Source organism: Achroia grisella, unplaced genomic scaffold, assembly GCF_030625045.1.
Source record: "Achroia grisella isolate CSIRO2021 unplaced genomic scaffold, CSIRO_AGI_Agris_v1 utg1387, whole genome shotgun sequence".
NCBI lineage: Eukaryota > Metazoa > Arthropoda > Insecta > Lepidoptera > Pyralidae > Achroia > Achroia grisella.
Genome location: NW_026712628.1, coordinates 1078174 through 1213375, shown reverse-complemented (window position 1 = coordinate 1213375; position 135202 = coordinate 1078174). Strand labels below are relative to the sequence as shown.

At 38.7% G+C, this 135202-nt stretch overlaps 3 protein-coding genes across 3 annotated transcripts; 1 reads left to right on the top strand and 2 right to left on the bottom strand.

The window, feature by feature from the left end:
• Positions 1–20762: 20762 nt before the first annotated feature.
• On the bottom strand, positions 20763–38548 carry LOC131855412 (poly(U)-binding-splicing factor half pint). The gene is made up of 10 exons (XM_059206685.1): positions 38255–38548; positions 31699–31867; positions 31022–31078; positions 29378–29502; positions 28521–28615; positions 27773–27976; positions 26836–26976; positions 26023–26293; positions 21544–22032; positions 20763–21065 (listed from the first exon to the last, which is right to left on the bottom strand). The coding sequence occupies exons 1-10, from the start codon at positions 38261–38263 to the stop codon at positions 20835–20837; spliced, it is 1791 nt and encodes a 596-aa protein (XP_059062668.1). The 5' UTR covers positions 38264–38548; the 3' UTR covers positions 20763–20834.
• Positions 38549–42250: 3702 nt separating this feature from the next.
• On the top strand, positions 42251–63614 carry LOC131855417 (hemicentin-2-like). The gene is made up of 7 exons (XM_059206691.1): positions 42251–42345; positions 50456–50608; positions 60091–60233; positions 62020–62236; positions 62794–62969; positions 63110–63272; positions 63472–63614. Exons 2-7 carry the CDS (start codon positions 50557–50559, stop codon positions 63612–63614), a joined length of 894 nt encoding a protein of 297 aa, XP_059062674.1. The 5' UTR covers positions 42251–42345; positions 50456–50556.
• A 35879-nt stretch (positions 63615–99493) lies between these two features.
• Positions 99494–101520, bottom strand: LOC131855410 (cytochrome P450 6B5-like). Its single transcript, XM_059206683.1, has 2 exons — positions 100127–101520; positions 99494–99893 (listed from the first exon to the last, which is right to left on the bottom strand). The coding sequence occupies exons 1-2, from the start codon at positions 101487–101489 to the stop codon at positions 99718–99720; spliced, it is 1539 nt and encodes a 512-aa protein (XP_059062666.1). The 5' UTR covers positions 101490–101520; the 3' UTR covers positions 99494–99717.
• Between the last annotated feature and the right edge of the window lie 33682 nt (positions 101521–135202).

The window sequence follows — 135202 nt, the reverse complement described above, 5'->3', positions numbered from 1 at the left end:
AATATACACATCTGGATCTTACTATACCTGTTACGATATAATTCATCAATTACAATAAAAACCTAAAATTAATATAAAATATAAAATTAAAACATAGTCGTAAAATATAGAAGAAACACTAACAAATATTCTAAGTAATAAAATAAAACATCCCTATAGTTAATATACAAAACAAAACTAAATACTATTTCGAAAATCAAAAAATCAGACAACCGGCCTAGGCAAATCATCGAAATTAATATAAAATATAAGAGTTTGTCTACTTGTATTTGATTAATATAGACTACATAGCTCCCTATCCTATTATTTCATTATCTAAAATCATAAAAATATTAAAATAAAAACAAAAATATACACCCTAATACTAAGATAAAAATAATCGGAAATAATATACATAATATATATAATAAGCCCACTTTATATACTATATATAAAAACAAAATAAACAAACATATTTAAAACTCATAGTAGTAATATACAAAATTATCGAATAAAAATAAGTAAACCTTTATTAAACTTACCAAGGAACCCTAAAAGTGTACGGAGTAGAGTGAGTGGAGTGAGATCGGGCGACTCCCGCCCCGCGACCCGCCGCAGTCCGTATACCCGCTACAGACATTCCTTGTGTTCAATAGACCGTAGCAAAAAACGAGTCAAGACCGAACCGTTTTCTAAGAAAATATTAATATTTAAAATAAAAATTTCATATAGAGATTAAATATTGTAAAACAAGTAGAAAATTAAAATCATAAATAATACCTATATATACACACCTAGCTCTTCATATACCAGTTAAAATAATAATCACTAACCGTAATAAAACTCTAAAAACTAGTACAAAATAAAAATTAAAAATCGTAAAATATAGAAGAAAAACACCAACAAATATCTTAAATAATAAATAAATCATCCCTACACTAATATATAAACAAAAATAAAATACTTAATATACAGAAATAGAAAATAGACAACGGGCCTAGGCAAATCATTGAAATCAATACAAAACACAAGAAATTATCTACCCAGATTTAGTTTATATAGACGAAAAAGCCCCTTATTTCATTATTTTATTACTCAAAAAATTTCAAAATATCAAAAATAAAAACAAAAATATACACCCTATACCATATATAAAACAAAAATATCTGGAAAATAAAAACAGAATAATTACTATCTACATATAAAAATAAAATTAAAATTAAAAAATACATCTAAAACTTATAGTAACATTATAAACAAAATATCAAATAAAAATAAATAAACCTTTACTAAACTTACTAAGGAACCCTAATAAACAAACGGAGAGAGTGAGTGGTGTGAGAGTGGGCGTTCCCGCCGCGCGACCCGCCTCGATCCGTATACCTGCGATAGACATTCCATTGAGCAAGAGACCGGAGCAAAAACGAGTCAAGACCGAACCGTTTCTATAAGAAAATATTAATATTTTAAAATAAAATTTTGATATAGAAATTAAATATTGGAAAACAACATAATACAAAACAAATATTAAAATCATAAGTGATATCTATATATGTACATCTAGCCTTTCATATACCTGTCAAAATAACAACTACCAACTAAAATAAAACCCTAAAATTAATATAAAATAAAAAATTGAAACATCGTAAAACATAGAAGAAAACACTAACAAATATATTGAATAGTAAATAAATCATCCCTATAGTTAACATATAAATAAAGAATTAAATACTTAATATACTGAAATATAAATTAGACAACAGGACTAGGCAGATCACAGAACATAGGATTATTATACTTGGATTTCATTGATATAGATTATATAGCTCCCTTATTCCAAAATTCCATTATTCAAAAATCTTAAAAATATTAAAACAAAAACAAAAATATATACCCAAATACTATTTACAAAATATAAAATAAAAATACCCGGAAAGCAAATACTAAAATAAACCCTCACTACATATTATAAACAAAACTACAATAAATATAGTAGCATACAAACATCATAGGCGAATAAATAAAATACTAAGTAAAATAAATAAACATTTACCACACTCACTAAGGAACCCTAACAAGCGAACAGAGTCGAGTGAGTAGAGAGAGACTGAGCGTCCCCCGCCCCGCGACCCACCTCGGCCCGCATAGCCGCGGCAGACATTCCTTGCGACCAACAGACCGTAACAAAACACAGTCAAGACCGAACCGTTCCTCAAATAAAATAATAATATTCAAATAAAAATTTTTATATAGGAAAACAAATATTGAAAACTGCTTTATACAAATTAAAGTATTGGCATCATAAATAGATAAAGTAAATATCCTCCCTTACAATTAAGTCTGAGTAAGCTATTGGCCTAGGCGGACAGTTTAACTCAGATATAAAAACAGAAATAGAGTAGAAATTCATTATAGTTTGATTAAAATAAATTAAATAGTGAATAAACTTTGTACAATATATCTTATAATCCATTAAAAAGCATAAAAATAGCATAGAAAAAATATATACATAAAAGTAAAATAAAACCCCGGAAGTTAAAAATAAAAATAAATCTCCTTAATACATAATATATACAGACTTAAAATCACAATATAGATAAAATCAAATAAGTAAATATATAAATACCCGAAGACCCAATTAATAATTTCATTGAGGAACCCTAACAAGTAAATATTGAATAGTTGAAGACCGAGTGCTTCCCCCCGCGGCCCCACCTCACTCCTTGCACTCCCTCGCAGACAGTCCACTAGACTTGTGGCGAAACATTCCGTAGCCGGCACACAAAAACCCCTCCCGCACACCGGGCGGCATTACCTCACCTCTCGGACTCCATAGTATAAACTTATACCGCGGACTGCGCGGCCAGTTTAAATATTACGCGAAAATATTGAAGTTAAAATTGCATAATAGGAAATTATCATAGTATATAGTAATAGACTACAAAGTTAAATTGAAATATATTAAATAAGTAAAGTAAAAGTAGTATTCATTAGTGTATTCAAGTAGTAAAAACATAATATTGTCCCTTATATAAGATTAATTAAGCTGTTCACATCGTAAATATACAAATAAATAAATACATATAAAAATTAGAATAACAATACTAAGAAATCAAAATTAATAGATCAGTGAAAAATAAATATTGTATAAACATATAAAATTATAAACTCAAATCATATACAATCAATACATATCCGAGACTTACATAGAAAATATAGAATAAAATTTTTACGCGCAGACAGACACTGCGTGTGGGTTTATTATTATATATATACGGCGACTAGACCGAGCGACCGGCCGGTGTGCCGTGACGTCACAGCGCGCAGGTGTCTCTTTCGCGCGCACTCAAACTCAGGCGGCCGACCGACCGCGGCTACAGCCCTCCCTCCCCGCTAGCCCCGCCCCTCTGACGCCTTACAGAATAGCAGGAAACAACTCCTTATAGAGTAACGCGTGATATAAGGGAATAAATAAAAGGGCTAAGTGTATAAAAAGATTGTGGTAAAGTTGCATTTAAAATCATATACGCGGAATAGATAAAAATAAAAATCTTCTATGCTAAAGCTATACTTACATATATTAAATAAAGTTATAAACCAGTATTAATAAAATTCATATACGCTATATATACATACATAACATTAAAAACTCATCAAAATCAGACATCGAAAAATCCTAACTTAAATTCATAACACAATATATGTACTATAATAATAATTAAAAACCAATTACATTAAATAAACCATATAATTCATTAGGATCGTAAAATAACATTATAAAAAGCAAAAATTTAGTCAATAAATAAAATTAAAAATTATATAAAATTCATTTTCACATTACATTAAAGGATTCAATCTTAATCGCGACTCATACATACAGACGCGGCGCGCGGCACGCGGCCGCAGCGACTACCGGAATAGCCGAACGACCGCGGGGAGGACCGACCCCACGCGGAGTACACTTAGTACAGTAGCATTAAAAGACCCGCTTACTGAATACTGGGATAAACGTTAGGACTTCGAGAATTATATATTACTATACTAAACACTTACACAAAAAACTTACACAGACAGGCACGGTGACACTCTAACTATAGTTGAATTATAGTAAGAACTGTCAGTACATATATTATTTCAAGAGTAAATATTATATGTTCCCAAAAAATACGTAAATATATACATAGAAGTCGATCCCAAAAATAAATAAAAGTAAATATACGTGAAATTAGTTAGGACAAAACAGAGTAAACATATTCGAGACAGAAATTGTATAAGTTAGTAGTACGAACACAGAAATAAACAAACAGTTAAATAAAAATTTTTCTTTCTTTTAAATATAAATTCTTAAAGTACATATAAAGTTAATTATAAACAGGAGTATAGTATAAAAATAGAAGGCAAAAGAAACATAGAAGTAACTTGGGAATTAATATAGGCTTGAACAAATAATAAAGAAAACATACACCCATACTTGGAAAACGGAAACAGGAAAACAAAATAAAATAGGAAATACAAATAAATCAAAAATAACTAACTATATACTATATAATAGTCGAAATATATTGGAAACAGACCCTTCCCCCTACACCCCCCATACTAAACCCCAACCATACCGCGATATCCCCTTGTGTAAAAATAGTTATATAGTCGCGTGCACGTATTGGTTTGACCCTTCACCCGTGGCGCGAGGACCCCACCCCCCCTAAATCTATTTCAGCCCCAGGACATCGTAGGACATCGTGCGAGGACTCGTAGGTTTTGTCACAACGAGCACTATAAAACTACTCTAGTGGAAACTAGGAAGTACTTAATTTAATACAAATATAAATACAGGAATACGACATTAAATACTTCGTCGAGTGCCCACACCACAATAATAGTACAAAGACTTCTATTCAAATATAAATATAAAAAACATATTAAAACAAAATACTGGAATAGTTCCCCTCCCTCCTAAACCCCCTACACCCCAACTACACCCAGCCAAGTATATAGTATAAAAGTTCATATAAAGTAATACATCTAAATATTGAGAAATTACAAATTAAAAGTTAAAGTAATAATATAGAATATATACAAAATACATTTTATAATAGTTAGAATAAATAGAAAATTAACCATCTCCCATATCCCATACCCAAACTATAACCATATCCTGTTACTCATTATTATAACAATAACATAAGGACACGCGGATACACATTGAGTAGCTACTCTATACCGCGCTCGCACACCAGAGTGAAACCCCCCTCACCCGTGACATTAGGGCCCTACCCCCCTAAAGCTAACTTGGCCCCTGGAGGCCCTACAGACTTGTATGACGGCTTGTTTGATTCGTCTCAGCAAGACCAAAAAGACCACCCTGATAGATTTTAGAAAATCGCTGCCCTTTCTAGAATAAATATAGGGAATCTTCTAAAAATAAATTATACAATATATTGTATGTGCACACCGTATAGGATAAGTATATTCATTAATATACTGTAAAATATATATAAGTAGTTGTAAGTATCTTTTCAGATTGTCTGTTAGATATAATAAACTGAACTGCAGAAATATAACTGTGTAGAATTAGGAACTAAAAATAGACTATATAGCACTGTACACACGTAATACTTGTTTTAATACATAGATTGCTGTATACATAAGTTAAACTAATAAATTAATATATAAATAAACACATATAGAAACTACAATACATAATATATAAAACTAAAATTGTAAAAGTAAAATAAGTAAAATAGAACTAGTAGATAAGTCTTTCCTTCTTAAAACATTTAAATAGTAGTATACAGTATAAATAAACAAAAAGTGTATAAACACGATATATTAGTAAGATTAGGAAATTGAAATATTGAAAATAAAATTGTATTTTATTTCAGATATTTTAATATAGATAGTATAAAATATAGGATAGATACAAAGTAAAGATTATAGTAGTATAGATAAATAAAGGTAGTCTTAATATAATAAAGTAAAGTTGTCTTATTAAAAACAGTTAAATATTATTACTGGAAAAATCTATTGGTAAAACGAAATATTAAAATAGTAAACAAAAAGTGAAAGAGTATAAAATAGAAATAAGAATATAATATAATACTGAAAACAAAACTGTATACCGCTATACACTGTTATACCACTGCGTTGCTTATTGTAGTGTAGTGTTATTCAAATAAATATATACAAATTGTTAGGAAAGGGACTTAGTACAGACAGACATATACCTAGCGACCCCATTTACAGGCACTAGGTATAGAAGACGAGTACATAAATAAAACTAATAAACAATATAAATAAAATTCATTTTAAAAATTCATTCAACATAATTCATTGTAAAATTATTTTAAAACCATTGTACGGTGCGTATATTTTAAAAATCTATATTGACAAAACATATTGACTCCCAAAGCGAGGTTCACATACTCAGAACCCCCTATACAGGTCCTGAGTATACATAAACACACAGTCCGGGAGGGCACATAACGCTAAACAAGACACACTTTGTCCACCCATCAAAATGTTTGGAATTAGGACTCCGCAAAGACCGACCAGGAGGGCCAGCACAATCACTCCTCCCCAAGAACTTAGCAGTGGAAACACGAGTGTCCGCCGCAGCATAGGAGAAATTGAGGCAAAAACAGCGCCAAAAGTAATAAGACCCAGGACTAGACTGGAAGAAGCTAGGATATGCCACAACAAGGCAAAAAGCAATTTAGCCCTCTTCAAAAATTTGAAGAGGGAATTAAAGGACGATACGGCCGTGCAAGTGGAGAGGTTGTACAGCCTGATAAAGGATGCGGAAGCGGAAATCGAAAAGCTTAGAAATGATGGGAAGATAGAAGGGAAAATAGTGGAAATTAAACAGGTAGAAAGGGAGAATACGGAAAAGGGAAAAATAGACGGGGAAATTGATAGGAAATTAGAAAGCATTTTGGAAGGGATAAAGGACAACAACAAAATTTTAAAGGAGAATAGGGACAGAATGGAAGGGATACGGAAGAGTATGGAAGAAAGGGATGAAAGGGATAAGGAAGAAAGGGTAAGCCACGCCTCCTACGCCGAGGTAGCTGCAGCCACCGGGAAAGGGAAAGGAGTAGTAGAGAGAGGTACGCTGCACTCGGTGGTGATAGCATCGACAGATGAGGAGGATACGGCGGAGGAGGTGTTGGAAAAGCTCAGGAAGACGGTGGATGCGAAAGAGGGTTGGGTTCGTGTGGAGCGGGTGAGGAAAGCCAAGGATAGGAAGGTGATTGTGGGTTGTGTCAAGGAAGCAGATAGGGCAAAAATAAAGGAGAGGATCAGCAAGGCAGGGAAGGGCCTCACCGTCGAGGACATCAAAAACCGAGATCCGCTTCTGATTCTGAGGGACGTCATCAAAGTGCACTCGGATGGAGAGGTACTGATGGCGCTCCGGAATCAGAACCGGGGGGTCTTTGATGGCCTCAACGGAGAGGAGGGCCGCGTGATGATAAAATATAGGAAGAAGGCTAGAAACCCACACACCAACCATATCGTATTGAGCGTCTCCCCCACTGTATGGAGAAGGGCACTCGGGGAGGAGAAACTACACATTGACCTCCAAAGGGTCCGCGTAGAGGATCAATCCCCCTTGGTGCAGTGCACCCGTTGTTTGGGGTACGGTCACAGTAAGCGGTACTGTAAAGATACCGCGGACCTGTGCAGCTACTGCGGGGGCCTGCACCATGCAGCGGAGTGTACCGACCGTATAGTGGGGGCGACGCCCACGTGTATAAACTGCCGTTTGGCAGAAGTAGAGGACCCGCACCACACGGCCTTCAACGATGTATGTCCGGTGAGGAAAAGATGGGACTCGTTAGCCCGGGCATCGGTAGCGTACTGCTGAGGTCACCGAGGGGAATGCCCGAAAACACCTGGTGCTCCAAGCAAACCTGCAAAGGAGTAGAACAGCCACCAGTGAACTGCTGATGGAGGCCGCCAGCCGTAGGGCCTCACTAGCATTGCTCCAGGAGCCCTATGTGGGGGGGAAGGGGAGGGTAGCGGGACGCAGAGGAGCCAGAGTATTTCAGTCTCCCGGGACGGATGGCGAGGGTGGCGTGAAGGCCGCCATCATAGTGTTTGATGGAGGCCTTCAGGTCACCCAACACCCGGAACTCACCACAAACAACATCGTGGTGGTGGGCGTCCGTACTGGGAACTGGAGTATGGCGTTTGTGTCCTTCTACTTCGAACCAAACAAACCCATAGAGCCTTACCTGGAGCAGCTAGGGAGGATCAGGGATAGGCTGGGGACCGACAGGCTGATCATTGGTGGAGATTCTAACGCGAAGAGCATCTGGTGGGGCGGCCTCCTCGAGGACCGAAGGGGCGAGCTGATGCGCGGGCTTATATGCGAGTCAGGAATGAACGTGCTTAATGCAGGATCCTCCCCAACTTTCGACACATGGAGAGGAGGGAAACACTACAGTAGCTACGTCGACGTGACGGCGTGCACTGAGGAGGCACTTAACCTGGTGACTGGTTGGAGAGTAGATGACTCTCTAACCAGCTCCGACCACAACGGTATTACATTTCACGTACACTTAACAAAGCCAAAAGGAACAGAGATAACACGAACCACACGCATTTACAACACAAAGAAAGCAAATTGGAGCCAATTTCATGAGAAATTGGCCCAAATTATGCAAGACACACACATGACACCACAGGAACTCGAAACAGTTACACAACACTCACAACTCGAACACGCCATAGATCAATACACGGAAGCAATAACACAAGCATGCACACAAGCGATACCACACAAAAAACACAAAGACACACTTACCATACCGTGGTGGACGGACGATCTCACGAAGATGAAGCGTGAGGTCGTCACCAGGAGGCGCCGAATCAAAAACGCACAGCCGTCGCAGAGGGCTGCTGTAGTGGATCTCTACCTGAAACAAAATAAAAAATATCATGAGGCCATAAAAACAGCACAAGTCGAGAGTTGGAGGGGATTCTGTGAAAAGCAGGAGCGAGAGGGAATGTGGGAGGGCATATATAGGGTAATAGGTAGGACAGGGGCTAGGGAAGAGGACGTAATGTTGGTTGAGGGAGACAAAGTCTTAGACGCGCAGGGGTCAGCCGATCTACTTGCACGGAGGTTCTACCCTGGAGACAATAAAGAGGCGGACACTGAAATACATAAAGAAATAAGGCAGAAAGCAGAAAAGATAAACTGCAGGGAGGATATTGCTGCTGACCCCCCTTCACGATGTCGGAATTAGAAGCGTCGGTTGAGTCCTTCAACCCAAAGAAAGCCCCAGGTTCGGATGGGTTCACAGCGGACATCTGTGCGAGAGCGATTGGCGGTAACCCTGCATACTTCCTAGCCCTGCTGAATAAGTGCTTGGTGCTGCAGCTTTTTCCTAAAAGATGGAAGGAGGCGACTGTCGTGATCCTCAGGAAGCCAGGCAAGACCTCGTACACAGACCCCAAGTCGTACAGACCAATAGGACTGTTACCGGTTTTGGGGAAGGTGTACGAGAAGATGCTGGTCGCCCGTCTCAGATTTCACCTGTTGCCAAGGATTAGTACTCGCCAGTACGGATTCATGCCCCAGCGCAGTGCCGAGGACGCCCTCTATAATCTAATGAGTCACATCAGAAGCAAACTCCACGAGAAAAAGATGATAGTGCTAATATCCCTGGATATAGAGGGCGCCTTCGACAGCGCTTGGTGGCCGATGATAAGGGTCCGGCTGGCTGAGGAAAAATGCCCGGTAAATCTGAGACGAGTAATCGATAGCTACCTGAGGGACAGGGCAGTCGAAGTAAGGTATGCTGGAGCACGGGCAACGCGTCAAACGGAGATAGGATGTGTGCAGGGTTCGATAGGGGGACCACTATTGTGGAATGTCCTCCTAGACCCCCTATTGAGACAGCTAGAACATCAAGGCGTCTACTGCCAAGCGTTCGCGGACGATGTCGCGCTGGTATTTGATGGGTGGACGGCCCTCGACATTGAAAGTCGTGCAAATGCCGCCCTCGAACATGTTCGGAAGTGGGGTGTCGTTAGCAGGCTGCGATTCGCACCGCACAAAACATGTGCGATGCTAATCACACGCAAGCTGAAATACGACACACCACGTCTGAGCATGGGCGGGGTCGCCATAGGCATGACCGAAAGTGTCAAACTTCTGGGACTTACCATCGACCACCGGTTGACCTTCAACGCCCATATGGCTGCTGTTTGTAAGAAGGCGATAGCCATCTACAAACAGCTGGCCAGGGCGGCAAAGGTGAACTGGGGTCTGCACCCAGAAGTTACGAGGACAATATACACAGCGGTGGTGGAGCCGATAATCATGTATGCGGCAAGCGCGTGGTCGGAATCGGTGACGAAGATAGAGTTCCGGAGGCAGCTGAGCGTGGTGCAGAGGGGCTTCGCCCAAAAAATCTGCAGGGCTTACCGCACGGTTTCCCTGAACTCCGCACTGGTACTGTCAGGAATTCTCCCTCTAGACCTACGTATACGTGAGGCTGCCTCACTGTACGAGGCGAGGAGGGGGAGGGCCGATGGGCTAGTGGGAGACAGGGAAGTCGAACGGATGACGCCAGCGGCAGACAAGCCCCATCCGGCCGAGCAGGGGAGGCTGGAGTTCCGGGACCTGGTAGACGAGGAACAATATAAAACAGCGCAACAAGACTGCGAGATAAGAATATTTACCGATGGGAGCAAGATTGAGGGCCGGGTCGGTGCGGCACTGTCGGTATGGAACAGGGCGACCGAAACAAAGGCCCTCAAGCTTGCTCTCTCGGCACACTGCACCGTCTACCAGGCGGAACTCCTGGCTCTGAGCAGGGCGGTTGGGATAGCATCGGAACATCCTGCCACCACGATCGGCATCCTCAGCGACTCCAGAGCCGCATTGCAAACAGTTGCAAATCCTAAAGCCTCCCACCCCTTAGCGGAAGAATTTAGAACACAGCACACAAAGTGTAAGCAAAAAGGAAAAACAATAAAGATCTACTGGATAAAGGCACATGCGGGGTGGGAAGGAAACGAGAGGGCGGACCATCTCGCCAAGGAAGCGGCCCTGAAGTCGAAGAGGAGGTCAGACTACGACTGGTGTCCGGTCTCATTCGCCAAACGTCTGATCCGGGATCGGACGATTGCCGAATGGGATAGGCGGTACCAGTCTGGCGAGACTGCTTCCGTAACGAAACTCTTCTTCCCGAGCGCGGCCGATGCGTACAGGGTCGTCGGCAAAATCACCGCAGACAAATACATCACCCAGCTGTTCACGGGACACGGCGGATTCCGGGCGTATTTGCACCGATTTCGGTGCCGCGAGAATCCGTCGTGCCCATGTGACCAGCACACACCCGAAACACTATTACACATTATATCACAATGCCCTCGCTTTGGAAGGAAAAGAATGGATCTAGAAATAGAAATAGAAACGGAAATAAAGTCAGAAAATTTCAAGGAAATTATAAAGAAAAAAGAAAATAGAGAAAAATTTTTAAAGTACGCTACAGAAGTGATAACCAAGGTAATAAATATAAACAGTGATAAGTAAAGCTGTATCTAGGTGTATAGTGGATATACAGTCATAGATAAGCAATAGATATAAGTAATAAAAAGAATAATAGTAGTAGTAAGAATGTATTAGATATGTAAGAAACATAAATAGGTTAAAAACAATAGTATGTAAACAAAAATAAAATAGATACCCTTTAGTAATGTAAATCCCTAATTAAGTTCTCTCTAGGTTTAAGTGTAGCAAATAAGAAAGTTATGTGTCCAATAAAAAACAATGTAAAAAACCTGGAATTTCACATCCGGGCTTAAGTGTGTTTCCTTGGCTGTACCCCCTAGCATAAGACCCTAGCTAGACGACGGCCCACCCTGTTGTAAACAGCGGTGGGGAGGTAGGCCAAGTAGGAAAAAAAAAAAAAAAAAAAAAAAAAAAAAAAAAAAAAAAAAAAAAAAAAAAAAAAAAAAAAAAAAAAACCTAACCTAACCTAACCTAACCTTTTTTTTTTTTTTTTTTTTTTTTTTTTTTTTTTTTTTTTTTTTTTTTTTTTTTCGAGGGGAAAGGTTTCAGTACCGAAACGTCCGCCTTTATGAAGGGGAGCGGACGAATACTGTGGGACTGGACGAATCCGACCCACCAAAACCCCCCGGTGTTCCTCCTTTACAACCGCGTGAAAGCGCCGTCATGCGGGTCCGCCGAAGCATTCGTCCGCATGCCGGCCGCGGGTCTCCATTGAAGGAGCCGCTCGGATGCGGGCGCGGGGACCACTCCGCGCCCACCCTCCTCTGATCACTCTCCTCCCTGGAGCTTAGGATGCCCCTACATCCGCCGCCCCGAGTGTCTAGGTTGGGACTTCGGGTGCAAGCACCCTCCGCCCCCCTCCACGCCGGGCGCAAGGCGGTGGAACAGCAACACCGCCTGCCGCCCGGTGCCCCGACACGGGTCGGGGACTCTCTCACAGACACACCAACAGCGACCAGATTCAGCCGTTGGTGGTCTGGCCACCGGGCCGCCTTAGGGAACGGCTCGTGGCTTACTCACTAGGGGTTGTTTAAACACACCCCAACAAACATACATACCCCGGGTCGCCATGCGTTCCCCGGGATCGTACCTTCTCTCACTCCGGACACAGCGGCGTCGCCACCACCGCGCCCGGGGGCTCCCCAAGGGGGGGCAACACACACTCATCGGGCCTCAGCCCGGTGCTCATAAGGAGCCACTACACCGCTCTGCCGATCATCCTTGCGGACGCCAGGCAAGAGCGGAGCACAGGGAGCTCCAGTCGTGCGACGACTAGACAGCCCCTTCGCTGGCAGGCGGACACGTAGTGCCCTTCTCTGCAAGCGTCACATTGTTCCGCACAGTAGCGCGGTCTCTCTTGGCGCGACACTTCGCGTCCCACACGATGTGGTTCGTATGGTTGTAGCCATACTCCACACAATGGAGGCAGCGCGCCGCCGCAACACAGGAAGAGGCTTTATGCCTTCTCCGGCCGCAGCGGAAGCACCGGCCACCATAGTCCACCTTCATCGTGCACACCCGCGCCACGTGGCCAGGCCGCAGGCAGCGGTAGCACTTAACAACACTGTCCCAAATGGGCGGCTTACCTCCATAAGTCCCGGTAACAGCACTATCCCGTATAACGGTAGGCGTTCCTTCACATGGGCCCGGACGTCGAGCGCGACGCCGGGTCACTACCGTCCATTCACTCTCAGCGGGCACCCGAGCACCCGAGTCCTTCGAGGCCGCCGCGGCCGCCGAGGCGGGGGGGGACTCGTCGGCCGGGGAGCGGGCACGCCGCCTAGAAGTCTGCCTCTTCTTACGTGGCGCCCGCGGGGCGGGCTCCGATGGCGTCGCCCCGGCCGCTGCGTTGACCTTGCCCGGTGCCTGGCACGGAGCCTGGCACGGCGCCGTCGCGGCGGGCGCGAGGCCCGCCGCGTCGGTCGCGGTGCCGACCGCCGCGCCCGCCGAGCAGGCTTTCCTCTCTGAAGCGAGTCGCTCGAGCACCGCGAGGCGGGCATCAAGAGCGACCTCGATTCTTCTCGATAACACATCGTCCTCATAGTACGGGGGTCGGGCGATAAGCAGGCCGCAACCCGGTGCGTGACGTCATCCGACGCTCGCTCCGGGGCCGCCATGCTACCACGCGACTCCACCTCACATAAACGCACTTTTATAGCGCGTTTCTTCCTCGCTATTTTCATCCCTATCGAGACTTTCTTTACGCTCGCAAAGAGATCTAAAATCCCTGTCATCAGTTCAGCCATACTTTCCGAAACATGAGTAACGGTTTCTGGCGCCGATGCATTCCTCTCGATGGTACTGGTTTCAGAGTCCATCCTACGCCAGACACTCATCACTTTGTCCTCACACAACTTCACCTCACTTATTACATGGTCTAGTAACGACTTATATGTCCCACTAACCTGTGTTTCCGTCCCTGCAGCTTGAAGCCGCTGCTCAACACTAGACAGGAGTCGCAGTTTATCTAGGAGCTTACCTTCTTCCGATGCATCCATCTTAGTGGTTTTCACCAACACTCACTGTACACACAATAACTCTCGCGCCGTGAAACAGGTTAACCTGTTTACACGGCGTTATCGCAGACGTGACGTCACTATGGCGCCGCTAGCTAGGCGGGCGACGCGGTCCGGGGTCGGCGGTGCGCGCGGTCCCAGCGGCACACGGAGCAACGAAAACACGTCCGCTCGCCACCGCGTCTCGAACGCGACTCAACCTAACCTAACCTAACCTAACCTAACCTAACCTAACCTAACCTAACCTAACCTAACCTAACCTAACCTAACCTAACCTAACCTAACCTAACCTAACCTAACCTAACCTAACCTAACCTAACCTAACCTAACCTAACCTAACCTAACCTAACCTAACCTAACCTAACCTAAACCTAAACCGCAGGTTTTGCTAATGCTTCATGGTTTATGTTGAGCATCCATAACGAAACTTCAGCGCCGTGTTGATTTGCCTTAGTCGCCATCTAGCAAGCAGTTGCAGCAACTTGTTTTAGTTTTCGCGCCATCTATGTTGAGGTAGCAATACTGTATCTTATGGATTATATTGAGCATCCATAACGAAACTTCAGCGCCGTGTTGATTTGCCTTAATCGCCATCTAGCGAGCAGTTGCAGTAACTTGTTTTAGTTTTACGCCATCTATGTTGAGGTAGCAACTGTATCCCTTGACTCCTTAACGATTGTTGTGGGTTTGGGTTTGATTTGAGCGTGCAATAATGGTACTATTGCTGTTCGTTTCACAGCCTTCTAGCATGTTATGTATAACATGCAATTAGTTGCCAGCATGATGCTTTTTAACAAACAAACTTAGTTGGTGTTGAAAACGAAACATCGCGATTTAGAATTGGTGATATTGTTGAATGCAACGTGCGGGAAACTAATGAGTTTCCTTGCACGCAGTATTGTGGTAGTTTTAAAGAAGTAAAAGTAATCTAGTGGAGTTATAACAGTACTTTATTGCACTTGTGTATCTATTAATAATTCAACTACTTGCCGACGGTAAATATTTCTCTTACTTACATCATCTATTAATTACTTATTTTAAAATATTTTATTACTCACACTGAATAACTAGCTGTGTAGTGTTGCTTTGTTTGTGATAGTAATGTAAGATTGCTATTTCAAATGATGGATATTGCCTGGTTGGTGTTTAGTACCTACTCATACATACATTCCACAAAAGATGTCGCTGGGGGGTTCTTGATAACTGAAGGCTTCACTAGAACGAGGAAAATACTTGTATCGATGATTGAACTATTGAAGTGACATTTTCCAATAGTTTTTGATGATATGTATATTATGATCCGTAAATCTCTATGGAGGCTTTAGTAAAGATGTATAATTTCTGTAATAATTGTGGAAGTTTTCATCAGGAGGAGAGAGAGGCTCCGATCGATGAATCTATGATGAAGTCACATGTTCCATCATTTGAGGAGAGATGGGTCAAAGCTCGTAATGAAGGTTTTAGACCACGATCCCTGTGGAGATTTCTACAACCAATAGGGACTTCTGTTTAGTTGATAACTGTGTGGTTATCTAGGTCTAACACCCTGAACTTTACTATATGTGCGTTGTGTGTGTGGTGTATCAATATAGAGATATGTTGCTACCCTGGACATATGGCGTTACGTAGGTAAAGGTTTAGGACGCATGCCACATTTATTATATACCTAACACAAATTATTACACTGCACAAATATGTATATAAAGATGAATTAAACTGTACTGAATGTTAATTATATTAACCAGCAGAAGCAGTAGCAATGCGGTTCAGTATGACTCCCTTATAGATATATAGATATATCTTGCATTTCATAAATAAAGGAATTGCTAAATTATAATATAGAATTATTATATTGAAGTATAAGAATGCATTTATTAGATCACCACATTGAGATTAGTAATATTAAGTGTATATGCACTTAATTTTGTAACCACCTTTATGTTGAATATATTTTATACGAATAGTATAAATTAATAATTAGGGTTGTAATAGATTACGTTAATTAATAGGTAGAGAAATCCTCATTAAGCAGTTAAGTGAATAGATATGTAACTGAATATTGTAGGCATTGGGGGATTTATTACATGAATTCTGGGAGTTTACTAAAAGTAGTGAAGGTGAGTGTTAATGCATTCTAAAAGGTACCTTTAAACCTACACCCGAGTCGCAAGTCTCAGGCACCACTTGTGGTTCTCTCCCTGAGCCATCAGTGGCCGGTATAAAGGCTAAATCGTCATCATAACTAGTGGGTTTAATAAACATGTATATATGAAAGTATAATTGCTAATTAAGCCGATATCATAATAAGACTATATTGTTTTCTTATTTAATAAAACTTCAATGTACTAATACATAAATAACTATAAATAAGACATGGGATCTTAACATCTCCAGTCAATTCTATCATTCACCCATTGGGCAACCGAAATCCCATGTGGGCGATGCATTATCAAAATTAATATATAATTTTTGAATAGATTTAAATACATGACTAACCATATATATATACCGGTAATAATAATATTACATTTTTATCCTTCAATTAATTCTTATGGAACTTCGGTTCTTTATTACTTAATATATTTATTGTTTATTAGTTCTTGTATTAAGTAAATTTATAAACTTTACATGCTATGTTTGTAATATAGCAATTATCAACATTATATATTGGATTGACCAATATTGAGGTGTTGATGGCATTGTGCTATCACACTACTCTATTATTATTATTTATCGTACTGCAATTACCGGTGATTTCCAATGTCACATTATAGGGCCGAAAGGATTATCCATTAGTAAGTTCTGGTGTTTGTGTGACCTCCTAGTTTCTGTTATATATACTGATCTCCAATGTCACATTATATGTAGCCGATATATTCCCCATTAAGTAAGCTACGTGACCGAGTGATGCTGGAATTTAGTTTCGAGATCGGGCAGTCTCTTTGACAGTCTCTCTATCGCCACATAGAACCGAAGGAGTCAATATCCATAAGTAAGCTTCTGTGTCGTGAGTGATCCTGAATTCAGTCTCGATCTGCCTCTGGCAACTATATCTTTATCTACTTACTTTAAGCATCGCAAGCTTGGTAAAACCACTTGTAATGTTGATTTAATAATATAAACTAATCTTGTTTTGGTGCTGAGAATACTCATCCCATCTCACCTTCAAATGGTGTATATTGCAACCCTACTTTGCACATCCCATCTTATTTATTAAAATCATAATGATTCAATGATTCATTTATATACCTTATAATTATTATTCATAACATATACTCTGTATCATAATTTGTATTTTAAAGATATGTATTTATCTCGCAGTTATTACTCCATCATATACCAATAAAAGAATCTATAGTTACTACACATACACAACGGGTCCACGATACTAGACGATCACAAATATTATTTATATGGTCAAATGATAAAGATTAAGTGTTCCTCTGCATGTTGATCTATATATTTAGTTAATTCTATTAATTCTATTATTTAGAGAGACAAGAGTTGTTTTCTCTCTTCTACAAAATTTGTTTAGTAGTAAGGCAATGAGTGTTCCAGTGATAAATAATATATATTATGATAATATTTTCTCCTTAAGTTTTATTGTAATATACCTACACAATATCGTACTAAGTAACGTGTTCCCTCGTTACACATTTCTTTAATAGTAATGAAAAACCTAGACCGACCCTGTTCACTTCATCTAGGATTGAAGTTTTAAGCTATTAAGCTTAATTAATGTTCCTTCTTTTGAAACCGAATTTCATTTTTTTTTTTTTTTTATTATAGATATATGTAAATTAACTGACCCGGCAAACCTTGTTTTGCTTTAAAATTAACTAGCTGTACCCGCGACTTCGTCCGTGTGGAATAGTGACCTTTACCAAATAAATAATAAATATTTAATAATTTAACTCGAAAAATCCAAAGAAAAAAGATTCATCGTACTAGTTTTGAAAAGGACGAATTTCTTCATCATCATCATCTTTCATCTTATATTTCATTTTACCCTCTTAAGGATAACATTTTACAAACTTAGAATGTCATATTTATTTATATTTAGTCAGCAGCCTAAAAAAAAAAATATTATTAATTAAATTATAACATTATAAATTAAAGCTTACAAGATCTGACTTTAAGAATGACAATATTTTCATATAGCCTTTCATTTCCCCTTTCAACACTTTTTCGCATTAAAAAAAAAGTATTGGCTCTACATTATCTGTGTACCAAATTTCAATTAAATAAGTTCAGTAGTTTTGGCGTGAAAGCGAGACAAACAGACAGACTGAGTTGCTTTAGCATTTATATTATTTGTAAGAATATCGCTATTAAAAATAGGGGTTGGTGAAAGACGGGCCAAAATTTAGGCGTGTATATATATTTTTAATGTAACATTATAAATAAATAAAAATTTGTCCATAATACAAAAAAAAAAAAACGTATAGCCCGATTTTGATATGTACAAGTATAAATTTATCAAAATAGGGCTATACCGACAGCATATCAAAATCCACTGATTCTGAATAATTACTAAGACTTTTAGTTCGTATTCAGTTATCTGCAGTACAAGCGTACGTTCAAATCGTCTAAAGTTAACAAGACAAAAGCGTCGAAGGTGGTTTATAACTATGGGCAGATTCCGTGCTGTTCGTATCGCCTTCCCTCCTTCTTCGTTCGTATACCCTGTATTACTACTCATACACACACACACATGCGCCCCTGTAATTTCTTCTTCATCAGTCGTTCACTATTGGCGACCACTCCGGTCGTGGTCTTATCCTTGTGTATGGTTATGTGTGTCTTATATTGTGGTCTTTGGCGACAGAGCTCCTTGTAATTTGCCTCGGTACGGTACGGTTTTTGGCTGCATGAGAACATTGTACAATGGCCTGCTGTGTAGCCGTTCTTATAATGTCAATCCATCTCGTTGGCAATCGACACCAAGAACTTCTGCTCTCAACCAAACCTTGGATAATTAGGCTCCATACAGTGTTCGTTCCGGCTAATGTGACCAACATACTTGAGTTATACGTAGTGATTCCGAAATAATTTTCAATGTCATATTTTATTGTTATTGTAGCCAGTCCTGAACCTATTTCATTTAAATTTAATTCGGTCCAGTAGTTTCGGTTTAATAGCGCGACGTATGTCTGTATAGACAGACCGAGTTACTGTCGCTTTATGACATAAGGAATATACAAATGTAAGGAATAGAATAGAATAGAATAGAATAGAATAGAATAGAATAGAATAGAATAGAAAATCATTTATTCAAATAAACTTACGGGAATAATCAAAAGTCAAAGTGAGAATAAAAGATTTAATTCTTAATAATAACTATTAATTATACTCGTATAATACATTTACAACTTAAAATTAACGGTCGACACAGACAATAGTATGCGATACGTCACAGTTCAGGGAGGAGTGGTGGTCCGTCGGCGACCGGGTAGTCATGCACTCACACTACACTTACAGTCACTCGTCGCGCAATACTTAGTTATATTTAAAACACAATATACAAACGTGTAATCGATACGAAATCCAGTGACAGTCGTCAACCATCACTTTCAAGGACGTCGAGAAGCCACTACCGTCACTGAATTTTGGATTACTAAAGTTCAACAGCATATTTTGTACTATACTCGCATACAATTTTTGGAAGAGGTCCTGGTCGTAGAGCGCGGCGGGGGGCGGGGGAGGGGGGGGGAGGGGCGGCGGAGGCGGGGACCTCAGCCAGAGAGGTCTCCGTGGTCGAAGAGGTCCTGGTCGTAGAGCGCGGCGGGGGGGGCGGGGGCGGGGACCGCAGCCCGAGAGGTCCCCGTGGTCGAAGAGGTCCTGGTCGTAGAGCGCGGCGGGGGGGGCGGGGGCGGGGGCGGGGACCTCAGCCCGAGAGGTCCCCGTGGTCGAAGAGGTCCTGGTCGTAGAGCGCGGCGAGGGGGGGCGGGGGCGGGGACCTCAGCCCGAGAGGTCCCCGTGGTCGAAGAGGTCCTGGTCGTAGAGCGCGGCGAGGGGGGGCGGGGGCGGGGACCTCAGCCCGAGAGGTCCCCGTGGTCGAAGAGGTCCTGGTCGTAGAGCGCGGCGAGGGGGGGGGGGGGCGGGGACCTCAGCCCGAGAGGTCCCCGTGGTCGAAGAGGTCCTGGTCGTAGAGCGCGGCGAGGGGGGGCGGGGGCGGGGACCTCAGCCCGAGAGGTCCCCGTGGTCGAAGAGGTCCTGGTCGTAGAGCGCGGCGGGGGGGGGGGGGGCGGGGGCGGGGACCTCAGCCCGAGAGGTCCCCGTGGTCGAAGAGGTCCTGGTCGTAGAGCGCGGCGAGGGGGGGCGGGGGCGGGGACCTCAGCCCGAGAGGTCCCCGTGGTCGAAGAGGTCCTGGTCGTAGAGCGCGGCGGGGGGCGGGGGAGGGGGGGGGAGGGGCGGCGGAGGCGGGGACCTCAGCCCGAGAGGTCTCCGTGGTCGAAGAGGTCCTTGTCGCAGAGCGAGGCGGGGGGGCGTGGGGGCGGTGGCGGGGACCTCAGCCCGAGAGGTCCCCGTGGTCGAAGAGGTCCTGGTCGTAGAGCGCGGCGAGGGGGGGCGGGGGCGGGGACCTCAGCCCGAGAGGTCCCCGTGGTCGAAGAGGTCCTGGTCGTAGAGCGCGGCGGGGGGGGCGGGGGCGGGGGCGGGGACCTCAGCCCGAGAGGTCCCCGTGGTCGAAGAGGTCCTGGTCGTAGAGCGCGGCGAGGGGGGGGGGGGGCGGGGACCTCAGCCCGAGAGGTCCCCGTGGTCGAAGAGGTCCTGGTCGTAGAGCGCGGCGAGGGGGGGCGGGGGCGGGGACCTCAGCCCGAGAGGTCCCCGTGGTCGAAGAGGTCCTGGTCGTAGAGCGCGGCGCGCACGGTGCGTCCTCCGAAGTATCGTCCGTGCAGCGCGGCGGCGGCGGCGCCCGCCTCCTCGGACCCCGCGAACTGCACGAAGATCTTGACGTGCGCCTGCGCCGGGTCGTCCTCCTCGCTCTGCCGCTCGTTGTAGATCACCAGCCGCTCCACGCGCCCCCACTTCGAACACTCCTCCTGCGCACGACCGGATCGGTTTATATGATGACATGATGCGTTCATAAAGATCATTAAAGAATAAAAAAAAAAAGAAAAGGAACGAGGGCCCCAGATGGGATCCTTGAGGAACACCTTAAGGCACTACTCTCGATTTGGACTTAAATTCATGTAGTATAACGAGTTGTGAACGATTTCTTAGTTAGGAATCACGGCATCGTTAACAAAGAATCACATATACCAGCGAGTTCTAATTTATTAATGAAGTATATTGTGGTCGACGATATCAAAAGCTTTGCTAAAGTCAGTGTATATGGCATGTAGATTCGCCTGGAAAACTATGTTAATAAGGATCTATGGTGTGTTCAAAGATATTTTATTTTTTTTATGTTGTGTATCTGAGAATATTGAAATTGGGTCGTAGCTAGTAATATCATTTAGGTCCGTCTAGAGTGAATGATGCGGGTGAGTGCGGAGTGTGCGGGCGAGCGGGGCGCACCTGTATCTCGTGGTGCAGCGCGTCGTCCACCTCGTCCGCGGAGACCATGTTGCAGAGCAGCAGCGTGCGCGAGGCGCGGCGCCGCATGAGGCGCTGCATCACCAGGTGGCGCGCCGACTGGCCCGAGATGGACAGCGACTCCTGCTGCTGCAGCGTGTCGGGCGAGGACTCGAGCAGCTTGCGCTGCAGCGCCGCCTGCGCCACCAGCGCGCCGTCGTCGGGGTCGGCGTCGCGCGGCGCGGCGGGCGCGGGCGGCGCGGGCGGCGCGGGGGGCGCGGGCGGCGGCGGCAGCGCGCCCGCCAGCGTCACGGGCAGCGCCACGGGCAGCGACACGGGCAGCGCCACGGGCAGCGTGACGGGCAGCGCGGCGGGCAGCGCGGAGGGCAGCGCGGCGGCCAGCGACGGCAGCGCGGCGGCGGCGGACACGCCGAGCGCGTTGAGCTTGGTGAGGCCGAGCGCGACCGCGTTGCTCGCCACCGCGTCCATCGCCTGCGCACACTCCTCCGTATACATCCAGCTCCGTACTCACGACGACGGCCGCTCCCGGCGGACCGTGATCCGCCGCGAGTGGCTCGTATCGCACGTAAAAAAAAACAGAACATACGATTTTTGAAAATTGTAATATACGGTAGGGCAAAAATGGTATTCTAAAATTAAACATAGTAGGGACAAAATGGCTAAAGTAATGTTAGATGACCGATATTTAACTCTTTCGGTTTCTTTTCTTGATTCTATTATAGTTTCTTGGTTTTTATAAAGTTGATTAATTATTCTCCTCTGTAATCTATTTTTGTTTTCAATTTACATTATCAAAGGTTTTCTCTAAGTCTATGAATGCAATACGAGACTCCCTCCCAATCTAATATTGAACGTATTGCTATTATTGCTTGCCGCGTCCCTTTGTTCCTTCTAAAACAGGCCCTATAAAATGCTGTATGTGGTGTTATTATGTTTGTATAATTTTTAAAAATATTTTGGAAATATGTGATAAGTCAGCTTAATGTTCTTCACATTTTAATGTATTTGCTTTCTTTGTGAGTGTTACTGTCTTACTTAATGAATAATCTTTTGGTATGTTACCTGTTTCATATAATTTATCTGGTACTATACAATTATTTATACCCTTAATAATTTCTGTATATATCATCGTTACCAGCTGCTTTGACATTTTGAACACTAGTCACTACTTTGTCAAATTCTTGTCTTAATATTAGTGGTGCTATATTGTCTATATCTATTATGTCTTTGTATATCCTTATCAAATAAGCCTTGACCATAGTATGAATTTCATGTGTGTATGTTATTCATCTATTTACTATGTCATTGTTATTAAATAATATTCTGCTATTTTCATCTAATGCTACACTGCTTTTTGGGTGGGCATGGCGGAGGCCTGCGGGGCGGGGTGGGGCCTCACCTGTATCTTGGCGGTGGCGGCGGCGGCGGCGACGGCGGCGGCGGTGGGCATGGCGGAGGCCTGCGGGGCGGGGTGGGGCCTCACCTGTATCTTGGCGGTGGCGGCGGCGGCGGCGACGGCGGCGGCGGTGGGCATGGCGGAGGCCTGCGGGGCGGGGTGGGGCCTCACCTGTATCTTGGCGGTGGCGGCGGCGGCGGCGACGGCGGCGGCGGTGGGCATGGCGGAGGCCTGCGGGGCGGGGTGGGGCCTCACCTGTATCTTGGCGGTGGCGGCGGCGGCGGCGACGGCGGCGGCGGTGGGCATGGCGGAGGCCTGCGGGGCGGGGTGGGGCCTCACCTGTATCTTGGCGGTGGCGGCGGCGGCGGCGACGGCGGCGGCGGTGGGCATGGCGGAGGCCTGCGGGGCGGGGTGGGGCCTCACCTGTATCTTGGCGGTGGCGGCGGCGGCGGCGACGGCGGCGGCGGCGACGGCGGCGGCGGTGGGCATGGCGGAGGCCTGCGGGGCGGGGTGGGGCCTCACCTGTATCTTGGCGGTGGCGGCGGCGGCGGCGACGGCGGCGGCGGTGGGCATGGCGGAGGCCTGCGGGGCGGGGTGGGGCCTCACCTGTATCTTGGCGGTGGCGGCGGCGGCGGCGACGGCGGCGGCGGTGGGCATGGCGGAGGCCTGCGGGGCGGGGTGGGGCCTCACCTGTATCTTGGCGGTGGCGGCGGCGGCGGCGACGGCGGCGGCGGTGGGCATGGCGGAGGCCTGCGGGGCGGGGTGGGGCCTCACCTGTATCTTGGCGGTGGCGGCGGCGGCGGCGACGGCGGCGGCGGTGGGCATGGCGGAGGCCTGCGGGGCGGGGTGGGGCCTCACCTGTATCTTGGCGGTGGCGGCGGCGGCGGCGACGGCGGCGGCGGTGGGCATGGCGGAGGCCTGCGGGGCGGGGTGGGGCCTCACCTGTATCTTGGCGGTGGCGGCGGCGGCGGCGGCGGCGACGGCGGCGGCGGTGGGCATGGCGGAGGCCTGCGGGGCGGGGTGGGGCCTCACCTGTATCTTGGCGGTGGCGGCGGCGGCGGCGACGGCGGCGGCGGTGGGCATGGCGGAGGCCTGCGGGGCGGGGTGGGGCCTCACCTGTATCTTGGCGGTGGCGGCGGCGGCGGCGACGGCGGCGGCGGTGGGCATGGCGGAGGCCTGCGGGGCGGGGTGGGGCCTCACCTGTATCTTGGCGGTGGCGGCGGCGGCGGCGGCGGCGGCGGCGACGGCGGCGGCGGTGGGCATGGCGGAGGCCTGCGGGGCGGGGTGGGGCCTCACCTGTATCTTGGCGGTGGCGGCGGCGGCGGCGACGGCGGCGGCGGTGGGCATGGCGGAGGCCTGCGGGGCGGGGTGGGGCCTCACCTGTATCTTGGCGGTGGCGGCGGCGGCGGCGACGGCGGCGGCGGTGGGCATGGCGGAGGCCTGCGGGGCGGGGTGGGGCCTCACCTGTATCTTGGCGGTGGCGGCGGCGGCGGCGACGGCGGCGGCGGTGGGCATGGCGGAGGCCTGCGGGGCGGGGTGGGGCCTCACCTGTATCTTGGCGGTGGCGGCGGCGGCGGCGACGGCGGCGGCGGTGGGCATGGCGGAGGCCTGCGGGGCGGGGTGGGGCCTCACCTGTATCTTGGCGGTGGCGGCGGCGGCGGCGACGGCGGCGGCGGTGGGCATGGCGGAGGCCTGCGGGGCGGGGGGGGGCCTCACCTGTATCTTGGCGGTGGCGGCGGCGGCGGCGACGGCGGCGGCGGTGGGCATGGCGGAGGCCTGCGGGGCGGGGTGGGGCCTCACCTGTATCTTGGCGGTGGCGGCGGCGGCGGCGACGGCGGCGGCGGTGGGCATGGCGGAGGCCTGCGGGGCGGGGTGGGGCCTCACCTGTATCTTGGCGGTGGCGGCGGCGGCGGCGACGGCGGCGGCGGTGGGCATGGCGGAGGCCTGCGGGGCGGGGTGGGGCCTCACCTGTATCTTGGCGGTGGCGGCGGCGGCGGCGACGGCGGCGGCGGTGGGCATGGCGGAGGCCTGCGGGGCGGGGTGGGGCCTCACCTGTATCTTGGCGGTGGCGGCGGCGGCGGCGACGGCGGCGGCGGTGGGCATGGCGGAGGCCTGCGGGGCGGGGTGGGGCCTCACCTGTATCTTGGCGGTGGCGGCGGCGGCGGCGACGGCGGCGGCGGTGGGCATGGCGGAGGCCTGCGGGGCGGGGTGGGGCCTCACCTGTATCTTGGCGGTGGCGGCGGCGGCGGCGACGGCGGCGGCGGTGGGCATGGGCTGGCGGAGGCCTGCGGGGCGGGGTGGGGCCTCACCTGTATCTTGGCGGTGGCGGCGGCGGCGGCGACGGCGGCGGCGGTGGGCATGGCGGAGGCCTGCGGGGCGGGGTGGGGCCTCACCTGTATCTTGGCGGTGGCGGCGGCGGCGGCGACGGCGGCGGCGGTGGGCATGGCGGAGGCCTGCGGGGCGGGGTGGGGCCTCACCTGTATCTTGGCGGTGGCGGCGGCGGCGGCGACGGCGGCGGCGGTGGGCATGGCGGAGGCCTGCGGGGCGGGGTGGGGCCTCACCTGTATCTTGGCGGTGGCGGCGGCGGCGGCGACGGCGGCGGCGGTGGGCATGGCGGAGGCCTGCGGGGCGGGGTGGGGCCTCACCTGTATCTTGGCGGTGGCGGCGGCGGCGGCGACGGCGGCGGCGGTGGGCATGGCGGAGGCCTGCGGGGCGGGGTGGGGCCTCACCTGTATCTTGGCGGTGGCGGCGGCGGCGGCGACGGCGGCGGCGGTGGGCATGGCGGAGGCCTGCGGGGCGGGGTGGGGCCTCACCTGTATCTTGGCGGTGGCGGCGGCGGCGGCGACGGCGGCGGCGGTGGGCATGGCGGAGGCCTGCGGGGCGGGGTGGGGCCTCACCTGTATCTTGGCGGTGGCGGCGGCGGCGGCGACGGCGGCGGCGGTGGGCATGGCGGAGGCCTGCGGGGCGGGGTGGGGCCTCACCTGTATCTTGGCGGTGGCGGCGGCGGCGGCGACGGCGGCGGCGGTGGGCATGGCGGAGGCCTGCGGGGCGGGGTGGGGCCTCACCTGTATCTTGGCGGTGGCGGCGGCGGCGGCGACGGCGGCGGCGGTGGGCATGGCGGAGGCCTGCGGGGGCCCGGCGAGCGCGTTGGGCGGGGTGATGGCGCGGCCGACGCGCAGGTACTGGCCGCCGAGGTCGAACAGGTTCATGGAGGCGATGGCCTCGAGCGCGGCGGCCAGCGTGGCGTACTCTATGAACCCGTAGCCCTTGTGCTTGTGCGCCGAGGCGCCGTACGCCAGCTTGCAGTACGTGATCGGCCCGAACGCCTCGAACACGCTGCGGACCGACACCACGCCCCGTCTCGAGTCACGTGTCACGTGTCGCGTGTCACGCGTCGCGTGTCACGTGTCACGTGTCACGTGTCACGTGTCACGTCTCCCGACGGAGACCGCGGGGAGCGCACCGTATACCGTCGCTCCCCGCGACCTCGGTTCCGAGACGCTTTTAATCACATGGATGCCATCTCAAGCTCATCATAAAAAAATGCAATAGAATTAGAAATAAGTTAAAACTCTAAATTGTGGACTACTAGTGAGTATAGCTGAGGAGAAGTTAATAAAGTGAGAGGATTGTAGTTAATTGGGTTACTGTTACAGTAATAAAATTATTTAATAAGACTCACAAATATCAAAGAAACATTGAAATAAGATAGGGCAATTTTGAAACTATTTTTTTTTAAATATATATATATATATATATGTGTAACTGTAATGTAACAGAAAAAGTAGTAAAACAAAAGTTGTTCGTTAGCATGGATAGTTTTATGTCTCGGCTCGGTGTACCTTTTATGCAACCTGTTATATAAGACGTGTGCTTACTTTTTGATATCGTCTTCGGTCAGCTCGGGGTGTATGGAGGCGACGTAGATGCGGTTGTACTGTTTGGCTTCTTCTTGTATTTCGTCGATGACCGCTTGTGCCTGAGGCATGTTCGACGGTCGACCCACCACTTTAATGTTTCTGCAACAAACATTTAGGTGTTAATACTTAGTGCGATCAGTCTGTATATACGTCGAGTGTTTGTTATTTCAATATGCCGTATTGTAACATTATCAATCATGCCATATACAACCATTTGTATTTGATATATTATGTTATTTTCGCGATGACGCGCTCGGGCGCCCGTAAAGGGCGGGTTGGATCTCGACCGCGCTCTCTGACGCACGCCACCGACGAGGAACCACCGCCGGCGCAACGACCAACAAAACCCCACTCCGGCCGGCCGGGCCATACAATAACAAACACATTGAAATACAGTCCACATATTTTGAAAATCGAAGATCTTTTAATTGTGATATGAATATAAATTTAACATGACATGTGTGATGTATGTATCAACTTATCTTTAGTCCTGATATTTTTCAAATAATCATGATAATACATACATCTATTAGTTAAAAATATAATGTTTCTATATTCATAGAAAAAATTGTTACAGATCATCATCATCATCATAATTATATATAAAAATTACTTGTCACGTTGTTTGTTCGCGATGTTTTTCTAAACTACTGAACCGATTACAAATTTGATTTGCACATTGTGTGCAAATTGATCCAACTTGAAAGATACGATAGGTTACATCTCAACTTATAGCTTAGCCACATCAACGTGTGGCCGGATCTGCTAGTATTGAGTACATTTTAAAGAAACATGGACATACATTTATTTACTATACTAAACTATAATTGAAATACAATGTCACACTATATGTATAGTGTTGTTGTGTTGTTTATAAAATGTGGGGTGTGGTCACCTTCCGCCGAGCATGACTCCGTTCATCTGCTCGAGACTGAGCTGCGCAGCCTCCGGTATCTCGTACTCCACGAACGCGAACCCCTTGTGCTTCTGCGTGACGGGGTCCCACGACATGTTGATGGACTTGATCGGCCCGAACGGCAGGAAGGCCTGCCGGATCGTGTCCTCCTTCAGCTCGAACGATATCGAGCCCACGTACACCCTGTACACAAACACAAACACAAACGTTTCAATTGAAATAATATTTATTCAAATAAACTTAATATTACTTACATTACTTAATAATAGTAAGTTCACCATCAGGTTAGCCACTGGCTTTTTTGCAATTACAATTATTTATAATATTATAAACAATAAAGTTTGTGAGTATGAATGTTTGTTACTCTTTCACGCAAAAACTACTAAACGGATTTTGATGAAACTTTACAGTATTGTAGTTTATGTAAGAGTATAACACATAAATAGCTTATGTGTTATTCTCATATATAAGCGGCTATAAGCGGCCACAGCTATTATTATATAATATTTATATTATAAAAAGGAATTGGATACTCTGTCGTTATTTAATAACTTTAGTTAATTATTGCGACTCAGATCTTTTCAGCTAAGTTATCATCGGCTCGACCAGCGTGAGCGGGAGCCTCCGGTATCGCTGTCATCACAGTCGCACACTGCTGGTGGTGGTGATGGTGGTGGTGGTGGTGGTGGTGGCGGCGGTGGTGGCGGGCGACGGTCGCCGCTGTTACCTGCACATGAGCGCGAGCGCCTGCTGCCGCTGCACCTGCGTGCGCTGCGACGCCATCTGCTGCTGCTGGTGAGCCAACGTCTGCTTCATCAGCACCTGCACCGACATTCTTACATTAACAACTGATCCACACAACATTTGACGACCTCGGTGGTCTAGCGGTCTAGCACACCGCTTTACGTCCGATGGTCGCGGGTTCGATTCCTCGCACGGCACATACATTTGTATTCATGAGTATGATTGTTTGTATCGGTCTGGGTATTTTCTATGTATAATATGTATGTATTTACGAAAAAAAAAATTATCTATGTATTTGTATCAGTTGTCTAGGACCCATAACACAAGCTTTAGCTAGCTTAACTTGGGTCTAGATGGCGCTGTGTGAATTGTCCTGAGATTATTATTATTATTACACTCCACCACTATTTAGGTCAAAGCAATATAAGGAGGCGCCAGTCTTAAACGCAGGCAGCATGTAAGAATTTCATAGCCATGTTGTATGCCCTTCATAAATGTAATGCGTAACATACATTGCAAAAGTGCTATATTCACAATTGGAACAATATGGTACAAGTCTCTACTACGTTGTCATCTTTTTGAGTTGGAAACTCGATATAGTTTACTCTACTATTACTGAACAGATTTAAATGAAATTTGGTTCACGGATAGTTTAGACCATGAGAAAGAACATAGGCTATTTTATTTTATGCAAGAAAAAAGGGTTCTAATGGGTTAGAAGGACAAGAAAGATTGTATGGAATTGTAGATTAACATAACAACAGTAAACAGTCGCGGCAGAGTTGAGTGTGTATGTATGTATGTATGTTTGTTTGTTTGTTTGTCGTGTGCGGTAGTTACCATCTTGATGCTCTGCTCCATGGCGTACTTCTTGGCTCGTCCGACTGCGTCCGCCTGCTCGGCCGACAGTCGCGGCAGGGAGCCCCCCAGGATGGCCGGCAGTGTGGGGCAGCGCGCGCCCGGACCTGAACCGGAGACACACCATACACACCATACACACCATACACACACATCTTTTCGAATTTAGAATTCGAACGTCGCCACTGTCGTACTAGAAGGTCGCAAGACCGTTACCGCTCACTGGTATACCATTGTTCGTGTGCCACAAGTCATCACCGAATTTCGACAAGGCACTTCATGACGTCGTATACGTACGTCGCACACCGCCCGCCGAACAAAGATGTTTTCGAGCACCCTGTAGGGTCCTACACTCATGACTTTTAAATTAAAGCTTTTTTTGGACTGTAACTTCGTATAATAATTGAAATAAGTAATACAGATAATTATAATGGAATAATGAGCGCGCGTGTATTATTCGGTGGCGAGATCAGAAGTGAGGTCCGGTGCTATCCGCACCCCCTCGAGCCGCGCCCCGCAGCACCGACAATGTCCGAACACATCCAAAATATCGAAATTTTAGATCATCCGCCTTACAACCCTAACTTAAGGCCTGCCGATTTTTTTACGTTCCCCAAAATTAAGCAAAGGCTTCATGGTCAACGTTTCAGCTCACCCGAAGAAGCTGTTGACGCATACTAATCGGCCATTTCGACTACCCCCACTTCTGGAGTGGAATAAATGTTTTAAAAATAGGTTTGAACGCATGCAAAAGTGTAAGTATCGCGGAGAATTCTTTGAAAAACAATAAAATAATCAATTAGATTGTCTATTATTATTTCAAACGACACAACTTAAAAGGCAGTCCTCGTATACGAGATATAATACAAGATTTATTTTGAGAGATATTGTATGGTTAGTAAACGAGTATTTTTGTAGAGAAATATATTTTTTGTACCTAATAATCAGAAACCGCAAATAATAATATTTATGTTTTGACCTAAACTGAACCCGAGTCAAACGAACAGTAACAGATAACATAAAAATATATTAGGTGCACTTCTTAGACTCCATTAAAATATATCAATTGTTTAAATGTGGTTGGAAACATGAACATTGGCTGGATAGTAATAGATTTCAACGTTTTCAAAGTCTTATAACTTAAACTTATAAATTAAATATTAACCTGAAGTATCAATCAGGTGGTTTGTGTACAACAAAAGCTCTTTGTGTGTCTTCTGAGTGGCGGCACACCAACTCACTGTATCTGAGGATGGAAGCCACATATTCATGAGCTGTTCATTTGTTTATTTAGTACATTTAATAGTCACCATAATACATAAAACAAAAAAGAATTAATGTTAACCGTGCAAACTGTATATGCGACTTCCACACAGCGTAGAGTCAATGTATGCCTAGAATAATCACCGCTAAATCACCGAGGCCGTCAAACGAATAATAAAAAACATTTTGTCAAATAGCACGAACTAATGATTCATATTTTTAAATATATAGTTACTGCAGTGACAGTATATATCAATTATAACGATCGGAATCAACTCACGAGCGGCACCCGTTCAAGAGCCGGCCTACATCGATTCGACCACGTGATTCATCGAGTATTAGTGAAGTGTAATTTATAAGTACCTGTGAATACATCTCCGACCTGCTGCAAGTCGTAGATGGGCGCGGCGATGAAACCACCTGCAAATACAACATCGAATCAGGCGTCGCCGGGTGCGTAGGGACGTATTCGTCAGTGGACGCACGCACGCGCGCATTCACACGTCGCGGCCGCCGCGACCGTCGCGACCGTCCGTCGCCTCGCACGCTCCCTAGCACGCTCCCTCTCACTCTCTCTCGCACGCTCATCCGACTCATCCGACCACTCGACAATCTATCGTTCGCATAACACACGCAATGCATCGTCGCGATCGGCCGCACTCGCACGCTCGCACGCTCGCACACCGGCCGCGCACTCGGGGCGATGCAGTATAATGAAGTAGGTACATTGTGAGACCGGCGGAGGGAGGGCGGCGCCGCAGCCGGAGTCGACTCAGCGTATACCAATAACCTAACTTACAAATACTAGTCTGAAACAGAAAGCAGAAACACTGATCACTGAGGATGGTTTCGGAACGAGCTACGAGCGGCTAAGTTATCTAAGGCAAGACGCGAGAGGAGCTCCCGGCGGCGCGCGACGGCGGCGGCTGCGCGGCGGCGGCGGCCCTGCAACAGCGAGCACAGCGCGCGTCAGTGCGGGGGGCTCCGGGGGGGCAGGGGCGGGGGCTCCGGGGGGGGCGGGGGCTCCCGGAGATACTCACCCGCGCCCGGCGGCTGCAGCGCGGGCAGCGCGGTCGGCGCCGGCGGCTGCAGCGGTTGCAGCGGCTGCAGCGGTTGCAGCTGTTGCAGCGGTTGCAGCGACTGCAGCGACTGCAGCGGCTGCGGTGGCAGCGGCTGCGGCGGCAGCGTCAGGCTCTCGCCGCCCTGCAACTGACGGTGTGAGGTCACAATCTCACGCTCCTACTTCTCTACCGCTTTCACCATACATATATATATCGGACATGACTCTATAGTGACATTAAAGTCACGTGTGGCACAAGTATATCACTTTAATACACAAAAAACGATCTAACTTATACACAGTAGAAATAATGCATCCAAATTACTTATGTCCAAGAGGAGCCGTATTCGGGTCTGGCCAACACAGTAAAATGTCGTGTCAAACTATATATCCCTCCTAACCTTACTACGAAAACTTGCCAGGCACTACTCTCGTTGTGTAATTCCATTAAATTTCCAGCTAAAACTGCTTTGTCGTGTAATAGCATTTTAGGAATGAAACCTAAAATATATAATAATCTTCCAAGAGCATTAAAATCGATTGGTAAAACTTACTACACGGTTGGCGTTTTCCTGAATGATACATTGACGTAAAGACAGTTAATTAATGACTATTTATATGATGACGTAGTACAATGATTTTATTTAAATAAACATCCTTACTCCTTACTAATATTATAAATCCCATCAAAAACATAAATGTGAAATGATAGCCGAGTTTAATATTATGATATATACCTTGATTGTTGACTTCTACGACAAAAGAGATGAGATCTAAATGGGTGCCAAGTTCAATGGTCTGTCCTGAAATGTATTTATAACAATATAAAATATCATTTCTTCTTATAACTTACGATAATATGCTGTAGCCTAAGGTCTAACTTGGCCAGTTCTCATATACCAATTATTACTTTCGATTGCTAGTTAGTATAATATAAAATAGGAACCGACAAGTAACATGTTTAGAACTTGCGAAGGCTACAGTATATTTCGTATATGAAAACTAGCTGTTAGACCTTAGGCTACAGTATATTATCCTAAGTTATAAGAAGAAATGATATTTTATATTGTTATAAATACATTTCAGGACAGACCATTGAACTTGGCACCCATTTAGATCTCATCTCTTTTGTCGTAGAAGTCAACAATCAAGGTATATATCATAATATTAAACTCGGCTATCATTTCACATTTATGTTTTTGATGGGATATCATTACTTTTTGTACATAAATTATACGAGGTACTTATTTATAACTAAATTAATACCAAATTATTTTTGATAAATTACTGTATTTCGTATATTTACGGGGTATAATTGTCTTTTTTTTGTGTTATTTTCTATATTTTCTTGTAACTTTTAAATGTTCAAGTGCAATGCCAATTCAGTATCAGGAATTTTTGGGCAAATCGGGGCGGTATAACGTCCACAGATGGTTGTACTCTACAATAGAGCTCTCGTGACTTGGATCTAAATTGTTAAGACGTACTCCATCTAAGGTTTTAACTCTGAAGAGTCCAACGTAAACCTGCCCTTTATTAAATATAGAGGAGGCTATGTTGAGAAGAGGACTGCCAAAACTAAGGCCTTGTGATTTGTGGATAGTAATAGCGTATGTTAAGCAAATACGGAATTGTTCTCTATCAACATATACATTATTTAATATCTGAAACTTCGTATTGACACGTTATAGTTCGTAAAGACGATTATGTAACAAATTGACTGTTATCTATTGAATTCTCAAGAAAACAATTTGTTACCAATGAGTTCTCATTCTCGAGTTAACTATACATTCCTACTTATAACTATACTAAAATTGTTATTAATTTTTGGTTTAAACTATTGTCTATACCATACGTATTTACTAAAATAATGTAATAATAATATAACCACAAATATATAAGTATAATTTAAGAAAGCTATGAATTTCGTAGCATAAATCGCAACCTTATAGGTTAGATATCGAGAAACAAAACATTGAGTTTTATCGCACCGCTCCCACACGCCGCCGCGGCGCCCTATACCGAAATGCCTATTATTTAATAATTATTTATAAAAATAATGATTTTACACTATCGATGTGCGCTAAATATTGAAACAATAATTAATACCAAATCTCAGTTAATAACATAATAAATACGAAATTCGACTATACTCCTAGTTATAAGTACGAGTATATTTTAGACAGAATCTAAATTATAGCAACTAGTGTTTACCGCTCAATGCAATATTTGAAGTTTGCTAGTTATCGACACTGATGTGAAGGGGTCAACGTAAATTGGTAATGATCGACGTTTTCATACAATATTACTTTCCGTCCAGTACAAGATGAGATTTTTCGCCAGGGATCAATGTCAATTGGTGGCTATCGACGTTTTCATAGAATTTTAGTATTCGTCCAGTATAAGTTGAAATAGAATCAATTAAAGTGAAAAATTGTAGTAAAATGATAACAATTTACCAGTTTCAGATTTTTTCCTTTATATTCACCTAATTACCTATCTGCATACCAAATTTGAACTTCCTAGGTCATCTGGAAGTGGGTTATAATTTTGATCTATAGTTGATCAGTGATAAAAATGACGATTTTTGGACATTAATATCTAAATAACCGTTTGAGATATGTTTATGAAATTTGGAACACATATTTATCTCGCAAGTCTCAATATATGAACCAAATTTGACAGGTTTGTGTGAAAGAGTTTTTGAGTTATGAGGGGGTCAAAAGTGGCTCCAAATGGTTCGTGTAAATATACACACGGTGCTGCAGGCCAGTTTACTTGAAACTCGGCTTGACACGCTGCCGCGTGTCTAGATGCGAAAGTAACTCTGTCTGTCTGTCTCGCTTTCACGCCAAAACTACTGAACCGATTTAAATGAAATTTGGTACACAGATAGTCTAGACCCTAAGAAAGGCCACTTTTTAATGCGAAAATAGGGTTGTAAAGGGTTGAAATTGGGGATGAAAGATTGTATGGAAGAATCGTCATTTTTGAAGCTAGCAGCTTGAAACTTATTTTTGAGGCTGTTGATTAAATATAAATAAATATGACATTCTAAGTTTGTAAAAATTTTACCATTAGGGGTGTAAAAAAAAATAGGGGGTGAAAGTTTTTATGTAAATTCGTCATTTTAGAAGCTAGAGACTGATGTTTTAGGCTGTTGATTAAATATAAATAAACAGGCCATCAAAGTTTATAAAAATTTTACACTTAATGGGGTAATAAAATAGGGGATGAAAGTTTTTATGTAAATTCGTCATTTTAGAAGCTAGAGACTGATGTTTTAGGCTGTTGATTAAATATAAATAAACAGGCCATCAAAGTTTATAAAAATGTTACCCTTAAGGCGGTAATAAAATAGGGGATGAAAGTTTTTATGTAAATTCGTCATTTTAGAAGCTAGAGACTGATGTTTTAGGCTGTTGATTAAATATAAATAAACAGGCCATCAAAGTTTATAAAAATGTTACCCTTAAGGGGGTAATAAAATAGGGGATGAAAGTTTTTATGTAAATTCGTCATTTTTGAAGCCAGAAGTTTGAAACTTATTTTTGAGGCTGTTGATTAAATATAAATAAATAGACCATCAAAGTTTGTAAAAATGTTTCCCTTAAGGGGGAAAATAAATTAGGGGATAATTTTTTTTATGTAAATTCGTCATTGTTGAAGATAGAAACTTGAAACTTATTTTTGGGACTGTTGATTAAATATAAATAAATATGACATTCAAAGTTTGTAAAAAAAATCCCTTAAGGGAGTAAACAAAAAATAGGGGATGAAGATTTTGATGTAAATTCGTCATTATTGAAGTTAGAATGATGAGACTTTTTTATTGGCTTTTTGAGTTAGTTTATTAAATACTTACTAATATTACAAATTTTACCCTCAAGGGGTAAAATAAAATAGGGGATCAAGTTTTATGTAAATTCATGACTTTTTAAGCTAGAATGATGAACCTTTTTCCATTGGCTTTGTTTGGGTTTATTTATTAAATACCTCACTAATATTATATTATACTCTCGATCTCGCTTACACGCGAAAACTACTGAACCGATTTAAATGAAATTTGGAACACACAATCTAGACCCTGAGATTGGATATAGAGTACTTTTTAATGTGGAAAAGGGTTGTAAGGGGATTGAAAGGGTAGGTGCAATGTTAGGTCATTAAATATTTTTTTCATTATTTGGTCAAGGTCACTATTTTACGCGGACGAAGTCGCGGGTACAGCTAGTATATAATAATTGTACCTACAAATTGAAATTTTGTAAACCTCTTACTCTCTGCAGGTTAATGTACGGATCTCAACAACATATTGTTTACCTACATTTGGCAAATAAAGTATTATTATTATCATTTTATTTACATATTATTATCTATCGATTATGTATTAACAGAAAGTGAATTTATAATTATATATATTGAGGGTATAAGTGAAATAAAAATAAGGCCTCCATCCGCCTGCGATGGTTAAAGAAATTCAAGAGAAACTATAAAGCTCCAAGGAGCAAAGAAACTTTGCGAGATTTTCTGGGTTTGTACTGGGTAAATTTTTGCCTCATAAGAGCACCATATTAGAGTCGTTGTATAGACTTGGATACTGTTGTATAAAAAAGACAACCTGATAGGTATAAATAACTACAGACCTAATAGCTTATTATCTACAATATTTTATTATCAATTATTCTGAGCAAAATAGTACTGCAGATACATAAAAACCAGCCAATAGAAGAAGCGGGTTTCCGGCCATATTACTCTACTATCAACCATATACACACTATAGAACAAATAATAGGACAAGGAATGTAGTAAACCACTTTATATAGCTCTTGTGGGCCATTCTAAAGCATTTGACAGCTTAGTGCACTCATCCATATGCACGGCTCTAAGAAATAAGAATATAAACAAATAATATATCAATATAATATTTTTTATTTATTCTAAACGCGTAAGTAGAATAAAACTGGAAAGACAAGGATCATAATTGAAAGAGGGGCGAGGCAGAGAGAGACCCACTTTCTCTGAAACTATTTATAGCTGTACTTGAATACATTTACAAAAACAAAGTATTGTCTTGTCCACATGCAACGGAAAAAAAGTATGTTGAAACTTAAAAGAACACAAAAAAACAGAAATACAGATATCCAAAATAAGACCAAATTGATGGATGTTCTCTAGTTCAGTTTATAAACCAAAAATATAATAAGTATATGTTAGAAAAATGTGTTACGTGGATGTTTAAAGCTAAAATAACAGACTATTAAAATCTAAAAGGTCATGGAGCTGAGGTGATAGAGAACAGGAAGCCTTCTTAGAGTGATTCTTTTATATGTGATTCATCTGAGTAGGATTAGCGGCAATTATTGCTCATGTTGTGCAGGATGGATTAGAGAGACAGTACAGTAAGATCAATAAGGAGATTTTGGCAATTGTATTTGGATTGACCAAATTCTTATCAGGTCGTAAATTCTTATAGTGATGTATTATAAGCTTCCAGTTAGTCTCCGAGATTAAAAAACAGGCTATTGTATTTATAATAATATAGACATTAAATGATTATTTTACACAAAACATCCACAAGTCAGAAGGGAATATACACTATATCAAGTAATTTGTTATATAGAGGTTTGTTATACTGAGGTTTGTTATATTGAGGTTTGTTATATTTGTTATATTTGTTATATCGAGGTTTGTTATACTGAGGTTAGGTCGGTCTAAGATATGTTATATAGAGGTTGCACTGTTGTTGTATTCACCACAACAGTATAATCTCATTTTATGATAGTGAATTCCAATCATGTTACATATTTAGAAGCTTTATAGCTAAAATAAAATCTCTAAGTCTACAGGTTTCATCTGACAACACAACAATATCACATTAAGTAGTTTTATAATTAATGTTTGTACTTGTTTTTGTAGCAATGGTATATTGTCCAACATGTGCATTACCTTAAGGACACAAGCAAGTCAATGCATATAGGTAGACTTGCATGAGTTCATTAAGCTCAGACTACAAGAGGCCCTAATCAACCCTCATTGCCACTGATGTAAAGGATGGTAAATCTCTTTGACTACACATTCAATTTACATATGGTTGGAAACTAATCAAAATAAAAGGAGTCTGTTAAAAACTCTTTCAAGTTTAGATTTCGTTGTCTAAATACCAATGTCCTACATAAAAGTTGTTTGGCACAAAGGGTATTAGTAGGATATACATAACACATGTCAGATTTTCAACAATAGGTACGATAACGGAATATTCTAAGTTAATAAGAGAAAAAAGACAATCACATCATTTACTTAGACTGATCCCTTTTGAAAACGAAACATAGTACACGTGTGGTGCATATTTCAGAATTCTAAGTTAAGACCTGATACTTTGTGTACTGATTTACATAGTCGAAGTTACGCATTAGGAGAATCAGGTAATTGCTTTATGTTCCTAAACATATAGGTAGTCGCAGCTTAGTGTCAAAAAGGTTATTATTATTATATCTGAAGGCGGTAGAACCATTGTTATAGAAAAAAATACTTACCAATTCCATTATTTGTTTTTGATCACTTTAAAAACTTTAAGTCTAATTATGGGCTAATACAGTAAATGTATACTATAATTGTTTATTAGACATCACAAATTAACGAAAGAACGATAACGAAATGGAATATTCTTGGACAATTTTCGTGTTCCACAGATAAAAAAAAGACTACACACAATAGTTGGCTTTTTTTATCTATGGTTTTACGGCTTTGGGTACCAGCACTACTAGCCCTGGCTTTATTTAGTTTTTCGTTATTTTATTAATTTTTTATATTATAGTTCGGCAGAAAGTGGATTTGTCAATTATTTCAGACTAGCAGAGCAGTGTTGCCATCTTTAAGAATTATTAAATAACTTTCTGTTGGTATATTTCCTTTACTCTTTAAAAATAACTAACCTCAAATGTATATTTAAGACGACATATTTAGAGAAACCATAGAGTTACTGAGAAACAATGGACCGAGAGTTAGATGTTCATTTTAAAATTGTTAACGGAATGCTATATGGTGAAAAACACAATGTTACTGTATAAATTACAGCTATTTTAAATTGTTTATCAATTGAAGGTGGCTTAGCGGGATTTTTATGTAATAATAAATTTTTAGGTATGTAATTGTAAAAATAGCGTTTATAATATGAATGACTAAATTTTCAAAATGGGAACAAAATGTCTTTTTGTTTTGATTAGGCCAATGGATTTTGTCACATTCGTGTCTTGTCAATGTAATTATAGATAATCTATATTTTCAAAATGTGGCAATAATATTTGTAATTAAATACTTACACGGTAAGTTTTATTCTGAATCAAAAAGATATGGAAACTTTCGACCGTTATTGTTATTTTATTACTTTTGTGGCGAATCTACTATCATCGTGCGGCAACACCGTTGCCTAGTTACGATGGGGCAAGAAGAATAACAAGCCTGTCATTCGAGACCGAATCACTTTCTTGTACATACCTATATATTCATTGTAAATATTTCGTAATTATAAATATGTACATAACAACAATCTGGACTCATCATTTCACCTCCTTCTTTCCCGCTGCTGCTACAAGAACACAACATAAACATAAATAATAGCGGTAACAATATAGACGCTAAACTTTATTATATAAATACTAGTTAGTTTTAAATAAAGAAATTATTATTTTTGACTGTAATATTTATTAACAACAAAATATGACATGTACTTTACGTGTCTTTATTTTTATTACCATTACCATATGGTTTGTGGTCTTTACATCCTTTAACAACGAAATTCTTAAGAAAAATTTTGATTTTACACATAAATAATGACGGCATCGAATTAAAAAAAAATGTATACGACCGTATCACACTTGATCTTATAACAGATTGTGATGAGTGATATAGGGACTGTTATGTAACTACCTACCTGTGTGGAATGCATGTTAAGCTCAGAGAGTGTGATTTATTAACTTCATCTTCGTCACAGCGACATTGTCAATCAAATTTATTTTGTGATAAACACGGATAGTCTACAGGAGCTGTGATAGTAAAATACAATTAGAAATCGTGACTAATTCAGGGTATATTATTATCTACGTTGATACGCGTAGAGCCGTGTGTTACAACATATAATTGTATTAACTGGGGCCGTTCTTATACTCACAGCTGGCTCTCGGTGTAAAAACAGAAAAAGGGGCCTTGCTTGTTTAAAAAATATGATCTAAAGTCAAACAAATAAATCAAATAATTTTATCCGCAGGGGGTGAGTAGCGTTTCATCGCATAATTTATACTTAACTATAACTAGACTGCTCCACGCTCGAGTTTTTATAAAGTTTAGGACTGGTTATTGTATTTGAATATAATATTGACTAATACAGCGTGTGATTTCACTAATACTCATCTGCCTGCTTATATATTTATTTTTTATTGTCTACGTAGGTACTATACTATGAATTTCGGTTATCACAACATTAATTTTTTTTTTTATAACAGGGGACAAACGAGCATGCGGCTCACCTGATGGTAAGTGATTACCGCTGCCCATGAGCACCCGCAACATCAGGGGAATTGCAAGTACGTTGTCGGCCTTTTAAAAAGGAATAAGCTCTTTTCTTGAAGGTTTCAATATCGTATCGGTTCGGAAATACCATTGCTGAAAGGTGATTCCACAATGTGGTTGTGCGAGGCAAAAAGTTTCTAGAAAACCGTACTGTGGAAGACCGCCATTCATACAGATGATCAGGATGGTATTTCAGTTTCTGGCGGGTGGTACGGTGGTGAAACTCAGCAGCTGGTATTAATCCGAACAATTCCTCAGAACACTCCCCGTGATATATGCGGCAGAAAATGCACAGAGATGCAATATCTCGCCGCAAAGCCAATGGGTCGAGTCTGTCACATAGACGTTGATTACCAATGATTCTGGCTGCTCGGTTCTGAATGCGGTCAAATGGAAGTAGCTGGTATTGTGGTGCTCCGGCCCAGAGATGAGAACAGTATTCCATATGCGGCCGGATCTGCGCCTTGTATAATTGCAAGCGATGAGCCGCAATAATTTAAGAAGACCTGTGATACTCGCGTTACCTTTCCTGGCGGAGATATTATTCCTTCAGTAGAATTAGAGGCGGTTTGTTATAGTATTTGTTAACTTTAAATTATTATATATTTATTGAAAATATTTTGCATTTTGTAAATTCACAATATTCGTATTTCAAATAAAATACAAAATGATATATATAGAAAACACCTAGACCAATACAAACAATCATACTAATGAATACGTAAGTTTTCAGCCTACGAGGACTACAACCCGCGACTATCAGATGTAAGGCGGTGTGCTGAACTGCTATACTACCGAGGCCATGCTTTTGCTTTCAATGTCGTGGTTGCATGTTGTGTTTTATAGGAACCAACATGGTCTAATAACTACATTACTGGTAATGTATGTACTATGGCAGGTCGACTTCCATGAGGTTCTCTCTGTAAACCACCGTGATGAATTCCTGATGAAATTGTCGCAATGAGCCAATTGATCTGATCTCATGTTCCTCTTATTATCTTCGACGGGTGCCCGGCCGGTATAAACCGTCAGCACAGGCGGCTGCACCATTCCATTACCATCCATTTAAAAAGAGTCCTGCTCCACATGTACGTGTGGGACTGTGGGTACTATGATAGAGAAACTATTATGACATAAATACATTTTGCGGTAGGCAGCGAGGCTACTAATAAACTGCTAAAACCGTGGAAAACTCGCTACAGAAATAGTATGCAACTATGACCGTTTGTTTATTTGCACGAACTTGAGATGCAAAATAGTTGGATATGTATTTAGACGTGGTCTTGAGTGCGTGCAGATCATACCGCGCATTCCGTACGCCGCACAGCTAGAGGTGGGCCTTGAAGGAACGAACCGTTTTGTTAAACTGCTTTTTGTGCGTGTACGATTAAACTAGTTTACAGTTCATAGCTAAACTAGCTTATTTATCGACTGGTTGATCGACTGATCAATTGGTAAACGAGATTTTCGTTCATTCACATCTACCAATTGTTTATGAGAAGTAATAGTTTTTTGAGAGGTAGATGGCGGTAGCTCCAACATCGTCAATTGGTAAACGAGGTTTTCGTTCATTTACGTCTACCAATCGTTTATATGAAGAAATATTCTTCTCTGTGAAAATTAGTCTGTTTTTTTAACTAGTTCATACTCGACGGTAAACGGTCGTTGCTTCGATTGTGAAGTCGACGACCCACCACTACTGCGACACGCGACATGCGACATGCGACGCGAGCAGAGCGTCGCACGTGCGTATGTTGTGCTGGCGTCCAGTCCTCCATCCCATACGAGTTAGTGAGGTGTATCCCACAGCCCCAGCCTCCGGGCGGGATCGTCACCGCTACGCATTGTGCGTGATTTGAACTAAACTCCATTTACTCAGTCCGCCGCAGTGGGAGTGCGCGCACGCATGCACGTTGCGACGCCGCGCGTCGTTGTAGTGCGGTGTGTGATTGACGAGTACGATCCTGTGCTCGGAACTTTAAACTTTGATATCAGACAATTTGACTTTATTGGAAATTTTGTGAATTAAATTGCTAAGGATTCGAATAATGTATGGTATGTGAGTAGATATTCAGCAATATAATTATAAACATATACCAATTTACTTATTTAAATTGCACAATTTTCTTTCCGCCTGTCGCTTCATTTGGAACGTGTGGGTGCTGTGATGATCCGAATGTCCCAATTCCACTTGGGAAGTGTTTCTTAATAATTAAAAATCAATTGGCAAACAACATGTGACACCCAATTAGGTCGCGGCCCTGCTATATGTAGTATGTGCGGATATTTATATCATAATAACATCCAAATATTTTCCTACTATGCTAGCGAATAAATATCTACATATATATAAATAATTTTCTTTATAGAAATTCGTAACATTCGCTATGGTCGACATTCATTATAATTTATATGTCAATTTGGTTTTCTGTGTAACACGTTAATTAAGGAGAACACTAATTAAGGATACATATATTTCTTTAACTATACAGATATATAAAATTAAAGTGTCTGTTTGTAATTTTAAATTAACAGCTTTTCACTAAATTATGAACGTATACACGGTACTTCAGTCAAACAATTACTATTTATTTTATCACAACATCAAACAAACAAACAATCAACATAATTAGTGGTCAATCTATTATTTAGTGTAAAAGTCAGAGAACGGAACTATACGACATCATGCATGGTTATTTCTGTAATTACCCGTAATTACAGAAATTACCATTTCTGAGCACGCAGTGATAAATATATTAGCTGTATTGTAACATTGATTGACTATTTATTTTAAATTGATCTGATTGTAATATTATAAACATGTAAGTCTGTGAGTATGGATGGATAGACGCATGTTACTCTTTCACGCAATAACTACTGAACCGTTTTTAATCAAAATTTGCAGTCACATACCTTATACATCATAATAATACTCTTACATAAGTTATAAATTATATGCGGGTGAAATCTAGGGTACAGCTAGTAGGTGTATAAAGTAATGACTAAAGATAGGTTTAGTTTTTATTTTATACTAGCAGTTCTCGCGAATTCGTCCGCATGGAATGTAATATTCTAAAATAAAAGTAGCCTAAGTTACTCCTCATTACATCAGGTACATGCTAAAAAAGTTCCATCAAAATCGGTCCAACCATTTCAGAGATTAGCCGGAACAAACAGATAGACAGACAAAAATTGTAAAATATGATATTTTGGTGTAGGTATGTACCGTATTTACATTCATATGCTTGTAGTAAAAAACAGTTCAATATTACAAACAGACCCCACTTTTATTTATATGTATAGTATAGATATCTGTACGTGAACGAATCTGTTGTTCTCTTATCTATATTATGTCATCTACATACACTCTATAGTGTATATATATATATACCTGTATACTATACTTTACAGCTTTAAGCTGGGGCGAACAAGCTGCGACTTACAACACAATATGAGTGTGCTGCAGGGACATACGTAGTTGCTTCAGTTGTTGTTGTTGTTGTCTACATCATGTCCTTGCTAATATTATAAATGTGATAGTAGCGATGTTTGTTACGCTTTAACGCAAAAACTACTGAACCGATCATCATGAAATTTTGTACACATGTTCTAGGAGGTATTAGAATGAACAAAAAAATATCATCATCATTACATAGTATAAAACAAAGTCGCTGTCGATGTTTGTTCGTTCCTATGTATGCTTAAATCTTTAAAACTACGCAACGGATTTTGAAGCGTTTTTTTTAATAGATAGAGTGAGTCAAGAGGAAGGTTTATATGTATAATACATGTACACCCGGGTGAAGCCGGGGCGAGTGGCTAGTTTTTATTAAAAAATAAAAATTATAAAATATCAACATTTTGCAACTTCAGCGCCATATAACACCCAGTAATGAAGGTATGCGAGCGAAGTCGCGGGTAAAAGCTAGTGAGTACATACATACGCTGCACATGCTCTCCGATGTTGCAAGTATCGTGGTCGGCGGCTGTACCTGACTGATATTTTTATTTGTTAGTTATCACAACAATCCTACTATGCAACGAGAACGGACAGCAAAAAGACAAAGAAAACCGAAAATATAACCATACACTTACTTACCTATGACGTTATAGCACGGGGGCTTACAGCCGACGCCTATGTGGGAGATATGAGCCGTGCAGTGATATGAGATGTCATAACATCAGTTTCAGTGACGTCACTCTCAGATATTGCAGACTCCGAGCAGTTTCCATAGCAAACTGTTTCGGTTGTAGGGTCAGGCACGATTAGGCAGTGAAACAGGATAATAGGCATGACTCTTAGTCCTTTCGAATGGAAATGTATGAGTGGTACGACGGTTATCAGTGTTGTTCATATAGGCCGCTAGCTAACAATTATAGAAAAACGATGTAGTAGTGTACATTTCATTGGGAATTTGACAAATATAGTGGTTTAAACTGCGATTCGGACGACTGTTAACTACTGAATGAAGTCACTGCTTTCTCTTGAAAGAGTTTTACATTCTAGAAAGTAAAATTAAATACAAGTAAGGAGTACCTGCGCCCTACGGACTAAAACAGTAGAATATTAAAATAGTTAAAAATATTGTTTAATATCTTTATTCATTTAATTATTTACTGTGTATAGATATTTCTTTAGTTTTATATTATACAGTTTATTTTATATGTATGTTAAGTATAATGTATGTATAAATATTTATATTATGTATATATATGATATATTATTATTATTATTTATGTTTATTCATTCCATCTTGCGCCACCCACCACCTTTTGTCTTTTCTCCTCTACACAAAGGTTGTCTGGAAGAGATCGCTTTAAGCGATAAGACCTCCGTTTGGACCTACAGTCCTACATACTATAGATATTGTTTTGTTTTGTATTTTTTTAAAGGTCCAATAAAGAGTTATAAATAAAATAAAAAATTAATGTCATATATGTAGAGGCGTGCGTGGGTCAGGTTCGTCAGTACATGGATGCGGGACGCGAGCGTGTTGTTGACGAGTGGCACGCAGCTGCACCAAGATGTCGTTGTGACAACATGCAGCGATATTTAGCTAACCTTTGGGCGGTATTCCGGGCGTGCTATTTGTGTACCATCCGATAGCGCAGAAATAGCCATCAGCAACAGTTCCACTCGAACGACGACGACACATCCAGCTTCCATCCGAAGCGGAGATAAGCCAATAACGACCTCAGAACTCCATAACATTGTACCAATTAGAGGCCCTTTGCATATTAGGATAATGGGGCCCCTATGACCATAGTAATGAAGCACTATTTTATTATGACAAAGTCATTTTTGAACGTGACTCTTTAGAGATGCAAAAATAATTTTAAAAAGTCGTTATGTGATGAGGGGTTCATGTTCTTGTTTGACATTTATAAAAAAATAACAAATTGACCACAGTCGGTAAGCATTTGTTAAGACTGATTTTCAGGCGAGAGTAGAGTAGCTATCGGTTATTGTTTAGTAATGGAATAGGGACAAGACTCGACTAGGAGGCCCCAATACATCGTGGGACCCTGGACACGTGCCCAGTGTGCCCAGTGGGGCAGGGGCCCTGATTACCAATAGGGTGGGCAACATGCACATGTAATGACCACGACTTGCCACCATCGTGGTATAAAAAAAGCGTCGTGAACTGGCGACGCGGCGACGACTTGACCGCAACACTTGCCTGTATTCCGGTGGATATATTTAAATCCAACGTGACAGGGAAACCTACCGCCGTCACTCGGTTCTTGATGTATGTTGATGAAATGTAACAGTCGAGTTTTAGCTTCAAAGTTGGTTTAAATAATTTGAAAACGCTATAAACGGGATGTGGACGGCAGAACATCAACACGTGTCCGAAATAGGTGTGTTAGGTGCATGGTGCGGCGCGGGGCGGCGCAGGGCGGCGCGGGGCGGCGACATTTGTTTGGAGCAGAACACCTGGCGCCCGGACGATCGGACGGTGCTTCTGCTTCATTATAAATCATTAGAACAAAGGCAATCAGTGGCGGTTCCAAACTGCAACCGTGTTGTAAATAATGTAACTATATCCGAAGTTTTACATCAATGCAAATAATTTGATTGTGCTGAAGAATATAATACGAAATTAAAAGTTACACATTATATCTTTAATTAGTTAGTGTTTTACGTATTCCACAAATGGCGTTGAATTCATACTTACATGAGTAAGCTCTGACTTATGTAGATTGCAGTGCGCCTCAGACGACAACATTTGGAACACATTATAACAATATAATTACACTTACCAATAACTATATTTGAACTATAAATAGATAAAGCATTCACACGTGCTATATTTAACAGTTTCATAAGTTCGACGTAAAATTTCAGTAAATATAGACGAGTTATTGTCCATCGGATTTTGATATTTGAATGGATGTATTATTGTTTTATGTGATACTAGCTGTGCCCCCGGTTTCACCCGCAGGAAATTTATAGCCCATATGTTATTCTGATGTATAAACTATATTACTGTAAACTTTAATCAAAATCCGTTCATTAGTTTTTGCGTGAAAGAGTAACAAACGTCCATACACACAAACTTTCGCATTTATAATAATAATAATAGAAACGGTAATGCAAATTAAATTAGTTTATTAATTGAGTACCTTATTTATAGGTAAAGGTTGTAGCTATACATATATTTTGTAGTCAACAGTACTTATTAAATTGAAGACTATTTTTTGTTATCAATCTTATCCTAATTACCATATGATTGAATTTAAAAGATTTCTTAAAATTATTTTAATTAAATTAATCATAACATCAAATATTATTTTGTGCGCGTGTAACACTGTGAACGAATGAAAATTTAAACTTCGTTTTGGTAAACGCGATCTATATCATTCTCAATCAAGAATCAACAATCAACATTCAGATCAACGTCAATCTTTAAACTAGTTTACGCTGAACTCAGTTTCCTTAAACTAAATTATAAAAGTGCCATGTTTGTGCTACCAGTTCACCAGTTCGTTCCATATTTGTAATATTGTGTGGTGTCGTTCCGCACCTTGCTGTATTTACGTGAATAATTAATTAGAACTATAAAATATGTACCACACTACACATGGCCGACGTTAAAGTGTAATAAGAGGGTGAGATAACACTGGTGTGTGTGTGTCGCGTGTGACAGCTTCCCACGACATTCCCTCCCCTCCACGCGCACCCCTCACACCCCCGCCGGCGACTGCCGCTCTTCTCTTCAATGAGTATTCAATGAGAATAGTTCAGATTTTTTTTTTATAATAAATTATTTCTAGTTTCCGTATAGGTACATTTATAATATGATCTTTATATGAAAAAAAATTGTTATGTCTATTCAAAAGTGCTTAAATTAAGTTTATTTGAAATGATTTTCTATTCTATTCTATTCTATATAAAGACTGACATAGGCAATATGTATATTATATATATATATATGTATTTGCTGACCCGATAGATATTGTTTTGTCGTATAAATTAATATTATCGTTTTTAAAAAATAGAGGTTGTGTTAGAATGTTGAAAATATGGGGTGGTAAATAAAAAATATGACAAAATAAAGGTTTTTGTGGCCCCACCACACCACCTCAGTGGTGTAAAAAAAGTTCAGGAATTTCATTAGGGACAAGCCATATGACCCGAAAAATATATATATTAAGATATACACAGAGCAGTATGTTCGGCAAACTTGTGTTTGGTCGCGTGACGCGCGTGGTGGTCACCACGCGCACCACCGTCACCGTCACCGTCGCCACTGCACTCAGCCGCACACCGCAAACAATATTAATCTGATAATCTCCCGCCTCGCTAACTGAACTTAATTAATTTATGCCCTCAACGGTCGCAACTCGTGTTATGCATTAACTGATATACCTACGGCTATGCGTTTTCAATTTACTAATAACATTAATGAGGTGACTAGCAGATGTTTCTGTTTCAATTACATTTTGTATATCTTTTGTATCGTTTTAATAATTATAATTAAGTATATCTAATTAACGATATATTTATTTAATAAATTAATGATTAAGAAATATATATTAAATAAGTTGATTGCAGATATCCTGTATATATTGAATGTTAACATATAAAAGCAATAATTATGATTTAAACGTTTATACGTAATTAGCAGCATATAAAAATCGACTAAATTAATGTGTAAACTAAATGGAAGTAAAACTTAGATTGGAAACTTTATATTCATCGTGGAGCGCAGACTCGTGTAAAAGACATCAACGGTTACAGGCAGTCGTGCGTAACTTGCCATATTGTATGTTATATATACCTACAATTTATATATTACTGTATGTTGTAGATGTATATATATATGTATATTGCTTGTTTAAGGTATATATTTTAATATAAATAGGTTACATTTTTATACTGTTTAATGTATAAAATGTTTAGAGTGAATTCGTGTGTGCGGTTGTATGTGTATGTACTGATGTCTTTTTACTGCTATAGGAAGATTGTCAATGACATATACATATGACGACACTATTCGTATACTGTTAACAATGCTTATGGTTGTAATGGTAGGTGGGGTAGACAGAGGGATTATCAACTGTAGATTTTAGTGAACTAAACGCAAATCATGACACGCACCCACTCCGCTGAGAATACCAACTTGAATTCAATGAGGTAGAGGGCAAGTCTCTCTATTATATTTGGAGTAACGTTAAAATATTTTGTTTGCGAATAAAAATATAAAAGTACGGCCGTGTTATGTTGGTTTAGTTCTTAGTTCCAAATTATTTTTTATAATAATTTAAATTTATTTGCCTCATGTTATCTAACACTTATATCACACACTTATATATTTTATTAATATATATATAACTAACATGAATGTTCATGTATATTATTTGTTATTTAAATCCGTGCTGTTGATTGCATTAAATGTGAACTGATCGGCCAGTCAGTTGTTACACAGAATCATATATATCCCGCTGTTCTATTGAAAGTTATTAAATATACGAGCGTGAGTGAATGATTAATACTTACAAATACAATAACGACCAACAATATTTGAATTACCATAAATTATATGTGTGAGAATGCACTTCGCTTTTATTTTGAATAATTTACTTCATAAATTAATTGGATCCTTGTGCCGTTTGAGTACTGTAGTCCTGTATGAGAAACAGGGGCGCGGGATCACTCGCCGCGGGCGGTAACCGGCTCGGGATATCTTTGTGCCCGAAGACTTTTTTATATAACTAGTTACTCTTCCCAGTTTTGCACGGGTGTATATGTATTATATATATATATATATGCCTTCCTCTTGAATTACTCTATCTATTAAAAAAACCGCTTCGAAATCCGACTTTGTTTTATACTATGTAATGATTTATATTCAAATACTTATTAATATAAGAACAGTGTCTTTACTTTATTAAACTGCATAAAATAGCATTTGATTGAAACAGCCTAATATATAGTAGTTACATGTTTCATATACATTTAGCATTGTATAATCTTTGTCGCGGCACTGGTGATATGTCTCAAAATTATCTGAAAGGATAAGATAGGCTGGAACAATAGCTCGATAATGATACTCGTATGAATAAATAAGTGTAACACTAAAGGTGCATTTATAATTGTCTGATCTATCGTGACGTGTCGTGTCGTGTCGTGACGTGATGACAAATATTCAAAAATATATGTCAATTAATGACGACTTCTGACGATAAATTGTATCAATACAGCCGTGGCTCTAGGAAAGGTGGAACTGCGACGCGTCACAACACAACACTGGCACTTGTACATTTGTATAACGTGTCATGATGCCCCGTTCCCACACTCCACCGCTCTGACTCAGCCGGTGTCTTTTCTTGTGAGACACAACAGAACCCATCACAACACATTGCACATTACTAGTATGAACTTTACCATACTAAATACACTAAATAGATACCATTCTGACGCGTTATGTCACGACGCATCAGGCAAATATATGTCCACCTTTACACTTAAACCTCCATATTGCGATGGGTACCATGTGTACCATACTAAGCAGTGTTTAAGCGTGATTGAGTGCACACACAACGTTCCAACTGCGAGGTTATACGTATAATATAGAGTGATTGAGTAAAAAATAAGAAAAAGATTTACTACATAATGAGGGGTTTAGATATAAGAGAACTTCAACAGTGTGTTGTTGTTGCAGAGTGATCTCGTGCCGCGGTACCGGCGCTGCAGACCAGCGACGGCGACGTCGTGCTTTTTCTGCGAGAAGGTGCGCGCGCGCAGACTACGCGCGCCAACGTGATGGGCGTGTATGACGCACTGCTGCTGATGGCAGCACTACCCACACTGGCTGGTAAATATTATTATTACCAGCAAGCACAGACTGGGTCTCATCAGCGTAATCTAAGCTGCCTCGTTCGAGCCATACAAAAAAAATATCATCCTGATCGTCTGGATGGATAGCGGTCGTCCATCCACACATGGTTCCAGAAACTTTTTATCAGGCACAACGACATTGTGGAATCACCTTCCAGCAATGATATTTTTTAACTATGTAATACGATATTGAAAGCTTCAGGAAAAGTATTTATTCTTTCCTAAAAGGAAAGTAACGCACTTGTAATTCCCCTGGCGTTGCGAGTGCTTATGGCGGTAATCACTTACCATTAGTTGAGCTGCAAGTTATTTTGTAGAATAGGGAATGCTATGAAAAATTAAACATATAATCCAAAGTTTTATATTCAGATAAATATAAATGTTTGTATTGTGTGAGGAATCGTACCCGCGACCATCGGAAGTAAGGCGATGTGCTAAATCGTTAGATCACCGTGGCCGTTATATTGATTACTTAGCCGCAGCTTATAGAGGTGGAGCTGACCGATCAGATATATTAAAAAACCGTGACTTTCCTTAGAGAATAAGGTGCCACGTTCCGAAATTATAGAATAAAGGACCCACCCAATTCAATCAAATTTAATAAATATTTATTTATTTTTTAATAAAAATAAATAAATATTTTTCATTAAATGCGAGCGAAGCCGCGGTCAAATCTGGTTATATAATAAATGAAATATGCAAATTACTTACAAAATTAATTACAACAACGATCACTTTGTAATAAATTCCGGATGTCACAAACGAATAGGACGCGTAATGGTATGGAGCTCGCAACCGGTACAGAACGATATAAATAAGTTCGATACCCGGTACGAAGACAAGTGGCCGGGCCGGGCATTGATTGAAAACGATAAAAAAAGTGGTGACATTGTTGTGCGCCAGATGTGCACCGAGCGGCTGCCACTGCCGCGACCCGCGACTCTGTCGCAGCTGCGTAGGTACCTACTGCACTGCACTGCATTACACTGCACTGCACTGCACTGCATTACACTGCATTACACTGCCGCCGTGCGCCGCTCCACAGAATTCCTGTAAAAGCTTTTATTAGAAACAGGCGTGCTTTCTTATAACTTACTAATACGGTTCACACGAATCAATTACATTTCTACCGCACATTTTACGACACTTGCTATTCAGTATACTACACGTTTGTATGTATGTATGTCTGTTTAAATTAATATTAATGCTCTGTTTGTACTGTCCTTAGTAGATGTATATATCTAGCTGTTTTTAGTTTACGGATTAAGATGTCATTGTAGGGACTGATCTGCTCTTATCACACGACTGATTTACTCCTATTGTGTATTTTTATTTGACCCTAATAAGTTAGTGCTGGTTGGTAGTTTGTATTCCACATGTTTCGACTTGTAAATGTAAATTTACAAGGATTATTTAAAAGAGCAACACACAAGTTTCTTGCTCGTTCTTCTTGTGATGAGACAGCTTTCCGAATGACGTGGGCCAACAGCATTAGAGTAGTCCGAAAAAAAATAGTCAATTATATATGTATAAAACAACTAATGCTACATTCACAATGCAGACTCAGCTGAGGATAATGGAAACAAAACTCTGCTATTACTCGGGTATTACGAACGAAATATTAACTTGTATAAATTTAAGAGTTTATGTAACTATTACAATCTTCCAAAGAGCACACCGTGGATAGGTTTCAGTGAAAAAATTAACAAAACATTTATAGAGGCCGCAATGGGAGATCAGCACCGGTGAAATGTTTCGTTTCAGTGTTGGCATGTAATTTTTTTTATTTTTTTTATTATTATAATAATATTTGCCGCTTCCTTTGTGGCGACATCCATTGGGCCTATTTTTTTTCTACCTTATTATCCTGTACATGTGTTCCATTGTGTTTTTTTTTGTTGGCATGTAAATTTATAATGAACCTCTAATTAGAAATCTGCTATCTAATTGAAAACATTACTGTTGCGGGTAAATGATACTATGTTGTCGAGACGATGTATATTACAGATGATAATTGACTGACAATATGTACATAGAAATATTGATCTTATATACTAAATGACAATAGGAAAATGTAAGGTGGGGTGACACAGTTTAGACACAGCAGTGCTTAGTAGACAATATTGAATTTGTCTTACTGGACATTATTAAATGCAATTATTATTTTGATGTATCTAGGTAACTAACTGTGTCCCATAATTACGGAGACAATCAGCACGAGGATACTTTATGACTGCTCACTGCTCCGTGTGTGATCATGTGAACGTAAACATTCGGTACTTTCCACTAATGTAAGTAGCAAATTATTGTACACTTTGTTACTGAATTTTAATATACACACCATATCTATCTGATATATACAAGGAATATTATGACAATCTATATCTACATACATATAAATGAAATTGGAGTGTCTGTTTGTAATATTGAAATAAGAATTTTTACTACATATAAAAAATGTACAAAATAACATTTTTTACATTTTTTGTCCGTCTGTCTGTCTGTGTGTTTGTTCCGGCTAATCTCTAAAAGGCGGGCCCGATTTTGACGGGACTTTTATTGGCAGATAGCTAATGTAATAAGAAGTAACTTAGGCTACTTTTATTTTATAAAAATTAAGTTAAATTTCACGCGGACGCAGTCGCGGGTACAGTTAGTAACAAATAACTTTGGTTAAAGGAGTAGTGATGGGCGGCTGGGCGTGCCTGGGCGGCGGCGGCACGGCGGCGTCCGTTCGGGTACGTTCAGCGAGGAATCTAATGATTCGTACGCCGGAGCCCCGAGCCCCGAGCCCCGAGCCCCGAGCCCGGGCCGGAGTCGGCCGCCGCCGCGCCGCCGTGATTCATGCACCAGTTTTAACGTTATTGATAAAGACTGACATCTGACAAACATTTGGTTCTAAAAGAAAAGCTATTTCTGTACGTGACGACGTCTTTGAACTCAATATTTCAATACTCATATTTGATGATGTTCCACTAATTGCGCAGTAACACATTCTCCTACTTCATGGTTGTGGGGAAAATAATCGGATCGAGGGGAATGTATGAGTAGTAGCGGTATTAGGCACGGATTATCGATCTGGCACATGTGCCGAGGTCAGCCGCGTACTCGCAACTCGTATGTACAGTATTGTACAGTCAGCCAGCTGCGTTACAGCCTAGGAATGCGCGCACTTCCTGCAATATGCCGCCGGGGGCGCGGGCCGGGGCTCCTGCTGCCTCCGCGCCACTACGAACAGAATAAATAGGACGGGTTGTAAACAAATTTAATTGGGCCCTTTCATCTCTTGTCGTCAGCCCACATTACCCGAGCCAGATACATTATGTTCAACAATAATTACGTTACCACTATTGAGCGTATAATTTCTGTTTGAGTGACATCTGGTATACATTTTGGCTGAGTGCGTCGACACAGCCGAGAGAGTACATTTTTATTACATTTGTTATCGTGTTCAGAGGTACACGACCTACGTACTTGTATTAATTATAATAATACTCCTAGGACAATTCACACAGCGCCATCTAGACCCAAGTTAAGATAGCTAAAGTTTGTGCTATTGGTACTAGATAACTGATAAATATACATAGATATATATTTTTTTCGTAAATACAAGAAAACACCCAGATCGATACATACAATCATATTTATGAATACAAATGTTTGTGTCGTGCGAGGAATCGAACCCGCGACCATCGGCAGTAAGGCGGTGTGCTAAACCACTAGACCACCGAGTCCGTCAGTAATCGTAGCGCCTAAACTATAAAGTAAATGAACAGAACTCTGTACCAAGACAGATGTTATTGGTTGAGATTATGCATTGAGACTTGATTTTTTTTAATTGATTATAATGGAATAGTGCATCCGCCTGCGCTAACGGTTTACGCTGGCGGGGTCCCAGTGAAGGATGATGAGATGAGCATGAGGTCAGATCATTTAATTATTCGTAGCAAATCTGCTAGGGGTCCTTAGGTCCTTAGACAAGTCGAGGTTAAGCTGACATGTTATATTGCTGGCAAAGGGGTTATTAATCCATATTACTAACCATCCCCTTTCCCCCACGATTACATAGTTACCATTACGTATTATTACGTGTAGTGACCAGCACTGGTAGCTCATTTTAAATTCTGTGTATATGTTAATTTTCATCTTGATTGGTAGAATCATTTAGTCTATACGGCGTGAGAAATATATATCCTCATCTGTATTTGACAATGACACTGTTTGTATGTATGTTATATAAACTGTAGGTACATATATAGATCGCACATGGGATGCTGTTGGCTGAATCACGGGTCTGTAGTGTTCAATATTATACATTTGTTTTTTTTTATTCTCTTCCCTCATTTCATATTTAAAAAAACTCAAGTGGAAAGAAATACACTAAGAATAGTTAAAACATAGGTTAGCGTGACGCTTGACGGTCTCTGCAGTCTAGCGGTTTAGCATACTGTCTTACTTCCGATGTTCGCGGGTTTGATTCCTCGCACGGCACAAACATTTGTATTCATAATATGATTGTTTGTATCGGTCTGGGTGTTTTATATGTATATATTTACGAAAAAAATCTATGTATTTGTATCAGTTATCTAGTACCCATAACACAAGCTTTAGCTAGCTTAACTTGGGACTAGATGGCGCTGTGTGAATTATCCTGAGATTATTATTATTACTATTATTATAGCTTGGCTACCTTACTTTCGGCGTAACTATGGGATTGTCGGTTTGGTAGCATTATTTTATTGGCTAGTGACGTCAAACAAATAACATAGAAATAAACTGTATTCAAATTAGCCATATATTTTAACTACTCGATCGAATTATCTTGTGTTTAATGGGCAATTGTATTATGTTGGTTAGCTTCATTTAAGTATGTAATATTATGTTTTCTGTGGTTTAAGTATGACTGGACTGGTTGTCAACATGTGTCGTCTATGGTGCGATAAGTATGTCAGATGACTTGATGTGTTTATATATAGATTGGTATCTGATGGTGTTTGCGGTGGCCGCCGCATGGTGTCGCCGTCCATGCTGCGTCCTGCTACACACAGTACAGTGCGCTGATGACAGTGGCTATTTCTGTCGCCCCCTACGCTGACCCGTCATTCACAAAGCGGCAAATTACTTTCTAATAATAACAAAATACCATATTGTTCCTCATCTACGTACATGTATAACGCAACAGCAATATTATTTTTATCATTACAAGGTTAAGAAAATTTTCGAATTTATAGAATATACAGAGTATTATAGAATACTAGCTACTCGCCCCGGCTTCGCTCGGGTGTACATGTATTATACATATAAACCTTCCTCTTGAATCACTCTATCTATTAAAAAAAAACACTTCAGAATCCGTTGCGTAGTTTTAAAGATTTAAGCATACATAATGACGGACAGACAGCGATAGCGACTTTGTTTTATACTACGTAATGATAATGATACACATTTCTTTATTGTGGTTTATGGCATATAAAGATATTAAAAAAAAGTATATTCAATAAATCAGTTGACATGGGTAAAAATATTTTTAACATATGTAAGTAAATTAATTAAAAAAAAAATCATAAAAGTACAAAATATAACTAACGATTTGTCATTAATTTTTTTTATTATTTAAGCTTTATTTTCCATATAATTACAATTTTAATTAATATATCAAGTTGAGACTAATTTGTTTTCCTTATACATATGGTCCCCTGTGGGTAACTATCAGCCTCCTCCAACTTGCTCCGTTGTCCTCTATTCGCAGCCACGCTCATCCAGTTTTCCCCGGCCACTTCTTTAATGTCATCAGACCATATTTTTTTTAATTCATTCTCTCATCATTACGCAGTATAAAACAAAGTCGAGGTCTTTAAAACTACGCAACGGATTTTGAAGCGGTTTTTTAATAGATGGAGTGATTCTGGAGGAAGGTTTATATGTATAACTAGCTGTTACCGCGACTTCGTCCGCGTGAAATTTAATAAAAGAATTTTCAAAATAAAAGTAGCCTAAGTTACTCCTTATTACATTAGCTACCTGTTAAAAAAGCTACCTGTAAAAAATGTTATTTTGGTGTATGTACCGTATTTATATTCATATGCATGTAGTAAAAAACGGTTATTTCAATATTACAAACAGACACTCCAATTTTATTTACTAAAATATTTTTTTTTACAATTTTTGTCTGTCTGTCTGTATGTAATCGCTAATCTCTGAAATGGTTGGACCGATTTTGACGGGACTTTTATTGGCAGGTAGCTGATGTATAAAGGAGTAACTTAGGCTACCTTTATTTTAGAACAAATTCTTTTATTTTAGAAAAATAAAGTTAGATTTCACGCGGACGAAGTCGCATGTACAGCAAGTTATTAATATATTGCGATGTAAAGGTTAAGATTCCCCGTAGCCTTAAATGTCACTGGCATAGTGCAATTTAAGGCTACGAAGGCACGAGGATACAATCCAGTATCCAGCAATGTATGAGAGCTACTACAGGCTCACCATGAGTATATATGTGTAGCGTTTTCCATCGTGTGGGCCGGTGGCTTGGTTGCCATTATAATTTCGTCAAATAAAACAATGTTAATATTTGGCACCATACATTCCGGTCGAGGCGCACGTGCGCTCTTTCCGATTTGCGCGGAACCGGCGCGGCGCGGCGCCCGCATCCTGCATCCGCTTGATTCATCTTCTTTGTGTTGAGCACGCACCGTTCACCACACGCCACGCCAACACTACACGTATTTCAGATATTCCTGTTACTAACTATAAAATGTACACCTACCCCACACAATTTTGATTGGTGTTCGTACATCGAATGGAATGGATCGATGGAATGGAATCGATGTATTCTTGACGTATCAATCAAAACATTACGGTTATGTAATCTCACTAAGATATAATGAGAGAGTGTCGCGGCGTAGACGCCTGTAAAAAAATATAAATCAAATAGTAGTAAAGGTTTTTAAATAAAAACGTTTTTAATTTTTCTATATGCAATGTCATATAGAAAATTTAAAAACGTTTTTATTTAAAAACTTGAAGAATACATTGGTAATCTGGTCGATCCTGTCTTTGTTTTTTTTTTGTCTTCATGGTTTAGCACAACATTTACTTGCAATGGTCGCGGATTCAATTCCTCGTACCTCGTCTGAATGTTTTTTATTTTTACCTATATTATGTATTACCAAAAAAAATCACATTATATTTAACGTTTTAAAAACGGCTACTTTTTACTTCACAAAGATATTTTATGGATGCTTTGATTTGCGTAGAATTAAAATTTATATTTAGTGGCACTAATAATGCAGAAACAACATATAACCCAGCAATGAAGTGCTCGTACGAGCAAGGAGTCCTTCAGCAGGGCCGCGAGGGACGGGGCTACTCCACCGTTCCAGTGTTCACATTGTCCATTGTAGCGAACGTGGCAGTTCACTCTTACTCTGAGAGAATGGACGTAAACTTCGTGTTGACGGTTTAATGGCTCTATATACACAATCCAGTCTGCGAGCGTAATATTGTTATGAGTACTAGTGAGTGCAAAAGTCGATAGTTTATTATTGTATTTCATTGTGTTGTACAATAATGTGCCTTCAGGATTATTATCCCGGACTGGAGTAATCACAGGTATAGTTGACAACGCCTGTACATATGTTGATTCAGTCTCACCTATTTCAGACACTAAGCAGCTAAGAAATCTGTTTAGTGATGCTGTAACCTATTTAGATTGTAAGGGTGGAGTTCTCTGGAATGGAAACGTAATAAAAACGTAAAAAAATACTAAGTGTGAAAACTAGGGATTAAGTTTAAACAAAATTTAGTAGAATCGGTCTATAAGTGTACGGTTACCGTGAGTGAAGTAGGTTTATTGCGATTTTTCGTTGAACCATCTAGTAGCGGTAGCTGAATAAATTACTGATAACTACTGAAATTGACATCGCTGTAGGAGTGAATGGAGATTCACTTCGGCTAGTACAACATAGTTATAACGTCGAGAGATGTAAACACGTTTTTGCCATAAAATGACTCGTGTAAGACCCGATTAACTATATTAATAATACTTTTGGTTAGCTTATAATCTAGTTTGACTTTCAAACAGAAAGCTTGCACTTGCAAATATTGTTTTCTAAAAATATTTTCATGGGTCGTGCACATCTCTGGCTGGTGTGGCGCGGTGTGTGTCAGTGCATCGTACTGTATGTACATAAATACGTGGTATGTTGTACTGTGAATGCGCTAATGATGTCATGTCCCATTCACCGGCGGAATGCCGGCCTTGCCCTGCTCCTGGCGCGACCGGGACTCCCTACTCACGCCACTGTACCATATTATCACGGTTTACTATCGGTTATCACCGTGTTCCGCAGGGGGGAAAGGGGATTGTTAGTAATGTGGATAGATGATCTCATTGCTAGCAATGTACCCTGTCAGGTTGACCTCTACGCGGTCCCCCCCCTGGAAACCATCGTGATAAATTCTTATTGAATTTATCACGATGGGCTAACTAACCTGACCTCATACTTATCTTATCATTCTCCACTGGTACCTCGCCAGCGAAAACCGTTAGCGTAGCCGGGTGCACCATTTCATTAAAATCCATAAAAAAAACACTATTCCGCACAATCAACGGATTTTTAAGCATACAGTGGCCGATATTTTAATTAAAAACATGTTTAAACATTCACTTAATTTTTAATAGAAAATGCCATTCATTAGTATTTCATCGAGATTTTTTTCTTTTACTTTACATAGGTTTCAATAAGAGATCCTTATTATTGTCTAAATAACAACTAAAGGTCCCAAAAAGTATCGCAAAAAATAGACTGAAGTTGGGTTACTATTTGCGTGAATAACAATGTATTTTTTTTGTAGCGACTTAAATTTTTTTGTGATAAAATGAAGAATAAAAGGACAAAAAAGGATCGATTGGGATTTGTTTATTTCCATTCTTCTCAATTATTAATTTATAGGTATTATTACTAAATGACAAAGTTATCATGGTGGAGAGTTTTTTTATAACATAGGGGTCAAGCGAGCTTGCGGCTCACTTGATGGTACGTGATTACAGCCGCCCATGATGACCCCGCAACACCAGGGGAATTGAAAGTGCGTTGCCTGCCTTTTAAAAAGGAATAAGCTCTTTTCTTGAAGGTTTCAATATCGTATAGGTTCTGAAATACCATTGCTGGAATAGAATAGAATAGAAAATCATTTATTCAAATAAACTTAATTTAAGTGGCAAAAATTTGTTTTTTATCTGGAAAAATGTGTGTTGCAAATAATCAAGGGAACGCACTAATTTTTGGGTCACCGCCATTGGCCAAATATAAATATGAGATTAAATCATTCAGATGATCAGCATAGTATTTTAGTTTAATCAATGTCTTTGTTACACAAAGAAAATGCACAGAGATTTGATTACCAATGATTCATTATATTTGGGAGTGGTACAGAGAGTGAATACGTGTGCAGGTCGCGGCTGGTGCTCGGTGGCGATGGTGGCGGTGGTGGCTCGCTCGTCGCCGGAGTTCACGCCGCAGAGCGTGGCGGTGGTGGCGGCCGTCCACCAGCACGCCACCCTACACTGTGAGATACAACACTTGGCTGATAAGTCCGTGAGTATTTACATACATGCCCTTTGACATCATTATCATATCATCATCATCATCATCATCATTACATAGTATAAAACAAAGTCTCTGTCGCTGTCTGTCCGTCCCTATATATGCTTAAATCTTTAAAACTACGCAACGGATATTGAAGCGGTGTTGAGTGATAGAAGTGACTAGATTAATGTCTTCTTTCTACATATAATAATCCTGGACTATTTACACAGCGCCATCTAGTCTAAGTTATAATCACGGTATATATATATACCGTGATTATAACTTATACTCGACGCATTCCCATTCTATCAATGATTCCTTTAGTAGTATTCTTATTTATTAATTGTTTCTACGGCTGCATACTCTTACAGCCTGTCAAGTGTCAAGAACTTCACAAGAAGACAATAAATTGACATAACCATATTCAGTAATCATATTTTGGTAATTACTTAGTAACATCTAATACCTAAATATGAATAAACATCCTAAATATTGATCTGAAATCTGTTAGTTTGTTGAAAGTTCCGTGACAAGTCTGACTCGGATCCAATATATGAAACACAAATATATTTGTCTATATTTAGGCTGCGTTACGCGGACTCGCTGAAATCTGTATTATGTATGATCGGAACCGTAAACATTTTGATGTGTGGGTACCAGAATATCTGATGAATCTGCGATCACTCGCCAGATATAAACTGTGAAATGCCCGCGATGAGAAGTCGTTGCCGAATTAGCGCGCACTATGTCAGGTATGTGACGACTGACGAGGACGCCTGAAATATTTCAGCGCGGTTCAGGTGTGACGTCACCAGCGCCGCGGTCCATGTGAGCGCGCTGATGCGAGCTGACACTGATCGTGAGCTATCCCAAAAATGCCGGTCATCGACTCGGGCGCGGGCGCGGGCGCGGGCGGCTCGCGCTCCTCATACATACATGCGTTGTATGTATGTATGTATGTATGTATAAGAAGAGCAGCGTGCCGCGTATAAAAATGTGTTTGGGGGCCCTTACGAGGGGTAAAGATTTATCACAAAAGGAAAAAAATGCATAAAATTAAAAGAAATATTTATTCATAATCATTATCTACCTGTCATTTTTTCCAAAATTTTTACAAACAACTGATTTATAAAGCCTTTTATAACTGATGCCTTAAAAAAAATCCTGTTATCTGTGGAATAAATAAAAATTTGGGAAATTATTTTTTGCTTACGCACGTTGGGGGCCCACGTGGCCTGGGGGCCCCGTATAATGGACATGGCAGATACGGCGGTAGCTACGCCCCTGGTATGTATGTATGTATGTATGTATGTATGTGTGTATGAGTGTGGCACGCGTACGCCGCGCGTGCTGCCATAATACTTCCCGGAAACACCATGTGCCAAATACTATAATTTTCGCGATTTTCATCGTATATATAACTTTCGATACCGCTGCGTAGTAAACATGCGATTTAAAGATTAACCGCATTTCGTAGTCGTATGTGATCATGAGTCACTCGACCCGGCAAGGACGCCCGGCCAGCTCCCACGTTTGAAACATATTAACTCCGATATTGACAAGATAATATCAACAAATATGTTTGTAGAGCAGATTACTTTTATAAATTATTTATCTATTACAAAAGTTTTAAGTATATTTAGCGGATTTATTACGTTATAGACATACATATCAATTCAATTTAGTTGTGGATGGTGCCGAGAACGTAACATCTCATCGTTATCTTAATCTGTTCATGTTTTTGTTGTTCACTATCCTTCAACACAAAGTTTTAACTTTCACTGACTGTCGGCAGGTGTCGTGGGTGCGGTCGCGCGACCTGCAGATCCTCACTCACTCGGGCGTGGTGTTCACGATGGACGGCCGGGTGTCGACGACGGTGGACGGCAACCGCACCACCAGCCGCCACTCGCTGCACATCGACCGGCTGCGGACCAGCGACGCGGGCCGCTACGAGTGCCAGCTCAATACCGATCCCAAGATGAGCTTGTTCTTTAACCTCACGGTGCTAGGTGAGTTGTATACTACAGACGACATAAAGCAGATGATTCCCAATTGTATTTTAATGAATGTATTTACCCAACATAACAATTTTAAGAGAAAAGAGATTGTTAGTAATGTGGACTAATAATTCCATTGCTAGCAATGTACCAACATTGCTATTGCATTATATGCATATTAGTCACCATGTCAGGATGACCTCCACGTGGTTGTCCCTGGACCACCATGACAAATTTTCGGAGAATTTGTCAAGATGGGTTAACTGATCTGACCTCGTATTCAACTTATCATCCTTCACTGGTACCCGCCAGCATACACCATTAGCGCAGGTGGTGCACCATTTCATTATCATCCATAAATAAAACGTAACAATTTTAAACTGATTTTTATTACAAAATTGTAATTGTTATGAATTCTTAATTGTATTAAAAATAACGACTATGTAGATCGTCAGTTTTGATCTATCGTACTTTGTGTACAGAATATGCAAGAGTATGAATTTGTGACGAGGTCCTCCGAGACAGAACAAAACTATCGGGCGAGGTCCTATTTGAGTTTGTGTTCACAGATGAGCCGGTGCCAGAGACAGTGGTGACGCTGCAAGGTCCCCCGGTGGTGAGGGCCGCGCTCGGGGGCACCGTCACTCTCGAGTGCGAAGCTCGCTACGAGCCTCCGCCGCGGGAACTGCCTCTACCACCACTCGACATTCACTGGCTGAAAGATGACGAGATTATAGACCTACAGGTGAGGCACTACCACATTAATTTAATAGAACTAACAATCGACATAGAAAAATAGAAATATCAATAAAAGAATATATGAAACTTAAAAACTTTAGTCGGAGTGGGAATCTGATGTACAGTATGTGGTGTGGTGTGCGACAGAGTCCTCGGGGCGGGGAGGGCGGCGGCGTGTGGCTGGACACGGAGCGGTGGGCGGCGCGCGCGGTGTCGCGGCTCACGCTGGCCGCGCTCGGGGCCCCCGCCGCCGGCCGGTACACGTGCCGCGCCGGGGGCCGCGCCGCCGGTCTCACGCTGCTGCTCGCAGGTACCCTGTTTACCGACTATGTTCTGTTACCGAGCAACGTAACGTGCTTTCATGTTATGACCGTGCCTCTTGATATTACTACATGAAGTTTGGCTGCTTCCAAACATATCGTAAACGGGATCATTTACCGCCGACGGTCACGAAGATAAGTATGGATTTTTAGAGGAAAGAATGATCAAGTGTGTATGTGTATTTGCAGAGGGAGACCTGGAGGCGATGCAGCGTGACCAGGCGGCGGCGGTCCGCGCCAGCCCCGCGCCGCCGCCACGCCGGGCCCACCTCGCACTGGCGCTAGTACTCGTACCAGCCGCTGTCCCGGCGCTGCGCATACTCAATACCTAATCGCATCGACGACTTAACGGACTGTTACGTTTCTGTATATTTTGTATTTCTGTAAATATTGTAAATGACTGCTATTTATAATAGAGTTGGTGTGACCGAAAATATAGCTCGTTAATAACGGTTTAATGTCGTTTGTGTTGACTAAATTACATTTGACGTGGTCGCGGAGGATGTAAGTGGGATACGGTTGGCACGCGCCCGCGAGCGGCGCCGCGCGTGGAGCTACATACTTGGGGCTCTAATAAGAACGCTATTAGAGGCAGCGACTATTAGTGTGATTGTTTGTTTAGAGAATTGGAGCGTCCGCGTCCGCGCGGGCACGCGCCGCCCGCCTACCTACTAGTACACGTACACGTACACGTACACGTCCACGCGCCGCCGCCTACAGAAATAGTCTGTTTTAGTATATCGTTACATAGCTCGCTTGTAAATAACGTTAAATTGGACAGTTCCGTCAATCGTGGGACGTGATCGGCGGCGTCTTTATAACAACAGCGGCCGTATTTAGAACGGACGGTTCCGTTTCACGTGCTACGTTGATTATTTAAATATCGGACGCCGATCACAATAACACAATAATAGAGCAGCCCTTTGTTGAATACAGACATTAAGTTGAACTATAAATTCAAACTATCTTTATTCATGTAGGTCTATTACAGACTCTTATGATATGTCAAATCTACCGTCAGTTCGAAATGATTTCGAGATGAAAAGAACTGACAAGAAACTCAGCTCGTATTATTATCAAATAAATGTTGTACATGTTTACAATGATACAGATATATTTTAAAATTCAAATTTGGGAGTAATAAAGTATATTGTGAGGAATTAGCCTAGTTTAAGATGTACACATGCGATTTTGAGCAGATAACTATAATATTATTAAGATACGGACAGGGCAAGTCTTAACATTATATATTTATATATCCTCAAAACAATTTTAATGAGATCGTAAAAAATATTATAAGTAGAAATTTTAAAATTTGGCTCTTAAATCAAAATAGAGCTGCCAAGTCATATTTGTGGCGCCTTAACTGTTGGCAAACATTACGCAGTCACTAGGTGCCAGGCAGGTAGCCATCCACTACCGAATATACATACAATTTTAATATTACGTATTACTACGATGTAGGGTTACCAAGCACAAATTTAAAAAATCAGGATTCAAAGTTCAAAAAACCAGGACTATCCAGTTTAAAAACAGAACGCAGTAATAGTGTTGCAACAGTTATATTAACACGTAGTAACATTCAAGTAATTAATATAATCAGGTTATTAATAAAAAGTATTTGATACAATTATACTGTTGAAAATCAGTAATTAAGAGGCGCGTGTATTTAAAAATTCAGGATGCTGACAAATAACTATTCAGGACTACCCAGGACACATCAAACACTAAGACACGTCCTGGGAAAACAGGACGGTTGGTAACTCTACGGTGACGTAACATTTGGCAGAGTGTGTGTTGTTCAATGGACACGTTCGGTCGGAGCACACATCCCCCGAGGGAATCTTTGTACAAAACAGATATGGAGAAATAAGCGTGATATATGCCTCAGTTTATAAAAGAGTTTAGTAGCAAATTCAGACGGAGGAGAAGAAGAATTTCAACAAAAAGACCAAAACTATGGCTTGGGAGCGTAGTCATTGTTGCCTGGTAATTGACGAAGCATGGAGGGAGGTCCCGAGTCGCTAGCAACAGTAATATCCAGCACTGAATAAACCCACTGAGGTGATGTGTCTACACAAAGTAAAGTGAAGACACAAGTCTTAAAACATATAACATCTATACTAATATTATAAAGCTGAAGAATTTGTTTGTTTATTTGTTTGTTTGTTTGTTTGAACGCGCTGATCTCTGGAACCACTGGTTCGAATTAAAAAAATATTTTCATGTTGGATATTCCATTTGTTATAACATTACGCTACGACCAATAAAAGAGAAGCATCAGTGAAAAATGTTACAAAAACGGGGAAAATTATTCATATTTGAGGGCTAACATTGCATACGCTGCGTAAACTGTTCAAGTTACCCAAAAAATATGTATGAGGTGTTCTTGATAACAAGGCGAACGAAGACGCGGGCACAGCTAGTGTAATATATTCCCGGTCCTAAAAAAGGCGATTTTAAATCAAATTTCCATTACAAATTTCTATTTAATTTTTTCAGTTTAATGTATTGGCTTGGCAATTAATTAGTGTTTACTTAAAACAAAGAATGTTCCCGATACAGTCTCGGGAACTAATTAAGTTTCTGTACGTAAATTGTCCTTACTATATAATATTATAAATGCGAAAGTAATTCTGTCTGTCTGTCTCGCTTTTGCTCCAAATCTAGTGAAACGATTTAAATGAAATTTGGTACACCGATAGTGTAGACCCTGAGAAAGGACATAGGTCGTTTAATGCGAAAAAAGTATTGTAAGGGGGTGAAAGCGGAGTAGAAGGGTTGTATCGACATTTTCAAAGCTAGAAACTTGATACTTATTTTTTAGGCTGTTGATGAAACATAAATAAATATGACCTTTAAAGTTTTACCTTTAAGGGAGTAAAATAAAATTGGGGATGAAAGTTTGTATGTAAAATCGTCATTTTTGAAGCTAGAACGACGCAACGTTTTTTTTGCCAGATTATTGTTTTTTTTTTATTTGGTCAGTCACTATAACACGCGGACGAAGTCGCGGACACAGCTAGTTAACTATGTAGCTAAATTCCAATTGTCATGCATGATAACTTACTCAGTGTCTCTTCATAAAGTCATATGAACAAACCGTCTGCAATAGCTTCGTCGCCAAACAACTGTAAGAATATATTTTGATAGTTATTTAGCTGCGGGTACTTACAGTTCGTAACATAATACGAATAACTGAATATAAGAATTTAGTTCGGTACTGTGTATGCCGCGCCACGCCGCGCCGACTCAACAAGTGTTACTGTACGCTACGACACCAACGCTACTTTGTTTTAATACATGTAATATCGAGGGGATCGTTATGTGAACTACCCTCATTCTCCCCATCGCTAATAATATACCATAGTAAATATTTCTTATAAATTCCTGCAAACATATTTCAATCTCATCGTAGGCTATCTTTCTATTTATATCGTTTGTTGTTGCATAGTCTTCTTCTTCTTTGTCGATTTCTAAAAGCTGAGAGTGTTGATCACCAGGAATGCGTCTTCCAATCAAATCTTTCCAGGCATATTTATCCTGTGCTAAGTGCACCGCCGACAGCATCTGGTACAGGATCAGTCCATTCTGCAGGAGCCCTACCTCTCCCTTCTTCCGTCCACGTGGGCTATCATTATAGAGATACAGTTGCATAGTCAGAGTATCCATAGAAATATGTATACACTGGTGGCTATAATTCGCAGTGGTAGAAGAATAGAATCGTTAGATGGATTTATGGGATAACCAATGACTGAATAAGGAATATGTATAAAAGGGGAACTTGAAGTTTTTTTATTTTTCCATTTAACTTGAAGGTTGTGCAAGTAATAGAGAGCTTGCGAGGTAACAGATTGTCTTACTAAGGAAATGTCATGCGGACACGCGAGGACCATGTCTTAACGAACGTACTTAATATGAACGTGGATATAAAGGAAAACGCTGGATGGACTGTATGAAAGATGACAAGCCTAAAAGGAGAGCGAGCTCAAATATAACGGCCGATAGGTATCAGTTGAAGTAGATGACTACTGTATCTACTCCAAATATTAGGATAAAGACACGACTATCATGATGAGCAGGATAGCACTCTACCAATGATCTACAGTGCTTGAAATTTTAAAACAAATTGCTAAAGCTAATAATGCTGACTGAATATGTCTTGACAATGGAGTATGACTAAGTGAGACGTAACAAGAAGCAACAAGCAGTCTAGTTCCTAGCCTGTAATACTAAAGGGATCTCAAACTTATATTGAGTATTTTCAGCTCGATTGCATGTTAAGTAGACACAGGAGTTGTGTATTCCAACCAGTAACGTCGCATCTATTCGATGAGAATTCAACAGGAAAATGCCGGAAACCCGAGCAATGAAATTTTACGTTGACTGGCTATAATCATTCGGTTGAATAGAAACAAGTTTTACATCACGAAAATTGTCTCATCTTGAAACGGTTTGAGAGTTAGGGGAAAAAAATAAGTATTTAGAAATGGTTACTCTTATAAGAGATATATGTACGTCAGCGTGTATATTATATTATTTATGAACACATTCAGTTATTCAGGGGAGCTAGCAATTATATTAAAATATTTGTTTGTCTTGTCGTCGTTTAATGAGTGACAATGAGAAATAACTTGCTGTTACATGCGACTTGGTGTCCTTTTTTTAACATAAATATTCATTGTCATAATATTGTCATATAAGGATCCATCCTGAACTACTTGTAACCACCGAACGAACTTAACATATCTTTCACCGAAATTGACTTTGTAAAAAGTCATCAGCGTGGATACCTGTGAAATAGAAATAGAAATAATCTTTATTCAAATAAACTCATTACAAGCACTTTTGAATAGTCATATTTTGATTCTACCACTCATTCGGAATGCAGATTCATCACAAGAAGAATGAGCAAGAAACTTGTGTGTTGCTCTTTTTAATAGATGTTTTTTTTTATATAAATAATTACAGTATAACAAGTAAGAGGCATGCGATAATCAACATAGAAGTCGCTACGCACTCATTATTAATGTAATCAGATAATATTGTCAGTGCTATAGATTTAAAGTTTTTCTATAAAAACATTATTATCGTTAACGAATTCTTCAATTTTATAGTAAGCTTTTTTGCAAAGGAACTGTTTTATTTGACATTTAAATCTTTTTCTGGCAGATTTATAACAGACTCTGGTATTTTATTGTAAAACCTTACGCAATTGCCATAAAACGAATTACTAACTTTAGCCAAACGACATTTAGGTAAAATCAGTTTGTTATTGTTACGTAAGCTTTTATTAGTGCAATCACTAACTCTTTTGAAACTGTCTATATTCCTTCTGGCATAGATGATATTTTCATAAATGTATTGAGAAGCAACGGTGAGGATATTTGATTCCTTAAAACACTCTCGCAATGACTCCCTGGAACCCATACCATAAATGGAGCGAATGGCCCTCTTTTGTAAAGTAAATATTGTATTTATATCAGCTGCTTTGCCCCATAACAAAATACCATACGACATAATGCTATGGAAATAGCTAAAATAGACAAGTTTAGCCGTTGCCACGTCTGTTAATTGTCTAATTCTTCTTACCGCGTAAGCGGCAGAACTAAGTCGACTCGCCAATTTAGTAATATGAGCACCCCATTGCAACTTGGAATCTAATGTGATACCTAGAAATACAGTATCGTCAACAAAATTAATAGATTTATTGTCCAATACGATTTTTGAATCTACCGGCCTTACATTGGGGAGAGTAAATTTGATACATTTAGTTTTATTTGCATTTAGTAGCATATTATTTGCCGTAAACCATTTTAAAACATAAGAGAGAGAACCGTTTACTTCGTCCATATCATCAATATGTCGATTGACTTTGAATACTAATGAAGTATCATCAGCAAACAGAACTATGTCAGCTATCTTTTCTACCATATAAGGAAGATCGTTTATGTAAACTAAAAATAAGAAAGGACCTAGAATAGAGCCCTGAGGAACACCCATTTTAATACTAGTTCCCTCAGACTTTACACCATTTATTTCAACAACTTGCATTCTATTATTTAGATAGGATTTCATCATGCATAGTGCTTCATATCTAATACCGTAATATTCTAATTTGAGTAAGAGTGTTTCATGATCAACGCAATCAAATGCTTTTGAGAGGTCACAGAATACACCGATAGCATCCTGTGACCTCTCCCAACAGTCAAAAATGTGTTTCATTAAAGCTACACCAGCGTCAGTAGTTGATTTACCGGCCGTGAAACCAAATTGCCGACTGTGAAGCAGTCTATTTATTTTAAAGTGGTGAAGCATCTGATTGAGCATAATTTTTTCAAACACTTTACTTAGTACTGGTAAGATAGAAATGGGCCTATAATTACCTACTTCAGTTTTATCCCCTAACTTAAAAAGTGGAGTTATTTTACTATGTTTCATTAAATTGGGAAAAACACCGTCAAAAATACATTTATTGAAGATAGTTACTAAATATGGAGCAATAACATCTATAGCGGTGTTAATAACTTTAACAGACATGCCCCAATGGTCTTCAGTATTTTTTAAATTTAATTGTTTAAATGTTTTCGTAATTGTAGCAATGTCAATAAATGTAAATTTAAATGTAACCGGACACGAAGCAACATTGTCAATAAGGACACATTTGTTTCTAGCAACTTTGCTTTGTAAGCTGTGTTTTGGTTGTACAGTGAAGTTATAGAATAAGAGGCATGACTTGGTCCTCTGGAATGACACCAGTGTTATCAGAGATGTCACACGCCAACGTGGTGATGATAGTGATATCGGTGTAGACGTGTAGTGATATCGGTTTCAGCTTACCATCAGGTGGCCCTCAGTGTTTTTGCTACTACAATTACGTAAAAAAATGAATCGGGTCTTCCAATTTGTCATTTTACAATAGATCCCGATATTTTATGTTCTCAACGACGGGAAGTTATGAAAGAAATATGTGGCTCTGTATCTGTTTCAAATGTCAGTGTTCGCATCGGATGAGCCAATAAATATATTCGGTTGTTGAAAACTTTTATTAAGTTGTATGAGGTGAGCGCGGCTCGGCGCGGCTGCGGAGACGTGGCGGGACGTACGCGTAGGTACGAGTACGAGTACTGGTGGTGTGTACGGCGCAGCTCGAGACAATGGCGTCCTGAACCGCAATAACTCAACGCGAACGACTTTACGTTGTATCTTAAACAATATATTTAGGGGCACAGTCCTCCAGACAGGGCGCCTCCTTCTCAAATGTAAAATTATCATTTGATTTCTCGCTGCTATTGTTCGTGCGGGGGAGAAGCGAAAAATAAGCGAGCAAAGATACGGCCCGGAAGACAAATGTGAAGTGGCTTTGTTTGTGGCGAAATATCATAAAAATATAAGACGATAAAGTGACGTGATTTATATACGAGTCGGTTCACCCCGCGCCCCTCACCCCGCGCCCCGCGCCCCTCACCCCGCGCCCCGCGCCCCTCACCCCGCGCAACTCACACCACGCCCGCAGCGCCGCACTCGCACTTGAGCATTTCAGCGTCCAGTGCAGCGGAGGTGAGGTGCTGCATAGTTCCACTCTTAGTCGTTGATGTATGTAATATATAGGTAGTCGACTTACACGGCCACTTAGTAAACTACAATTTAACCGGATAAGGCATCATATCTGTTAGGTCATACTCGTATATAAAACTTATGTCACTATACTTGTGTTGCCAATATTTAGAAGTTTATATTAGGTACTATTCACACAATGCATACATATATTATTTTATTTAATTAACAATAATATTATACAAATAGTAATTCTTATTGTTATTTATTTATTTGTCAGAATATGGTATGTTCAATGGTAGCAATTGGGGGGAAGGGGGTTGTGGACTGATGTCTCCATTGCTAGGAAACCATCTTCAGAAATTCCTGGGGAATTTGTTACGATAAAATGTGCATGAAGTTAGATCAATTAGCCGTAATTGATCTAGCTTCATACATATTTTATCATCCACCACTGGTGCCCCACCAGCGTAAACCATTAGTACAGACGGGTGCAACATTCCACTATCAGCCATTAATAAAATAAAAATAAAGACATAATGTGTGTTTTCTGTGTGTATAATCTTTATGTAAGCATCCTAATAATAATAAACTCAGGACAATTCACACACCGCCATCTAGACCCATTAACACCCATTAACTCACGAATACAAATGTTTGTGCCGTGCGAGAAATCGAACCCGCGACCATGGGACGTAAAGCGGTATGCTAGACCGCTAAACCACCAAGGTCATAATGTTGAATTACGTGATAGTATGTGTCACGTTATTGTAAACAACACCTCAACAGGTGACGTAACTCATATACAATGCGATGTGATAATTAACACAGCATCCCTGCATTCTGTGTGTGTAGTGAGGAATTGTTCTGATTAATACCATCTGCTGAGTTTCGCCATCGTACCACCCGCCAGAAACTAAAATACCATCCTGATCATCTGGATGAATGGCGGTCTTCCACAGTGCGGTTTTCTAGAAACTTTTTGCCTCGCACAACCACATTGTGGAATCACCTTCCAGCAATGGTATTTCAGAACCGATACGATATTGAAATCTTCAAGAAAAGAGCTTATTCCTTTTTAAAAGGCCGACAACGTACTTGCATTACCCCTGGTGTTGCGAGTGCTCATGGGCGGCGGTAATCACTTATCATCAGGTGAGCCGGTTACTCGTTTGTCTCCTGTGTTATAAAAAAAATACTAGGTCATGAAGATGCGTACCGGCCCGGCGTGGCGTGCAGTGTGATACGATAGTAAATCATTACGTAGGTTCATCACAAGGGCGGGGCGAGGTGGTGAGGAGGCGGCTCGTGTGTCGACGGTACATGGTATCTATATGCCTGCAATCATTTACAATCCGGAGCGCGGTAATCTATACTTGTCTGCCACTCTTCAACCGACTGCTGAAACGAGAAACTTCTTAATTCCACCGCATGATTTATATATATATATATATATATTATGCGATAGTTGAGCCAAAATTGAACGCGTTTCAATTTTTCGGATAGGATAGGATTTATATTTTTAATATATTTTGTTTTTTTATTACTAGCTGTTCCCGCTACTTCGTCCGCGTGGAATTTAACTTTATTTAAAAAAAAAATTATTTAAATATAAGTAGCCCTGTTACTCCTCATTACATCAACTACCTGCCAAAAAAAGTCCTGTCAAAATCGGTCCAGCCATTTCAGAGATTAGCCTGAACAAACAAATAGATAAACAAAAATGGTAAAAAATGTTATTTTGGTGTATGGACCGTATATATATTCCTATGCATGTAGTAAAATACGGTTATTCCAATATTAAAAACAGACACTCCAATTTTATTTATATAGATGTATAGATTATACAATTTAATATATTCAGGTTATTAGTAAAGGCTGAAATGTCCTGAAAACCATAAAATAGGAAAGCTAAAAAATAAATATATTAAAGTAAATCAACAACTGTTGTTTGCGAGAACATAAATAACAGGGTGAGGCTCGAATGACTTCCGCCCTTGAATAATTAACGCGATCTCTGTGCTTACCTCGGCCGAGCACCGCCCGCGACGCCGCTCAGCTCCACACAGACAAACCTACACTATTTAATTGTACACCCAGTTCTCTTCAATCGGTAGCCTTCTTAACTTGGAGTAAAATTAAAAGAAAAAGGACCAAAAGCTATGAGAAAACGAAAGTTTGAACCACAGACGTAAATAGAGACACACGACGCAACTACAAGAATAACATTTTTGAGAATTTTTGTCTGTCTGTCTGTAAATCTGTATTTTTGCATAGAATTTTACATGCCTCAAAGGCTCTGCAGAACTCTATATTATGTATAATTTTGTGGAGAAAAATAAATATATTATTATTATTATTATATTATTTGTCTGTTTGTTCCGGCTAATCTCTGAAACGGCTGGACCGATTTTGACGGCCTTTTTTTGACAGGTAGCTGATGTAATAAGAAGTAACTTAGGTTAGAAAGATAAACTTAAATTCCACGCGGACGAAGTCGCGGGAATAGCTAGTCTATACATATAAATAGGTGAGACTGAGGTACCCAGGTAACAAAGGTCTAACTCGGTGCAAATTGGTAATTACACGCGACTTTGTCTGCATGGGATTAACTTAAAAGAAAACTACTATTTGTAGTGACTCGTATTTCTAGTGTGGTCTGGATCTTTTTTTTATAATAGTACAATTGTAATATGTATTACCTTGTCAGTACGTACAAAGGTAAGGTGTAGGTGGCAAAGATGCATACGGCCCATCAGATGGTAAACGGATACCGTAGCCTACATACTTTTAAGAAACCTTAATAGAATAGAATAGAAAATCACTTATTCCAGGCGTGCCGGTTGTATTTTGGATACTAAAGTGAATTGTATTAGGAATGGGTTTATCCCGGTCTTAGTTGGGCCTGGAGAGAAGCTGCTGTCGAGATGACAGCGAACAGGGATGAATGGAAGAGAAAAACATATTACGCCGACCACAAATAAATGGGATAAGGAAGAAGCAGATGATGATGTGTTGATAAACTAGCGCCTAACACAGTGCGGCCACTGACAACTAAGTAACGACGTATTTGCTATTTGTATAATATTATTATCAATTAATAATGATAGACATTCTATATCAGTTGAATTAATATTCTCCTTTTTCAAGTAGGTCGATGAAAATCAGTGCTGAAGTTATTTAGTATGTTCACACATACCCGTCGCGAGTTAGTCGCAGTGAGGGGGAGGAATCTAAAGACGTCGGCGAGTTTGAACTGTCCCTCACACACCCCGTCGGTTAACCGCCGAGTCGTGGACTTTGACGGGACCCCAAATCGAGGCCTTGTGTTCAAACTTATAATCACGTGATATACTCGTATGTATAATATGCAAGTACGTATATATATTGTAGGTGGGCCGGGGCACAATAGTTATTATTATTAAGTAACTTATACGCGCAACTTCGTCTGCATTACTTGACAATTATCATTATATTTCGCCCAATTTATATATACTTTTAAATTATGGCTTATCAAAATTCAAAATTCAAAAATCTTTTATTCATGTAGGACATTTTAGCCGCCTATGAACGTTAAATATTTTAAATTACATTTTTTTCCCCACCGTCCAGTTCAGTATATAGATCCAATTGAGAAGAACTGGCAAGGTACTCAATTGAATTACTTATTTTTTTAAAAACCCAAATGAATTACTTATTTATAATGTATATTTTTTGGAAATAAGAGAAAGCAGCAGCAGATTAAATATTAAAATATATTAAAATGATAAAGTTGACATTACAAAAATTCCTGAGATATTCAAAGTGACATATTCTATAAAAATGTACAAACAAATAATTCTACGATGGCCAGCATTATACTTCCAACAATATTTATATAGGTGTCTATGTCTAACCTTAAATGAAAATGAAAATCCCGTATGAACAACTTTTGCCATGCACGCTCGTCGTTCAAGTAATCGTTTCGTAACTATATACATAGTATATATGTATGTATATATAAGTATACACATATATTCTGATATACAGGCTACATTATTGTAAAGCTCATTAAATACCATTCAGTAATTATTCATTGAAGGAGTACCATCCATCCATCCATCCATCCATACTCACAGACTTTCGCTTTTGTAAAACATTAATAAGAAGTAAGATTTGATGACCTCCGTTGTGCAGTAGTTTAGCACTGAGGCTCATTTTCCAATGGTCAAGATTCGACGTGTACAGCTGTTGGTATTTCTGGTTATTTTCTATAACATAACGTTGCATATTTATAAAAAAGACACAATTTTCCTAATCTACCAGGTAGAGAGAACTCTACCTTGATATAAACATAAATTAAAAACTATTCAACTAATATCCTTCCAATTTTCTTTAAGCGATAGAAATAGAAATAGAAATAGAAATAATCTTTATTCAAATAAACTCATTACAAGCACTTTTGAATAGTCATATTTTGATTCTACCACTCATTCGGAATGCAGATTCATCACAAGAAGAATGAGCAAGAAACTTGTGTGTTGCTCTTTTTAATATATATTTATATATAGATATAAATAAAAAGATAGTTATAAATAAAAAACTATTCATTTAAATTCAGTAAAACCCTATTATATAATGTTATTACATTATATAAGTCACTTTCAGTGTTACCAGTTCAAACTTAGAAGCTAAATATATAATAGTATAATTATTTATTGGAAACACTCTTGACACTGATCAGTATCTCAAGCTCTGTTTACCGTGGGACTAGATGGCGCTGTGTTAATTGTCCAGGGTTATTTATTGGTTTATATCTATTTGTCCTTACAAATTTAATGCGATTTTTCCTACATTTAATTTTAATTTAATCGACATCACTATGTGACTGTAAATAGTCATTAGAGAAAATTGATTTCAGAACAATCGTAAATGTACATGCTATTTCATACAGTGGCATAAATGTATAAAGCAAGTTGATAGCAAGGAGTTACCGTCGCCGGCGCGGGGCGGGACGGGGGTGCAAGTGTCGCTTAATTTCCTGTGTAGTTCCGCGGCGCCCCCCGCGCCCCCCGCGCCCCCGCGCCCCTCACCTCTCACCCCGTGCCACACACTGCAGCCAGTTATTGTCGAAAGTACCACATTTCACGCTGATGATATGGCAATAATAAAAAACCGGCCAAGTCCGAGTCGGGACCGTTAAAATATCGCACATAGAAAACATAAGTCGCGAACTTACTGCGAGCTACCAAACCGTGTGTATACGTTGTCTCACAAATAATTTTCTTGTTTAAGAGTACGTAATAATAATAATAATGCATCCTGAACAATATTCCCAAGGTAAGCAGAGCTTGTATTACTACGGGTACTAGACAACTGATATAAAAACTTAGATATATTTTGTAAATACATACGTAATATACAAAGAAAACACCCAGACCGATGCAAACAATCACTCATGAATCAAACAACCAATGCATTAACAAATGTTTGTGTAGTGCGAGGAATCGAACCCGCGACCATCGCAAGTAAAACCACCTGACCACTGCAGTCGTCTACAATAAAATCTTTATGTTACTCTAGCGTATTACTCTATGACAAAGTAGGCGAACCTTTATGCATCAACGTGCCATTTTTTCCAAAAGATGTTTAATGAGGTCATTGACGTGCCATCAAATAATTTTGACTTTCTGATTATTTGGAAAATAATAATAAAAAATACTATCAAAACTCTCTATTGAAATAAAGTAAACAAAAGAGGTATATTTTGGATTGTTTTCATTACACGCATAAATTAAATTACTGTAAAATTAGTGTGACTTCTGTTGCTGCAGGTTAGATGACAAATAATTTATGTCAGGCTTGTACGATGTTACTTTTAGCAAAATGCATGCTGAACTGGATTCATCTGTCAAACGGTTTCTAACAGAGTTTTTAATGTTATTCATATCTGAAAATAATGACTCGCAGGCATAGGTAGGTGAATATTGTTAAAATAGCATGAGCCAGCTTCTTCAAACAGTTTTATGATCGACGACGTGCCCAAAATATTGTGTCACGCGCCGTCAATGGCACGCGTGCCATTGGTTCACCTACCCTACTCTATGATGTGATAATCGGCCAGAGTTACTTGTAGATTATTGGAGTTAATGAATATACACACGGATTACGTTTATTTATTACGATTTTTATTGCAACGAGACACACACAGTACATCGCCTAGATATGAACTACGGTCATATACGACACTTCCGCTTCCGGCATTACCAAAAACACTTTTTTAATGTACAGAGTAATTACAGAGATATGTTCTCAGTAAGTGTTCACCTATACATATAAATAAAATTGGAGTGTCTGTTTGCAATATTGAAATAACCGGTTTTTACTATGTGCATATGAATATAAATACGGTACATACACGAAAATATTTTTTTATTTTTTTTTATAACTTTAAAAAAAAGATTGACTATATATATATATGTATGATATAAAGAAAGACTGTATTTCTCTGTGTAAACTGTCTGACCGTATGTCTGTGTAAACCTGTGTTTCAGCCGCCTAGTTGCTTGTTGTGTAAGAGGTGTTTCGGTTGTAGGGTCAGATTAAGCAGTGAAATTACAGACTAAGAGATCATATTTTACTCCTCCGAAATGGCTATCACATGATAACGTGATGTGCTGTTCAAGTGTATACATATTATTAATTCATACAATATAATATATATGTTAGTCTATAAGGTAGTTATAATATGGGCCTAGTTGCCTGAAATAAATAAATATAAACAGTTACCTCTCAGCATCAGGTGGGCCGTCAGTATGTATAATTCTATTTACGTAAATCAGCTTTCGTTTATTATATTTAATGTGCAAATTAAAACAAAGTCTGGTAGTAATACTAGCGAGTGAGTGGCAATGTAACCGGAGCCGGCCGCTGCTCGACTTACTCGGGTATCCACGGGCTACGGAAGGACCCCATTGATTGTTATTAATACAAAACATCATTACCCCATGTTGTAACTTGACCTTTGACAGAGAGTGTTGCATTACTGTTGTCTTTGTATGTCTACATTGATCTTATAAACACAAACACGCCACCGCGTAACCTCTATACATCTTATATATAAAATTCTCGTGTCACAATGTTAGTTTATATAAATAATGTACTTAAGTTTTTTTTTATGGGTGATAATGGACTGGTGCTCCGCCAGCGCTAACGGTTTACGCTGGCAGCATCAGTGGAGGATGATAAGACGAGCTCATCTTATCATCCTCCACTGATGCTGCCAGGTCCGTTAGCCCATAGTGACAAATTCACCGTTCCATTATCATCCATAAAAAAAAAAATTAGTGTCAGCACCGGATAGGTCATTGTTTAAAATGATTGCTCTGACTGCATCATATTGGATTGGAAACGTGAAGGTACTGTACATATCTGCTGCTTATACAGGACAGTTATTTTTATTTCTCAATCTATGTGACTGTCTGTCTCTATAGATAGATAAACAAATATGTGGAACCAATATGTGTTTAAAACTATCAGTACATTATTGCAGTTCACGTAGCACGTAGCGGCCTGTAGCACGTCTTGCGTTGGTGTTGGCATGTGCGGTGCCCCCGGCCCCCGGGCCCGGCCCGCAGCCCGAGGCCGCCAGCGGAGCCCCGACGACTGCTTGTACGAAGTGTGTAAATAATGGGCATTACGTGCCCGTGCACTGCGGCCACACACACATTTACTGTCAGGATTCATCGCGCCCCTGGAGTGCGGTGCACCAAAGAAGATTTATTACCAACTATTTGTAAAATAATAAATAGTAATAAATAATTAAATAGAAATAGAAATAATCTTTATTCAAATAAACTTATATAAGCACTTTAGAACAGTTCATTTTTTTTTATTCTACCACTCATTAGGAACGCAGACTCATCACAAGAGGAATAAGAAAATATTCGTGTGTTGCTGTTTTAAATAAATGTTGTTTTAAGTAGATTTACATTAACAAGGATTAGGCATGCGACAATCAACATAGAAACCGCTACGCACTTAATCTCTGTTCAATCAGATAACATTGTCAGCGCTATGAATTTAAGTTATTATCATTTATATAATCTTCAATTTTATAATAAGCTTTTATATTAGCAATATCTGGAGATATTTATTATTTGTGAACGAAAACAAGTTGATCGATATAAACTGGGCACTGTATAGGTGGTAGGTAGGTCAGAGACGGCGCTCTATTGTCTCGGGATACGTTCCGCGTGGAGCTGCCTCTCCAGCCGCTATCATAATAGGATCAGGCAGACTTGACCAAAACTGTACACGCTACATTTGCTCAAACATTACATCGTACACGGAATTTGGAAGGATTCGATACACGCCATTTTAATCTTTAACACGTTAGCGATAAGGTCGGCGCGGCGGGGCGCGAGGGCGCGCCGCCGAGTGACTGTCGTTTTTGTCATCTTCATGCGGCATTATCAGCCATATCGTATGTCGGCAGTGCCGTCATTAGAATCCTTTCTGACGTGAACGAAAATGATATTTATTCCACATAACATCCACTTTTCTCGCTTGAGTTTCCCGGTTTATCCTTTAGATTACACGTACATTAAATTGTTTGCTTACGAACGCTTCAGAGCGACTTGTAACAAATACTTGCACGGCGATATACAATTACTGGGACAGACTGTAAGTCATTCTATATTTAAACAACCTTTTGTTTATTTTATTCATCAGGTGTTGCCTCGAGTTTGTTTATATATTCTGTAAACTCACTGGTTTCAACTCATATTGAGTCTGAATTCTACTGCTCTACTTTTTTGAAAGTAGAGCTTATACTGAAATGAGCGCTGTTAAATATTAACGGTCTCAAAAAAGAAAAAATATGTTTTTTTCCAAATAGTGTATAATAATTATATTTATAAATAAATAAATAAATAAATAAATCTTTATAAAAAAATTAATATTTTTTTTATAAAGAGATATACTCTTTATTGTATTTAATACACGATCCTATAACATTTTCTAGGTTTGCTGGAAGAAATCTCTTTTTAGAGATAAGCTCGCCCTTGTACATTACATTTATTCTGTATAATTTTTTTTTTATTATGTGTGTGTGTGTACAATAAAGAAAGAATAAAGAATACTCTTGATATACTCTTAAAATTCATTAATTTATAAAAAAAAAAATTAATTAATTTTTTTATCTTTTTTTATCTCTTTATAAAAAAATTCACTTATTCAAATTAAAAGAGTAATTAAAATTAAGGGGAACAAAAGGCGGCCTAATCGCTTATGCAATCTCTTCCAGACAACCTACTGGTGGCACTAGAATAGAAAAAAAATATCATATGAGTGAATATAAATATATAAACTGTTTAATATTGCAAAACGTTTGTTGATATTGCGATGTGTGCGTTTTGAAATTGATTGTCACAATTACATTAGGGGTGCTCGACGAGGGGGTGTGATCCAATGTGTGCAGTTAGGTACATTAAGTGTGCGTTCAAACGACAAATAAAAAGGGCACTCAATCAATTTAATTGTATCGCAACTGTGCAGGAATTGATCGGTAGAGGAATTTAACTATTCTGAAATTATTTATATAATGTCAGCATCATTACATAGTATAAAACAAAGTGTGTCTGTTTGTAATATTGAAATAACCGTTTTTACTACATGCATATGAATATAAATACGGTACATACACCAAAATAACATTTTTTATAAATTTTGTCTGTCTGTCTCTTTGTTCCGGCTAATCTCCGAAATGGCTGGACCGATTTTGACGGTACTTTTATTGGTAGGTAGCTGATGTAATAACGAGTAACTTAGACTACTTTTATGTTAGAAAAATTCTCTAATCATTTTTTTGTTAAATTCCACGCGGACGTAGTCGCAGGTACAGCTAGTTACAAATATGATCGTTAGTTATATTTTGTACAGTTATACTTTTTTTTCCCTTACATTAGTGACATACAGATGTTCATATATTTTATTCATTTCAACTGAAATAAGTTGAAAAGATTAAAATTATTGTATGCGCCTGAAATAGGATATACTTTGATATATTTTTTATAACAACTTTACATCACATAAACCACAACAAAGAACTGTGTATCATCATTACATAGTATAAAACAAAGTCGCTGTCGCTGTCTGTCTGTTCCTATGTATGCTTAAATCTTAAAACGTAATTATAAACTAAACTAAGTTTAAGTTTAAAACTAAGTTACTTCAACGGATTTTGAAGCGGTTTCTTTTAATAGATAGAGAGATTCAAGCGGAAGGTTTTTATGTATAATACATGTACACTCGGCCGAAGCCGGGGCGAATAGCTAGTAATCTTATATATAGAACATATGAGAGGTACCTCTAACATGTTCTATATATAAGATATAAAAAGGATACGGTAATAGTTGTACAACTATTACCGTATCCTTTTTATTTTTGACGTAGTAACTTTCTGTATTGAATGATCATATAAAGAGTGATCTATAATTTCATTCCAGATCTGTACGAGCAGGCATAAAGAACCGATTGCCATTGCCTTATGTCCTCATATACAACTCTTACTCTATTCACTTTCTTACCTTCATCATCATCATTCATGTCATCTAGTGCATACACGACTACTCTGAAGATTTAAGTTCTCTATCAGATTGTACGTTTCCTGGAGTCTCTGAAAAGGAAATCTAAACTCATCAAGTCAAAAGAATTTATAGCATGTTTTTGTATTATTTTTTAAATAATAATAAATGCTGCATAGTCAGAAAATTTCTACAAACAGATTAGGCTGATATTTATAGTACATATATTCATGTCAAAATATAACATTGTTATATACTTGACTTAGGCCCGTACATACCAAAATTACCGGCTAAAGCCGAGAAGAAATTAAAACAAAAAAATAATAAAGTGTGGTAAAAATATCGACAAAAGCTGAAAAAATGCGACAATAGTGAAAGTAATAATAATAATCTCAGGACAATTCTCACAGCGCCATCTAGACCCAAGTCAAGCTAGCTAAAGCTTGTATTATGGTACTAGACAACTGATACAAATACATAGATATTTTTTTTCGTAAATACATACATATTATACATAGAAAACACCCAGACCGATACAAACAATCATACTCATGAATACAAATGTTGTGCCGTGCGAGGAATAGAACCTGCAACCATCGGAAATAAGGCGGTGTATTAAACCACTAGACCAACCGAGGCCATCATTTCCTACCATACAATTGAGTCGGTGCCACTATTCGATAGCGTGCCATTGTTCGGGTATTAGTTTCACAATATGACGTTATTAGAACATTTATTTGTAGGTTTTATTAAAACCCGAGTATTGTAATACAAATGAACGTCCGAACTCGTCGCGTTCGTTTCCATAAATCCCGCTATCTGCTAATGAGATCTGAGCCAAATTAGCTACGTTTAATACCATATTCGATTTAACAATGTTTATGCGTAAAGGTAAGTTTGCAGTTAAAATTCACTCCCGTCTAAACATCACTGAAATTTTGTTTTGATGTCAGCAAAAATATAGTAATTGATTACATCGTACATTTATTGTTTGAATCGATGAGGAAGTTTTTTTCTTTTAACTGAGACTGTACGTCTGACTGAACGTACGGTTACAATATGTAATTACTAGCTTTTACCTGCTGTCTTGCTCGCATAACTTCGTTACTGGCTGGTAAGATGGCGTTGAATGTAGATATTTTATTATTTTGTTTTTTTTTTTAATATTTGTTATTTTTAAATACAAAGTAATCTATGGTCATTCTAATACCTCCAAGAACATGTGTACAAAATTTCATGATGATCGGTTCAGTAGTTTTTGTGTGAAAGCGTAACAAACATCCCTACTATCACATTTATAATATTAGTAAGGGTATATAATTACTTCTACTTGTTTACTTGATTAATTTAAAAATTTCTTCGTTGATCGGATGATAATTTATTTAAATTGAATTATCCTTGTAAGTATTGCAAAAGTAATTGTGTACCGCTAATAAAATCTATTGGACTAACTGCTTAGTTTTATTTATTAAAATTACGGCTAGCTATGCATCTCTATATACTTTCATATTTATGTTAATTTGTTTTGTGGTAAGGAAGAGTATTCTAAATTAAACTTGTGACCTCTTCTCATGTCGCGTTTATTGCAACAATTAACAATTTAAAATTACACACGAGTGGAGTATTCACCCTTTTAATTGGTGCTCATATATATCACATGTATTTATTTATATAAAAAAAAACTATTAAAAAGAGCAATACACAAGTTTCTTGCTCATTCTTCTTGTGATGAATCTGCATTCCGAATGAGTGGTAGAATCAAAATATGACTTTTCAAAAGTGCTTGTAATGAGTTTATTTGAATAAAGTTTATTTCTATTTCTATTTCATGATGAGCGGTGCTTGTTACTGGCCGATGATGTGATGCCATCATCGACGCGACGTTTGACGTCAACCAGTGGTTGTTGAGGATGGCGCCTGTGGTAATGACCATTATACTCAGAGCTCAGAGCAGAATTGCTACTTGTTTTAACAATTTATTTTAATTAAAAAAAAATATATCGGAATAGAATTTCATACATAGATATACAGTATCCAATTTACACACGCAAATTAGTAAAATTATAGCAACTCAAATACAAACACCTAATGCCCAATTTACACTCTGCCCGAGTGGGCAGGGAAGTGAGCAGCGCGAGAGTGGAAACACTTCCCATGCCATTGGCGCTGCCACTCGCGCTGCCCGGCGCTCTCTCGATTGTCGGTTTTTCTTGCGCGAGTCAAAGGACTGGCAGCGCGAGTGGCAGCGTGTTTTTACATTCAGCCCTTTCGCTTAGTTGTCGCCCGGCAATATTTCCGGCAGCGCGAGTGACAGGAGAAGCGGCTGAATGTAAACGTAGTATTAAACTTAGTAATTACCTACGAACCAATAATTTGAAAGCGTGTGAAAGGTAAATAAAAACATTAAATAAAAGTTTTTATATCAACAATTCACTGTAAAGGTTATTTCACAAGTGTGTACAAGTGTCGCGTCGCGTCGCGTCGCGTCGCCTGGTGTCGCGCGGCGTCGCGCCCGCAGTAAATCCGACAAAACATTAATTCAGCGGCCGAGTCAACACGGCCAGGTGTCGTCGCAGTAATCGAATGGGATTGGTTTTCGCGCGACTAGTGCGACCTTCTCTGATTTACAGCCTGTGGAGTTCCACACTTGCACCCTCGCCCCGTCCTCGCCCCGTCCTCGCCTCGTCCTGGCCTCGTCCTCGCCGCGTCCTCGCCTCGCCCGCGCCTCGGTCCTCGGGGTGGCGGCCTACGGGAATGTCCACAGTGACAACGGTCTATATTTATACTCCAATAAAACTATATTGCAGTGCCCCGTGATGATATATTTTATGTGATCTAAATATTTATGTCCAATACCTGTAATTCGGTTGTACGTCCAGTCCATTCAACTGCGACATGACTTCAAAACAAGCTATTAGATATATTTTGGGTTGTTGTCAACGTTTAGGGTAATTTTGCTATTATTTGATATATACTTACACTAGCCGTTCCCGTGGCTTCGTCCGCGTGGAATTTAACTTTATATTTCTGAAATAAAAGTAGCCTAAAGAACTAAAAATTATTTTGTTCGTCTCAATTTATTAGTTCCATTAGGTACTGATAGGTTCAAACTAATACATTTACATCCTGCATCATCCCTTATTTTATCCCCATGGGGGTTGAATTTATCAAAATCCTATTTAAGCGAACGTCTTCATCATAGTAGCTCCAATCTTTAATTTCAGTTCAATCAGTCGAAAATTTGAGAAGATTTCTACAAATTTTCATCCCCTTAGGGGTGGAATTTTTCAAAATCCTTTCTTAGGGGATGCCTACGTCATAGTAGCTTTATGCATGCAAAGTCTCAGCCTAATCGGTTTAAAATTGACAAAGTTTCATACAAACTTTCATCCCCTATTTTATCGCCTTGGGGGTAGAATTAATCAAAATCATTTCTTAGCAGATGCCTACGTCATAACATCTACCTGTATGCCAAATTTCAGCCCGATCCGTCCAGTGGTTTGGGCTGTGCGTTGATAGATCACTATGTCAGTCAGTCACCTTTGAGTTATACTTATATATTTAGATTTCTCAGGACTGGTATCCTATTGTATATATATATTACTAACTGTGCGCGTGGTTTCACCTGTATGAAATTTATAGCCTATATGTTATTCTGATTCATAAGCTATATTACTGTAAAGTTTCATCAAAAACCGTTGCGTAGTTTTTGTGTGAAAGAGTAAGCATACCATCCATACTCATAAACTTTCGCGTTTATAATGTTAATAAGATAAACTGTCGATGTTGTCATAAATATGGATGAGTATGTAAATACCCTCATGTTCACAAGTCACAAACAATATTTTAATGTTGGCAACAAAAGAGAAAATATTACAGTGGCAGATAGTGACGGCCAGAAGTCGTCTACTATTGTAGTTTATTTATTTATTAAAAACAACAGCATCCAGAGGCGGATCTACTTACGGGCTTTATGGGCTGGAGCCCAGGGCCTCCTGGATACGAGGTCCCAACTGAAATCAATAGGCGATGTTTAGGGTAAAAATCTATAATATTAAAAAACCCATCATAAGGTTGACAACCCTAAGATTAATCAACCCATCGATGTGCCTTCTACCGAACGGAACGAGGAATTCCCTGTCGCTTGTTTTTGGTCGGTATATTTTTTTAGTTGAGTAATATAATTAGGTAGGGCCCTAAGTTTTAGCGCAGGGCCCCACAAATTCACGATCCGCCCCTGACAACATCGAAGTATTTGCAACTAAAATTTCTTACTGTGTGCAAATTAAAATAGATTTATACGTTTATCATGTAGTAAATATATATGCTAAATTGATTACAAACTAGCTGTTACCTGCGACTTCGTCCGCGTGGAATTTAAATTTATTTTTCTAAAATAAAAGATTTTTTTTTAAATAGAAGTAGCCTAAGTCTCAAAATCGGTCCACCCATTTCAGAGATTACCCGGAACAAACAGACCGACAGACAGAGATACAAAAATTGTAAAAAATGTTTATTTTGGTGTACCGTATTTATATTCATATGCATGTAGTAATAAACTGTTATTTCAATATTACAAACAGACACTCCAATTTTATTTATATGTATAGATATAAAAATATAAAACTACGAAAAATAGAAATCCACTCACAATTTTACATTACTAATATTTAGATTATTAATTATTTATTTTTCATTTATTTATTTATTACACAAATCAGAACAAAATAAGTTTTAATTCAATAATACTAACCTAAGGACAATTCACAAAGCGCCATCTAGACCCAAGTTAAGACAACTAAAGCCTGTGTTATGGGTGCTAAATAGCTGATACAAATACATAGATATTAATTTTTGTTAATAAATATAAATACATATTATACATAGAAAACACCTAGATCGACACAAGCAATCATAGAAATGTTTGTGCCGTGTGCGGAATCGAACCCACAACCATCGGAAGTAAGTCGCTGTACTAAACCGCTAGACCATCGAGGCCGTCATTTACGTTCAATTAAATTCAATTACATATTTTATCTGTAATTCATTCATGAAATGCTTAGATAATGTATACTTACATTTCCATAACGAATATCAAATCTGACGTAACGGCGCGGATTGTAAATAAAAAATCTACAAATATTAAGTAAAAAATGTCAAAACGGATAAATGTAAATCCGCCCTAATTCTCCATTTAGCCGACGACAAACGAAATGAGTTATTTGTGACGTTTTAGGGTTAAGGCTTTTTGCTCGCGCGCGCTATCTCCGAGCCGGGGATTTATGTCCCCGGAAGGGTCGAATTACACGCGCGGCTCCCGGCGCCAATAATTACGGACCTGATCGGTCCCACCACCTACATCCCCTACATACTATATCTACATAGTACATACCCACCTATACCGGTACATTACATGCCCATAATAATATCATCCGGCCGCATGTAGACATTTTAAGAAATTTGAATTTCTTGATATTTAGTTACGAGTTTATTGTATTATAATCATAATAATCTCAGGACAATTCACACAGCGCCATCTAGTCCCAAGTTAAGGTAGCTAAAGCTTGTGTTATGAGTACTAGATAACTGATACAATTATATAGATAATATTTTTTTCGGAAATACATATAAAACACCCAGACTGATACAAACAATCATACTTATGAGTACAAATGTTTGTGCGAGGAATCGAACCCGCGACCATCGGAAGTAAGGCGGTGTGCTCAACCGCTGGACCACAGGCCGTTACTAATAGTCTAGCTTCATTATTTTAACTTGTCAGTTCAAGAATCACTTTTTCTAATATGCAGTTTTATAAAATCGTAAACTAACACAACACTGGGGAAATACAAATGTTCATTAATAATTATATAAATAAAATTAGTGCCTTTGATTTAGTCGACTTCAAAACTTCTTTATTTTAGGATCCACATGTAACTGATTAAATATGTTTTCAATTCCTACCCGTAGTGGGCATTCTTGATACTTAACCTATTTGTTTGGAAACATATACAAGTACAATATAGCCTGCTTATAAGGACAGATTGACGACCTCGGTGGTCTAGCGGTCTAGCACACCGCTTTACATCCGATGGTCGCGGGTTCGATTCCTCGCACGGCACTAACATTTGTATTCATGAGTATGATTGTTTGTATCGGTCTGGGTGTTTTCTGTGTATAATATGTATATATTTACGAAAAAATAATTACCTATATATTATATCTAGTACCCATAACACAAGCTTTAGCTAGCTCAACTTGGGTACCTTACCGTACCTGCGTCTTCGTCCGCTTCGGATTTAACTTTATTTTTCTAAAATAAAATAAAAGTTCTAAGTCCTAAATTTATTTGCATATTACATCGAATTCGTCCCGTGGAATTTAACTTTATTTCTGCCAAAAAAATTCCCGTCAAAATCGGTCCAGCCATTTCAGAGATTAACCGGAACAAACAGACAGACATAAAATATATAAAATGTTATTTTGGTGGATGCACCGTATATATATATTCGTATGCATGTATTAAACAACGGTTATTTCAATATTACAAACAGACACTCCAATTTGTTTTATATGTATAGATATGTTTCAGAAAAGATTAAATTAAATTAATGAGAAATTCGCAATTGCCGTTACGTATTCAGTGCGGACACTGGTACACGTTCCGGTGGCGACATCTGGTCCGTCTTACATCTTTATCTGTGTATACACAATGACCTGATCTGGGTGTACTCACTTAGGGTCCGGCAGCTGTGCTTTATTCGGGAAATATGTTTTGTTATCTCAACTTCAGCGCCGTAACATTATACGTAGAGTGGTCGCCGGAGAGAAAGGCTCCGCAAGATGCGCTGCTCTCGCTAAAATATCGTATAAGTTTATTTTATAATCTATCTACCAAAATCTATAAATAAAATTGGAGTGTCTATTTGTAATATTGAAATAACCGTTTTTTACTACATGCATATGAATATAAATACGGTACATACACCAAAATAACATATTTTACAATTTTGGTCTGTCTGTCTGTTTGTTCCGATTAATTTCTGAAATGGCTAGACCGATTGTGACGGGACTCTTATTGGCAGATATGCCAATGATGGCAAAGTCTCAGCCCGATCAGTTTAAAATTGACAAAGTCTCATACAAACTTTCATCCCGTATTTTATCCCCTTGGGGATAAAATTATTCAAAATCCTTTCTTAGCGGATGCCTACGTCATAACATCTACCTGTATGCCAAATTTCAGTCCGATCCGTCCAGAGATTTGGGCTGTGCGTTGATAGATCACTACGTCAGTCACCTTTGAGTTATATATGTATATATATAGATAGATTATTGAATACATAAAAAATTAAGACAGGTCTTTTAAGTAATTTTAGACTACCCACCCACTGCCGTGCTAACAAGTATTTGTGTGGTTACAAATTATCTGGCGGCGCGGCGCGGCGCGGCGTGGGGCGGAGGGCGAGCTGATTCGCTTCGTGTAACCATTTTAGCTCTCGGCCATTGAATCCGTTTACGGTGCCTGAATTTACCTGAAGCTGCATTGGCTATTCAGCCGACGTCGTCAGCTTTTGTTTTTATTGGCCCCATCGCGCGCTGACAATAAATGCTCATTTACCTTTCCATTTCGAGCCATTCAACTTTTTATTTTTTTCCCCGATTGGCCTAAATCTGTTCGTTCCTCTTGATTTGCATTTTTATACTTAGATAATGTTTTTTATTGGATTATCTGTAGGTGTTTCGTGTATCGGGATATTATATTAGTGAGTTATGTTTTTGTAGACATAACGACAAAGTACGTAACGATCAAGTGGGAAAAAATTAAGTTAGTACTGTTTAAAAAATAATTTAATATAATTAGTAAATCACGGGATCGTACCACGTTTTTTTGTGTTCCCGATATTTCGGCAGTGTTTCAACGGCCATGAACACTACTACTACTTATAAATTTAATATACTTTTAAAATAAGAGAATAAAATCTATTATACCAATAATGAAATGAAATGGTATTTATTCGTGGTAGTACATATTCATAATTACAATAATTATACTTGTAGTACTTAGAGCATGCAATAATTAAAAAAAATAAAATGTTACTGATAATTTACAGTAAAAATTACTCAGTTGCAGTAATCATAAGTAGATCATTCGCTTTAATTAAACGACTCTACGCGAGCTCGTAGTCATCATCATCAACATTTAGTAGTTTCGTGTATCAAGATGTAGAAACTGTTATGTAGCGAGTCATCACTAAATATTATACATGCCTATATAACTCTACAAATATTTTTTTTCCAGCGGCTCGTGGCTGGTGAATTATTGAAATTGCTATAATTCGGCTTTTAGTGGACGGCGCGTCATCGAGCCTGGTGAATGGACGCAAATTGGTGCATCACCAACACCACCACCGCACCTCCGACCCCCCCCCCCTCCCCCCGCCCCCCGCCCCGCGCCGCCGCACCCCGCGCCGTAATGACAGCCCGCAGAGTTAGTGCCAATATAGAATAGTCATTATACATACATAATGAAGCAATAAATAAAAATTTTGAAAGGCATATTTTGAGAGAGTCGGCACCGTCTATGGGACTAGACAAGTAGAGCTTGTGTCTTGTGTACTAGACGACCGATATCAATAATACCTACATACATTTGTTTTACATAATATTGTGAATGCTAAAGTGTGTGAGTACGGATGGATTTTTTCACTCTTTCACGCAAATATTACTGAGCGGATTTTAATGAAACTTTACAGTAATGTAGCTTATACATCAGAACAACATATAGGCTATAAATATCACGCTTTTTTGTTTGGACTACTCTAATGCTGTTGGCCGCAGCTGGCCTTTAGAGCTTCACCGGACGATTGCAGATGGCACTCCGAACCAAGGAAGGACTTATGGAGCGGCTGAAGGCCAACTCCCGCCTGAAGGATACGATTTCAGTCTGAGGGCACCGCTAGGAGTTCGAACCTCTCGAGGAGAAGGCTGCACAGCCTGCGCTGCCGGGGTCACGTTGGACTGCTATGTCGATCCCGTGGCGCTAGCAACGAGCGGAGAACACCAAGGGGTTTTAGCCGGTAGGAGTCCGGCAGTGTCCGTACGTCTCCCTCGGGGCGTGCGGATCTTCATGACGGGTTTCTCCTTGTAAAAAAAAAGGGGTTCGAACCTCGGTTCAGGCCGTCGTAATTTCGATCCCCGATTTGAATTGGACGGGGGATTGATCGGAGGTCCCCCTCTTCATAACGGGTAAAATGACCTACATGATTTCCCAATCATGTAGGTCATTTTACCCGCTATGAACGTCAGATGTTTTATACTTTGTTGTTACTAGACAAGCAGCTTGTGTTATGGGTACTAGACATCCGATATAAATATAATACATAGATACATTTGTTTTACATAATATACATGTAAAACATCCAGAATTCCAGACCGACAAACAGTCATAATCGAGCGAGGAATCGAACCCGAGACCATCGGAAGTAAAGCGACGCAGTATAACTATATAAATAAACAAAGAAAAGACTTCAAAAACATTCAACATTCCCTGCTAATGTGAGCGTAACCCGAAATCGCAAAAGCTGAAGAGATATAAAAATATGCTCACTCAAATAAAAAAATCTTTGATTTGAGAGTATGGCCGGCTTGTTAGATTTATTTCCGTGTGACGTCACGCCGCCGGCGATCCTGACTGTAATGCATTGTTATCGCATGCAACAATGTTCATCACATTTACTTGCCAACTAAACTCAACATGCCTCAACATTCAGCTGTACAAAATTCGATACAGATCTTATAATGGACTAGTTGTGAAACTTATTGCCGTTAGAAATTATGTAAAATAATATTTCTATTAGAATTAGCTGTGCCGATAAACGTTGTTTTGTCATACAAATAAATATTACTATTAAAAAATAGGGGTTGGTGATAGAATGCCACATAATAAAAATATAAAAAAATGACGATATTGTGAAAAAAAATTTTGGAGTGATTAATACGGATATAAAAACTACTAGTTACTCGCCCCGGCTTCGCACGGGTGTACATACATATATATAATTGTATTATATATATATAAACCTTCTTCTTGAATCACTCTATCTATTAAAAAAACCGCTTCATAATCCGTTGCGTAGTTTAAAATATTTAAGCATCATAGGGACAGACAGCGACAGCGACTTTGTTTTATACTATGTAATGATAACGATTATTTTTATTTTTATTAAATTCTCTACTTAAACATATTCTTTGTATGCGAAATTTCATACTCTTACGTCCGCAGAATTTTCGTCAAAAGGAATATGTACAGTTAGTTTTTGCTTCACAAATTAATATAATAATAAGTTTTCAATAGTATCCAAACGACGAGAGAACACTTCTTTGTCTGAGAGTACAAGCAGTTCTAACGTAGAGGAACTTCTTAAGGGTTAGAAGGGATCGGAAATTATAGGTGAACTTATGCAATGCGGGAGCCCAAAGGAATCGGCCATATCTCGGTTTACGAGGTAACCGGGGGCGGGTGGGGGTGTGCGCGGGGCGGGGGAGGCCGGTGTCACGTGACGATCAATTTAGAGTTACGACTTGAAATGGGTAAATGCACCCATTCAGTAGATAAGTTATAGCTACTCGTATGTCTACTTGAAGATTTTCTCGCCATAAAGTTATGTGACGCACATCGACCCGGCGGTTGCTTTAAAGCGCAAAGAAAAGAAGAGAAAAAGAAAAGAAATACAGCATGTGCGGTGCTGATCAAGAAATAATTTTGCCTCAAGTTGTGGTAACAGAAATTCACTACAGTCCTCATGTTATTTTCGGATTTATGTATCTGTACCAGTTTTCCGCTCTACAGAAGACAGTTGTTATTGTTAGTTAGGTATGGGCCGACACAAATTTATTGTTATTCTAAAAGTCATATAAAGAAGATTTAACAAAAAAATTCAGTACATATTTTTATTGGACGGCCTCGGTGGTCTAGCGGTAAAGACACCGCTTTTCTTCCTTATTGCGGGTTCGATTCCTCGCACGGTACAAACATTTGTATTCATGAGTATGATTGTTTGTATCGGTCTGGGTGTTTTCTATATATAATTTGTATGTATTTACGAGAAAAAATCTATGTATTGGCACAGATAACATAATATTACATAGTATTGGTATCAGTTATCTAGTGTCCATAACACAAGCTTTAGCTAGCTTAACTTGGGTCTAGATGGCGCTGTGTGAATTGTTCAAGGTTATTTATTTATTTATGTAAAGAGAGAGTTATAATTCATTAATGTATTTTTTTATTGGGTTGTTTGGGCTATGGTCAGTTGCATGGACCTGTAGCACTGCGACCTACATAGATCTATTGTGCTCGCCCTTTTCAGAGTTCGCTACAAGAATTGAAGGATATTCTTAGGAGCGATGGTTTTTATCTCCTCAGGAAAGAGTGTAAACTTTCCAAAGGAGATATTTCATTTATGCATGAGTGGGCTACAACCACATAGGATGTGTAGTGGCGTTTCCTCTTCAGTTTCATTAATGTAAGTAACTGCATTACACAATCACCCGACCTATCGGTCAATCGACAATCGCATCTATTCAATTAGATTATTTTGTTACAACCCTTACTATAGTGGTACGGGGTGGTAGCAATCTAACCACGAAGATTATGCACTTGGGGGAGAAAGGTATATTTGAATAAAATTGGATTAATAATTAATTAGTTAAATCTTTATAGACTTAGTTAATTGACAAAAACTGTCAAATTTGTAAACTTCTTAAAAATATGCGGTGGACTTTTATGTTTTGTATTATAGTGTCTTCGTGTTACGAAGCTCGAACTTTATCTATTCGTATGTAACGCTTTTAGCAGGAACGGCAACAAGAGTCGAGCACACAGACACTGCAGCTCCACTGGGATGTTAGCCCCGGCAACGAGCTCGGGGGACTTTTGAAAATTCAAATCCAAATTTATAAGGGTACAATAAACTGACAGTCATATCTGCATATCTGCATAAAACATTTTAAAAACATATCTACACAGATTTTTTTACTATATGTATTCAATTCAATCAAAATATCTTTATTTATGTATGACATTTTAGCAGCTTACGAACGACAATTTTTTTATATTATAATATTTTCCCTACTGCCCAGTTCAGTTTTTTTTCCGGACTACTCTGATGCTGTTGGCCGCAGCTGGCCTTTACAGCTTCACCGGACGATAGGTGGCGAGTGCAGATGGCACTCCAAACCCGCGGAAGGACTTATGGAGCGGCTGAAGGCCAACTCCTGCCTGACGGATACGACTTTAGTCTGAGAGCACCGCTAGGGGTTCGAACCTCGGTTCAGGCCGTCGTAACATCGGTCCCCGTTTGAATTGGACGGGGGATCAATCGGAGGGGAGCCCCAGTTCAGTATATAGATCCAATTGAGAAGAACTGGCAAGAAACTCAATTGAATTACTTTTTTTTTAAAGTTAGCCAGCCATTTTTAAGTCAAATACGTGATTGCTATGTATGTCACGGTACGTACCTTATCTGAGTATACTGGTATGTATGTATATATGTATGTCACAATTAAGAAATGTCAGAGCTTATGAAGTACAGCAATCGTGAGCTAAGTGTAGCCGCCGGCGCCGCCCCCCGCGCCCATTACGGCAGATTTCATTTTTTCTCCGCCCCAGACAACCCTTCCCTCATTCGAATGCAAATTGGCCTTTTTCTAAATTGCTTTATTAAATCGAAACGTGTTCTCCAATAATTGGAGAGGGGCAGGTACGAAGTACCTGCGTTTAAGAGAAAAAACGACAACACGGCGAAATATTCTCTTATTAAACAACAATTAATTTATATTCATATCCGTCATACTCGTGAACGGGTGTTGCTTGTGGGGACAGGTCTGTTTGGGTTGCGAACACTGATTAGACTATATCTTTTGCAAATAGCATATGCTGGTGGTCACTCTATTCTCCCAGGTTTGAATTTAAAAATGAATCTCTATTATTGTAACATTTATATGAAAACAATACGAGCTGAGTTTCTTGTCAGTTCTTCTCATCTCGACATCATTCCGAACTGACGATAGATTTGACATATCATAAGAGTCTGTAATTGACCTACATGAATAAAGATATATTGATTTTTTTTTAATTTAATTCAAAATTGGAGTGTCTGTTTTATAATATTGAAATAATCGTTTTTTTACTACATACATATGAATATAAATACGGTACATACACCAAACTAATTTATTTTACAATTTTTGTTTATCTATCTGTTTGTTCCGGCTAATCTCTAAAATGTCTGGACCGATTTTCACGGGAATTTTATTAGCAGGTAGCTGATGTAATAAGGAGTAACTTAGGCTATTTTTATTTTAGAAAAATAATGTTAAATTCCACGCGGACAAAATCTCGGGTACAGCTAGTATATAATATATATAAACACACATAAAATAAACTTAAGGCTATAAATGTTATAATAGTTCAGGCGCGCGGTGAGTTCAGCAGATAATATCCACACATAGATATACACACGTTTCTAAGTATTACTTATCACTAAACTCGTACTTCACGATGTATATAATATTGATTAAATTGTAAATGCAGACAGCTCATTAAACTGATAACGTACACAAACATGGATCCACTGATTATCATTTGTTTTGTAAACATATCATTTTATAGCCGCAATTACAAACAAATATATTGAATTTAAAAACTCACATGTTAAAAAATATAACCTATTTATTCAAAGACTAGCGATACCAGCGACTTCGTCCGCGTGGAATTAAACTTTATTATTCTTATACAGGCTGTCCCAAAAGTCGAGAATAAACCGAAAGCAGGACATAAATTCATCAGAGCTATCAGAAAAATTAAAGTTTATAAAAATACCACGTCGTAAACACCCTTGTTATTTTGTAAAACAGTATACGTGTTATATACTAGCTGTGCCTACGACTTCGTCCGCGTGAAATTTAACTTTATTCTTCTAAAATAAAAGTAGCCTAAGTTACTACTTATTACATCAGCTACCGACCACGGCAATGTACCTATCCCGCCTACACTACGCTACCAAGGAACAGGACATTGTTGACTACATCCGGACTAAAAGTCCCGTCAAAATCGGTCCAGCCATTTCAGAGATTGGCGGCGGTTCTCGAGTTTTCGTCAGCGACCATAGAGACTTTTAACGCACATATATGCAATTCATTTATATATATATAAAAGGTCAGATTAATACTTTTAGTCTTTCATTTATATATATGTAGAAGATTAATACTTTTGGTCTTGAATGGTGTAGCCACTCATCACGAAATTAGCCATATGAGTAGAACTTGACATGGAAGAACACATCTTATCTTATCGCATCATAATTTGCAAACAGCACTTGTTGTCTTTGTATACAAACACTAGATTCAATCACAGATAACTCTGTTATTTTATCCACGTTTACTTTACTTAATGTAAACATCTAATGTAGGACTAACAGACTTGAGAACTAGAAGCGAGGTAGAATCCCTGGAGAATTCTTCTCACACTCAAAATGTCAAAAAATTGAAGGATTATTCTGTTATCTTGAAACACTCACTTATCGTGGACGTGTAGTGGAATCAGATTTAATTTTTTTCGGACTACTCTAATGCTGTTGACCCCAGTTTCAGCCTTTGCAGCTTCACTAGACCTTAGAGGGCGAGTGCAGATGGCACTCCAAATCCGCGGAAGGACTTATGGAGCGGCTGAAGGCCAACTCCTGCCTGACGGATACGACTCTAGTCTGAGAGCACCGCTAGGGGTTCGAACCTCGGCTCAGGCCGTCGTAATATCGATCTCCGTTTGAATTGGACGGGGGATCGGTCGGAGGGGTATCAAATGTGATTTAATAGCCTAGATATTTAAATTCAGTCAACAAATTTAATCTACATATAATTTTAGGCGCCATCTGTATACCGTTATCAGTATTAATAAGAATGCTGCGTCTGTTTCATTATAAAGATGAAATTTCTCTTCCTCACTCCCACACATGTCATATGAGCCTTTTAAGCATATAAAGCAGTTTACAGAAGAAGGATAACTAGAAACAAAACTATTTGCAATAAACCTCTTTGTATAAAACAAAATAAGAATTTTTATTTTACAGTTTAAAACTTTAAGTACAATTTACTGAAAAAAATGCAGTTAATAAGTACTTAACGCAAATATATAATAATATATCAATATAATACGTTGTTATCTTATCTATGGTACTAGCGAGAAGGGGATTGTTACTGATGTGGACGGATGACCCCATTCCTAGCAATGTACCATGTCATGTTCAGCTTTACCTCCACGCGGTTCCCCCTGGAAATCATCGTGATAAATTGCTGGTGAATTTGCCACGTTGTGTGAACTGACCAGACTTCGTGGTCATCTCAGCATGCTCTACTGGTGCCCCGCCAGCGTATACCATTGGTACAGGCGGGTGCATCATTCCAGACCATACGGACCAGGAGTAATGTGACACTGAGGGTGACGTAGGCAGGCGCAAGGCGTTTGTTCCACCACCTTCATGAAGGAGGAGTACTGGCCAATGGGGATGGTACTATATATCGGCGCTACTGTAGCAGTTTGCCGTAAAATTTATAGCTAGCTATAGTTGTACACGCGACTTCGTCGGCGTGGTATAAAAATATCTAGAATATAACAATAATAAGCAAAACGTGTCAAAATGAATTACACGATGTTAATAATCTCATTACAATTCACACAGCGCCATCTAGACAAAAGCTAGCTAAAGCTTGTGTTATGGGTACTAGACAACTGATATAAATACATACATAATTTTAGTAAGTATATTAATTTGGCGAGACAGACAGACAGACAGATATACTTTCCCATGTATAATATTAGTAAGTATATTATTATTTATTACTCATTAATAATGATTATGTAAACCAAAGGATTGCTCGCAATATTATAATAATTGCAGAAATGTAATAGAAAAAACGAGTCGCCGAGGTTGAATTAATTTCTCGAGGTCGAAGTCCATTTATAGAATTCGAGGTGAGTGGATCCAAAGTCCACCTATATACTCACCAACTACCTGTGACACATCCTTAACTTGTAAATTACTAACTAACACAACAATATTCACATTAGCACAGATATCGTAATACTACTATTCTACTATACCAGTTTTTTTTAAGTCAGTTTCTATCGAGGCCCCGTTGACACTATTTGGTTTTTGTAATTTAAGAGCTGTGCCCTTAAAGTCCAGCCACCTTCCACAATTTTCTATCAGTCTTTTTAGCTACTAGCTAGTGTCTACTTACTTTACAAAATTAGGATTCAGTTCATAAAATGTTTTATGGCACAATAGTTCTACATACAGACGGAATCCTTTGAAGATTGCATTTTTTTTTTTCTGAACTCAATATTGTGTTTTTTATATCTTCGCCGATTGTTCAGTCTCTTCTGTCATCAGGTTTACAAAAGCATAATATAATTATTTATTCTTATATTACCTTACCGTACACAGTTATAAAAAACAGTTGCAATCTCACGTAATGTTTAAAAAATACATATATTTCAATTTTTTATTATTAATATTTTCTTTTTTCTCGTTTAATCCTTACCACTTAGTTGAAATGATATCAAATTATACTGTGAACTATTTACATTATGTTTATTATACACACACCACACACACAGTCACCAATTATATTGCTCTTTTTATTTTATATTTATTTTAATTATTATTTTCACGTACCCTCAAATGGGTTTAAGTTGAAAATCAGTGTTTTGTTCCCTGAACAACGTTCCACGCTGAGCTTCGACCTGTTTGTATTGCTACAGATCACACATAATAACACAATTGTATAAATCTTATGTCGTATTATGTATTGTCTATTCTTATGAACATGTTCTGTGTGATTAGTAACAGACAAATAAACGATATATCTATCTATCTCTCTACCTAAGTAAGGTGTTCTCCCTGGCCGAGGCCAGTTAAAATTATAATTAATCAGTACATTTCACTTGTTTAGCATTTAATTATAATGAATGATAATTTGAATTATTAAGATGCCAATAAATAATTAAGATATTATTATTTTTGTCTATTAATTATATATTTTATTAAATTATTTTAAGGACTTTTATTGATATATTCCATAACCGTGCTATGCATACTTGATTTTAACTATAATTATATTTTTTTTTATGGATGATTATGGAATGGTGCACCCGCCTGCGCTAACGGTTTACGCTGGCGAGCCAGTGGAGGATGATAAGATGAGCATGAGGTCAGTTAGTTAGCCCATAGTGACAAATTTACAAATTTATCACTATGGTTTCTCGACAACCAACCATCAACCTGACATGGTACACAATGGGGTAATCAGTTTACATTACTAACAATCCCCTTCTTCTCTATATTGACAGCCCCGGTGGTCTAGTGGTTTAGCACACCGCTTTACTATCCGATGTTCGTGGGTTCGATTCCTCGCACGGTACAAACATTTGTATTCATGAGTATGATTGTATTGGTCTGGGTATTTTCTATGTGTAATATTTATTTATAAAAAAAATGTATCCATGTATTTATTTCTGTTGTCTAATACCCATAACACAAGCTTTGCTAGATGGCGCTGTGTGAATTGTCCTGAAATTCTTTTTTTTTTCTCAGCTTTTGCTGGTTTATTATAATTATTATTATAAATATTATATTACATTTACATACAATTATAGAAATTTACTTCTGTGTCTCGTGTATCAAGACGGTCATATTGTACTAATAAAATTTTCTGGGATTTAATTATTACTTAATAATTAAATAAATATTTATAAATAAAAAGAATCAAATATAATCACATCATATAATTATTCCAACAAATTTCACTTTTCTTATATACAACAATTTAACATAAAAACATATGTTTTACTTGTAATTTACAATATTAATTAAATATTACAACCTAGCATGTTTCTTCTAACATATTCTACACGCGGCCCCGCCTGGTCCTGTAACTCTGTGGTCTAAAGATGGTCTCTATGATGGTATCTAGGTACCAAAGATGAGGTGTTCATTTCATAACTATGCTATTGATGTTACTTATATAGTTGTATAGATATCACTAATGCTTCAGCATTTTAGATGACATTGCATAAGTCTTCGGTCTTTTAATTTTTAGAAATATATACATGAGCTTATTCTCACGGCTATATTTCTAAAATACTCAAATACGGGATATAAAAGTATATTTTTTACACCTATCTATATAACAATAGCTATACTTAATGTCAATAATGAGAAAGTCACAATAACTACATGTAACAGCCACATCACGTCACTTTCCTCTCCTTGAACAGTAGTGGTAGTCCGCCTTTAACGTTCTGAATGATGCCAGAGGCCGCGTCCACTTCTAGTTTCCGCTTAGTCTCTGGCGCTGGTGACACCGTGAACCGCGACAGTATGGCTGCCAGACCAGCCAGAGACTGCATCAGACCCAGCCGCTCACCTGCAATAATAAAAAGTATAAGGAATGTGCTAAAATTCTTTGATTTTTCTACTATCATTTCAATAGAGTATAGTAATTATCTGTACCAAATAGTCAGTTGCTTCTTTATACTCTGTAATTTCTCTGCCGTATCTCTCTTCAAACTAGAACTTGTATGTTTTTGTTCAAAGAAAAAAAAATATTTTTGATATTTTACTATTTTGTTAATTGGAAACTGAAATGTTAAAACTTACCGATACAAGCACGGGGTCCCGCTCCGAATGGCATGTAGACATATTTGTTGATATTGCCGACTTCCTCTGGGCTAAATCTCTCCGGCCGGAATTCTTCAGGTTTATCAAAATATTGGGGATCCATCTGTAGTGCCTGAATTGGTATAAATATTCTCACACCTCGGTCCAGCGTCGTGTTTAGCTCGGGCACGGGAGTTGTACCGATGCATTCTCTCATCAAGAACCCTAGCGATGGGAACATTCTCATGCCTTCTTTGAATGTCCAATCTAAATAAGTCATTTCTTTAACGGCGTCATAGCTCAGTTTGTTGTTGTGTTTAGCGAGTACTTTATCAATATTGTCTTGAACCTTTTGCTGTATTTCAGGATTATGTGCAAGCTGGTGTAATGTGAAACTTGTAGCGGACGATGAAGTTTCGAAGCCCGCAGCGAAAAATACAAAAATTTGTGCGGCCATAATGATGTCGTCCAACTCTAGGGTCGCCGTGTCGGGGGTTCCGTCTTCTTTCTTGCGCTCAATTGATTCGCCAACTATTAATCCCTTTTTTCTACATTCAAGCAACAAGTCGACGAAATCATTTTTACCTGCGGGTTCATAATTTCTCTCCTTCAGAATTTGTTTAGTTAAATGCAACATATCATGTTCAATTCTCTGTAATATGTTGAAGTGTCTGCCGATGCTAGGGAAAGCGGATTTCATTAGTAAAACTAAGATGTCCTTTAAATTAGGTTGAAATATTTTGGTTCCTAGTTTCCTGAATGCAGAGTCTTCCTCGTTGAGCGAGTCTGCGTCGAGCCCGAAGCCGCAGGCGCCGATGAAGTCGGTGGTGTAGCGCGCCATGAGGTCACGTGCGTCGATGGTGCGGCTGGCAGCAGCGGCGGAGAGGGCACGCGCCTGCAGCTTCTCTGCGCGCTCCACGATCAGCGGGAACATGGCCTTCAACTTGCCGCTGGTGAACGCAGGCGTCAGGCGCTGTCGCAGCAGCCTCCACATGTCACCGTCCGCGAAGAACAAATTGCGCATCATGGGTTCGAATACCTTCCTCTGGGAATTGAGACCACGTGGGTAATAGTGCAAGAAATCTGTGATAAGAATACGTTTTATCAGTTCAGGATCTCTGACCACCAGCTCCGGTCTTACCGCTCTGTAAAAGCCCACGGCTTTCTCATTGGGATATTTCCAATAGGCTTCGGTTGCGAGTTCGGTCATACTTTTCTTTACCAAAAAATTTCTCAGGTTGGTACCGAAGAGCGGTACGGGCTTGTCATTTTTGATGCCCTTAGTTTCCCAATATTTGAAAGACTTTATGCTGTAATAGTAAAACAGCGCGAGGCTGACTAGTACGATTACTATGCTGATCATGTTTACGTGCGAGTGGGCCGCGGTCACACTGCGAATGTGGACCAACTGCCCTATCGCCACTGTTATATAGTTTTTCATCTCCTGCTGATATCTACGTTTCTATGTATGCGTAGTGCAGATATTATTTTCACTTATTTTTATGTTTATGTTTATGCTAATCGTAGATATATTATTTTTACTGAGATGTGAAATTAATGACCTGAAAAAAACATACGCGTTATCTCCCAATGTGATGCTTTTTTGCAGATTAGTTATAAAGTTTTTATGTAATAATTAGCTATAATTATAGCAAAAAATATATACAAGCTGTTTACAAGTCTATAGGGCATGCTTCAGAGGCCAGTTTTGTTTATATTAGTTGTTTATATTTTTCAATTCGTTGAACGGGAGTGAAGCCTTATACTGGACGTTTTGGAATTAATTTGAAGTTATGAAATAAGTGTTTTTTTTTTATTAATAATAGATAACATAGAGGAATTAGCTCCAGAATAAGGCCATGGCTCTAACCCAATTTTTTTATTGTGTGCGTAGTGTTGTTGTAAAGCATTGAATAAAATATTTATCTTTCTTTCTTTCTTTCTTTTCAGTACGAGACCAGTTGAAGTCCTAACTTAAACCATTTAAAAACAAATCGCAATCAGACTTCAGGAATATTGTTGACATTTGGGTCACTGATTCTGGATATTAGAAAATTTGTTGGACACAGCAATTAGGAATAAATAAAATATCAAAGATTATCCCCTTTTCTGTTCATATTGTTACTATCAAAAATAATAATATGAACAGAAAAAGGTCTTTGATATTTTATTTATTCCTATATGTAAATTGTAACTTACTAATGTTTCTAAAAAAAAAAAATAGTAACTTATTAATGTTTCTCTGGCACCAAATAATATTCAGTAATTATTATTTCTTCAACCCTGAAAAAAAAATTGTCATTTTGTAAACATATTATTTTTAAATTGTCTAATAAATATAATAATTCTATTATTACTCTCTATCCTACAAGTTACAAGCTAGGACTATATTTTTAGTATATATATACATATATATCAAAATATCTGAGTACAGACCTTGACATGTGTCGACTAGCACATGTCGGAGCTTTCTTACATAATTTGCTTTGGAACATTTTAATAATTGTACGTTAATAAAATGTTTATTATTAAGTTAAGTAACTCCATATTTATTTTATTTATTTATTAAATTATACAATTTATTTTTATATTTAATATATATGTCATTATATTAGTCGTCAGATATATAATGACTTATAAATCTTATTTGAATAATAAAGTTTATAACATTTATATTTTAACTTCAAACTCGTGCATTTATTTAAGTGTAAAATATATAAATGTTTTCGAAAGTGCCACAATTACAATACAGACCTAATTATATATATGTATCGAAGTAGTTATGCATAATATGCAAAATAATGTCTGTATGTATGAATCGATGGGAAGTAAATTATTATTAAGTATGAAATATATTAGAATCACCTTTGCAATTCTAAATTATAACTTGTCCTGACTGATCTACCAACACGTAGACTTATAATTAATACTTAAAATGAATTATAGAGGTATTTTATTAAGTAAATATACACACAGCAAAGATTATATAAACTCCCGCGGATGCACTGTACAACAATGACGTGCGCGCGGTATGACGTCACGGTAAAAACGTATATAACATTACTAACGATTGCATCACTTCATCAGTTTTATCACCATCATAATAACACATTTTTACTCAAGGTTGATTTCTATATAAGACTATGTTATATTATTCAACGGAAACGGGAAATTCAAAGCATTTTATGAGCTTGAAGCATAGAACGTAGCGAGAGGAAGTTGGAATGGTTTATATTTTGTAATAAGAATTAGCCAGAACTATTTTTTTTTATTAATTTTATTTAATTTAAATTATTAACACGAATAAGTTTATGGTAAATAAAGGTATTTGCCTCTCTCGATGTTTCAACCAGGTTGCACTAGCCGTGGTTACGAGCAACCCAGTCGAAACGTCGATTGATCTTTATTTGCCATAAAATTATTTGTGTCAAGAACCGGTTAATAATTTAAATAATGTATATTAAACACGAAAGTTTAAAAATAACTATTAATTTTATTTGTTTCTCTGTTGCCTTCTGTTTAATAATTCTTTGGATGATAATATTAGCTAATGTCGTACCCAGAATTATTTACATATCGCCATCTTGGGTGAACTGCTCAGCTTCTTCTTTTGATCATTTCTCTTCAGCTCTGCTTAGTTTAAGACCTAGTCTCATCTGCTACTTTGGTTTTTTACAACAAATGTTTGTATCATGCGAGACTCGAATCCACCGACACTGGAGAAAGCAATGTGTTAAACCTACACCAGAGAGAGGAAAGGGGATTATTAGTGATATGGACTGATGATCCTATTGCTAGCAATGTACCATGTCAGATTGACTTCCACGCGGTTCCCTCTGGAAACCATCGTGATAAACTCTTGTTGAATTTGTCACGATGGGCTAACTGGCCTGACCTCATGCTCATCTTATATCCTCCACTGGTGCCCCGCCAGCGTAAACCGTTAGCGCAGGCGGGTGCACCATTACATTTTGAAGTGAAACTGGTTTCATGTTCCATGGAGAAGAACAGAGCTGGCCAAACAGACTCCAATTTCTCTGGCGTTGAGTCTACTCAACGGTGTAGTTAGTCGCTTTCCAGATCTAGACATATTTACTTGTAATTTGCTGGAGTTTCGTAGGATGGCAGTAGATTATTTATGTAGTGTGGAAAATTAAGATTAGGTATTATTGCTCTTTTGTTTCCTTGTGTAATTAGTGTGTGTGTATTAGTAATTAGTGTTTATAATTGTGTGTATTTGTATACAATCTTCCTAAGTGAGCATATTGGCAGACTGTAAAGCTCACTTAGTGTGACGTAAATAAATAAATAAACAAACTATCATCCATAAAAAAATCTAGACGAGTGTGGCATCTAGTATTGAATAGAGTAAGTGAATGCCATAACATAGTTGCATGGTATCAAAGTTCAGACACGTTACTAACACTGTGTTGTAACTGGCGCTGGATAATTCTAGAAATTTTACATAAATTATATGCTCATATTTGTATACAGTGATGCTATTATTATTTATTATCTTTCTAGGAATAGCATTTGTCTCTGTAACTCGTCTGTAACTAACTGCTTTATTAGTTTCGAGTACCACGCTTGAAGCGTAGTAATCTTTACTTTAAAATTACATGATTTTTTTACTTTTATTCGAACGTGTAATACTGGTAGCTCACTGTACTATGATAAATAAATATAGAAAGAAAGAAGAAAGGAAATAAGTTATTTGGTACACACAACAATAACAGAAATATACTGAAGACTATGAAATAAAAATAAGTAAATATTACTAACTAATTAACGAATTAACGAAATATGGATATGTATATACAGTCGAAGTGGGAGCGAGAGGTATACAAACAAAAATTCTCTACAATGTTCTAAAAGATCTCGACCTGTTTAAAACTGTCTAAAACAGGCTTCTACGAGATTTGGCTGGACAGAGAAACACGAATTATGAAGGTGAGTGTTAACGTACGTAAAAGAGATCCCTTCAACCGACACTCGGGTCACATGTCCCGGGAACTGCTAGGAGTTTCCCTCTCTACCACAGGATAGATTTGGCACGCGCCTACAATCCATAGAACGCTAAAATGTTCGTTTCTCTCTCTTGTTCCTCAAAATTGGACGACCTCGGTGGTCTAGCGGTCTAGCATACCGCTTTACGACCGATGGTCGAGGGTTCGATTCCTCGCACGGCACAAACATTTGTATTCATCAGTATGATTGTTTGTATCGGTCTGGGTGTTTTCTATGTGTAATATGTATGTATTTACAAAACAAATCTATGTATACATATGTATCACTTAATAGTATGGGTATACCATAACACAAGCTTTAGCTAGCTTAACTTGGGTCTAGATGGTGCTGTGTGAATTGTCCTGAGATTATTATTATTATTATATAAAATATGAGTTCAATGGGTGCAACATAAAAGAAAATACTGTCGACACAAATAAGATAATTAATCTTATCTAGTTCTAATAAAGATACCAAGAAAAAATAAAATAACCCTGGACAATTTTGACCAATACCAATAATATATTCTACCATAATCCTAAATTATAGTATCTTTTTTATATATTAGTATTTAGAATTTAGTATAGTTCTATTATATTTTTATCTGTACTACAGTATTTTTTTTTTCGGACTACTCTAATGCTGTTGGTAGCAGCTGGCCTTTACAGCTTCACCGGACGTTAGGGGGCGAGTGTAGATGGCACTCCAAACCGGCTGAAGACCAAATCCCGCCTGACGGATTCGACTTTAGTCTGAGGGCACCACTAGGAGTTCGAACCTCGGCTCAGGGCGTCGTAATTTCGATCCCCGTTTGAATTGGACGGGGGATCGATCGGACAAACAGTTAGTTACCATTGTCTCATGCGGAATATAAAAGGGAAAATATGTTTTTTTTTAAAACGAAGGAGTAAATTCCGGACCATACAGTATAACCTGCGACTGTTCATTATTTGTAGGATTTTCTAGATTTCTGGATATATTTTTTAATTTTAATTTTCTTATCAATACATACCGCAGCGTTTCTTAATTGATTATTAAAAAAAAATCTAGTAAATTATTTAAATCATTATTAGTTTAAGTGATATATATAGACACTAGTGTGTGTATGTTTCCTAAATAGGTCAGTTTTATTAAATTTCGTTTAATAAATTTATCGCCACCCATAAATATTGTATCTCCTCACATTATCCTGTTGGCAGCGAGTTATCTAATCGTCGGAAGACGTCGAGCAATGTCCATCGACCAAATTAGCGATACTCTCCAGAGGTCAAATGTACTGTTTGATACCGAGGGGCGAGTACTGATGTCTCAGAGTAGTTAGACGAGCTTAGAAATTACACCAGTCACGAGTGAGTACCAATACTTTCTTTTCTTACTAAAGGGACATTCTAAGTTCTCATTCGGACGTTTCAATAATTCTTTGATATTAAACAGTTTCGAAAATATCTACTTCATGTTGGTTTTGTCTAAGATTTATAAATCAAGTATATTTATACTTGATTTATTTTAAATATTTTTTTATATAATTGAATGGCAAACAAGTTGCTATTCGACAGAACTAACATTCTTCCATACTCTATAATTTCACTACCACATCACCATGAATCCATACTACACTGTTTACAAAAGAAAGCACAAAGATTACAAATTCGTACATTTTCCACTGTACAACGGGCTAAAATATATTTTAGTAGAATAAAGTGAGTAGGTATACCTACTTACTTTATTCTTAAAAATACAAATAAATAAAAATCAATTTAGTTGGCAGTTTGTATTCACATATTTCAACTTAAAAATGTAAAGTTACAACAATTATTTATAATTTTAAATTTTAGCACTTTTGAAAATCTTACATATGATTACTACTATTTTACTAAACACTTAATACTTACTATTTTACTAAATCCACTATTTAGTAAAATAATATGTAAGTTTTTCAAAAGTACTAAAATTTAAAATGATTTGAATAAAGAATTTTCTATTCTAATCTAATCAAAAAAACACACATAACTATCAGAATATTTTTTCTGAAACTATAAATACTGCATGCACTTCTAAATCAACTGAGCCTGAAAGCGTAGGTCACCAAAGGCCTCCCGAAGCAAACTTGATTAAGATCAAATGCAGCACAATCTCTGGGCAATTCGGCGAGAGATCGGTCGATTTGTGCAGAATCTGATTATTTGGTGATTGTAAACAGAGTTAATTGGCAATCGATAAGGGTATTGTGAATTATAGATACCTACATGGTATATGCTCGTTCCCCTGATGATGTGTATGAATATTGTATATTATGAAGATTTTTGCTCTCCACAAATGAATGACAATCATTACATAGTATAAAACAATAGGCTCTGGTAACCATTTACCATCAGATGGGCCGTATGCTTGTCTGCCACCATAGTAGTATAAAAAAAAAAGTCAGCGACAGCGACTGTGTTTTATACTATGTAATGATTTGCCATAAAATTACACGTCTTTGGACCCGGTTAACAATAAAAACTAACATTATTTTTGTAATGCAAATTTGTATGCCGATATTTCAAACTTCTAATCATCATCATCATCTGCTTCTTCCTTATCCCATTTATTTGGGGTCGGCGTAATATGTTTTTCTCTTCCATTCATCTCTGTTCGCAGTCATTCCGTTATTTACTTCCTTTCTCACCATATCATCTTTCACACAGTCCATCCTTCTCTTTTTCGGTCTTCCTCTACCCTTATAACCATCCACATTCATATATAACACCGTCCTTAGGATATGATCTTCATTCCTACGCATTACATATACCACGATAGACGATTATTTTATTTATAAAATATATTTAAAACTTCTAATAACTTTACATAATATAAAATTAAGTCCATGTCTGTTCATAGATCTTTTACTTTGATATGCATGATGACTTGCAAATTGATTTATAAAATATATTCTGCCAAACTGAAGAGGAAACGCCGCTTCACATCTAATAACTTGCATAAACGAAATATAAAATTTTCCCGAGGAGATAAAAACGATCGCTCCTAAGAATATCCTTCAATTCTTGTCCCTGACGGGTCTAGGTAGCGAACTCTGAAAAGGGCGAGCACAATAGATCTATGTAGGTCGCAGTGCTACAGGTGCTACACATCTGACAATAGCCCAAACAACCCAAAAAAAAAAAAAATAGATCTTTTAAACGGATTAGTATATATGTAGTCTTTAGCAACAGATACGAGTGATTCAAAGCGTTCCTTACATTGTTATTTTAAATTATGTGTTAATTTTTTTAAATGCATTGCCCACATGAGTCCTGAGTAGTGCTATGGTTGACTGGGAGAAAATGCCTCAAAGTGTTATGTCCGTCATATGAATCTATATTTGTGCATTAAAGTTTTAATAAATAAATAAATTCATTCAATTTATATATATAATACATGGTGATATGTTAGAGCGGAAAATTAGTATATCATAAATAAATAGTTAACAGAGTAGTAGAATAAAAAAGAATGTAATGCAATCGGTCGATTGATGCTAAACATTTTCGCATGGCTCTTGTGCATGGCGGGCGACGCACCACCACTACGTTTTATACAAATGTTTTTATGGGACAAACGAGCATGCGGCTCACCTGATGGTAAGTGATTACTGCCGCCCATGAGCACCCGCAACACCAGGGGAGTTGCAAGTACGTTGTCGGCCTTTTAAAAAGGAATAAGCTCTTTTCTTGAAGATTTCAATATCGTATTACATATTTCAAACTATTATATTAAAATACAAAAATCATTTATTAATTAGAGTAAAGTATTTCGTGTTATTTTTTACCGTCCAGTTTTTTATACTGTATTGCGTCCACAGTCGTTTTGTTCTGCCTCATTACATGTCTTTCATAGAACAGGAATATGAAAGTGTATTAAAATAATGTTTATAACAAAATATGCATACAATTAATTAATTCGAAACATTGCAATTTATTTTTTTATTTCATCATCTAATTAGAAGTACATAATAACTGGTATATCAACGCTGAGGACGACTTTGATTGTATTATCTTAAAATATATTGAGCCGACTATTTACTCCACTTAACAAAATAATATATACAAAAAAATCTGATAACTATGACCACTTTCTGTGTATATTTGGTTAGTACGCCCGTTTGTAAGTATTATTTAATTTGTCTGAATTCTATATAAAAGTATAAAACAAATTAATTAACGACTTAATGGGGATTTTTATTATTTCTTATAAAGAAAGGAAAGAAAGAAAGAAAATAGTTTATTTGGTATGTAACAATAATAAAAATAATTATTAAATTTTAAATTACATACTGATTTATATTAATTACATAGTACCAAATACATAGGTCTCCGCTCAGCATCTGTCGTGACGGGGTACCACGACGCTGGTATTCTGATACCTTCATACATATAATATTAATATACATACATACATAGATCTGGATGGATAACACAGAGTAAACTTTTACGACATACTACCATATATAAATAAATATAAGCCATAACTATACACTGAAACATAAAATAAACGTAATGTTCTTATTTATATATTTAATTATTCATTTATTTCAAACTACAAATGACTCTTAATATATATATAAACTAGCTACTCGCCCCGACTTGGCACGGGTGTACATGTATTTTAGATATAAACATTCCTCTTGAATCACTCTACCTATTAAATAAATTTGTTGCGTAGTTTTAAAGATTTAAGCATACATAGGGACGGACAGACAGCGACAGCGACTTTGTTTTATACTATGTAATGATACCTTATGGAAAAGAAAGAAGGTGCTGGGGGCCCGGGTCACAAATATTTTGAAACTCGCGCTGTGACCCGACTCCACCTGCAATCAACGTCAGGTTACTGTTGGTCCCCTTATGTAGTCGACAATGTCCTGGGCTAATGATATATACATAGTAATAATATATAGTTCACACACATTCTTGACAATATACTCTAATAATATCATGACATAATTAATTAATGTAATTTATACTATAATTGTAAATCAAATCTGTTGTAAATTGTTGCATGCCTGATAGGGTGTAACTGTTGATACATATACTATATATATTGTTGTACCACCTACAAAAAAAATGTACCCACACAGTTAGCAATAAAGATAGATTCTATTCTATTCTATTGAAATTATTTGTCATACGACGGGCTGTATGCTTAATTTACATTTTAATATATATTATAAATATAAACTTTGACAACCAATACGTTGCAACTATCAATGAACGTAATGAATTTATAAAGAATTTATTTATTTATTTATTTAACTTTAATGCACACAATATAATATATAGTATAGTACATTTGGCGGACTTAACACCATGCGACATTTTCTACCAGTCAACCATAGGTGGTGCAGAGAATAATTGTTGGCGGTGCAAAATTATAAACATAAACAAAATGCAACAAAATATAAACAGACCAAAAATATATATACAATATAAGAATCTTGTGCATATAGTCATGGGATTTCTATGCCCATAACTCGTTGAATCCATTTGTTTGCACATTAAGGCCACGCCCCCGCCCGTATCTCTGGTAGACGCCAGAGCGTCACAGTGTTATCAGGAATTCAAAAGAGTACGAAACAAAGTGCGAGATATGCGGCGTCCTTGGTGATAACTGCATCCTGTTACGAAGCGCCACGCCCCGCCGACCGCACGTGGAGGCCACGCCGCCGCAGTGTTGCCCGCTCACACACCATTTTATTTATTTATTTATTTTGCATTGCACAATTATGATATACTCATTTAATTCAGGGGCATAAAAAAATACGTTTTTAATTACTAACTAATGTAACTTGAAGTTAAGGTTGATGATAATGTACCTTCTGGAAACACTCAGGTAATGTTTGACCAAATCAAAGCGGCGGTAGATGGTTGACTCCACGAATGTACCAGAATGGCACCCAGTTAGAAGAAACGGGGAACTGTCGTACGACGGATGACATCTGCCTCTAACACCACTATATGTTCCATGGAGAAGGACGGAGCTGGCCAAACAGGCTCCTATTTCTCTGGCATTGAGTCTACTCAACGGTGTTGTTAGTCGTTTTCCGGATCTAGACATATTTACTAGTAATTTGCTGGAGTTTCGTAGGATGGCAGTAGATTATTTAAGTGGTATGGAAAAGTAAGATTATTATTATTGTTATTATTATTTTTTTTTTAATTTTATTTTTTTCTTGTGTAATTAGTGTATGTATTAGTAACTAGTGTTTTATAAGTGTGTGTATATGTATACAATCTTCCTAAGTGGACATATTGGGAAACTGTAAAGCTCACTTAGTGTGACGTAAATAAATAAATAAATAAATATAACGACCACGACCGTTTTGTCAAGAGCGTATCGAATAAGAAGAACTATAACTAAAAAAATAGATTCACCGTTCGATGGAACGAATGTAAGTAGAAGTTGTAAACCACAGTTGCCACAAGAACATAGCGTTTTATAGATTTAACATGAAATTAACAATATTCCAATGAAAACTGTCCAAGTAGTAAATTGAAATTGTAACATTGCGGCCGTGTTCATACTTCGGTGCGTTTAAATTGTGTTCTTCAACAGTTTTGTATGGGGCTGTACACTGCATATGTAACAACTACAAGTAACAACAAACAAGTAAATTCTCACACAAAGAGTAACAAACACCTATCCATCCAACCATCCATCCACACTCATAAATTTCTGGGTTCATAATATTAGTAAGTATAGCCCAGAAATTGATGAGTAAAAGAAAGAATATTAGTAAAAGAAAAATTAGGAGGCTCTGAAAGCAACGTACATGCATATGCATGTGAAAGTGTATGAAGCAAGAGTTATGTAAACAGAGATCTAAGAAACTTTAGCATATCACGTAAGAGATTTAGCGGGACCATACACATACCTGAAACTAATCGTTACTTCCTTACTATCCTTCCTAATATTTTAAATGCGAAAGTAACTCTGTCTGTCTGTCTCGCTTTCACGCCAAAACTACCAAACCGATTTAAATGAAATTTGGTACACAGATTGTTTAGACCCTGAGAAAGGACATAGGCTACTTTTGAATACGAAATACGGTTGTAGGGTCGAAAGAGGATATGAAAGGTTATGTTTTTATCAAAATCCAAATTTCAAAATGGAAATTCCTCATTCGTTGTCTATTCCACGCGGACACAGTTGCGGGCACAGCTAGTCTATAATAACGAGAACAAGACGAATGAAACGAATTTCATGAGGTTACATAGTTTTGCAAAGTTTCTATGGCACACCTTTCGAATTTATAGTTTAACTAGTTTGACTATACGATCGGAACTGGTTTATTGGCTAGACGCCAGTGGAGTCTTAAACTGGACAATTCTGCAGTTAATACAAACAATGCAGCCTAGACGGTAACAGAATTCAAACTTTTATAAAAGACAGATGACACAGCATCACCCTGCAATATTAAAGTTCAGCGCTATTAGACTATAAACAAGACAAACCAAAATATCTTTTGCAATACCGAATAATCTTTTCCCACAGAACTGAAGAGCCGTCGATTTCAAATTCCAAATATGTATATTATATGTTTTAATAAAAACTAGTAGAGAAAATAGTTCTTCTAGATTCTTATAGTATATACTGACCTCATGCACATCCTATCGTCATTCAATACCACCAGCATACACATCAGTGTGCCAGCATATGTACACCGTGAGCACGATCCCATGATGCCACGACGGACTAATTAACCTGACTTAATTACCACACTGTCATTCTCCATTGATGGAGAATGACAGTGTGGTAATTAAGTTGTGGTAAAGGTAGGTAAAGGTGGTGGTGGCAATTGTGGTAAACATTGTCATTCTCCATTGATGTCAGCGTATACCGTTGGCACAGGCGGGTGTATCATGACATAATTGTCCATACAAATGGGGAATTAAATAGGTTGGCAGGTTGTTAAGATGGCAACACAGACGGCGGTCGTCGGTGGCGACGGTCAACAGCCGCCTCCCCGCCACTGTCCGCTTGGAGCACAACAAACAAAGTAATAGAGCAAAGTGCAACACTTGTCATTATTAATTTGATAACAGCACTGCGGACTGTTAATTGGTTAATATTTATAATACTTATCCATACATATAAATAAAATTGGAGTGTCTGTTTGTGATATTGAAATAACCGTTTTTTACTACATGCATATGAATATAAATACGGTACATACTCCAAAATAACATTTTTTATAATTTTTGTCTGACTGTCTGTTTGTTACGGTTAATCTCTGAAATGGCGGGACCGATTTTGACGGGACTTTTATTGGCAGGTAGCTGATGTAATAAGGAGTAACTTAGGCTACTTTTATATTAGAAAAAATAAAGTTAAAGTCCGAAGTCGGGTGTACGGCTATATATTTCCATATTACACAGTGAAAAGCTCTTAAATAAAAGAAAATATCTGTTTGTAACTTCAATTACATATATTTGTGTAGATTTTTATGCGGAAATAATATTTAAGTTCAATTGGCGCGTAGAGAGTCACCGGTAGGTACAAAATAACATTATTTTCAAAGCTCATAACTTTATATTGGATCAAGTTGAAAGCCTAAATTAAAGGAGACCGGGTAATTGGGTAATTGATATTAATTACACGAGTCGAGATTTACCGGAATAAAAATTACGAGAGCAGCAAAAGTTAAATAGATTCACGGAATGGAGAACGTACAAAGAGGCGCTGGACTATTTAAATTTCTTACAACTTGTCTACTTAAAAAGCGCCAGTCGTCGAAAATGTAATTACGAACCAACTACCAGCAACTAAGATAAAAATAACTCACAATTGACATTATAGACAATATATATTACCATACAGTAGCAAGCTAAACAGAGCTGGAGTTATGGCTACTTTTTTCCGGATTACTCTAATGCTGTTGGCCGCAGCTGGTCTTTACAGCTTCACCGGACGTTATGGGGCGAGTGCAGATGGCACTCCAAACCAAGGAAGGACTTATGGAGCGGCTGAAGGCCAACTCCCGCCTAACTGATACGACTTTAGTCTGAGGACACCACTAGGGGTTCGAACCTCGGCTCAGGCCGTCGTAATTTCGATCCCCGCTTGATACCCGAGGGCTCGATCGGAGATGAAATTATGTATTATAGATAGTACACAACTGATTTTTTTTTATACCACGTAGGTGGCAAACAGGCTTACGGCCCATCTGATGGTAAACGGTTACCGCAGCCTATGGACGCCTGAAACACCGATAGAAATACATAAACACATTTTATTGTAAATATGTACATAATACACAGATATAGGGGGAGCGCATTTTCAGTAATGTGGAATAATTAATTGCTAGCAATGTACCATGTCACGTTGATCTCCACGCGGTTACTCTTGGAATGTTTATAGCGTTATGATAAATTCCTGGTGAATTTGTGACAATATGCTAACTGTCCTGACCTCATGCTCTTCTAATCATCCTCCACTGGTGCCTCGCCAGCGTAAACCGTTACCGTAGGCGGGTGCACTATTACATTATCATGCATTAAAAAAATATAAGCACTTTAGACCTCAGGCGTTGAAACGAACTGTACTGTCCACACAATAAACTTGTTGTATTTTGAAGACAATAGGTATATTTAACACTAGCTGTTCCCGCGACTTCGTCCGCGTGGAATTTAACTTTATTTTTCTAAAATAAAAGTAGCCTAAAGAACCAAAAATTATTTTGTTCGTCTTAATTTATTTTATTAGTTCCATTAGGTACTGATAGGTTCAAACTAATACATTTACATCCTGCATCATCCCTTATTTTATCCCCATGGGGGTTGAATTTAACAAAATCCTATTTAAGCGAACGTCTTCATCATAGTAGCTTCAATCTTTAATATCAGTTCAATCAGTCGAAAATCTAAATATCTAGACTTATACAAACTTTCATCCCCTATTTTATCCCCTTAGGGGTGGAATTTTTCAAAATCCTTTCTTAGGGGATGCCTACGTCATAGTAGCTTTATGTGTGCAACGTCTCAGCCCGATCGGTTTAAAAAAGTTTCATACAAACTTTCATCCCCTATTTTATTTCCTTGGGGGTAGAATTAATCAAAATCTTTTCTTACCGGATGCCTACGTCATAACATCTACCTGCTTGCCAAATTTCAGCCCGATCCGTCCAGTGGTTTGGGCTGTGCGTTGATAGATCAGTATGTCAGTCATCTTTGAGTTATATATATTTAATTTCAAGAAAGCAGAGCTTGCAACGAAGCATGAGAGGTATATCTTTCATGCTTTGTCATTCCGAATGAAACTGTCCTCGTATATTTCCATTGAATTTCGTTTATGTGAAGCAAGTAGCCTACCATGGAGGTAGTAATGTCGTTTGTCGTAGAATTTTCGAGAACCTATCAGCCTGCAGCTGCACCGGACCTGCATTGCATTTATATGATATATTTTTGTTAAATTTAAAAAAAAAACAGTGTTGGCGACCGGCCGCCGCAACCTCTTTTGATACTTTTATTATTTTTAAAACAGTTCTTTTTATACGTCATGTTTTTTGATACATTTCAATTATTCTATTATTGTCTTTCGTATAGTTCGCAACTACACATATTAATATATTATATTATTGCAAACTACGTGTTTTCATCATTTAGACACCCATACAGTCCACCGATCCATTACAAACAGTATTATCAAAACCAACATACGTACAAAAAAGTTCTGGCGTAACACACATAAAAATACAGACAAATTGAGAACCCCAACCATTTTTAAAGTCGGTTGAAAATATTGATATTTATTTATTTTGTAATTATTTCTAAGTAGAATAGTTTATAGATTTTTAAAAAGTGTAGCCTAGAGAAATTATGTGTAGATAGAGAGACTGTAAAATAACTAAAAAAGGAACAAATTTTTTTTAAAGGGATTAACGCGTTTTAGGTTTTTCACGGTGTACTGTACGGCTATTTAATACTCCGCTAGACGGGACTATCTACTAAAAATGGCAATACGAGTAACGTCATAGCTGTACCTGCGACTTCGTCCGCGTGGAATTTAACTTTATTTTTCTAAAATAAAAATCCTTATTACATCAGCTACCTGCAAATAAAAGTACCGTCAAAATCAGTCCAGCCATTTCAGAGATTAGCCGGAACAAACAGACAGACAGACAAAAATTGTTATTTTAGCGTTTGTACCGTATTTATATTCATATGCATGTAGTAAAAAACGGTTATTTCAATATTACAAACAGACACTCCAATTTTATTTATATGTATGTATATATATATATATAACTACAGTATACCTTTCACCAGAATTTATCCATACATCGTTTCAAAATATAGCTAGGCTGATTTTGCCATCAAGTGAGCCGCAACCTTATTTGTCTACTGTGCTATAATCAAAAGCTACTTCTATAATAGATAGATATATTACTATACGTTTATTTGTTTGTTACTAATCACACACAACATGTTCATAAGAATAGACAATACATAATACGACATAAGATTTATAAAATTGTGTTATTATGTGTGATCTGTAGCAATACAAACAGGTCGAAGCTCAGCGTGGAACATTGTTCAGGGAACAAAACACTGATTTTCAACTTCAACCCATTTGAGGGTACGTGAAAATAATAATTAAAATAAATATAAAATGAAAAGAGCAATATAATTGGTGACTGTGTGTGCGGTGTGTGTATAATAAAAATAATGTAAATAGTTCACAGTATAATTTGATATCATTTCAACTAAGTGGTAAGGATTAATCGAGGAAGAAGAAAAAAATAAAAATCATTACGTGAGATTGCCAAGAATCATTACCAAGATAACCAAGCCACAGATGACATAATACCAAGCTAAGAAATTTCCGTGAAATGCCTAAAATTTGTTTCTTTAATAAGTATTCTTTGTGATGTTTTTTAAAACTGTGTACTATTTAATATTAATCGTTCCCCAGTAACAATAATTTTCTGTTTATTGCATATTGTATTAGTAATCTTATAAAATATAGCTGTTTGTTTGATCTACAATGTGACCTGCTGATAGTGATAGTGACGAGTGTGGTGTGGCCCGCAAGTCATCGGGAGAGATACGCCGATGGAGGCGTGGTCCCTTCGTAACATTACAGTGTTCACCAGTAACTGCTACTTACAATTGTAGGTCGGTCCAAGTACCTATACCCTGTGTAATCATAAACTGATATACTGGTCTATTCTAATATTCGAGAACATTATTATCATTACATAGAATAAAATAGGGTTGGCAACGCCAAATTTTAAAAAACACAGTTTGTAACAGAACTGCAAAACGGCTTGACCGATTGTTATGAAATTTTGTTTCTATATACAGTAGGTTTGAGAATGGGACGCAAACTATTTTTTATACCTCCAAGTAATACCACCACCACCACCACCATCGGACCACCCGGTCCGATCCAAAAGTCATATTGATTATTACTTGATTTTTTAAATTTAAATCATGCTATGATTCGGCAATAAAACATACATACATACAATCCTAAAGAAAAAAATCTGCCCTTCTACCAACAAACTCTATTTTTTTATATTTTAATTTTTATATTTGACGGCTTTGGTGGTCTAGTGGTTTAGCACACTGTCTTAATTCCAATGGTCGCGGGTTCGATTCTTCGCACGGCATGGCACAAACATTTGTATTCATAAGTATGATTATTGGTATCGGGTGTTATCTATGTGTATATGTATATACGAAAAAAAAATATATTTATGTATATAATATTTGTATCAGTTATCTAGTACCCATAACACAAGCTTTAGCTAGCTTAACTTGGGTCTAGATGGCGCTGTGTGAATTGTCCTGAGATTATTACTATTTTTTTAAACTTTACAAAAATTCTCATCTCCCCTCTTAAGTAGAGGGAATGGGTGTGTGTGTGTGTGTGTGTGGAGATTCATTATTATCATATAAATACATGCGGGCATATATCTAACAGCACCGCTTTCTGCATCTTTGATGATGTAGACAGCCCGGAATCCCAACCGACTGAGATGTTGTTCCAGACTGGTTGGGATAAGACCGTTCACCGACATAACGATTGGAATGATTTCGGTGGACATCACCCCCCACATTTCGGTCACCTCGTGAGCCAGGTCGAGATATTTTCTCTTTTTCTCGGTTTCAGCTTTCACGAGGTTCTCGTCATGCGGTATGGTGATGTTTATTATTATTATTATTATTATTTTCCTCTAGACTTTCGCCGGTTTCTTTGTATGTAAGGGCCTAAGCCAAGTACATAACAATGTTTTATTTTTAGGTGAATATACTATAAAATAAATGTTGGCCTAATCTGTTTGTAAAAATTTTCTGACAATGCGGCATGTGTTTAGCACTACACGCCGTTTTATTTGTTTCTAACCGTGTTATTGTGTAGTAACATCGCATTAAACTTTCATTTTGCTCATTTGTCCACTTCATTCGAGATTGGTTTTGTAAATTATGTAATTCTGGACTATCTCTATTTTAGCTAAATGTGTATTTATGTATATTAATGTATATCAATTTATTATATATTAAGTATTGTATCATATCATAAATCGTTTACAACACGGCAATACACTACCCCAGGTCTTGTGCTGAAAAACAGTGTTGCAGCGCTCCAGCCGCTGCAGCATTATGCTGAGCACGGACCTATTCAGTAGATGCTTCGACAGACATACACATGCACGCACACGCGCACACACGTAATTTGTGTACTGTTTTTTTTGTAATTGTCGCACTGTTTGTTATTCTATTTTTTGTTTGTTTTAGTTTATTCTTCTACTGAATAAATTTCATTTCATTTCATTTCTCATCATTTCATTTCATTTCTTAGTGTATTGCTTAAAAATTGGTATCTTTCATCAACTCTATGAGATTGGCTTAACTTGTTCTTTACTTCGTCGTATAACTGATCGAGTGTTTCCTACGGTATTAACTTATTGCGTACTATAACTCTACGTTGATCTCCTACTCTAGACTAACATGCATAAAAATACCCTAATGTATTTTTCAATAAACTATAGATGTAAAGGTTCAAAGTAGTTTTTTGTGTCGCTGTCTAATGCAGTGAGTTGAAGGTAAGTTCGCAATATGAACAGATTCATTTCAGGTGTCCATCGTTTGGGTTTTTGACGAGCGCCAGAGATGGGTGCGAGCTCATTGTCGAAGTTGACATCTCGCACAACACCGTCTAGCGTACTAACAGAAGACACGGTGGATGTTCTCCACATCATTATTATTATTATTATTAAGTCGGTTAAAAATTATATATATATAGTATTTAACTGAGACGTAGTACCAAATGTTTTTTGTCGGCCCGACCCCGGCCGAGGGGTGCTATCAGTTATTTGGACAGTATCGCGTCTCGAGATAATACGTACATATCTGCAAACAGGAATTACTATTATAAAAATAATTGTAGTAGATATATAATAATTGGTTGACCTTTGTACGATATCATTTCATTTTAAGATAAATAAAACTACATCGAAGAGTTGTAACTCTGAGTAGTAACGATATTTTTTTTGTTTTGTTGTTTTAGTTTTTGCTCTTATGCTACGTTTTCATTCAGCCGCTTTCCCTGCCACTCGCGCTGCCGGAAATATTGCCGGGCGACAACTGAGCGAGAGAGCTGAATGTAAAAACACGCTGCCACTCGCGCTGCCAGTCCTTTGACTCGCGCACGAAAAACCGACAATCGAGGGAGCGCCGGGCAGCGCGAGTGGCAGCGACAATGGCATGGGAAGTGTTTCCACTCGTGTTTACACTCTCGCGCTGCTCACTTCCCTGCCCACTCGGGCTGAGTGTAAATTGGGCATTAGGAATAATGCTGAGCTACCTGAAGCGAAGTTGTCTCTACAGCATGGGATTTTTCAAGATGGGTACATTTATAGAATATTATCTATACATATAATCTGGTCAAGACCGCTGTAAGGCATTGGATGCGAGCAGCGCAGGACCGATCGTCGTGGAGATCTTTGGGGGAGGCCTATGTCCAGCAGTGGACGTCTTCCGGGCTGCGATGATGATGATGATGATGATATAAATAAAATTGGTGTGTCTGTTTGTAATATTGAAATAACCGTTTTTACTACATGCATATGAATATAAATAAGATTTTTTACAATTTTTGTCTGTCTAGTCTTTTGTCTGTCGGAGTAAGTAAGAGTCCTTATTATCCAGCTATCTGCCAGGAAAAGTCCCGTCAAAATCGGTTCAGCCATTTTAGAGATTAGTCGGAACTCACAGACCGACAGACAGACAAAAAATTTAAAAGTGGCTTTTGGGTGTAATTGCCGTATTTATATTCATATGCATGTAGTAAAAAACGGTCATTTCAATATTACAAACAGACACTCCAATTTTATTTATATGTATAGAAAATGATAATTTGTCAACAGGTAAGCCAGTTGCCAGTTGGTTCTGGCAACTGGCTGTAGGCCAGTCGGGACAGACCGATGCAGAACAAAACTTTTTATTGTTGCGAATTCACAGGACTTATGTACTGTGTTGTACGCGAACTGTCCTCGCGAGACCACTTCACTGCAACGCAATAAATATATTTTTTTCGCTAAACATTGTACTCTATAAATATGGAGGAGTCTTTATATGTACCACTTAGCTGTACCCGCGACTTCGTCCGCGTGAAATTTAACTTTACATTTCTAAAATAAAAGTAGCCTAAGTTATTCCTTATTGCATCAGCTACTTGCCAAAAAAAGTCCCGTCAAAATCGGTCCAGCCAATTCAGAGATTAGCCGGAATAAAGAGACAGACAGACAAACTGACGAAAATTGCAAAAAAATGTTATTTTGGTGAATGTACCGTTTTTATATTCATATGCATGTAGTGAAAAACTGTTATTTCAATATTACAAACAGACACTTAATTTTTTTTTATATGTATAGATTTATTGTGAATTTCATTCATACGGAAAATATAGAAATAGAAATAATCTTTATTCAAATAAACTCATTACAAGCACTTTTGAATAGTCATATTTTGATTCTACCACTCATTCGATCACAAGAAGAATGAGTTATTTCAAATAGATGTTTTTTTATATAAAAAACAGTTACATACCTGCTTAATTATTTTTATATATATACGGACAGACAGCGACAGCGACTTTGTTTTATACTATGTAATGATTACACCACAAGTTCAGCAGTGGACGTCCTCCGGGCTGAGATTTATTTATTTATTGACATCAAACTAACCGAGCCTTACAGCTTCCCAATATCCTCACTTAGGAAAAGTTATACTAAAATATGAAATATTAATTATTACAAAATATATATATATATATTAAAACATTAACAACCTACAATTTTACGTTTTTATGATGATCAACACAGAAACCGCCACGCACTCATTGCCAAACTGCCTGATTTACTAATTCCAGGCGCCAACCAATGATGGTTCAGTTTCCTTTCAGAATGGTAACACCGTTAACTTAACAGGATATCGATGCAAACATCTCTTAGTAAGTAGAAATGACAACGCAATAGTATCACAAGCGTCATATGATAAATAATAATCTCAGGACAATTCATACAGCGCCCTCTAGTCCCAAGTTAAGTTAGCTAAATCTTGTGTTATAGGTACTACACAACTGATATAAATACATAGTTTTTTTTCGTAAATACATACATATTATACATAGAAAACAGCCAGACCGATACTAACAATTATATTTATGAATACAAATGTTTGTGCCGTGCGAGGAATCGAACCCGCGACCATCGGACGTAAAGCGGTGTGTTAGACCGCTAGACCACCGAGGTCGTCGGAATAAAAAAGTTATATTAAGTTTTTTTCAGTAAAGATTATTTCTATTTCTATTATCAATCGTCACTTACATATATTAACGCCTCCTGACTCCTGCTGAGTGTTAGTTAAAATTATTGCGGCAAACAACCTCAAATCTGTTGAGTCGATACCGTAGAACCACATGTTATGAGATTAGTCGGAATGCATCGGAATAACCGGGTATTACGGTAAATAGTGCGATATCCGGTAACTAACGGCGACGCGATTTCCGGATTACAGCCGACCAGCCACCAATTGTAAGCATATTGTCTGATAATCTGCTGCCGTTCTGCTTTTCACAAATCCGCAGCCTCATTGGTTATGCTCATTCTGACTAGATGTAACACTTGTACACTTGTAACCTCTCAAAACTTAATGTTTACGGTACCTATTATAATATCATCATTGCCTTGCCTTTATCCCATTATTTGTGGTCGGCGCAGTATGTCATTCTCTTCCACTGCTCTCTATCGGTCGTCATATCTAAACATACTCTTCTTTTATTCATATCATCTTTCACACAATCCATCCATTTTTTTTAGGGCGTCCCTTTACATCCATCCACGTTCATATTATACACTTTCCATAAGTCATGGTCCTCATTCCTCCGCATAACATCCTCATAACATAATAATAATCTCAGGACAATTCACACAGCGCCATCTAGACCCAAGTTAAGCTAGCTAAAGCTTGTGTTATGGATACTAGATAACTAATACATATACCTAGATATTTTTTTCGTAAATACACATATATTATACATAGAAAACACCCAGACCGATACAAACAATCATACTCATAAATTTGTGCCTTTTTAATAGATGTGAAACAAGAAGAGGCATGCGATAATCCATAGAAGTCGCGACCATCGGACGTAAATAAAAACATTATTATCGTTAACGGTATTTTATAGCTTTTTTGCAAAGACTGTTTTATTTGACATTTAAATCTTTTTTCTGCTTTATAACAGACCATTTTATTGTAAAACCGCAATTGCCATAAAACGAATCGTCAAACGACATTTAAAAATTATGTTACGTAAGCTTTTACTGTATTGATGGTTTATAAGCGCTAATGTATTGAGAAGCAACGGTAGTTTCATCAAAACACTCTCGCCTTAAATAACAAATGATTTTATTTTAAAGATTTGATTTATTAATAAATCATACTATAAATTTGTGCTACTCGCCCCGGCTTTGCACCGGACCACCGAGGTGTATATGTTTTATATATGTATTATATATGTATATGTTTTATATATGTATATATAAATATATAAACATTCCTCTAGAATCAATTTATTTATTAAAAAACGCTTCAAAATCTAAAAGATTAAAGTATATATAGGGATGGACAGACAGCGACAACGACTTTACTATGTAATAATAATGATATACTACATTTTTATTACTAATTATGACTAAACGGGTGACATTGTTAGAAGGAATGTACCCAAATAGTCGTTACACAAACTATAGTTGTCTCAAGAAAGTAGACAGCGCATGAAATTAACAATATTCCAATTACATCTGTCGCATATTGAAATTATGATATAGCGTCCTCATACATATCTCGGCGCGGGTAAGTTCTGCTCTTCAGCAGTTTTGGAAAGGACTTTGCATTGCACTAGTCACACGCTGATTATGGGTTACCTGGAGAACCCATAACCAGCTACCCAACTCCAGATCCACCAGGATCTAAACAGTAATTGCGAATTGACGAATATGTCTACCCGCTTTCGCTGCTTCTTTTCTTTTAATACGACGAGTAAATAACTATTTAGTCGTATTAAAAGAAAAGAACTAACTAGTTGGGCACTGTCATCTTGTAAGTAAGCTGAGAAAGAGTTAAACGAAAATGGGTTCATCATCATCATCATCGCAGCCCGGAAGACGTCCACTGCTGGACATAGGCCTCCCCCAAAGATGTCCACGACGATCGGTCCTGCGCTGCTCGCATCCAATGCCTTCCAGCGATCTTGACCAGATCGTCGGTCCACCTTGCTGGAGGCCTTCCCACGCTGCGTCTTCCGGTTCGTGGTCGCCACTCGAGGACTTTACTGCCCCAACGGCCATCTGTCCTACGAGCTATGTGCCCTGCCCATTGCCACTTCAAAGTCGCAATTCTTCGGGTTCAATTAGGTACAAATATTTCTTACTTTCAAATTATTTACTCGAATAAAACGGTTAAGGGGAACAGTTAGTAAATATGTTAAAAGAATTTGCTGTTGTTACATTACTGCTACGTATAATAATAATAATAATAATAATAAGTACGAGCCCCAGCCGGTCCTCGAAAGCGACAGCGTCAAGCTCTACTGGGACCGATCCATCATCACGGACAGGACCGTTCTTGCGAACAAACCTGATATCGTGGTGATGGATCGGGCACTTTCGAGGGTGTTTTTGGTGGACATCACCATACCGCATGACGAGAACCTCGTGAAAGCCGAAACTGAGAAAAAGAGAAAGTATCTCGACCTGGCTCACGAGGTGACCGAAATGTGGGGGGTGATGTCCACCGAAATCATTCCAATCGTTATGTCGGTGAATGGTCTTATCCCAACCAGTCTGGAACAACATCTCAGACGGTTGGGATTCCGGGGCGGCTCACTCCCGGGAAAGATGCAGAAAGCGGTGCTAGCGGTTAGATTCTGCCCGCATTGTACGCCGGTTTCTCTCCCTGGGGCCCTGAACCCCGGCCGACTGTGCTTCTGCCGGGGGTATGTTGCCATCTCCTCTCCTTAAGAGGGGAGATGAGAAATTTTGGAAAAAAAAAATAATAATAACTCTTTATTGCGCATACATAAACATAGGATAGTAAGTACAAAACAATGAAAATAATTGTTTTACAAAAGGCGGTCTTATCGCTATCAGCAATCTCTTACAGACAACCTGGTGTTAACAGAGAGTATTTACATAAAGAGAGAAGGTAGGAGGCGCACTAAACAATATATTTATTATACAATTACTTATATTTATAAAGGTACCTAGTTACTCTTGATTTTTTTTCTATAGAAGCTTGGAGCAAAGCGAGATCTGAGAAAATTGTCGTACCTTCATAATTTATTGAATGCGCACAATTTACGGTTACTTAATCGGATCTTTTTAATAACCGTTCATTTGCGACGCTGACGTTATTGCTGAATCATATTTTTGCAAATGCCTCGGTTTGTTTAGAACACCATTTTACTTCCGATGGTCGCGGGTACGATCCCCTCCGATCGATCCCTGGTCCAATTCAAACGGGGACCGATGTTACGAGGTTCGAACCCCTAGCGGTGCCCTCAGACTAAAGTCGTATCCGTCAGGCTGGAGTTGGCCTTCAGCCGCTTCATAAGTCCTTCCTTGGTTTGGAGTGCTATCTGCACTCGTCCCCTATCGTCCGGTGAAGGTGTAAAGGCCAGCTGCGGCTAACAGCATTAGAGTAGTCCGAAAAAAAGGGTACGATTTCTCGCACGGTGCTAACATTTGTATTTGTTCCGTATTCCGAATCTCCTTAGTCTAAGCTGATTGTATCCCCGGTTCGCTTACTGCAGCAAAGGGCGCATGGTAATACTGGCCACAAATCAAAATAAATAGCCACTTAAATTTCGAAAAAAAGATTAAAAAACAATTGAAAATAAGAACTGGAATAAAAAGGACGCTCCGTTGTTTTGATGGAAATATACACTGTAGAGTGCGTGGCCACTAAACAGTACTACACATCGGGTCGCTCCTGAGCAAAGGTGAGTAAGTTTGGTGTTACATTGCTTACTTTGGGGTGTTCGGAGTGTGGAGACGTTCTTCCAGGTCGAAATCGTATTTCTGCTTCCTTTTCCTTTAATTATTTCCTTTTTAATAAATACAGTCCACTCTCTATTTTATTTATTACTTTAGGAAGGAGTCGTAATACAACAGTATTCATGAACATGACTGTTTCTATCGGTCTGGGAGTTTTATACGTAAATTGTGTATGTCTTTAATAAATGTATGTATGTATGTATATCATTTGTATAGGACTTATAATACAAGCTTTGATACGGTATTAAAACCTTCAAGAAAAGAGCTGATTCCTTTTTAAAAGTCCGACAACGTACTTGTAATTCCCCTGGTGTTGCGGGTGCTCATGGGCGGAGGTAATCATTTACCATCAGGTGAGCCGCATGCTCGTTTGTCCCCAGTGTTATAAAAAAAAGCTCTGCTTAGTTTAGGACCGGATAGCGCTGAGTGAATAGTCCAGGGTTTTTATTATTATTATTATTATTATTATATTTTAGTATTCTCCATTTGTTAAATAATGTACTTTTATATATAATAAATTGAACGTTGAATTATCCCTGGAAGCGGTCACATCTGTAATCTATACATCTATACATATAAATAAAATTGGAGTGTCTGTTTGTAATATTGAAATAACCATTTTTTACTACATGCATTATTTTGGTGTATATACCGTATTTATATATGAATATAAATACGATATATACACCAAAATAACATTTTTTACAATTTGTCTGTCCGTCTGTTCCGGCTAATCTCTGAATAGTGGGACCGATTTTTTTTGGTAGGTAGCTGATGTAATAAGGAGTAACCTAGGCTACTTTTATTTTAGAAAAATAAAGTTAAAAGAATAGAATAGAAAATCATTTATTCAACTAAACTTAATTTAAGCACTTTTGAATAGTCATAACAATTTGTTTTTTATGTACCACTCGTTCGGAAAGCTGTCTCATCACAAGAAGCACGAGCAAGAAACTTGTGTGTTGCTCTTTTAAATAATCCTTGTAAGTTCACATTTACAAGTCGAAACGTGTGAATACAAACTACCAACAAGCACTAATTTTTGGGTCAAATATAATTAATAAATATAAATATAATATAAATTCCACGCGGACGAAGACGTGGGTACAGCTAGTATTAAACATAAGATTACAGCAATGTGATAATTGAAATTAAATTGTTTCCAACAGATTGCAAAAAGAGGGGCGTATCACCAGAGATTATATAGTAGTGTCACGTGCCGCAGGTTGTCGACCGCTATTCTCTATCTGCGCCATATAAAGTAATAAGAATAGCACAGAGAAAGTTACCAGAAACATATATTATGTATTTATAATAGCAAAGTATATATCTCTTTAAACAAAGTCCCTAATAGTTATATATATATATATCTATAAACTTAATCTATAAACATCACTCTCTCTCTTTATTACTTTTTGTTATTGAAAGTTTTGGGTTAATGTCAGGTGTTAAGATCTGTAGCTCTGCGACCTACTATGACGTACAAAGTTATAAGAAAAGCACAGCTAATGCCATCAGAAACATATATTATGTGTACTATTAATAATAGCAATGTACATCTCTTTGAACAAAGTCCCAGCTGTATCTCTCTCTCCCTCTCTCTCTCTCTCTCTTTATTACTTTTTTATTGAGACCTGGGACTCTGGGACCTACTATGACGTACAAAGTAATAAGAAGAGCACAGCTAATGTCATCAGAAACATATATTGTGTGTACTATTACTAATAGCAATCTCTTTAAACAAAGTCCCAGCTGTATCTCTCTCTCTTTATTACTTTTTGTTACTGAGAGTTTTGCAGTATTGTCAGGTGTTATGACCTGTACCACTGCGATGAACATGGATCTATTGTGCTCGCCCTTTTTCAAAATTCGTGTTTATTCTACAAATAGCTCGAAAGCACTCCGAACTGATGGTATGATGGTAGATTTAACTTACGATAAGAGTCTGTAATAGACCTATATGAAAATAAATATTTTGTTATTTTTTATTTTGATGGTAAGTGAAGGTAAGTAATTCCTGTGGTTGTTAATGAACATCATCAACACCAGAGGAATTAGTAGTATATGTTCTTTTCTCGTTTCAATACTTAATTTATATTAACAGCAAATCCTAAGGACTGAACGAGAACACAGGGGTAGTTACCCCGACTGTAATTCCAGGACTGGACCTGCGTCACTGGACCTGCGTCAGTGGACTAGGTTTTTAAGACTGGTTTCCTAAAGAGTAGCTGTGTTTTTATTGTATACAAACTGTCAGTTTTAAGATGAATCTTTTAAGAGGCCGAGTTCTGAGCAGCATTTATTTTATTTATTTATTTGGTTTGGTTGGCGTGTTGATAACAGAAGGAGTAAATAGTAATGAAAGATTTTATAAATGACGAGGTATATAATATCAGAATAATATATATAGAATAAAAATAACAAATAATAATTAACTTATTAAATCGCGAATATATTTGTCATTTTGACATTATATTATTTGACTTTTTATTAAATGTAATTGTGTTATATGGCTAGTTAATGCAAGAAGGTTGGTAGTCTCCATTTTTATATTTATAAACTCTTTATTGCAGTAATAGAATTAATACAGAAGAATTATACAGAAAAGAAGCAATCTTTTACAGACCTTTAGGTAGGACAACCTTTAGGTAGAGAAAATACAACAAAAGTGGTGGCGCATGAATAGAATCTAAGAATATATATATATATAAAGGTAATAATAGGATAGGATAATAATACCAATAAATATTAGAAGATAACACACATTATATATTCTATATATACATATATATACATACATAGATATATTAATATAAATATACAAAAATTACAAGCAATACATACATTCACATATAAATACACAGAAATGCAAGTTTGGTGTACTGTAACAAGTACTTGTTACCGACTTCACACAAGTACAAAACAACAATATCATATCCAAAGGAAGAAGACATAGCAAGAAGGAATACAGGGAAATTCAAGTGAAGAGGTAATGGGATTTAACCGAGCTATTAAAAATGGGTAGTGATTGTGCGCTACGAATGGAGTAAGGTAGAGAAATCCAAAGGCGTACAGCATTCATTTCTTTATTCAGCAGCGTTATTTATTCCTTATAAATTAATTTCTCTATAATACGTATTTTTATGTTCGCACAGATTATTCCACACCAGCGGAAAAGGACTGCCGGCGCAGAATTATCTACGATTAATGCCTCGAAAACAGATTTCTATTCTTTATCCTGAAACACTTGAGCGTAAATCGTAGCTAATAGGATTGCCGTGTTTAATTCTGTACCAAGTACCTCGTAGACCTTGGGGTCTGTGTTGTCCTTACTGTCCTTAGCGGGGGTTCTATACAATCTAATTAGTAATTTACTTTATACTGTGTACACACGTACCTTTTTTTGGGGACAAACGAGTATGCGGCTCACCTGATGGTACGCCCATGAGCACCCGCAACACCAGGGGAATTGCAAGTACGTTGTCGGCCTTTTAAAAAGGAATAAGCTCTTTTCTTGAAGGTTTCAATATCGTATCAGTTCGGAAATACCATTGCTGGAAGGTGATTCCACAATGTGGTTGTGCGTGGCAAAAAGTTTTTAGAAAACCGCACTGTGGAGGACCGCCATTCATCCAGATGATCAGGATGGTATTTTAGTTTTACAAATGATATGATGATAACTGAAAACTGAAAGTTCAAAACAGGTTATAAAATTATATTTTTTTTAAACAGGAGGTAAATATGTAGTATAGATTTGAGTATATGTATTAAATCAACCAAATCTAATTAAATCAAAAATCATGAACATCAAGTTTTTGTACTAATATTTTTTCCCTACCCTCTATATGTATGTTCACTTGTTTTTATTACTTTCACTTTCAAAATTATTCTATAATAATTGTCATACATATAATAATTAATAAGATTCTGTATCGGTAGTGATGTCTGACTCTACAAATATTATAAATGTGAAAGTTCGTATGTTGATTCTGTTAAATCCGCTTTCAATTTACTTTAGGAGAAGTGGAATTTTGTTTTGTAATTTAAATAAAACGACAGTGTTTCTTCACTGTTGTTCACGACTGATTGAAATATACTTAACGGTGGCCGGCCGGCAGATACATACACTACCTAGCTATTACACGCCAATTCGCTTACGTGGAATTTAACATTTTTTTACATTTTTTTAAGTCTAAAATAAAAGTAGTTGAAGCACTCCTTATCTGCGAGTAAAAGTTCCGTTAAAATTGGTTCACACTATAGCTACGGTCCGGTATAGACCAACCATCGTGTGTTTGTTATATTTTTATAATTTAACACGAATATATATAGTCAGGAGGGAGGTGATATCTAAATTTAGATTAAATAAAAAAAGCTGATGAAAAGTCGGAGCAAACAGTTAATAAGTACATACTTATTAGAGCTATCGCTGGTTAGCTGTTTAGTGATTTGGTGCGAAGTTCTTTCTTTTTTTTTAGTCTGTGGTCAAAGATCCAGAGATTATTCGCAATGTAACCAGGAAATGTAATAGGTATATAAACTATGAGTTAATAAAAGTTGATATAAGTTTTTCATATATTTTTTACAACGCACTGACCTCATTATCAGTTTATGTGTAAGTAGGTACTCTACATATAGAATGCTAAATAAAAAGCGTATGTACCATTTAAGTTATATGTAAACAATTTTTTACTACTCCATTGTATTGTATTGTGTGTTGGACTCCAGTCTCCGCAATTAGCCTCTCATTCGGGCCGTTGTGCGTGCAGAGCCAGACTACTAAAGTAGCCAGCCAAGCTCCTCCCAGAAGCGCAGAAGCCTTCACAGGGTTCAAGGAGCGACCTCACCGTTCCGAGGATTTGTTTTCGTTGTGTGGCCACTGCAAGCACTCCAGGATTACGTGAGCCGCCGTTTCTTCAGCTTCAAAGCAGCCTCGACAAAGGGTACTGTCTGTAGCATCAATTGTGTATAGATGTTTGTTTAAGGAACAATGGCCCGTTATTGTCCCTATCATTATTTTAAGGTTACGCCTATCTAGATTCAGTAGGCGTTTTGTTAATCGATGGTTTGTTTAGTACTCCATATAATCTACCTGCAATTTCGTTAATTTTATTGGGACATATTTTTTTTTATCGATGACAATGAAATGGTGCACCCGCATGCGCTAACGGTTTACGCTTCTCCAGTGGAGGATGATAAGATGAGAATGAGGTCAGGTCAGTTAGCCCATGTTGACAAATTCACCAAGAATTTATCACGATGGTTACCAGTGGTAACCGCGTGGAGGTCAAGCTGACATGGTACATTGCTAGATTAGAACATATTTGTTGGGTAAAATAACAGTCTTTTAGGGTATAAGGTACATTACTGTAAAGTTTCATCAAAATCCGTTTAATAGTTTTTGCGTGAAAGAGTAACAAACATCCATACATGCTTATAAACTTTCGCGTTTATAATATTAGTAAGATATTCTTGTATGTTATGCAGGGGCGATCTAAGGGCGTTTTGGACTGCAGCCCGGGGCCCCGAGGATACAAAGAGCCCCCAGTCCCCACTGAAATGATATTTAGAATATAAAAAAATATCTAGAATGTTAAACAACCTATCATAAGGTTGGCAACCCTGAGATCAATCAGCCCATGCAAGTGCACGTCTATCAAAAGGAACGGGGAATTTGTGGTCGTTTGTTTTTGGTCGGTGTATTTTTTTAGTTGAGTAATATAATTAGGTAGACCCCTAAGTAGATTTAGCCCAGAACCACAAATCCACGATCCACCCGTGATGTTATGTACTTTCCCTAGAGTAGTTGGGAGTTGGCCTTCAGCCGCTCCATAAGTCCTTCTGCGGATTTGGAGTGCCATATGCACTTGACCTCTACCGTTCGGTGAAGCTGTAAAGGCCAGCTGCGGCCAACAGCATTAGGGTAGTCCGGAAAAAAAACCTGTGGACGGATGGGGGTGGATACGATGCGTATACGAGCCGGAGTGTCATGTCCGGGCCGGACCGCGTCGGACCGGGCCGTTGATTTGTTGGTGGCGTTGGCGCCGGCGCCGCGTCCCCCCGAGAGTAATAGCCGCTTTCTAGACAAAGCCGAGCATTAAGAGAATATTCTAAGGAATTTATAATGCTCAAGCCCGCAAAATAAAAACATAATCCGGCGGTTTGCGGCCGCATAATTAAGCAGTTAGTCCGCGGCTCGGATAAAACCGCCCCAGTTTTGGGAGCAGCTCGCGAGATTATGAGCTCGGCTACTCCACAATTATTTAGTGTTGCCACATTCACTTGTGTTTTGCCTTTTTTTAATTGTTAATTAATTTTCCTTTGCATGTTTTCCTTAGCAGCCATTGTCTAACAATACTGTGTTAATATTATCAAGGAATATACTATTCAAGACCTTATATAAATTTACTAGCTTTTGCCCGCGACTTCGCTCGCGTTAATTTATCCTCTTAGGGGTGGAATTTACCAAAATCCTTTCTTAGGGGATGCCTACATCATAGTAGCTTTATGCATGCATAGTCTCAGTTCAATCGGTTTAAAATTGACAAAGATTCATACAAACTTTCATCCCCTATTTTATCCCCTTGGGGGTTGAATTAATCAAAATCTTTTCTTAGCGGATGCTGCCTTTGAACCTGCATGCCAAATTTCGGCCCGATCCGTCCAGTAGTTTGGGCTGTGCGTTGATAGGTCACTACGTCAGTCACCTTTGAGTTATATATAATATATTTAGATTAACATACACTAAAGAAATTGTGGTTGTTTATAAGTTTTTTTTTAATAAGTAAACAGAGAAATGTCAGACGAAACAATTCTAATTGACATATGTTTATATTTTATATTGACTTTAATTTTTGTAATTTATATTGTAAAACTTTAAAATGGGCTAAAAAGGACTTGTATCCAGAGCCGTAAAACATATTGATAAATATCTGATATCTGAAGATTATCCTAAAATATGGTCGAGCGCAGTGATGGCTGCCTCATCTGTCATACTCGTAAACGGTTGGTGCTTGTAGGGACTGGTCTGCTCTAATCACTATGACTGATTTCCTCTTATTAATTGTTTAACCAGTTGGTTATATATTTAATATTTTTTCTATTTGAGTATTTAATTGAATTAGTGCTAATTGGTGGTTTGTATTCACACACTTAAACTTAAAAATGTAAAGTAACAATAAAATTATTTAAAAGAGCAACACGCAAGTTTCTTGCTCGTTCTTTTTGTGATGAGACAGCTTTCCGAATGAGCGGTAGATTAAAAAAAAATGTGATGACTATTCAAAAGTGCTTCAATGTAAGTTTATTTGAATAAATTATTTTCTATTATATTCTATTCTTTTAGGATAGATAACTTGCGAAAAAAAGTGGGGGATAAATAATGCGAATTGTATATTTGATCATTTATAATCTATACATATAAATAAAATTGAAGTGTCTGTTTGTAATATTGGAATAACCGTCTTTTACTACATGCATATGAATGTAGATACGGTACATACACCAAAATAACATTTTTTACAATTTTTGTCTGTCTGTTTGTTCCGGCTAATCTTTGAAATGGCTCGACCGATTTCGACGGGACTTTTTTTGGCAGGTAGCTGATGGAATAAGGAGTTACTTAGGCTATTTTTATTTAAAAAAAATAAAGTTAAGTTTTACGCGTACGATGTCGCGGGATCAGCTAGTAGTAAAATAAATATGACCTTTGTATTCAAAACCAGGAATTATATGTTGGTATTGTGGTATACACCTCTTGAACTTTATTATACGACTGATATTGTTAGTATCATTATGTAATACTATGTTATCTGTGGTATCATACAAGTAAGCATATAGTTAATATACATATGTAGTTTATTAGTTTGTTAAGGCTAATGGCGCACATATATATACTAATCTGTATCAGATATTCAGTTCAGATCATATATCATTATATTTCACAATATTATTACTTTTTTATTTTTTGTCAGTATTTTGGCGCAAAAGTTATATCACTTTTTTAATATGGACTAAAGGCAACGGAACAAAACCAAACAGTGATTTTTACATACTAGCTGTACTGGCGACTTCGACCTCATGGAATTTAACTTAATTTTTCTAAAATAAAAGTAACCTATGTTACCCCTTATTACATCAACTACCTGCCAAAAAAAGTCCCGTCAAAATCGGTCCAGCCATTACAGAGATTATATTAAACAAAAATTGAATAAAATGTTATTTTGGTGTATGTACCGTACTTATATTCATATGCATGTAGTAAAAAACGGTTATTTCAAAATTACAAACAGACACTCCAACTTTATTTTTATGTATAAATAATTTATATGCTGCTGTGAGCATCATCATTGTTGTGTTGTGATGTGTTATAGTAATAAATATTATTCTATTCTATTCTAATTAAAAATTACTATATTTATAACATATAATCGTTTCTAAAACTAATTAAAATACCTTCGTAATGTTGGTCACAAGTTTATTGGCGACTAAAGACCACGAGGGTCCGCAAACATCATAGTGTTTCAATTAAAGCAAGGGAAAGTTGCTCGCCCCGTAATTAATGTTCTTGATTAAAACTTACAAGCCGACCACCGACCACCGACCACCGACCACCGACCACCGACCACCGACCACCGACCACCGACCACCGACCACGCACCCCTGACACCCTATTTTGGACTTTATTAATATAATACTAATCCCTACTATTCCTTACTAATATTATAAATGCGATAGTAACTATATCTGTAAAATTACAACCGAAATATACTATTTAGTGCTGTACTAATGACCTGAATTGTACCAGATCTCAGACCCTATAGGTAAATGAAAACCCAAGGATAGTACTAGATCTGTGTGTATTCCGTAGTAAGACTATACTCCTCTCTCATTCTCTCTTTCTACATTTTTTTTTGCTTTTACTACTCTAATGCTGTTGGCTGCAGCTAGCCTTTACAGCTTCACCTGAAAGGTACTATGTCGTAAGACAATTACAAAAAGATCTTGCCACCGCGATGTAGAAAATCTACATATTGGACACAGCGACATCTAGTTCACACTTTGGAACTATTATATTGTGCTAATCTAATTCCAGAAACTTTGTTAATTTTAATCAATTTTAAAATGAAAGTTTGTATAAATCTTCTTAGATTTTCGATTGATTGAACTGAAATTAAAGATTGGAGCTACTATGATGAAGATGTTCGCTTGAATACGATTTTGATAAATTCAACCAACATGTTAGTTCTTTAGGCTACTTTTATTTTAGAAACTTAAAGTCAAATTTCACGCGGACGAAGTCGCGGGAACAGCTAGTGTACTATAAAGATCGGCCTAATATGTTTGTAGAAATCTTCTAACTATGCGGCAAGTAGTTACAGGATTACAGCCTTCTGTAGTTGGCAGTATATACTAGGAGGCAAGTTCAGGGTATTTATTGACTGATGCATCTGTTTTGATATGACACATGG

What these genes read in the sequence shown, in the direction of transcription:
- LOC131855417 (XM_059206691.1), top strand. Translation starts at nt 50,557, where the DNA reads ATGGGCGTGTATGACGCACTGCTGCTGATGGCAGCACTACCCACACTG. An exon ending in AACACTTGGCTGATAAGTCC is followed by an intron (nt 60,234 to 62,019) that starts GTGAGTATTTAC and finishes GACTGTCGGCAG; the next exon opens with GTGTCGTGGGTGCGGTCGCG. An exon ending in ACGAGATTATAGACCTACAG is followed by an intron (nt 62,970 to 63,109) that starts GTGAGGCACTAC and finishes GGTGTGCGACAG; the next exon opens with AGTCCTCGGGGCGGGGAGGG.
- LOC131855410 (XM_059206683.1), bottom strand. Translation starts at nt 101,489, where the DNA reads ATGATCAGCATAGTAATCGTACTAGTCAGCCTCGCGCTGTTTTACTAT. An exon ending in GGGACCCCGTGCTTGTATCG is followed by an intron (nt 99,894 to 100,126) that starts GTAAGTTTTAAC and finishes TTATTATTGCAG; the next exon opens with GTGAGCGGCTGGGTCTGATG.
- LOC131855412 (XM_059206685.1), bottom strand. An exon ending in GGAGTCATGCTCGGCGGAAG is followed by an intron (nt 26,977 to 27,772) that starts GTGACCACACCC and finishes TGTTTGTTGCAG; the next exon opens with AAACATTAAAGTGGTGGGTC. An exon ending in ACCGAAGACGATATCAAAAA is followed by an intron (nt 26,294 to 26,835) that starts GTAAGCACACGT and finishes GTCGGTCCGCAG; the next exon opens with CGTGTTCGAGGCGTTCGGGC.